Below are 144,179 nucleotides of genomic sequence, written 5' to 3'. Positions count from 1 at the left end.
TTTCTCTTGCAAATCCTTATAGCTAGGTAGTATCACTTTTGCTTAAATTACTTGGAACATAAGAATCAGGGTTAAATAAAAAAATTTTAGTAGCCAAACCAGAAATAAATGAATATGAGGATCATGATGGTGAAAGTGGCATAGAGGAACATTCTTGTGGAGCTAAACTGAAAAATCACCTGTTAGTGTATTCCTAAAGGCTTTCCCCACCTCCTTTATGTTATTTAACAATATAAAAAGATAAAATTGCATTTTCTAAATTCTTCAAAGTTATGGGTATGAATCAAGTATCCCACTGATAAAACTGTGGCTTCAATAATAATTATTGATTAATTTTTGTCAGAAAACTACTCTTTCATGTATTTATTGAAGTTTCAAGTTATTTCTTTTTTGAATAATTCAATACATAAATATAATACACATTTCAAAATAACAAAAAGAAACAAAATACATAGAAATAATAGCAACACCTAACCTTTTAATGATGTTTACTATGTACCAGCCACTATTCTAAGCACTTTTCATCTATTTACTCATATAATCCTCATAATGAACTATAAGATATATGCTGTCATTATCCCCAATTTACAGAGAGGTTAAGAAACTTGTCCAAGGTCTCATGGCCAGTCACAGGGTTGGAATTAAAATCCAGACAATCTATTTCCTAAAAATAATAAAAGTTAGTCTCCCTCTCATCTCTGTGCCTCAAGTCTCTGAATGTTCACCAGGATATTTTTCTAGTTAACAATATACATGTTTATGGCCATGCCACCCTGAATGTGCCTGATCTTGTCTAATTTTGGAAGCTGAGCAGGGTTGGGCTTGGTTAGTACTTGGATGGGAGACCACTTAGGAATATCAGATGCTGTAGGCATTAAAAATATATATATATATGTATCAATATGTACATATACATATATGTGTTATTTTAAAACACGAAAGGTAGGCAATAAGGGTTCAAATTAATAAGAAAGTTTCTGAGACATTATGTAGAATATGCCTCAGAATCATTCTACCAAAAGTGAGAACCTGGGTATTGATTTACTAAATTCCTGCCATGTTTGGTTAGTAACAACTTCTATGACAGCACCTCAGAGCTTCCAGCAGGCCCGAAATGCACTGAAACACACTCCTGTGCTGGAGCATTCCTTCAGTTGGAGGGTGGAAGTTTCATGTATGTTCAGATTCTTCGACATGTGACTCTTGGAGTGGGTCAAAAGGATATGGGAGAGGCACTGACGGGGTGTGCTACAAGTTCCTAAACCATTTGAACACCAAAGGAAGAAAAGCTTAGCCTTTCAAAGTGACTGTTCTGAAGGATTCTACAATGACTTAAATAGATGTGTTCTGGTTAGTTTCTTAAAAAGTACTTTCTTTTATTTTTATACCCTGTAGTCCAGGCAACCTTGGAACAAATATGATACCTGTGGCAGAGAGGTAACTAACATACTAATGTCAAGATGCCTAAGCTCGTCAGGATTGATTCCTGATAGGTGGGCAAATGGTACACCCATGGACAATGAGCTTCTCAAGGTCAAGTTTTAGGTTATTTCATGTGTCTTCCCATACTAGGACCTGCTTATAGTAGAAACTTAGTTTGTTCAGTAAATGAGACAGTGATTTTATGAATGAATGAAGGTTTGAATGAACAAATAAGTAACAAATGACTCATCAGTTTGAGTGAACAAATAAATAATGGATCATTCACCAGAATGTCAGAAAAGGACGAGAGAAACGTGGAATGTAGAAGAGAGTGGAATATAAAACTGAGTAGGATGACACCATCACTTACATACTTTACTAGAGATTTTACCATTCTGAGGGAGGCTATGTTTAGAAGCAGATCTCAGTAGCATATAATAGAAATAAAACTTTCCCTTTTTTCTACTCTAATTGTATTAAACTTTATAATTAATTAGACATTATTTATTGCTTGCTTCAGCAGTTAAAGTATTAATCTGCATATTTAGAGAAAATCAGGCTGTAAGGGAGATATAAAATCTCAGGTCACAGGATGAAATCTATTCCACATGCATGAACCTATATTTTATCTTCAAATTTTGAATGATTTGGCAAAAATTCAAAAATTGTCAGTGTTTATATTTAAAAAAGGAGAAAGATCTCAAGTCAATAATTTAAAGAATAGCAAACTAAGTCTAATGCAATTAGAATAAAGGAAAAAATTAGGATTATAGTAAAGATAAATAAAATAGAGAATAGAAAAACAATAGAGAAAATAAACAAAGTCCAAAACAGGTTGTATGAAAGTCAACAAAATTGATAAACTTTCAGCTAGAGTGACCAACAAAAAGAGAGAACTGAACACCATCAATCCACAGGATCTTTTCAACATCTACCACGAATGTTGAGACTTCCTCTTTGACCTATGCATTATTGAAAAATGTGTTGTTTAATTTCCTAGTGATTTTAAAATATAGATAATTTAATTCACTGGTTAATATACATATAAAAACTACATTAGCTATAGAAATGGTTATCAATAATACCAAAAGATCAGAGAAAGAGTTGGTGATGAATCAATCCATATTAATCCATTTATTTATAATTTGTATCCCAGCCACTTCTAGATAAAAATTGAAGCAGCCTCAAATATTAAAACACTCATGGACCATAGTTACTCATTAAATGACTTGTAAATTGTAAATCAAGCCAGTATTCCTGATTTCTCTCTAGCCCTGCCTTCCCATCACTGGCAAAAGTAGAAAACAAAACAAAAAAGCAACATTTCAAGGACTACAAGGTTTATACAGACATTTTTAGTAGAGAATCTGCATTTGAGCAGTGCCACTTTCTAAAGACCTTATGCATCCTTCTGCGAACGCCACATCTCATGCTATAGCAATCATTTTGCTTACTGATTGGCTCCCCTAAGAAGAGCATCACTAATACTTAAAACAGCTCTGAAGGACAGTGACTGGCTTCTCCTTGGCAGAGGGGGTCCCATACCTTCTTAAAGCTCACAGTGCTTCATAGTCGTAGGAGCACTTGGCATCTTTTGAGCTCCACAGAGGTTTGAGTTCTCAAGGGTAGCTTGTTCCCTTTGTGAAAGTGTAAGGAGGGAAGTGATATGGTGTTAATCAATACACCCAGTGATAAATGTTTATCTTGAGCAGAAAGCAAATAAAGGCAGGTTAGCCAGCCCTTTATTGCCTGCAGTGTGGTCAGATTCACCGTCAGCAGCTGGAGTCATTTCCAGGTCATGTGGCTTGAAAGTTTAACAATCTTTTTTTTTCCCTCTCACCAGAGAGCTGAGGAAAGGTAGGAATAGATGTGCCGAGTCTCATATTTATTTACTCTAAAATTTCCACAAATGTGAAGTTTTTTCCTTTTTTTCTAAAGGCATTGGACCAATATTAGATAGCTTGTTTGTGTCAAGGTAAGCACCCATATACCCATTTGCATATGGAGTGTGTGTGTGTGTGTGTGTGTGTGTGTGTGTGTGTGTGTGTGTGTTGGGGGGCAGGATTTAATGCTAGTGTAAGACTCTCAAAAAAAGCCCTCCCATCCATATCTTTTGGAACCCCCCCACTCCCACCCTTGAACAGCAATTCTCAAACTTTATAGTACTCCTCTTGAGGGCCGGTTAAAACACAGCTTATTGAGTCTGGCTCTCAGAGTTTCTGATTCAGTAAGTCTGGGTTGGGGCCCTGGAATTCACATTTGTGACAAATATCCTGCTGATGTTGATGCTCCTCCTGGTGGAGGGAAACTATTTTGAGAACCACTGTTCGAATCTGCTCCTCTCAAGTTTTCCAGTTGATTTTACATCAGTGGTTTGGTTGATGTTCTCAGAATAAGCACATTAAATCTCCATGTTTTTCTGAGCTGAGAAGAATTTCTTGGACTGGAAAAAAAAAGGTGGGAGAATGATCCAGCACTTCACAGCAGTTAGAGTAATCATAAAAGGTCAAAAACTAAACTACAGCAGATACACATTGCAGCAGAGGGCCATGAACTACAGGGAAAGGCTGGCCACCCAGAAAAATAAGAGGCCACGATGTAGTGAAGTTGTTTTGAATATTTCTTTTGAGGATCCCCTGAACTTTGCAAAGTTCAACTAGAAAGTTGAAACATGTCCTTGACCAACTGGGCAAGTAAATTCTATGTTAGCCTGAGGTACATAGGAAGTGGGCAGGAAGGCATTGAAAACCTGATGCGTAAACCAAATTATCTTATTTAATTTAATAACACTCTGAAGCATGGGTTGTTATCCTCATCTTAAAGAGGAGGAAATTGACTCAGTCAGCATTACACTGCTTGGATATAGCCGAGCAGAGATGGGACTCAGGTAGCCGGATTCTACTCTCCTTGCTATAGCACAGTCTAAAGATTATAATGACCCAATAAACATCTGCTTCCCAAAAAAGAGTTTCTTGAGTATCCAGAAGGATTCCCAGGATGGGAGAGGAGAGCCAAGAAGAGCCAATCTCTATCAGAAGCAGAGAGATCTACTGCCTGGCACAGCGGGCCAAGAACTGCACTATAAACACAGTTGTCAAGTATAAGAGATGACTGAAGAGTGATCCAAAGTGGATTTCAGCTGGTTATTGTCTTGTTCCTCCCCCAGGAAGCAGCCTCTGAGATGAAGACTAATGTATTGTTGAAGTGCTTTTGGAGGGGTAGGCAGGGGGAAGAGGCAGGGCAGGCCGAGGGGGCACCTAGCTATGATTCAGGCCCAAGGCAGACTCAGATAACCCCTGGGAGTTTGGAAGGCAGAAGGTGGGATGACCCTTCAGCACCGACAGAGGGTGGGGCAAGAAGGCAGGGCTTTTATGCCTTCACAGGAATAAATCACTGGACGTGAGGAGGTTTTCCACCCCTAAAGCAATAAAATTATCCATTACAGAATCTGGTCCCACTAGAAAGAACTGGTGTTGCCATAGATTAATTTTACATGCTTCAAAAGGTCTTTGTTCAACATTACAATTAGAGTTGACCTCAGATTTAATTTTCACCCTGAAATAAGCAAGATGAGGGCTAAAAGAAACAGGAATAGTCCTTACTGAAATTAGCCATATTGCTATCTTTAGGAATTACCATAAATGCTATGGCAGAGGTTGTTTTTATTCTCTGAGATCCATTCATCCCTTTTCCACAATAATATGTCCCTAGGTTTTAGCAAGGTCCTTGGCTACTCAAACAAAAGACTACATTTCCCATCCACCCCTGGAGCTGGGTATGGCCATGTGACCAAGGACAAACCAATAAAATACAAACAGAAGTATTGTGTGGCTACTTGCTTTGTGGATCCTTCCTTGAAAAATAACTGATACAGCCTCCTGCCTGAAAAGAGACTATGGTTTGCCATCTTAGATCATGAAGGCCAGGGCCGTAGCTTAGAGATAGTTAATAAGTGAGCTAGAAGGAATTTATGGAACAGAATTTGGATTTTATATTTGAGAGAAATAAACTTTTTTCTTGTTTTAATTATCCATTGTGAATCTCTATCTCTTACAGTCAAACCTAGTCCTAAGTAATACAAATACATACATGTTTGACAGGTTTGATCAATAGTTTTAATGCTTATTTTGGGGCTTGGGAATGGCTCATTCCAAACATACATAAGACACACGCACAGACACACACACACACATACATTACAAGAGAGGTCAGTGATTCTTACCATTTGGATGACCCATTTCTTCTTTCAGACTTTTTGATGACTGTGTTAACTACTTTTTTTTTTTTTTTTGCTATGTCTAGCACAAAATTTGGAAATAGCAATCTATCACCATTTATGTGTTAATTTAATTTGAATAAATGATACTGTGAGCAAAGTACCTCTTTGCATTACATGGAAAACATATGGGTGCTAGTCTTACAAGTGGTTATTAACTTTTCATTTTCCATCAGGAGCTCATAAAGAATCTGCTCTCTGAGATAGTAAAGAGCCAAGGTCACACTAAAACATAACATTTGCAGTGAATAAGGCCTTCTGATGTTTGAAATTAGGAGTTATCACTCCTATAATAATTGTGAAGGGCACAGTACTGCCTCCTAGTTTCCCATTCACACAAAGGCACTGACATAACTACAATCTGTGTGTGCATACAAATTCTAAGATAGATTATAATGCCTAAAAGCTATTTTAAAAAATCACTAATATCCAGAAAGTTGTAGTTAATCTTCATAATCTTATTAGTGACATGCTAATTAGTTCTCTGTTATTGGCAAGTCAAGTGTCAGAAAGAAAGAAGAGTCAAGTACCTACATGCCGTGATGATAACTGATTGCTGATTCTGAATGACACACACTTAGAGTTTTAATATTTGTGTCAATAATCCTGGTGGATAAAAAGTATTCTTGCAAAAAAAACCTGAAAAGTTTCCATAAATTTTAGGTTTTAAGAAAATGTGTTGGAATGTGAAAATAGAAGAAATGGAAGAGAAGTTTAGCAACCTTGCTTTGGAACTTGCTAGGTTGTGTTCACAGTCTACCTTACTGCTAACTAGCTGCAGTAGATGCTGCTGATACTCCACTCGGACCACCTTGCCTGCTTTCTCAGTCTCCTCTCTCCCATCCTTGGTGCTTCTGCTTTCAACAGCTGACACCCGTGACTCTTCTTTGGCAACCAGTCTTTGAGCAGGAACTACTTTACCTACACAACAGAGAGAGCCAGAAATGCCTGGAAGTTTAACATGCCCTCAGTGGCCCATAGCCAGCTAATTAAGGTTGTGGGAGAATGAACTCCATTTCTTGTCAGGGTAAACTAAGGGGCAATTTACACCCTGGAGTTGCCGTGCTGGATAAGGACAAAGACACACTCTCTGAACTTTTCCTGAAATCTCATCCTCGCTGTCTTCTTCCCCTTTCCTGTCCTGCTACCCCAACTACCTTACAGGTTTCTCCTGGGAGCATTTTTTTTTTAAAATAAATTGCTTGCTCATGATTCCTTGTGTCAGGACCTGTTTCCAGGGACCTAAGACAACAGTTATGTAATGTTAGGCAAGTTATTTCTCTTTCTCCGTTTCCTCCTCTGCAAATTGCAGGCAATAATTTTTCCTCACTTATGCAACTGTTGTGAGGTTTAAACGAGATCATGTGTATAGCACCTGGCCAGGGTCTGGCATACATTTGGAGTACAATCCATGTTATCCCAAAGGGGTACTAGCAGAGGAAGGTGTGCCACGCATTCTGTTCATCTCTATCTCAGTAGCGCCCCCCCCCCTTTTTAAGGTACATATGGCAACTTGCAAAGTCTGCCTAACTGCATTTTGTTCATGTACCTCACTGAGTTGTAAACTCCTCAAGGCAGAGACCACACCTAGAATGACCAATGGTCCCAGATTAAATCTGACTGTCCCAGGTTTAGCACTGAATATCCTGCATCTTAAGATACCCCTGTTTTGAATATATCAGTATGGTTGTCACCCTACACCTCTCTTGTTTATAATTATATCTTACCATCTAAGCACACTGACCGGTATAGAGTAGGGCTCAATAAATACTTGATGAATGACATGTTGATGAAGTACTGAGGAATGACTTCACATGGCATTTATTACACTCATTTTGATCTGTGTTCTTAAGAAAAGTGTTTGTGGAGGCCGTGAAATCACAAGGGTCCTTAAAAACTAAAGAGGAGAGTTCAGAGGAAGGCATGACTACAGAAGATGGGCATAGAGAAAGGATTCAACCCCCCTCACCCCTCCCTTGCTGGCTTTGAACATGGGTGAACAGTGCTATGAGCCAAGGAACATAGGCTGCCTCTAGAAGCTGGAATGGGAAAAGAAATAGATTCTCCTAAGGAAATGGCCCCCAGAGCCAACAGAACAAAGAATTACTCTGCCATATCTTGATGTTTACCCTGGGGACCAATGCAGGATCTCTAAACTTACAGAAATGGCAGAAGAGAAATTTATATTTTAAGCCACTAAGTGTGTGTTAATTTGTTATAGTAGCAAAGAAAATGAATACAAACCTTTTTTAGAATCTGCTTAAAGTTACACATACATCTTTCAGAGAAAAAAAAATGCATTCAATTTTAGGAGTTCACAAGTGATGGACTCCAGGTGAAGAAACTCAACTCTGATGTGGAGAGCTATGTTCCAGATGGAAAACAAGACACAAGGAACTCAAAAAAAGACTAAGCATTGCTGGACTCAGGACATGTGGTTACTGAGCATGCACTGTAGTTTTAAAAAGCAAGAGTTTGGAGCAAATGCCACATGCCATGAGTTGAAGTGCCATGGTCTAGCACCAGTGCTGGCTGGTGGGGAGGGACCAGTATATGCTCCAGTTTCTTTCAAGTCCAAATATGGGGGCAGGTATTCTCAGTTCAAAATTTCAAATTTCAACTGAGAAAAACATTTTTGGTACTGTGGGGCTAATAAAGATAGAAAAGGTAGGGTTTCCTCATTGTCTGACACTCCAATAGTAATCAGAGTAGCAGGGGCACTGCATTCTGTCCCCAGTGGGCAAAATGAAGACTGTTTCAGGCAGAGGAGTCAGAAGATCCTTGATTTATAGGGTCACAGCATATTGCAGGCACAGACTGCAGTTGAAGCGGAGAACCAGAGTAGGAAAGAAATGAAAATCTCAAGAATATCCTGTGAATGAAATCACTGTTTAATAAATGAACGCAACAAAATGTAAGTATAAATCCAAATAGATAATATCCTTTCAATGCTAGTGTGTGTTGATGCTCACTCATCCTTGTGTGTGGTCCTTCCATAAAACATGGACTTTCTCCTGGAACCAGCTTTGAGCATCAGATCCTATTGCCTTCCTGTCACATTGTAATTTTGACTGTAGATGCCTTTACCCGTTTCTCTCATCTTCCTTTTCTGATTGATTTTAAACTGTTTTAAACAAATGAAGAATGCTGATTTTTTCTTTAAAGAAGTATAAGCTGTAGGTTAAATTTATAACGAAGATTGTTTTGAATAATATTTTTCAATAGAGCACAGTCCCCTCGGGTTATTGATTTGAAACAACTAACACCCATCTTAGTGCAAAAGTTCTCCCTGTTTAATTAAAACCAGAAGAAATTATTATACCTGTAAAGTACAATGAATAGCATAAGTAAAACTACTTTGTAAACTACTTAGTAGCTTTGCAAATGCTAACTCTGTGGCTATCATTTATGATGAAATGAAAGTAGATTACAAAGTCTATTGTAATTTTTAAAGTTAAATTTGCTTTAATTTCTCCATTTCTTCAGCAAATATTTTTATATACTTAAAAATTTTTCTAAAAATTCCTGTGGGAGGTGGTTCCCTATAGTTCTACTTGTATTTCCTTCTGGCCAGATTTTGGATGGTCTTCAGTGGTTTCCTGTCAACTGATATGGTAACATTTTTCCTAGAGCTCCCTGGCACAAAGTCTACATGCACGTTGCTTCTTGCTTGTGAGGCAGACAATGTGTGTCCTTACCAAGGGAGGACACTTATGCAGCCCATCAGATCTGCCCCAGCTGTTTCAGCCCCTTGTTCTCCAGGATAGAGACCTGGCCAGGCACCACCTGGGAGAAAAGGTCAAGTAGAATCCCAGGAGCAAATCTGCCACACCTTAGAGTGATGAAATGCAGATGAGGTTTGCATTATGCCAGTAAGGGCTTATTATCTACAGCTCTTTCTGTGCCCAAGATAAAAATTCATGTGCAGAGACAATGTATTAAAAAAGTACTCCCAAGAATAATGAGGAAGTAGGAGAAGCAGGGAAGGAGGGGAGGAAGCCAAGCAGGTGTGTGATCTCAAAGTTGTGCAGAAGGTAGCTTTGTCTTGACCCTGCAGGGACTCTGGTTGTACACCTAATGTGCACCTCAGATTTTTTCCACCCCAAGGCAAAATGGCAGTGCTTTAACACTGTTGATCCATGGCTAAGGCCTGCTCCGGGAGAATGCAGATTCCCAGGCCCTTCTGCTGTCTGTATGAGGAGAGTAAATGGTTTCTAGTAGCTGAAAGCAGAGTCCAAAAGAAAAGCCTTGACACTGCCATTCCTCCTTGGAAATGAACACACTGATCCTTCTTCAATTTCATGCACCTTATATTCCAGACATTGTCCTGGGGCCTGTGTGTGCACAGTGTCAGCTCTCAGGGATTAAAATCAGTGCAGATCTCTGAGTGTCTTGTCTCCTTAACTTGACTGTAAACACCAATACAGAGTAAAATAACAAGACAATGTTCCACTAAGAGAATGTGCTCATCTCATCTTGGCCAACCATCCTTCTCGTAATAGTGCAGTACCATAGACTCCAAATAAGGATACCTGAGCCCTTAACAAACAGAAACATCAGTAAGTTTAAATCGCAATTTAAACTGCTCTATTTGGACCATTTGTTGCCAAGCATTCTGACGCCAGGTATGCATTCAGAGGGCATGATGGATGTAATCAATTAGTGATGTCTGTTAGATGTGAATTCAGAGTAAGATGGGTGTGATCAATTAGTGATGTCTTCCAGTAGCCTGGAAACAGGGAGGAACTAAGTGGGTTCCATCCCTGCTTTCCTCTGTAGTCAAAACTCCTAGGGGCAAATTTACATTATAGTCTATACCTTTAACTAAACTTGGTTAAAAGATGTTTTCTTTCTTTTTTTTTTTTTAAAAATCTCTCTCTCTTTCCCTCTCCCTCCCCACACCCTCACCTTTTATATCACTTTGGTGCTTATAGGTTTTTATTCTATAAACACTTAGCAGTCTTTGTGACATGGACTCATTCAGGACATGTTTACAGTACTTAATGACATCTTTCTGAGAAATAATGAGAATGCCTTTAAAGGTTGTCTTCCTCCCGTGCATGCAGGGGGACGGCTTGCCAGGCCTGCGAGATGAAAGCCGAGGGTCTGGCAGGGGGAAAATTGACTTAATTTCTTTTCACCACATGAAATGGAGTGTCTGGTTGATCTGACCTAAATGCATGGCCTAAAAACCAATTAATTCTGAATTGTGAATTTGTGAGCACATCAAGCTGTGTGTGGAATTTCTGATGAGGCAGACAATGCATACCTGGCTTATTTGCAAAATGTGAAGATTTTTCTACATAAACATACCTAATGGTCTATTATTAAAGTACAGCCTTAATCATATTGCACCTTATCTCCAAGACCTGTAGTGGTTCCCTGTGACTTCTCATTGAAATATAAGCCTTTGGCCTGACTTGTCCAGATCTTAGCAGCCATAGCCTCCCCACGTATGTTCGAACTCCCACTCTGGGTCCTTTAATGCTGCCATCATAGCAGACCTTTGAGCCACTGGACTCGACATAGATGACTGTTTTCTGCAAGTGGGCTATCTCAATGGGTAGGCAGTCAGTCAGATAATGAGTCTTTGCCATCGTGGAGTTTAGAAAATGTCCAGCTCACCGTCTCTAATGGCCCATGGAGCTACCACTGCTGTGCGTTTAATCACTCCATGTCCTCTGCCTATTAAATTAACTACGATTATTGTATTCAGTTTAATTCACCCAATATTCACTGAGCCCACTGTACATGTGACAGTGATTTACTGGTGGAAAACAAATTAACAAGATATAGAACCTACTTAAGCACCAAATAAGAAAACTTGAGAGGAAATAGAAATAACTACAACACAAAGCTACAAGTGGTGACTATCAATAGAACCATAACAAACAGAACAGGTACGCATATGGCAGGCGTGGTAAGCTGTGTTTATATGTATGGGTAATATGTGTATGTTTTGTGTGTACGTTGTGTGGGGGGTGTGTGAGGTGGAAGTGTGTTGTGATGTGTCAAGTGTATATGTGTGAACGTGTCATGGTGTATGTGGATGTGGCTGTGTGGACGTGTGTTGGGTGGTGTACATGTATACTGTAGCATATGTGTGTACAGATTGTTAGAGTGTTGTGGTGGTGGTTTATGTAGTGTGTATATGTGTGGTAGATGGTGTATGTATGTTATATGTGTGGTATGTGTATGTGGTGTGTGTATCGTATGTGTATGTGATATGTGTTTGGGAGTATGAGGAGTGTATGTATAGGGTGGTGTGCGTGTAGTGTTGGATGTGTGTATTGTATGTGCGTGTGGTATATGTGAGGTGTGAGGAGTGTGTGTGTGTGCTGTGGTGTACCTGTGCACAGGCTGTGATAGTGATAGTTGTGGTGGTATGTGTGGTATGATATGTATACAGTTGACGGTATGTGTACGTTGTGTATTATATGTGTATGTGTGTATTTTGTATGTGATGTGTGTATTAAGTATGTGTATGTGGTATGTGTGTGTGGTGTGTGAGGTGTGTGTGGTATGTGTGTTTCGTGGTGGAGTGTGAGTAGTATGGTGTGTATGTGGTGAACAGTGTGTGTGTGGTTTGTGTGTAGTATGGTATATGTGTACATAGGTTGTGGTGTTGATGGTGGTGTGTATGATGTGTGTAGGTGTTAGAGCATGTGTGATGTGTGCACATATGGAATGTGTGGTGGGTGAGTGCATGTGTGTGTGTGTTTTGGGGGTATGTCAGGGATCATGGACGCTCACAGAAAGAGGTGAAGTCTGAAAAATAGGTAGGCATTCACAGAATAGAAGGTGGTGGCGGAGGCTGTGCAGGTGAGGGTAATTGTTTAGGTGGTGGCCTTGAATCAGCAAGACTTGCTGTGGGAGGAAGGCATGCACCACACGGGAGCTGGGAAGGAAGGAGATAGGGAGTTGGCAAGATGAGCTGGCTCCACATGAAAGACTTCAGCAAGCAGATAGTAATTTGGGGTTCATCTGTGGAAAATAAGGAAGCCTGGGGCATCTAAGAAGCTGAGTAAAGGTGCTGGGGCACAGGGAGGAGAGGGAGTTGAGGACATGAGAGGAGTATGGAGAGACAGAGAAGGAAGTCACAGTCGTGCCCCAGAGATGTTGAAACTTCATCAGGGCTATTAGGATGGAATAGCAGGCGGGGGCTGGCACTCAAAACTATAGCCTTGTTCCCCTGTGGCTTGTTTGTGTTGGTGCCAGCCCCTCCCCCAGCAGGGGCTTTTTTTCCCTCAGCTGTTGGCAAAGAAGTCCCAAAGTTTGGGGGAGCTAACATCCCCAGGATTTCTTTCTAATAATAGAGGAATGTCTATAATAGGAATTCCTTCGGAAGTCAGATCTGAGGCATATGCCGCAGGGTTCCTCAGAGGGTCTGGAGGACTGGAGCCCCAGGTACCTGAGCAGTAACCAGTGCAGTGGCACACTCATCCTTTATTCCTTTTCCTCTTTTTCTGTCTCATTGTCCTCTGTCACACACTCCAGTTTCTTGGGATCATCTCTCAAATATAGGCACCAAGTCCTTGTCTCAGGCTCAGTTTTGGGGAGGCTTTCAGTCACCCATGAATGCACAGCCTGGAAGAGGGAGAGGGAACAGTTAACATCCATGTGAAACAGTGCTTGGCCAAAGGACGGTGCCAGTGGATGAACACCTGATCCATCCCTCAGTGACGTATACTACATTTTGTGCACTACATTTTGCAGGATCCCAGGTTAGAGCCTAAGCTGGCCACCGCAGTGAATTTAAATCCAGGTTTTCTCACCCAGGCTCAAACTATTTAGAACCTAGGTAAATAAGACCCAGTGTTCTAAAAGAGCTTATGAATATAGTCACTCATTCATTCATTTTTCTACTCATTCATTTATTAAATCTAGTCGACATTTATAATATCTTGCATAATTCTCTCCTGCCTGTCCTTTTAGCTTTTGAGCAAACTTACCTGTGTACAGCTCTTTCTATAATTGTCTCTATGTACAATTTATAAAATTTTCAATTTAATATGCTAAATTCCCCTATATATGTTTCTATGACCCTCTCTACACAACTGGAAAAAGTCTTTTTTTACATATGATTCTTTATAAGTCCTATATAATTCTCTAATTTAACATGCAACCTGAAATAACCTTTTAAATTAATCTAAGTCTCTATGTACTTCCTTTCATATTTTCTATACAATTTTATATCTCTCTATAAATCTTTATCTTTAAATACCTTTTTTTTCTAAATGATGACTCTTTTTAAAAAAACTCTTTGTAACTCTTAAACTTCCTTATAAAAAATATTTGTTTTCACTGGTTTCTTTGAGAAGCTTATGAGGCCAGGAATGCTTCTCTTACCAAGACACATACACGTGTTGTGTTTTGTGTGAGACATGCATCCCTTCCCCACTGAGCCTTTCCAAAAGGTTTTCAAGGTACCTTTAAATCCTAAGAGTTTATGAATATTCCTCCAATCATAGATCTAAATTTGACAGTAGACTTGTGACTATGGCGTGAACTGATGATTTTTGTGAATGTTTTTTGTTATAGGCATATTTTCCCTCAGGGGTGATCAGCTCATTCTGGTTTGTCCTGGACTTTTGTTATTCTAGCAAAAAACTTCCACATCAGGAACCCTCTAAGTCTCAGACAGACCAGGGCACCTGATTACTCACTTGCCTCCCAGCACACTGTCTAACATTACACACATAACATGTGCTCAAGTTATATCTATAATTGACTGTGTGATAAGGGACCTTGAGCAACTGGGCACACACATATAAACACACCTACATACCCACTGTTATGGGTTGAAGGGTTGAATTGTGTTTCTCCAAAATTCATATGTCAAAGTCCTAAACCCCAGTACCTCAGAATGTATTTTTATTTGGAAACAGGGGAATTATAGGTGTATTTAGTTAAGATGAGATCATAGTGGAGTAGGATGGGCCCCTAATTCATTATGACAACACACAGGAAAAACACTATGTGAACAGGGAGCCAGAGATTGAGGTGATACACATACAAGCCAAGGAACGCAAAAGATTGCCAGCAAACTACCAGAAGCTAGGAGGAAAGCATAGAACAGACCCTGTACTCACAGCCCTCAGATGGAACTAACCCTGCCCACATCTTGACCTCAGACTTTTGGCCTCCCAACTGTGAGACATTAAATTTCTATTGCTTAAGCCATCTGGTTTGTGGTACTAGTTACAGCAGCCCTGGAAAATTAATATACCTACTTTCTAAAAGTCCTTTGGTTTACGTGTTGCAGTTACCCTTTGAAAATTCCCAGGAAAAAAAATGCAAATTTAAAAAGTCCTGGAAGTTAAGACCTTTTCATATATTTTAATTTTAAAAGTGTTACCCTTCCTGTTGAAACAATTGAGCAAAACCGTAACAGGTCTAACTGCCTTCTGAAGACATTTTGTGTGAAATCTTTTTATGGAGCTGGAAACACAGATGTAGGGACAAGGAAGGGGAGCAGGAAAGGTGGAGAGGGAATCATACCGAAACCAGAAGCAGCAGTCTCTGCTTCTTATACACAATCTGTTTCCCAACCAACTCACGAAGCACTTCTTGCTTGTTCTCTATAACCCACAAGTGAGAGGAGAGTTGGCTAATTTTTAGTTCATCAGCTGACCTTGAGACCTCATCTTGAACAAGGCAGTGAAAAGAACCAGAGCAAGCGACCAGAGCATAGCTGTGAGGCTTACCTATGATGTGGTCATTTTGTTTGGTTTGTTGTTGCTGTTGAAATCCCAAGAAAAAAACATTCATTTGCAGCTGGTCAGCTCAATCTCAATCCCTTTACCTAAGACACGTTAACCCAGGCCCCAGAGGTCAGCTGGCTGAAGGTTGGCTGGACCCTCAACTACTACTCTCTTGTACCAGGAAAACAGGGTTTGTTTGTTTTGTTTTGTTTTGTTTTTGGCAGGCAGGTTAGGGGTTTCTGGTTTGAGCCTCACTGACTCTTTTCTGCTACTTCCCTATTTATTTTTGGAGGAAAAACCATTTCAGAGCTTTGATGAATTTACTCATGAAGACTCAACCAATAAATCCCTAACTCAAAAGATTAAAGACATTTATGTATGATGTACAAAAAGAAAAGTCTTCCTTACATCAGAGCCCTGGTGTTTGTATAGCTTAACCAAACAGAGAATAATGTTTGACAGACAACGACTGACAGAGACATTTCAAGTTTTCTGAAACTAGTTTCATTTACTAAAAAAATGTTGCCTACTTTGTTTTTTTTATATGCTTTTATTTTTTTTTCTAATTTATGGCAGATCTCTGTTTAGAAATATATCACTCTGTAACCACTTTAGGCCGGTGTATCTCTTTAAGTGCAATCAACTGGAGCTGGGAGTCATTTGTCAGCTGCACTCACTCAGAGTCAGAAATGTCCGTCATCTTTTTTCTCTGTGACCGAGTCAGAAGGGCTATTTCACCATAAATACTCAATTCTGTGTGACAACCAAGGACAGAAGGAAAAAAAAATGGAAGAAGGTGATCAGGATGTGAATTCAGAGGAAAGGGAAATAAGCTAATATTTATTAAATATCTATTTAGGGATGAGCAGTGGGGGGGAAATCTATATACTTTTTATATTCTTGGAAAAATCAAGTATGATATTGGACAAGTTACTGAATTTCTTTTTAAAAAATTATCTGTAAAATGTGGATGCATTAAAATTTAGTTATTTGATGTAACATCATTTTATATTTACTTAGTGATTGTTACTTTTTCTGTCATATTTCCCATGACTTGTGTTTTGAAATATTTCTTTTAAATTTTTAAGTTCCATTACTTAGAAGATGCTTTGAATTTTGTTGAATAAATAAATATATACATGTTTAAATTTAAAAAGAAAGAAGTATTATTGATGAAGCATTGTGGCATGAGGAATAGAAATAGCCTTTTTTAGTTTTGCTATTTTTCTTTAAAATTAGCAAGTCATCTGATTCATTTTAAGTATAATTTAAACGCTTTATAAACATACTAACCTGAAATAATAAAACATCACATGAATAGTAGTAGGCTTTGATTGAGAATCAAAGCAGTAAAGTGCTCTTAAAATGTTGTTATCTGATGCAAAAGAGACAATATTCTGCAAGAATCATAAGAAAAGTTGGGTGCCATCTTCTATTTGTCATAGTCCATTTTAGCTGTTTTCCAGGTGAGTGTTTTGAAGTGAGGCTCTTGCTAAGGGAAGTTGATACTTGGCATTACCAAAAGTGAAGAATGAATACTTGGTCTTGGCCAAGTTGATCAATTTCAATAACCACACTGTCAGCTCTACCGAACTGACAAAATCACATTCTCAGGTTATGATTATTAAGTGCCTTGGAATTTCTTTATTTTTTATTTTTTATCTTTCAATTAGAGTTGATGTTCAATATTATTTTATATTGGTTTCAAGTGGATAGCATAGTGGTTAGACACATATAAATTACAAAGTAATTCCCCTGATTAGTTCAATACCCACCTGGCACTATACATAGGTATTACAATATTATTGACTATATTCCTTCTGCTGTACTTCACATCCCTGTGACTAATTTGTAACTATGAATTTCTATTTCTTAATTCCTTCATTTTTTTTTAACTGAGCCCCTCAACACCCCCTCCAGTCTCACAGTTACCATTTTGATCTGTGTTTCTGCTTCTATTTTCATTTTGTTTGTTTTGTTCTTTAGATTTCAACATAAGTGAAATTATATGGTATTTGTTTTTGTCTTACTTCACTTAGTATAATACCCTCTATCCATGTTATTGTAAAGGTTAAGATTTCATTTTTTTATGGCTGAGTAATATTTCATCATTTATATGTATCACTTCTTTACCCAATCTTCTACTGATGGACATTTAGATTACTTTTATATCTTGGCTATTATAAGTAGCGCTGCAGTAAACATAGGGTTGTACATATAGTTTCAAATTAGTGTTTTGGTTTTCTTTGGATAAATACCTAGAATTGGAATTCCTGGGTCATGAGGTAGTTCTATTTTTAATTTTTTAAGGAACCCCCAATCTGTTTTTCATAGTGGATGCAATCCCACCAATAGTGAAAAAAGGGTTCCTTTTTCTCTACATCCTCAACAACACTTATTGTTTATTGATTTATTGATGATAGCCATCTGACAAGTGTAAGGTGATATCTCACTGTAATTTTAGTTGGCGTTTCTTTGATAACTAGTGTCATTGAACATTTTTTCATATGTCCATTGGTCATCTGTATGTTCTCTTTGGAGAAATGCCTATTCAGGTCCTTTGCCCATTTTTGATTGGATTTCGTGTGTGTGTGTGTGTGTGTGTGTGTGTGTGTGTGTGTTCAGTTGCATGGGTTTTGTTATAAATCTTGGATATTTACCCCTTATCAGATGTATCATTGGCAAATATTTTCTCCCATTCGATAGGTTGTCTTTTCATTTTGTTGATGATTTCCTTTGCTGAGCAAAACCTTTTTAGTTTGATAGTGTCCCATGTGTTTATTTTTTCATTTGTTTCCCTTGCTTGAAGAGATATATTTGAAAAGAATATTACTAAGAGCAATGTCAGAAACTGGAGGCAAGATGGCATAGAAGGTAGTGGCTGTGCACACCTCCTCTTGTGACCACACCAAAATTATAACAAAACTACAGAGCAACCAGCACACAGAGTTACCTGAGGTCTGGCTGAACAGAAGCCCTACAACTAGGGGCAAAAATGTAATAGTTCACCTCAAAACGGTAGGAGAGGCGGAGATGCAAAGCAACCCAGTCCCACACCACATGTGGCAATCAAAAAGCGGGAGGGCTATTTTTGCTGCAGAGCCCCCTCCCTCACCTGAGGAGTGAGGGGTACCAGACGCATACTGGGCTCCCCAGCCCAGAGTACCAGTGCTAGAAAGAGAAGTCCCCACAATCTCTGGCTATGAAAACCAGAGGAGGTTGCAGCTGAGTGAGATGGAGGGCTGTGGGAGTTGGAGACTGTTTCTCTTAAAGGGCCCACAACCAGCCTTACTCACCGATGGATTCACTAGCTCTAAGATCCAGTGCTGCGGCAGCTGCTCAAAGGGCACTAGGGACATAGTAGGGGGTGGGCACTTAGTTGTTGGACTTCAGGATGAGGGCAGGAGGTGCAGCTTTCTCCCAAACAGATGTATAGGCAGAAGCCATTATTCCTTTGTCGAGCCCTCTCTACTTCCAGGCAACACAGGCAATGCTGTATTGGAGGTGCCATCAACTTGGATACACAAGTCACTCTACCCGCGGGATTCCCTGAGACTCTGCCTCTTCCAACTTGTGGGCCCAGAGGTTCAAAAAACTCAAAGAAGCTGCATTTGGCTTTGTCATGCCCTGTATCTCTTGCTGAGTAGCCCCAAAACCCACATTAGTGGTAGCTGGTCATGGTTTCAGACTTGATCCTTTAAGGCACCTATAAGCCCAGCATAGGGGGCAGCCATATGCGGATTGCTTGGTGATTCTTACCAGGTGGCCCTGGAGATGCACGGATTGCAGCTAAACTTGGCCTGCTTCTGGAATCCACCCCCTCCCAGGACTGTGCCACTGAGCACCACAACACACCGACTACATAAAGCCACTCTACGAAGACTGGGAGACTTAGAACCCCTACCTAATACACAGAAAGAGACTCAGGGAGACAGCCAAAATGAGGAGACAAAGAAGCATGTCCACATGAAGGAACAGAACATAGCTCTAGAAAAATAATTTACCGAAATGGAGACAAACAATATACCAGATTCAGAGTTCAAAACATTGGTTATAAGGATGCTCAAGAAATTTAGGGGAAGAGTGAAAACTTTAACAAAGAGACAGAAAACATAAAAATGGAGATAGAAAACATAATAGGGAACCAGTCGGAAATGAAGAATAAAATATCTGAGATAAAGAGTACATTAGAGGGAATCAACAGAGTAGATGAAATGGAGGATTGAATCAACAATTAGAGGATGGGATAGTAGAGAACAGCCAATCAAAACAGCAACAAGAAAAAAGAATCCAAGAAATGAAGATAGTTTAAGAAGCCTCTGGGACAACATTAAGTATAACAACATTTTCATTATAGGGGTATCAGAAGGAGAAGAGAGAGAGCAAGGAAGTGAAAACCTATTTGAAGAAATGATGGAAAATTTCTCTAACCTGGTGAAGGAAATAGACATACAACCCCAGGAAGTTCAGAGACTCCTAAAGAAGATAAACCCAAAGAGGTCCACACCAAGACACATCAAAATTAAAATGCCGAAAGTTAAATTCAAAGAGAGAATCTTAAAAGCAGCAAGAGAAAAGCAATTAGTTACCTACAAGGGAGCAACCATGAGACTGGCAGTCAATTTCTCAACAGAAATTTTACAGAAGGGCTCGGCACAAAATATTCAAAGTGATGAAAACCCAGGACCTACAACCAAGATTATTCTACCTACCAAAGCTATCATTTAGAATTAAAGGATAGATAAAGAGCTTCCCAGACATGACAAACTTCAAGGAGTTCATCACTTAAAGAATAATATTTTTAAAATATCATTAAAAAAAATACCAAGCCAGTATTACAGGAAATGTTGGAGGAACTTCTTTAAGAAGAAATAAATATCAAAAATCTAAATAAAGAATGGCAATGACTACATATCTATCAGCAAGCACTTTAAATGAAAAAGAGTTAAATGCTCCCATCAAAAGATAGGGTACCTGAACAGATAAGAAAATGAGACCCTTACATATGATAACTACAAGAGACTCACTTCAGACTAAAAGAAATGGCATGGAAAAAGATATTTCATGATAGACCTAGAGGGTATTGTGTTGAGTGGAGTAAGTCAGATAGAGGAAGACAAATGCAACATAATAGCACATATATGTGGACTCTAAAGTACAAAACAAACAAACAAACAAAAACAGAAACTCATAGATACAGAGAACATTTTGAGGGTTACCAGATGGGAGGGAACTTGAGGGGTATCATAAAAAAGGAGAAAGGGGGAGGGATTAAGAAGTATAAATGGGTAGTTACAAAATAGTCATGGAGATATAATGTATAGCATAAAGAATATAAACAATTATATTGTAATAACTATATAAGGTGTCAGAAGAGTACTAAATTGGGGTGATCGATTTGTGAGTTATATCAATGTCTAACCACTATACCTGAAACTAATATAATATTGTATGCCAATTATAGCTGAAAAATAAAAAATATATATTATTTTTTTAAAAAAAGCAATATCAGAGAGTTTACTGCTTATGTTTTCTTCCAGGAGTTTGGAGATTACATTTAAGTCTTTAATACATCTTGAATTTATTCTTCTATATAGTGTAAAAATACAATCCAGTTTTTCTTTTTTTTTTGCATATCTATCATTTTCCCAAAACTATTTATTGAAGAGACTATCTTTACCCCATCGTATATTCTTGCCTCCTTTGTCATAGATTAAATGACCATATAGGCATGGGTTTATTTCTGGGAACTCTATTCTGTTCAATTGACCTACGTGTCTGTTTTTATGTAAGTACCATGGTGTTTTGATTACTATAGCCTTGTAGTATAGTTTAATATCAGGTAGTATGATACCTCCAACTTTTTGTTCTTTCTCAAGATTGCTGTGGCTACTCAGGGTTTTTATGGTTCCATATAAATTTTAGGATTACTTGTTCTAGTTCTGTGAAAAATGTTATTGGTATTGAATTTATAGATTGCTTTGGGTAGTATGAATATTTTAATGATGTAAATTCTTCTTATCCATGAGCACAGTATATTCTTCCATTTATTTGTATCTTCAATTTCTTTGTTCCATGTCTTATAATTTTCCAAGTATAGGTCTTTTATCCCCTTCATTAAATTTATTTCTAGGCATTTTATTTATTTATTTTTGATGCAATTGTAAATGGGATTGTTTTCTTAATTTCTCTTTCTGATTGTTCATTATGTGTATACGAATGCAACCGAATTCTGAATATTAATATTGTATCTTGCTACTTTATTGAATTCATTTATCAGTTTTAACTATTTTTTGGTGGAATATTATAGTTCTCCTTATAGAATACCACATTATCTGCAAATAACAGTTTTACTTCTTTTCCAATTTGAATGCCTTTTATTTATTTTTTCTGTCTGAATACTGTGACTAGGACTTACGAAACTATGTTGAATAAAAGGAGTGAAAATAGGCATCCTTGTCTTATTCCTGACTTTAAGAAAAAGGCTTTTAGCTTTTCTCCATTGAGTATGTTTGCTGTAGGTTTGTCGTATATGGTCTTTCTTGCATTTAGGTATGTTCCCTCTATTCTCATTTTACTGAGAGTTTTTCTCATAAATGGATGCTGGATTTTGTTCAATGAATTTTTGTATCTATTGATATGATTATATTATTTTATTCTTTATTTTGTTTATGTGGTGTAACACATTAATAAATTTGTGGATATTGAACTAAACTTGTATCCCAGGAATAAATCTCACTTGATCATGGTGTATGAACTCTTTGATACATCACTGAATTCAGTTTGATAATATTTTGTTAAGAAATTTGCATTTATGTTTATCAGGGATAGTGGGCTATAATGTTTTTTTTTTCAATGTCCTTGGTTCTGGAATCAGGGTAATGGTGGCCTTGTAAAATGATCTAGGGAGCATTCTCTCCTAAATTTTTTTGGAATACTCTGAGAAGAATAGGTGTTAATTTTTCTTTGAACGTTTGGTAAAACTCATCTGTGAAGCCATTTGATCCAGGACTTTGTTTGTCGGGAGTTTTTTGATTACTGGTTTGATTTTTTTAGTAGTATTGGTCAGTTCAGATGTTCTGTTCCTTTTTGACTTAGTCTTAGAAAGTTGTACTATTCTAGGAATGCATCCATTTCTTCTAGATTGTCCAGTTTGCTGGCAAATAATTGTTCACAGTATTTTCTTGTAATCCTTTGAATTTCTGTGGAGTCAGTTGTTGCTTCTCCTCTTTCATTTCTGATAGTATCTATTTGGGTCCTCTCCCTTTTTTTTTCTTGATAAGTCTTATTAAATGTTTATCATTTTTGTTTATCTTTTCAGAGAACTAGTTCTTTATTTCACTGAATTTTTGTATTGCTCTTTTAGACTCTATTTTATTTCTATTCTGACTTTTATTATTTTCTTTCTTCTATTCAACTTAGGTTTTGTATGCTGTTTTTTTCCCCTTTTAGTTCCTTTAGGTATAAAATTAAATTATTTATTTGAGATTTTTCTTGTTCTTTAGGTAGGCATAAATTGCTACGAATTTCTCTCTTAAAACTTCTTTTGCTATGTTCCATAGATTTGGGGTTGTTGTGTTTTCATTTTCATTTGTTTCAAAGTATCTTTTGATTTCATCCTTGATCGCATTGTTATTCTATTCATTGTCTAGTAGCATGTTAATTAGGCTCCATGTGTTTGTGTATTTTTTAGAGTTCTTTTTCTAATAATTGATCTCTAGTTTCATACCATTGTGGTCAGAGAAGTTGCTTGATATGATTTCAATCTTCTTAAATTTACTGAGACTTGTTTTGTGGCCTAACATGTAGTTTATCTTGGAAAATGTCCCATGTGTCCTTGAAAAGAATGAATATTCTGCTGTTTTGGGGGGTAAAATTCTCTTACAAAATCAGTTAAGTCCATCTGATTTGTCATTTAAAGGTGCTATTTCCTTATTGATTTTCTTTCTAAAAGATCTATTCACTGATATCAATGGTGTGTTTAGATACCCTATGATGACTGTATTACTGTCAATCTTTCCTTTTATGTTAGTCAATATTTGCTTTATATATTTAGGCGCTCCTATGTTGGGTGCACAAGTGTTTACTAGGGTTATAGACTCTTGTTGGGTTAAATGCTTTATCACTATAAAATGTCCTTCTTTGTCTATTATAGCCTTTTATTAAAAGCCTACTTTGTCTGATATAAGTATTGCAACCCCAGCTTTTTAAAAATTTCTATTTGTATAAAATATCTTTTCCACTCCTCTACTTTCAGTCTCTGTGTGTCTTTCAATCTGAAGTGGGTCTCTTGTAGACAGCAGATGTATGGGTCTTGTTTTCTTATCCATTCAGCTACCACATCTCTTGATTGAAGCATTTAAACCATTTACATTTAAAGTGATCGTTGATAGATACATAGTTATTGCCATTTTATTCTATTTTTTTTTTCCTTCCCCTTCTTCTTAAAGAAGTCCATTCAACATTTCTTGTAATACTGGCTTAGTGGTAGTCAGTTCCTTTAGTTTAGTTTAGTTTTTTTTTCTTTTTTTTTAGGAAGCTCTTTATCTCACCTTCAATTTTAATTGATAGTATTGCTGGGTAGAGTGGCCTTGGTTGTAGGTCCTTACTTTTCAGTATTGTGAATATTCCTTGCTATTTTCTTCTGATCTGCACAGTTTCTCTTGAGAAATCAGCTGACAGTCTTATGAGAGTCCATTCTAAGTAACTAGCTGCCTTTCTCTTGCCTCTTTTAGGATTCTCTGTCTTTAACCTTTGCCATTTTAATTATGACATGTCTTGGTGTGGACCTCTTTAGGTTAAACTTTTGTGTGACTTTCTGTACTTCCTTGGCTTGTATTGTTGCAAAAATGTTGCAAAAATCAGACCTATAAGAAACCAAGCAGCACTCAGAGAGTTGGAGAACTCAGGTTTGTTATGCCAGGGGCAGGGTGGGGAGGAGTCCCAGAGAAGCTAGCTCTCTGAAGCTCTGGACCCGCTCCCTGCCAGTTCAATTGCAACTTTGTTTATATGTAGCTTATTTGGCATGGGCTGATTGATTAATTTGTCCTCAGAAGTTTATAAAGCACAGAAGTTGCTATGGGTTGCAGGCAGTTACAAAGAGTTAAAAAGAGGGGGAGTTGCTATGGAGTATAGGCAGTTACATTTGTTCCTTAGACAGAACAAGCAAAAGGGAGGATGAGTCTTTAGTTAATTTCCAGTAGGCCTATGCAGCAAGCATATCTACAGAAACAGAACAAAGAGCCGATTAGCCTTTTGAGTGCAAATTCCTCTTCAGTATGTTTATTTCCTTCACTAAGTTAGAGAATTTTTCAATTATTATATTCTCAAATAGGTTCTCAATCACTTTTTTCTCTTTTCTCTTTCTGGTACCCTTATGATGCAAATGTTGTTACGTTTGATGTCCCAGAGGTCCCTTAAACTATCCTTATTTTTGTTCAGATTCTTTTTCTTTTTGCTGTTTTGATTGGGTATTTCCTGCTATTTCATCTTCTAAATAACTGATTGAATCCTCTGCTTCATCTAATCTAGTGGTAATTTTTTCTAGAGTATTCTTCATTTTAGTTTTTTTATTCCTCATTTCTAACTGGTTCTTTTTTATGGTTTCCATGTCCTATTTTAATGCTTACTCTCTCTTTGTTGAAGTTCTCATGAGATTATCTATTCTTCCCCTAAGTTTATTGAGCATTTTTATAACCAGTGTTTTGAACTCTGTATCTGGTAAGTTGCCCCATTTCATATAGTTCTTTTTCTGGAGTTTTTGCCCATTCTTTCATTTGGGACATATTTATTTGTTCTCTCATTTTGGCTGCCTCTCTGTTTTTTATTTGTTTGTTTGTTTGTTTCTATGCATTCTTAGCTAGGTGGCCTTATATAGTAGGTGTCCTATGTGGCCCAGTGGTGCAATCTCCCTGATTACTTGTGTCAGGTTCTCCAGCAGTGTCCCTTTTGTGTATTGTATGTGTCCTCCTGTTTAGTTGAGCCTTGATTGCTTTCGGCACTTCAGTGGGTGGAATTGACTCTCAGGCTGACCAGCTTTGAGTACTGGCTACACCCACAGTGTATGAGCTTCTGTGTGGGAACTGACCCTACGGAGTGGGATTCACCCCAGTGGGTTCATATGCTTGTCGAGACCACCCTTTGGTTGTGCAGCTTATGGGGCTAATCAGGTGGTGCTCTTTTAAAATCTAATGCCAATATCCAGTGTGTTGTTTCTGTAGCCCCTTGGGAGACGCTCCCATGCAGGCCATGGTCAGCTGCTGCCTGTGACTGGCCTGGGGCTAACTGGTTGAAGCTACAAAGGTATCCATGGTTGGTTGGCTGTCTGTGCTGGACCTGGGAGCACTTGGAAGAGGCCATGTGGTGAACTGACCCTGGCTGCCACCAGTATCAGGCCTGTGACAGCTCAGCAGAAGGCCCAGGGCAATCCCAGGCCTAAGGCTGCCTGCTGGTTGCCCATAAGGCTCAGCAGCTGAATGAGCCTCAAAGGTACTGCTTGAGCAACTTGCCTGAGGTGGGGTCTCAAGGAGTTACCAGGGTGGGTCAAGTGGTATTCCCTAGGTTAGTTCTGATTCAGATTTTGTGTCAGTGCTGAGCCTATGGCTACTCACAAGAGTCTCAGATCACACCAAGTCCTGCCTGCCTGCCTCAGGCCCACAGACCCCTGAGATTTATTCAAGAAATACTGCAGCTTAAGCTAGGGCTGGTTACCAGCCACCTAAAGTGTCTCCTAAGGCACAGAAGCTGAGATTTATTTATTGATGCTGAAGAAACCTCTTGCTGAGAGCACTGGATGGGGCTGATTTCCCATAAGCAAAATTGCCACCAGCAATTTGCAAGTTGGGTAGGGCAGGGTCTCAAGGAGTCACTCGGATGGAGTGAGTGGATCTCACCAAACCAATGCAGATTCATATTTATCGTCTGTGTGGGCAAAAAGCTCAACACAGGCAAGATGATACCTGCCTGTAGGCTTCAGTGGAGGAGGGCTCAACTAAGGGGTAATGGAAGCCATCCCTCCAGTCCTCATCCTGAAGTCACATAACTCAGTTTTTCCCTGTATATCTCTAGCATCTCCAGAGCTGCCGTCCCTCCACTGGGGCCCAGGGTGAGTGCCTGTAAGAGAGTAAGTATGTGTGTGGACTCATTAAGGGGGCATCTGCGTTTCCAGCTGCCTTCCATCTCACCAGGATGGTCAGAATCTCTACTAATTATCACAGCCAGATTTTATGGAACCCCAGGTTAGAGATCTTTGGTGTTGTGCTGGGGCCCCTTGCTCCTCCAGAGGGACCTCCCCAGATGAGATATCTGTCCCGATGCTCAACAGCCACATGTGGGTGTGGTACCAACCTGTTTTGCATCTTTGCCCTTCTTCCCAGATTTGATATGGTCTCCTCTTCATATCCTTTATAGCAGTTCTGTTCATCCAGTCTTCAGATGGTTTTGCATGTTGGCTGTTCTATAATTTAGTTGCAATTTTAATGTGGTCATGGGAAAAGGCAAGCACAGCATTTACCTATTCCACCATTTTGACTGGTACTTTTGAAATTTTTAAGTTTGAGCATCTCTTCTGCAGCTGAAGACCTCTCAAGAGCTCTTTATCCACATTAGATATAAAAAATGATATATAGGAAACTTTTCAGGAAGCAGCAACAGCACTTTGAGGAGATGATAAGCCAAGTTAGTGCTGATCTTTTAATAATTTGAGAATCATTGGGGGAATCAATGGTGGGATTACTCTGGTATTTGTAGATGAACACACAAATGGGGTGTTCCTCCCTGCAGGGCATGACAGTGGGGTGCTTGGGGCACCTGCCAGTATAGCCTCTAGATCCAACTCACCCACTTCAAGGAATACAAAGAGATTCAGATGGTATCTAAGAGGCAAATCCTGCCATGGTTTTTTTCTTCACTAATTCCTGCAGAACAGGGCTGGGGACTGTGACTCACGTTGTGTTTGCTCCTTTGAGCAGCCTTTATCTTTATGAAGTGTTAAAGAAATTCTGTGTGAAGAGATAGACTGCACAGGCAGCGTGGCCTTGGGACTTGCCATGTGCCTGCCCCTCCCTAATACAGTAATCTAATTGTAGAAGTCCTTTCCTTAAAAGGAGAAGAGCTGCTTAGGATAAAGGTTGGTAACACTAAGCCTTCACCTCACTGTATGGATTTGGCTGAGCCCATAGAAGAACTTTTAATCAAGAGACTAAGCTTGTAGCATGTCTGAAAGACTGGTGTGGAAACCGTTCAAAAATTCCTTCAAGAACTTGACTTTTCTGTAATCAAAAGTGACAAACATATCTTGGTAGACTAAAGGTTCTACCTTTCATTATAAAGCTAAGTTGGAAGAGAACTTAGATATCAGCAGCTATAAAACTCTTAGATCTTGGAGCCTCTCTACAGTCTTAAAATTGTTGGATTCTCCAAAGAGCTTTTTTTTTTTTTTTTTTTTAATGTGGGTTACATCTATTAATGGTGATATTTACCAGGTTAGAACTTGAAAATGAGAAAAAATTAAACACATTTATTCATTAATTCATCTAGAAATAACAATAATAAGCCCGTTAAATGCTACCATGGATATTTTTTCAATAAAAATAACTCTATTTTTCTAAACAAAAACATTTAGGGACAAGAGTGGCATTTTCTGTTGTTGTAGATCTCCTTAATATCTGGCTTAATAAAAACAATTGGATTCTCACATCTGCTTCTGCATTCAATCTGTTGTGTTATACTATCTGGGTTGAAGTATATGAAGAAAAGCTGTCTTTATACAGATTGTTGTTGGGAAAGGAAGAGGTGTTTTAATAGACTTTTCATATGATTGTGGATATTTTTTTTGATGTCAACCAAAGCCTAATAAGTGGCAGTTTTTTCAAGATTAGTTGCAATATGACTTCCAGAAAACTTGTCATATTTTAATGTTTATAAAATTTCCTTATTAATTAAATGAGGAGTTATTCCACTGTGATTATTTTGAAGGGGTGGAGCCTAGTCAGTTTGGTACTACATAAGAACCCCTTGATCACTGTTCTGCTCAGTCTCTCCCTCTGCCATATCAAACTTGAATTCATTTTTGACTAAAACAAGACATAGAATCAGATGGGAAAGGACAAAAGCTTAATTAGCCTTCCCACCTCACTTACCTAATAGTTTAGAAAATTTCAGAATTCCACCCAGTAACTTCAACAGTTTCCCTAATTCTGAAAGAGTTTATTGATGACAGAATGTAGAATCAACTCCTCGTTATGTAAAATAAAATTTTTGCTGGGCAATAACGGAGCATGCGAATAATGCCCAGAAGACATTAAAGGTAAATATAATTGTACAGTAAACACAGCGGCATTAATATGAGCTTTGTGTGCAAGACAGCTGTTCTGAGCACCTGCCCAAGACTCTCACAACAGTCCCCAGCTTTTGTCTAAACCCCATGTCACACAATGGGGCCTAGTACTGTATTCCCATTCTGTTCCTTTACAATTCCTTTCCCTCCTTTCTTTGGACTATTATTTCCTATCTTTCATGACTGTGTAGATGTGTGTGCTCACTGTTTCTGAGAGTTCAATTACCAACTCCACTATTGCGATTTGTCTGAAGAAGCATTATAAGGCTAAAGAAAAAGAAATTTACTAGCAGCCCATCCATCCTGCCTCAGAAAAATGATGTCTCATTTTGTACAACTATGTGCCATACAAAATGAGCAAACCTGGGCACACTTAGGCTACTGTCGTCTTGATTTCACCTCTTTATCTGCATGGGAAGTTTAGTGTAGAGTCACTGCTCATTAAGAGGATTTGGCAAATGACCCTTCCAGTTCTTTTTCCTATCTAGAGTATCTGAACTTTCTTCAACATTTAATAGACCTTCAGCATTTAAGAGTGCTTTTCTGATGATCTTGAGCAATATGGCTAACAGGGCATCTTTCTTTTTCCAAAGATCCAAGAAGTTACATCTCAGCTTTTCATTGTGGAATATATATTTTTTTCTTGTTCTGGTTTGTTTTCAGGAAATAGATGCATGTTAGCATGGCTTTAGTTCCCAAGGAACATGTTGGCACTGCTCAGTAGAAGAACTTCTTGGTAGAGATGTATTCTGAAAATAACTAATGAATCTCTGAATGAATTATCAGTTGTTTGCTACCATTGAACTACTGCAGATTTGCAAGAGACACATTTACCTTAAAATGAAATGCAAGTCCATTTATTTTGGGTTCAGGCCAAGAAATTAATCTGCTTTGTAGGTGAAATAACTTCAAGTTTATACCAACAAAGGTCTGTTTTAAGTATTTCTGTTTTTTGATTTGGAGAGAGGTGACTTAGTGCTGCTTTGCTTGGATACTTTAAACTTGGGGAGGCTACTTTGCCAGTAGAAGTCCCTGGGGAAAAGAAAATACCTTCATCATGAACATAGCCAAATCCTGAAACACAAGGCTTGGAGTTCACTGTCCATTCCATGCTTGAGTCCATGTGTCCATGGACTCAAGATAGGGATTATGGTAATAATGCGTATTGGTAGTTAACATCCCCTCCCCAACAACTATTTCCAGGAAAAACAGCTAACATCGAGCAATGGAGACTGGCCTAAATCTGAAAGGTTGTTTTTGCTGTGCTCTTCTGAGAAGAGCCAAATTGTCAATAACACTGTCCCCAGAGAACACTAATCAATATGTCCTCTAAAGTAGGGACAATACCTATCAGAAGGTAAGGCCAAGTCAGATTGGAGCTGGAGAGAAGCTTCTGCAGAAGACCTTAGGGTGGTCTCAGATCTCACTCTTTGCATTTGCTGGTTATTTAGAAATGTATTATTTTAATTTATTGATGGACAGCATTGAGCATCTTCTGTGTCAAGCGAGCCTGTTGAAAAGACAGCTGATCCAAACCTGTGTGTTGTGGAAAGAGATGGGGGGCTAGTATATAAAGGAAAGATTCCAGGAAGATATAACTTCTAAGATGAGCCTTGAAGAATGAAAGTCAGTTAGCACTTTAGGAATGCCTGGGATTTGCTGCCCTTAATAGCAGACTCTGAAATAAGAATATGAGGACAGGGCATTTATTTGGAAGGTGGTGCTAGGAAGCCCCAGGAGAGGGGGAGGAAATGAGACAGGGAAAGAAAAGGAAGGAGGCCAACAGGAGGTTTGTCATTCTCAGGTATGATGACTGTAAATAACTGGTGTTCCATCCTACTGAGGGCCTCAGCATTATCCTACCTGAGGAGACAGAAGTGAGTGTGTTTCTACCAACAGTCATTAGAGGTATTAATTTTCTGGAACTCAGGTCTGCCCCACAGATTGCCTTGAGCTCTGAAGACCTGAGCGTTGCAGGTTGTTGGAACTGAAAGATGTCACAGGAGCACACTCAGAAATGGCTACTTGCTGGCCTAGGACACATGAACATCTCCTGGAGGGACTCAGGGGACACATACCACAAACTATTCTTGGCGGAGGGAGCAACCCAAAGACCATGAGCTTAAGAAACTCAAACGGTTAGCTAAGATGGCAACAACAAACCTGGGTGAAAAATTATTTAGAGAGAAGAGCTCTGCCCTACAGACTCCCTGAAGATAATTTTCCTGCTGATGGCCCTCCTAAGCCACTGAAAGAAAGCTCTGTAACTGATTTCAGGTGAGAACCCAGTCTAGTATTTCTTTAGCATCTCCCTGTCAGTGTGTGTGTGTGTGTGTGTGTGTGTGTGTGTGTGTGTGTGTGTGTCTCTCTGTGTGTGTGTGTGTGTGTGTGTGTGTGTGTGTATTCATTCCTGACTACTAGGTGCTCCCACTCATTGGATTTTCATGGTCAGAGTTCTAGGTGCATGTCAGCCCACCAGCCTCCTGACTGCCCCTCAGATTGTGCCAGGTGAAAGTCCTCCGCAGGCCTATGTACCTGTTGTTCTTTCCTCTGGAACATTCTGCCTGAGATCATTCCATGATAGTTTCTGTCTTTAGATCTCAATCCTGGGGCTTCCTGCTCAGAGAGGTCTCCTCTGACTTGCTGACATCAGAGTTTTTAGCTCCTTACCAGGTTTATTTTCTCCATGGCGTCTGTCACTCTCAACTTGATATATTCATGTATTCTTGTTTGTTTTCTGTCTTCTTCCTCTACCAGGAACTTTGTCTTATTCACTATAGTATCTCTAGCACTTGGAATACATTGTTGAATAAATAAATAAATAGATAAGTGAAGGTGTGAATGAATGAATGAATGAACAAATGAACAAGGTGTTCAGGGCAATATTTGCCACAGTGAAGTGAAACATTTTATTCCATTGGGTTAAAAGGGGCACCCATTGCAAAGTCCACCACAAAAACCTCTCATCTAATTTTGGATATATTTATCTGTTGATAACAGTTTCCTTTCATTTAATTTCTTTCCTGAGCTTTCAATGTGAATATTGTGTTTTCTGTTGCTATTTTCCTTTCTCTCATGCTTTTGTTCCAGAGTAGTCAGGACTCCCTCCCTATGGTAAACTGTCAGGAGGAGAAACACTGGGGCAGCGATGATTGATGCTAGGTGAACAACTCCCAGGGATTTTTTGTGCATGTGTTTATTTAGCAGGTTTAAACTCTATTTAATCCCGAGGAAAGGTCCTGGATGAGGACTGAGATCCACAGCCCTGAAAAGGGCCTGCAGGCTTGACATGCTTTTGATAAGCACTGAGACATTGGATTCTTATTTAAACGTGTCAGGCCCACCCACTGAGCCTGCTCTTTTCTCCTCTAAGGGATCTGGTAAAACTCCTTTGCCAACCATTCAGCAAGCTCCTCCCTGCAAATAGCCTCCTCCTGAAAACAGGTAAACCAGGCAGTTCTACTATGTGCTTCCCAGGTGTTTGAGGGAGGCAAGATGGGTCCCTTGCCCTAAATAGGTAGATGGTGGAATTTGCCCCCCACAACCTTACTTAATAACCAAATGCCCCCACAACAGGTGACAGTGGATCAAGACCTGGCTACTGGGGCTTTGACATCTGGGCCATGTTGACAGACCTAATGGGAATTTTCAAGACAAGCAAGCATGGCACCTACACACGCAAAGTATCTTGATTGCTAAATACTGACAACTTTAAAAATCATATATAATCTAAAAGACAAGTCAGCAGACCTCTAGCTTCTCACCTGGGAAAGCCTATCGTGTGACCTATCCAAGTAGTCTCATTTTAAATATAACTTATTTTAAAATTGTCTTTGTTATTAAAAACATGTTCTTATAGAAAATTTCTCTTATAGAAAATACAGACAGATGAAAATATAGAATTTTAAAAATCCCCTATAAATCTCCCCCTTAGGGAAAAATCACTCAAACCATCTTATAGACTGAGGTTCCAATCTTATATTGATTATTGACATGATGTGTCAATATACATTTCTTGTTGTGAATTCTTGTTTAATTCCTTTAGAAAATGTCTGATGGGGACATTTGTAAAAGAAATTGCCCTAAGTTATATTAAGGGAGGATAACAAAGTCAAGGAAGGAACAAAAGGACAGGCTAGCTTCAGAAGTAAAGAGAAAGGGGCAGGTGAGGAAACCTTGTGTATGAGGGGGGTGATAGCAAGGCATAGACAAATGGCACTTCACCCTGACCTGCCTGTTCATAGGCATTCTGTGATCATTGACTTTGGCCTATGATCATACTTCCTTTGGCCTTGGGAGCGTAGAAGCTGGTGTTTGCAAATTAAAACAGCCCCTTGTGTAATAGTACAAAGGTGCCCAACTCCAATCCCCAAGGGTCAGGAAAGCATCCATAGGTGCTTTTAAGCATTAGCAAATACCAAACTATTTTTTAAATGTTTGTACCCTTCAATTGCTGGTACCTAAGCATACACTGCATTTGCATATTGACTAACTTACCTTGGGGGTAGTATAGTATGGGATATATATTTCAGGGCAAGAAGAACTTTCAAGTCAAGTATGGTAATTGTTTACATCATATACCCATATAACAGGAAAAACTGTCATTTATTCCACAATCGCCATCTATTAAATTCATCAGATTAAATGGAAATTCTATTGGTTCAGTTCTGCCAAATATGATGGTGTGTACAAATTCAGAGCTGGAAACTATTGAATTTCCTTCTACAATAAATAGAATATGGACTTCCAGGACAACATACAAGAGAAGAAGAAGAGTCACTTGGCTTCCACATGGGGGATAAGATCATGAGAATCAGTGATACCAGAAAAGGAGTGGCTAGAATATCACTTTGTTTGAGCACACAATATGACTGCCCTCCCCTCATTAAGTGCCCAGATATTCACTGACATCTAATTCATTATCAAGTGCTGTTTGTCAATGGATTTTAAAAAGTGGGCATAGACAAAGGGGAATATGTCACAATATTGGGATAAAATTTGGAAACAAAGAACAGGAATTGGAGCTAAAGTCTGGAGGCAGAGTTACACTTGAGAATATAAGTCCTTCGGGAATGTATGGAAATATCAGGGAGCTCTGGATTTCTCCAGGATATGAGGTAGAGATTTAATGTGATTTGATTTCTGTTCAAGAGTCTGGGAGACACTATCTGATATTAGCCTGGGTGATCACTGCAGTTCAGAGTGTAGGTAGTAGCAGTGTGTGCCATTCATTTCAGAATGAGGTAATCAATTAAAAGTGAAATGTGCTCTCCCTCGATGTCGAAGCCAATATCCATGCCTCGTCCAAACTGGTGTAAATTGTGCAGGTAAAGCCGAGATAAGGAGAAGTCTCAGCTTAATGACTCCCCTGAGGGCCAGCCTATAAGTGGTGGGTCAGAATGAAAAGCCACATCTCAGTTGCAGAGCCCATGTGCCGTGACAAAGAAGAGAGACAGTGTACAGAATATGCAGAGAAGGGCTTTTTGTTTCTGTTTGTGTTGGTACATCCAAGAGTTGAACTAAGCTTCATAGATTGATGGTGTAGATGTAGAGGCAGATGCTGCCTGACAAAGTGCCAGTAAGGGAAAGCAGGTGTGGTGGGGAGGGGGGAAGGAAAGGAAAGCAAAACAAAAGGCAGAATTGGTTGGACCAGAATATATATACAAAATAAAAATGTAGAATTACCTGGATGAGTCATCAGAACAATAGACACCTATATCCATATCTGTATCTATTTTATATCTCCACACTTCAAAAGAAAGCATTTATGAAGACTACACATATGATATAAGGACTTAAAAAATTAAAAGTAAGTTTTAAAATCATGTAGAATAAAGAGGTCAAGGATAATCTATCAAAAATGTAGGCCAAATTCCCTGATGTTGTCAGACTCCTGATAGCCAATGCAAAAAGAAAAGTTCACATTGGCGTATACAATTCTCATGTGGTTAAAAAAAGAACCAAGACAATTTTTCAAGAATTCATCAGATCTATCTGATCCAACTCTTAAAATAAATATTCAATTGTGCATACCTTTACATATAGGAGAGTGAAACATAATAATGGGATCAAGTCCTCAGCAGAGGTTTTTTTCCCCCCAGAATGTCTATCTCTGTGGAGCCTTAAGGTGTGATGATGGACAAAGGGTGCCGGTCAGTGTGGCAGACACACAGGTGCACCACCCACTTCCCCATCAAGTAAGGTTTCTGTCTAGCTATGAGGACTAGGGTTAGCTGACAGCCTCCAGACACACCCCAACTTTTGAGTTTTAGGGCTGCCCCTGGTTGATGACAGAGCAAGACACAGGTGTAAAGGCTTAACAACTTCTGCTTACTGTGCAATTCTTCTAAGGGGCATAGACTTTGCCAGATCTGCACTGTGATCCAGAGACCCCCAACATTGCCTCCTCTCCTTGTCCTTTTACACTGCTATCCCCTAAAAAATACTTTGCATTCCTACCTCTCTCAATGTCTGCTTCCCACAGAACCCAACCTGCAAGAGTAACACTAATTCCTAATATTACTTATGAAGAATGGGCAGAAGGTGATTTTTTTCCCATGACCCTAGGGTTTAGAGACTTAACTATTTATAAGCTGCAGTAAAAGACAACCAGTTTCTTCCGGTCAGAGGGAAACCCTTCTAAGTTAGAGACTCCCTAAATGAGACTCAATAAAACTTCTGGGGAAAAAAAATTATTGGGTCCTTTTTACCTTGTTCCTTCTCTTGACAGAGCATTTTCCTTTTAACACCTTCCAATGACAGGTGACACATTTGTTAGCCTTTTTTCTTACTTTTTTTTAAAATTTAAATTTAATTTTTTTCAATCACAGTTGACATTCAATATTATATTAGTTTCAGGTGTACAAAGGTGCACAATATAGTGATTAGACATTTATATAACTTACGATGTCTTATTCCTTGAACACCAAATCATTATTTTTTTCTCAAACTTGGCAATTTAACATTTGCTTTTATACCTGTTAGTTCGCTTACAGTCACTACAGCTGGACCATGTAGAAAATCACTCCGAGTAGATTTAAAGAAGGTGATTAATAGAGCCCAAGAGACTTGCCAAGTCCTTGCTCAGAGACATTTGAAGACAGGGATTTGAACCTAGTTCTTCCAACACCAAGTCTTGAACCTCAAAGTCCTTGTCCAGATGCAGATCTCACTCTGAATACTATAAACTCCAGCACAGGCCTGACAAGGATGACCACATACAGCCCTCATCATAATGCAGTGCTCTATCCCCTGAAAATGTGTGTTTTTGGCCCCCAAAGAGGGTCATTCGGTTCCCAACTTCACCTGAGGAGAATGCTGGGTACTGCTCAGTTTGCCTCACACACCTTGCTCCTGTTCTCTACTGTTTTTCATCCTAGGGCATGTGGACTCTATTCCACTCACTAGGAGGGGGTTGACATCCTCCACAGAGCAACTGCATCTTTGCCATATGCATTTCTGCATCAAGATAGTATAAAAGTCAAGCCAGTCTAGTTTCCAGCTTAAAACCCTCACAGAAAGACCCGGACTCTCATCCATAAAAGTGAAGTTGAAATGCACCAGGACCTGTTCCACAGTCCCTCTACACAGGGATAGGCTGAAACACGCTTGGCTTCTTATCTGACATAGTAAGTGGCTCTCGGGAGCCTCTGCAAGAGCCCATAAAGAGATGGATGCTCCTTGCGTTGACAGACCAGGAGGGCACTGTATTTAATTTAACCTGAGAATATAGTTATTACAAGCCTTCTCTAACTTGCTTGCCTGCAGGAACAATGGAAAATTCTCCCTGGAAGAATGTCAAAGAGACAGATAGATATACCTCTTGTCCCTGTGCCTTTCTCACCCCAATCCTAAGCAAAAGGAATAGAGTGGGTTCATTTCTCCATGCACAAAGACTGGAAATAAGTCGGCTGTAATAAAATGATTTTCTTTCTCTCCTGAGTAGAAAATTATGAACCTGTTTATTGTAGCTTGAACTAAAGAAAAATGCAGTGTGGTTTTTAGGAGTTTGTTCAAGTTTCAGAAAATACGCATATACACACATTCATAAAAATACAGAGAGGTTATATTTCTTATCCCTTTCTTCCTTTACAGCATTTTATCAACAACAACAACAAAATCAGAGTTTGTGTCGATTATTAGAAATGCAGTCCTATAAATTTGTTTTGGGCCAGTGTTTTTCTCCAAATATCTGATTTTCACTTAACTAAGAATTTGTAAGACTGCACAATGTGTGGGAATAATTGACCCAAAGCTCCAAATATTTTTTACCAGGGCAAGATGCAAACAACAGCATCTGACACCACCCTTGGCTGTCTGGAACCCTATTCTTCTTGACAATGGGGTGGATAGGAGAATTGTTGAACTGTTTACTACTTCAAGACATTTTAAAAGGTAATGAATGTACAAACAGAAAGGGAAAAAAGAGCCCTCTGTAAGGTGGCTTAGGGTCGGGATAGAAAATTCAAACAATTTTAGCCTCAAAAAGTCAACATTAGACACCCTTCTACTAAGGACCTACAAACAAACAGAGTTACTCTGTACACACATTAACAAATGTCACTCTGTGAGGCTGTGACTTTCACCTTGCAAGGCCCCGGGTTCACATGCACGTTTGTACAGGACTCAGCAGGTCTCGGAAACTTGAGATCTTTCAGTTTTAGGACTTTCACACCTGGTTTGTATGGGATGGACAAGGGCAAGAGAGAAACTTCAATTCAGGTCAGGCTGAGGTGCACCTGGCCTTAAGGCCAAGCCATCCACAAGTGTGTGGACCATTTGTCTTCTAAATTCTCACAGCTCAGGGACACAGTGTTATAGATACCTCTTATACCCAGATATCGCACATTCCACATAATTAAAAGGCAGAGGGTTACCCTTTTAAAAAGTAAATAATTACTAATAGGAGAATTTACCATTTTCTCCTACTCACACGGACCTCATAAAGCCAATTATTTGCTTTCCTTCTAAGCACTAAATAATATGATTGAGAAAATAAATTCTCATAGTTTCATTTTTTTCTATTTTGTGAGAGATTCAGTCCCATTATTTCAACATTGCTCTATTTTTGTAAGCCACATCTTTACTTATAAATGAGGCCACTTGGTTACTAAGACATCTAGCTAGACACAAGATTGAGTGATTTCAGCAGATATTTACTTTTCTACCCCAACATTAAGGAGTCGTCTATACACTGGTAGGTCTAGTGCATACTGGGTCTTCTAATTCCTTCCAAATAGAACCTAACAAGGGTTGCACACAAGAAAAAGGGCAAAAAAATGTGCTTGAAAACATTGTGACCCCATATTTCATGTGCTCACCCCACACACCTTGTAAAATCTAAAGCATTGTTAACTCTGAGTTTTCACATTTTTGAAAAATAGTCACTCTGCCATCATACATCAAGAAGTACAACAAGAAATAGAAAATATATTCTTCAAAAATACCTTTCCCAAAGGAAATGGCCATAGTGTTTTTTTTTGCCCATTCCTTTAAATGTAATTATGCAAAGAGAGAAAACTTAATATTGCAATCAATAGCGTCCCGCCCTTTTATAATGCCAGGGCTTAGCTCCCATTGATTTTTATGGCTGCACAAACTTAGAGTTTTATGCCACAAAGAAGAGAAAATGACTTGCTTCCCACAGCAAACAATGAGAGTGTAATTATGAGCTCACAAAACGGAAGGTCCATGCCAAGACTTTAGAAACCACACAGAGGAAGGCAGTGCATGTCTTCAGATTATTTTAACAAATTCAAAAACAGAGACAACTTGTAAAATGTGGAGAGAAAAACATAAGTTAGTTTTTGCAATGACAACATGGAATGATCAATGCTGTTGGAAGGATGCTTTTCAAATATGTTTTTTTTTACCCTGGCACACACTTCCCCAGAAAATTCTGAGGAAAAAAATTCCTCAAAAAAAAAAAAAAAAGCCTCCTAATTGTGGTTGCTTTAATGCCTCTGGGAGCAAGTCAATAGCATGCCCCATGCAGGTGGCCTTAGATTGCTCCCCTCTCAATGTCTGATAAAGCTAGACTCTTCTCCAGATCAAGGTATTAAGGTCTGGGTTATTTGTATTGATTTTATGTGCTGCTATGCTGCGCCAGTCATGCTCATATCTGTGGTTCACAAATTCCTCTTTAAAATGTCACTGCAGCTTCATTTCCTCTGCCATTCATCAATAGTGCGGCCAGAGAGGCTGGTTGTTAACCCCAATGACTGTGGTGCTGTTCGATGCACCTTGGACCACTGAAGATTCCCGAAGTTTTCGTGGATATCAACAATGGGGAGAAAGTGGTTTTGGGGAGTGGTCATTAAGGTTTTTCACAAAAATACATACATACATACATACATACATACATATAAAAAGGAAAAAAAGTTCAAAGATTTTTCTTTCACATTCAGAAGAATTTTTCCTCCTTGTCCAGAAAAGCCCTCTAGTGGTTCCCAGGGTGCTCAGAAATAACAGGAGGCCTCATTAGATAACATTTGACATCATTTGAAAGCACAGCCACGCCCACAGACAGGAGTATGCACAGGAATTTTTATATCTGAACATAGATATTACTTGCCCAAACCCACATCCTCAATTTTACTTGATATAAATCTTAAAGAAACTTTGTCCTGGATGCCGATAATTTAGGGACCATAAAGATGTTCCCTGGAAGTTCTGTGGTAAGACTTTCTCAGCAAAATACATAAACTAAGCCATGTAATAATTTTAAACAGATATTTTTTTCCTTCTCCGAGTGAAATAAAACTAGACTTTTCAGGAAGCCAAACAGAAATATACACACAGGCACAGACACCACTGTATTTATCAGCCTACAGTGATCCTTTAACAAACATGCAGTGCGGTAAAAATAAAACACATGTTTTCCCTTATTTCTCTACAAGCGCTTACTTAGGTTTTATTATATTTGGCTATGGGACATTCAGTAAACTTACTGATGATATCAAAGAATGATTTTACAAACAGTAAAAGTTACACTATTGACACCTCCAAATTCTGGAGTATTTACATTGTGTTAGGTGCACACTTGCTCAGGGAGATTAACAAACATTACTAGAAAGGCTGTGGCCAAATCCACCCTGGTTGTTTATAAAACCTTTACAACTCATCAGCTTCCACTAACACACTGGCACTGTTCAATTACCATCAGTTTTAGAGAGCCTTAGCAAAACATCCAGTGCCCATGTAAATAGACAAATCTGAAAACTAGCTGGTCTGTTGGCTTACATACTGTAGGTAATGTTTTCTTTTGCTCAAATTTGTTCTGGAAACTAATCACGCTCTGATAAAGCCATCTGCAAATATGAGAAAGATTGACACCCACATGTCAAAGTTTACACAGCCTGACCAAGTGTACATATAGTACAGATGATGTAAGAGCTCTGCCGTGCACAGCTTCCCCGGGGCCATGTTGGAATGGAGCTTGTGGGATAAGAATGCAGGCTCTATTGTCCAGGTTAAAGCAAAACTGGCTAGTTTCCTGGCCAAGCTAAAACTCTCACAAAAGGGATGAGTGCTGTCTTCAGTGTTAATCATAGAACTTTAACTTCATTCTCCCAGAAATATCAGTCTAGGACTATAGGATTATTACCACTTAGCTAATTCCAAATACAATTGCTTTTGTACAGTTACTAAGCTTTACCTTATGCAGAAAATGACCATAACATTGTCCACTTATTAGAAAATATAGCATTAAATATTAATAAGAATAGTGATACGAAATGGCATAGGTTAGCAACTCCTTACTATGCATTGTCTAATTTTTATGAAGAACTTTACATGTAGATTTGTCCACCCGCACTCAAATAAAATCCAGAATGAAAAACTGAATCCAAAGCAGATGGATGTCTGAATGTGATTGAATGCAGTGAGAGTCCATCTTCATTTTATATCAGGAGTGAACCTTTCTGATTAGAGGTATCTGGCACAATACTATTTTAGTAAGTGATTGTCCATGTCGCCCAGAAGTAAACCCAGTGGCTCTATCATGGTCCTGGTCTTGCTCTTTGGTACCACAAGGAGAAAAGAAACAGGCATGGAAAAGAACTTGTTTCTGGTGAACATAGTTTGGTTCCTGATGCTCACCCCTTATTAAAAGTTTAAAAATTATGTTTAAACTTTTATTCTAGAATTTTCCCAGAGATCAACCACAAATTCCTTTGTTTATCATTTTTAGAATAGAGGCTAATAAAGCTTTTAAAAACCTGGCAAAGTTTACTTCTCCCTAGTCTTCCAACATTTCTTACGATTATTTTTTTTAATTACCAAAGATAGCTCTGTTATTTCATCTGCCAGTTCTTTCAGTTCATATTTCAAAGTCTGAATAATTTCTCAGCACTCTGTGAATTCTGGATATTGATTCTCTCTCTCATATTTCCAACTGTAAGATCATTCTTCTTGATAGATTATTAAATCTATACCCAGTAATGAGCTCATCACTCTTTTTTTGGTTTAAATATAGCAAAATAAAGCCTTCTGAGAACGCTTAGAATTTTTATTTTTGAAAGCATCATCATTATTTAGTCTCCTGGTGTCCTTGAAACTCTTCAGTGGTGACATACTTCTGTGTTTGTCTGTTTATCTTTTGTATATTTTAATGATATACACTCAACAAAAATATATTTGTTCCATCACATTCAATTCTTTAGATGCCTTTATCTTTACAAATCTTGTATGCCAACATTTTCCAAACTAATTAAATACAATTAAATATATAATTAAATATAATTAAAACCTTTATGTTTTACCTAATTGCAGAATTTCATGAACAATATTTACACCTAATTAACTGTCCTGTTCTTTCAAATACTTATTCTATTTACAAAAAAAAAAAAAAATGGATTTAACCAACTTGCTGAGGACTTTTCAAGGACATTTGCCTTGTATTTTTGAAAGCATACTTCTTTGATTCTTACCCATTTGAGTTATCTTTGGTCCTACGATATGACTTTAAAATTCCATGACTTCTTTTGTGCTTTACTACATGCATTGATATGAAATGTGTAACAATTTTATTATGATTCTTGTCAAACAGAAATCTTTTCTATGTTAACTCATAAAATTTAATTCCCAGTTTCCTCCTGCCAAAGAATAAATGATCTTTGTCCCCATGTGGATAATTGGATCATGAAGTTAGGTGACAACTTAGCAGTTACCAGGTAATATTGCCTTAGAGGTGGTAAGGGCAAGATGATAACTCTTGCTTCTGAGAGGAAGGAAGTAAAGCAGAGTGGCAAGACCTTATATTTATTGAATCCTATCCTGTGCCATATTGATCTGGGTGCCTAATGTTATTATCTCTTATCTCAAGTCTTCTCTTGTCCCCTAATTTATTCTCATGCTACTCTTCCCTTGCTTGACAACCCTTTAATGGTTTCCAAAAGCTCTGTGTATAAAGACCAAACCCCTTATTCCAGGATTTGAGGCCTGGCATGGTTTGATTCATGTCATCTTTGACAGCTGCATTTTTTTTCTCTGTCTCTGTTTTCACTGCTTCATTGCCACTCACCTTCTTTCCATTGGCCATAATGGATTATTTCACTTGTATATTCCTAAGTTTAACTCAATTCTGGCACAGAGTAACTCAATAAATATTTCTTGGATGAATGAACAAAACAAGTGAATACATTTATTCCATTTAATAATCCTAAAATGAAGAAATAGAAGATTAGATAGATTTAGTCCCATGCCCAAGTGTCAGCTAATCACAAGTAGAAATTAACAATGTCCTAGCAATGATATGTAGGTTTCTCTAAGACACCATGTAAGAATCATGTTAAAATTATTTAATATATGGAAAAGGAAACACTAAGGAACTGCGCTGCCCAAATGCAGTGTAGAGATAAGACAAGAGTATGCCCGTCAACTGCATCCTAAAGCAATTTCCTTTCCCCTCAAATGTGTTTGCTTCCATAGTGTTCCTTTAGAGGTTTTATTTATCTGTGGATTTTCTTTCAAGGAAGGCAGCCAGTGGATGTTTTTTAGAAGCCAAGGTGAAAATTAGTAAGATGCTTTGACATGGCACCTTTCATAACATTGAAAAATGATCATTAGACTCACTCTCAAGGATAAGGGATTTGCATTTGGCTTGCATTGTGCAAACAAGGCTTTTGTTGATTTATCAACAGGACTGTGCTTGGGGTTTTGGATTGGATTCCAGAGGTTGGCACCTACACTCTAAAAAATCTAAACAGAAGGAGAAAATAAATCACCAACTGGCACTTAAAGGCAAAGATTTATACCAAATTTAATGAACTTCCTGTCTTGCTGAGCATGAGGGAAATGTCATGTTTACTCCAAAGCTCTATGATTCTAGCAGCAGATATGCCAAGTTGGAAGGGATGCAGAAGTGGGTCACAATCACCCAACTGAAACTCAGAAAACTTATGAGTGAGAGAGCACTCGACAAGAACTCAGACCTTCATGGTACCCAGGCCTTACTACTAAGCCTATTCAAGGCGAATCTAAGGAGAAATGTGGGTCAAGTCATATTGTCTGGCTTGGGTTCCCAGATAAACAGATGAAAATCAAGGATTCAAGGACTAATAGTTTATTTAGGGGACCGTCCCAGGAAGCATCAGTCATGGAGTGGGGGAAGTGAGACAGGAAAGCATTTGTAAACAGTGTGTCATCAAGTCAGTAACCACGGTGGCACAGAAACTTAATCCTGCTAAGGACCTCTATGAGCCAGTGCAAAAATCTGTCTTGGAGTCAACCCTGCCCAAGAACTAGGGCTGGGGTTTTTACCCACTCCCTCTCTCAGTGATCGATCAAGGGCTGCTCTCAGGAGAATTACTTTCTCAGCAATTTTAGTCAGTAGCAACCAGACAAAGTCCTCAAACAAAGGGATATAGGGGTTCACAGTTGGAAGGGAGGAGTAATCACTGAATTGGGAAGGGTCTAGGTGGGTGAGGCAGCAGAAGTGTTTTTGACCTGATACTAATTAATCTACCTGCCTCTGTTACATCTTTATTTCTTCTGTGACTTTTCTTTACAACATTTTTTTGTCATTCTACACTCTGCCTGGGAGGTACGAACATCCTACTATACTTCCCATCCTACATAGTCAAAAAATTTTCACACAATCATCATATTTATACAAAAATCCCTTTCACCTCACCACTGGCATTGAAAGCAGTTCTAAAACTACAACTATGGCTTTATACGACAAGGAGCATGCATTTTCCAATTGTCTTAATAATATTAACATATAGATTCAAATCTATATGAACAATCTACCTGCCATTGGAATTTAGTCTTACACATACCTCACTTAATTCCAAGTACAAAGTAAATTATTTTGCCAAAAAGAAATATACAGACAGGAACTAAAGAAGAAATGGCACATTTTTAAATAGCCCAATAATTTCTCAAAATTATTACATGATTTGCCAGCCTGGTGGCACTATAAAGACTTAGTTGCCACTCAGAATATCTACTGCTTGGTGATGCATACTTGATTTGGTTCAGGTAACCTCATTCTCCTTCCATTTACTCTTGACCAAATCTTATGAGCCTTAGAATTATTCATTCTCCTTCTTTGCTCTTGAGGCTGCTTTATCTTGATATCGAAGCTTTAATTCTGAACCAGGGTCAACTTTACTCAAACTACCAAGGAGGGAGAATTTTTGCATGAGAGGAACTCTAGGCTAGAAATCAAGACGCTTGGGTTTTAGTCCCAGAATGTCACTTGTTAGTTTTGTTTGCTCTTATCCTCAGTTTCCTCAACTTTAAAGTGAGAGTCAGAAAAGATTGCTCAAAAATTGCATTATTCTGAATGATTTATTTTTAATATGCTTATTCCTATTAACTTGCGCTTTCTAATGCATCTTAGCTGTGACAGGGAGATAGTTTTGCTGGAGTGTTTCTGTCCAATTACTTCCTTACTTTAGAAAATGATTCTCCCTTTTCTATCTTCTCCTTGTCTCAGAAGATAGAATCAGCCATGAGCATCAGCAAACTTACCGTGACGCCCCTGTAAGTAACTTGTGTCTGCCTATTGATGGATTAGTTGATTAATGATTGGTTCTTACATTTTAGAAAGCAAAGTGGATAAAATTGTGACATTTTATTTGAGTCATTCATGCTTAATTAATAAAGACATGGCTATTCCTTGTCTAGATCTCATTCATGTTGGTAAAAGTGTGCTTCACTTTCACACAGGGTTTATAAGGTATTAGAGAAGAAAATGTACTAATTATATGAGATTCTGGGTTAAAGCAAGCAAAACAGGTTTGGGAAATGCTATAACCTATCACCCTAAATATCAGAGAAGCAAAAGAATAGTAGTTTATTTTAGGAGCTAGAAAGTCCTACAGAAAACAAATGAGAAATTCAGGTGATTCTAGTATATCTAATCTTCGAAGAAAACATGGAGAAACACCATCCTTCTCTCTAGGTACTCACATGGCAACATTTTAGTTACTCACCTTTCATCTTGTGATACCTTTCCTGTACAGTTCAACTAAACCTCCACCTCAGTCTACTAAGTGATGTTGTTTATTTATTTGTAGAGATGTCATTATCTGAAGTTAAGCTGTTCTTGTATTTGTTTACTAATTTGACTAATACCTGCTCAATAATGCAAGTTTCTTAAAGATTAGCCACCTACTTTGTTTTCGGATATACCTAGAATTAGGCCTGGCATAGATTTGGAATGTAAAAATATTTGTTGCATAAATGAATGAAGATTTATCAAACCATTAAAATTTACCAATGGGATAGAGTAAAAATAGTATCTTTGAATTTTAATTTACTCCCCGATTATTACTAACATTGAGCCCTTTCCAGATTTATATTGATAATCATTTTTTCTTTCTATCCTGTTGACATACTTTGCTTGATTTTCTATTAGTTGTTTTCTTCAATTTTAGTTGCTGTGCTTATTTCTTTCTTTGCAATTATTTATGTCTCAGATAATTACTTTGTTCTATATTTTGAAAACATTTTCTCCCAGTATATCATTTAGGGGGATATATGTCACTACAAAATTTTGAATGTTAATGTAGTAAAATGTATTCATTTTCTTCCTTAAAAATACATAAAATATAGAAGCCACAAAGGCCTTCCACACTTCCAAATGTAAACTCTCACTTGAACACACTGATTGACATTAGGATCCATGAGTGTGTCACAGTGAGTATTATATAAGTTTTGAAATAAAGTAACAGTCCAGTGTGTGAAGCATTCTAACAAAAAAAATTATTTTTAAAGTATACATTTAATGAGGTCTTTGTATCCAACCCTCATGGGCTGTATGGAGGATGAAGGATTAGGTTAAAGGACACCAGGAGGGTACAGTCAGGTCAATCCAGAATGCGACACTCTATAGGCCCAGTAACTCAACAAGACAATAGCATAGAAAAAAAGGGAATGATTTCAGATAAAAAGAGACTTAAGACATATAAAAAATACATACAATCAATAAACATTTAAAATCCCAATTTTAACAAACTATAAAATGGTATATTTGGTTAATTATAAAAAATTCGAAAATGGTCTAGATATTAGATGTTACCAAGGAAGTATTTTTTATTTTATTACTTAAAAATATTTAGGATCATATGGCATGGTGATTATTTCAAAAGAATTCTCTTTTTTGAGATGCATATTAAGTACCAGGAGTGAAAATGCCTGGAATTTTCAATAAAACAGCCTCTCTCCCCAAATAAAAGAATATACGCATTGGAGTTGGGAGCAGAAGAATCAAGAACAGCAAAATGCTGATGGCATTAGTCAAGGTTACTCAAGAAATAGATGGTGACACTCTTAAGCTTAAAGGGGAGACAGGGGGACAGTTTTCAGGTCCAGAGTTGAAGAGCTCTGTGAGAATGCAGCTTGACAGGAGCTGAAGGTCAGGATGTGGGGAATAACCCTAACTTCACTCTCTTCCCTGCTGTGGTCCATTACTAGGTCTCCCTGTGGAGAGCTTGCAACCCTAAAAAAGAGCTTGGTTTTTATTTTACAACAGACTCTTTCTGCCTTTGCTTTGGGTGCTAGCCCCTCCCCTTTCATCTAATTTTATTGGTCTTCCATCTTAGTAAGATTCCTCAAAATTTCAGGTCCACTAAGATTTAACCTCTTGTTTTCTAACACTGTTGTAGATTTCCTAAAACACTTATCTATCCTGTCATTTTTAGATTTGGAACCAGGACTTAGATGTTGGAGCTTGTTGTTTGCCAGCTATCTTGATATAGGTCCTTCATTGTACCATTCTTCGGTGCATGCTGTTTCCTCGGCCTGAAATATCCTTCTCCACCTTCTTCACGTTGACAACTCCTTTTATCCTCCAAAACCTACCCTAGAAGAGACTGTCTAGAAAACTTTTTTAATAGCTACAGTAAATTAAACCTCTCAACTCTGCTATCTTGATATAACATACACATTTATTTTTATTTGTTATTTTTGAAAAATTTCTCCTATAATATTTTAACACATATATTTACACATATATTTGATTTATTTTCTCTACCAGAGTGTGTTTCTTAAGTAAAAATATAATGTCCTCAACATCTTTGTTTTCTTTATGTTAGCATAGTATCTAGCTCATACATATTTGACTTGTATTTCTAGAATCTAAATATGACACTTTCCATTCCAATCTCTCACTCTGAAAAAGGGGAGAAGCAGGCATTTGCTTGGTGACATGAGTGGCTCCCTCCTGGAGACTGCTTAATAATCTGACATCATGGGAATCTGTCGCTCTCTTTTGAGTTACAGTTCAACCCTCTAACCTTTCTCTACTATTCGATTCCATTCTTATTATTTGAAAAAAAGGACAGAGATGCTGTACTAGAGATGCTGTACTTTCTTTTAAGAAAAAAAAACCATAGTGTTCTTTTTGTATAATAGCTTTCTGTTGAAGGTAATAATATCTTTTTTTTTTAATATAAATGACACATTTTGCCTCCTTTGTCTCTCCTCTCTGTTTCTCTCCCAATCATGGAAATATTAAGAAACAAGAAACATATCTAAGGAGAAAGCATACTGAGTTGTATCCTGATTTGTCTTTATCTGCAATATATATGCAAGCCAGACTAAATTAATAAACACAGACAGCCCACTTGACTTCAAAAAACAAACAAATAAATATACAGGCAGACATTGATTTCCCTGTGGAAATTTTACAGGGGAGTAAGTTATTGAGTGTACACAGATCTGAAATTGTCATGCAAAATGGGTTGGCAGGGATTTCAGTGTCTATACATGGGTTGAGTAAATCAGTCCAAATAAGGAGACCCTGGAATTTTGGCTGGATATTTGAATGACAACAGCTGGAAATTTTAGAGTCAAGATGTTTCCCTTCACTATATCTATATGCAGCCACCATTTTCAGCTGCTATTGCTTTAAACAAGAGATTTTTCTTTATAGGTTACCATCTTCTTTTCCCTGGGTACCCTGAGAATTCTGTCTTTGTTGTTGATTTTTGTTAAATTTAATACAATGTATCTTGGTGAGGCCTTTTTGGGTTGAGATAATTGGGTGTTCTATTGACTTCTTGAATTGCTCCAGCTCATTCCTTAGATTTGGGAAATTCTCATCAACTATTTGTCTGAAAATGTTTTCTAGTCACTGCTCCTTTTCCTTCCCTTTGAGAATTCCCATTATTCTTATGTTTTCTCTCCTGATGGTATTAGCTAGTTCTTGAATTTCTCTTTCTTATTTTTCTTTCTTCAGTTCCTCTCTTCTTCCTTCTGATTTATTTCTAGATTTCTGTCTTCAATATCACTGATCTTTTCCTCCATTTGGTCAACTCTTTTTCCCATGCTTGTTATTTCATTTTCAACTCTTGCAGTGTGTTTTTATCTCCAGAAGGTCTATTCGGTTCTTTTTGAGGGTTTCAATCTCTTTGCTAAAAAACTCATTCTGCTCATCTGGTTATTAACAAGAGAAATTACAGTCATTATGAAAATGATTGCCGAGGGTATCTGGATCTAATTGAGGAGAGAATGTCCTGAGATGAGAATTCCAGGCAAATCGTTCATTTGGGAGGTGGTTCCAGGAAGTCCTGGGAGCTGAGCTGAGGGAAAGGCAGCCAGAGCAGGAAATGTTTGCATGGAACTACTACAGTGAGTGCTGGAGACTTGTTCCACTGGGGACCTCTGGGGACAGTGTGGAACAAGTGCCTCTGGTTATCCCACCCGAGGAGTAATGGAGTTGGAGTATGATCTACTAACTACTGTAAGTCATTGGCTGAGGGCTCCTCCAAGTGGATGTCAAACCCCAGGGATTATGGACTGATGTGCTGTGCTGGTGGTTGAGTGGGCTTCAGGGTCAGGGAAAGACCTCAGGGAGAATGACATGGGAAAACCATGGAGTCAGATCAGTGTAAAAACCCACGATTATGGGAATGGCAGTAACAATAGAAGGCTTTTTTTCATTAAGACTAATTTTTATCATTTGGGGAATACTAGGGGAAAAAAACTGTTATTGGTTGTGGATTTGTCATCCTGAAATTTTTATGCCCAACCTGTGAGAAATAGTCATATGTTCGAGCTATTAAGTTTAATTCATCAGTCCCTCATTCAATCAAGTCTATGAGTATTTAAAAATTTTTATTTAAAAATAAGCTTCTTCAGGCAGAGGAAAGATAAGAATGTTTGATCTGTGAAGAAGTGTGAGAAAGTGGGAAATTGTTGGAAGCAAAGAACCAGGAAGTACATTGGATACAGACTAAGGAGCCCTGTGCATTGCTCTTGTTACTGTGGGGGATTCCCACCCCTGTCTCCCCCATAAGGTGAAGTTTGCACTGTAGACTTTGACACCATTAGCTGTCTTCCAGCTTGAACCTCCTGCAAATTCCATGCTAAGGACTGTGGCATTGGGGAAGAGAGTGTCACTCAGGTTAGGCTGTGGCAGAGTGGAGAAAAGCCTATTGACTTGTATTCAAGCATAGCCTAAGAGTAAACCTCCTCATTTTCAAACCTCTCCCTTGGTGCTGTTATTAGAGTAGTTATCATTGTTTTTTCATGTTGAATGCTTCATTCACATGTCTATCTTGCCTGCCTGACAGTATCCTTCAGGTCTAGCATATGGTGGGTACTCAGTAAACACTTCTTTTTATTTTTTAAAGACATAAAAGTATTTTCTTTATCTTTAATTCTTGCTTCCAACTGTGTTCTGTTTTATGGCCCTTCCCACCTTCTTAATAACATCTTGGACAGATTCTATAACTTTCTGGTCACTTAAAAATTTTTTAATCATGGTAAAATTCACACAACATAAAATTATCACCTCAAAAATTTTTAAGTGTACAAGGTTAAGTACGTTCACATTGATGTGCAACCAATCTCCAGAACTTTTTCAACTTTCAAAACTTAACCTCCATACCCACTAAATGACAACTCTGCTTTCTCCCTGCCTCTAGTACCTGGCAAATACCATTTTACTTCCTGTCTCTATGAGCTTAACTACTCTAGGTACCTCATATAAGTGAAATCATACAGTATTTGTACTCTTTGTGTCTGACTTATTTCACTCAACATTATCTCAAGGTTCATTCATGTTATAGCATGTGTTCAGAATTTCCTTCATTTTTAAGACCAAATAATATTTCATTGTATGTATATACCACATTTTGTTTATCCATTCATCCATCAATGGACACTTAGGTTCCAAATGCTTATGTTTTTAAATCGATGAAAAAATTAATGAAAATTATATCTTGCCCGTTAATGACTTGCTTTCAACCCACATATTAGGATATATCCAACAAATATTGTTCTATATACAGAAACGTCTTTTCAAATGTTTGCAATTTTGCAAATTTAGAAGGAGGGTTTCCCCTCTCCAATGAAAAGCCAAAGAAACTAATGTTTCATGGGCATTTACTTCATGCCATGCAGTCTGCAAATAGTGCCACATTTTATGGGTGAGACTGATCATAATTTGATCGGTGTCACTATTAGTGCTATTGAGAAAGTGCCATCTACCAGGCTTCATTTGAAACTCTGACCCAAACGAAACATCTCATCCATGGACATCACTTCACATTACTTAGATCTTTTCATTTTCTTCATTATTTTTAATCATAACATTTTTGACTCTTAGAACAGGGTAATGATATGTTTGTTATGAAAATGTTCCAGCAGATGGCAATAGATATCATGGTCTAATGAGGTTAGAATATTATAGTTCTGACAATGGAAGTAAAGTAACTCTATTTTTTAACGTAAGGAATTAGTATAACAATCAAATGATCATGTTCATTTAACATCTAAAATAACCTGTGCTTCTACAGCATAGGGAATGCAGTTATTGTATGTATTGGCTAGGTGGAGCACCAGAGGAGAGAAAGAGCAATTAGAGATCGTTTTATAAATTATATAAATGTCTAACCAATGTACTGTATACTTGAAACTAATAAAATAAAATTTCAAATTAATTAATTAATTAATTAATTAAATAACCTGTGCTTTAAATAAGGATTCTATGAGTAATGAACTCATACAAGAGGACATTTAAATGTAAAAAGAAAATGAAAAAATATCATCAATGGCATAGTGCCAACGTTTTATATTCTTATTGACATTTGTATCTATCACCTATTGTTCTTTAAGGTACAAGGATGAAATTACTAGGTGTCCAATTTAAATGAGCAATTACTATCATTATAAGAGTATCATTAAGTAATAATCAATATCTGCTTATCACTAATAATTCATAAAATAAGGATTTCATAAGTGTATGATAAACAGTTTATATGCTGTTATGTTACATGCTGTTATTCGTCCAGTAGAAAAAAAATCAATATTGAAATTTAGTAAAATATAAATTTAAAAATTATTTTAAAAAGCTAAAAATTTCAAGATGAAATGTTAAACTACTACAAAATTTATAAAGATATGAAAAAAAATGTTTTAAAATTAGTAGAGCCAGAAAAAGAAAATGAGAGCTACTAGAGGACTATGAAAAAAAACTATTTGATTGTGGAATTAAGTTTTGAAGTTTTTGCTTATCAGCTTTCCAAAACACAGTACAGGGAGGATGCTGTCATTAATTCATGGCATAAAACTTGTTTCAAGAAGCAAAAAATAAAACCCTACAACTCAAGTTCTTCATCATCCTCAAATTACTTAAATGTTTTTGCCTATTTTGCAAATGAAGAGGGAAGGAAAAAATAACTGAAGAATATTAATATGGACAAAGACTGTCGCAAGCCAGGTGTGGCTCTGGAGCTGAGAAGGCCTCTTAGAGTCTTCCTGTGTCCTCAATCAGATGGTCAGGCTTGTGGGAATCCAAAATCACCAACCACTGGATTCGAGCAGTGCATGGCCTGCGTTCCGGGATCTGTGAGCCTTTGAAAGAGCCTTCCAGGAGACAGAGCAACAAGTTCTACTTTGAACGAGGGTGAGGACAGCACATTACAGCATCCCCCATAGTCTGTCCACCACATCCCAACCTTATCTGATGGAGCCTAAAAATGGAGCCAGAGTGGGGATTAACAGATGGGACTTTTATAAAAAGGGGCTGAATTTTCATTAGAAGTAACAGAGACTAGAGAGAAAAGAAAAATGAAGCCAATGAGGGTAGTTGATAATCCATAAGAGTCTCTATATTTAGAAGGCTACTGGAATTTTAAATTAGAAATGAGAATTGTAATTTGCATTTTCAGTCAATTTTTCCCCATTTTTAGGGAAATTAGTAAAGATTGAGTTATTCGATTGTAAATATATTAATGATAGCAATTTTACGTTAGGTTACATAAGTTGTATCTAAATTAATACATATGCTTCTCTTGTGGGAGGTAAAAACAAACTGATAATACATTAGGGTGTTGACAGTGGGGGAAAAAAGCTATATAACCTGCGAACTCATTTAAACCCTTTCCTTAGCGAACCAGTTACATAGGACTTAGTAACTTTTGAAAGACAACTTTGTGCCATTTTACTTTTACTTCACTAACTTTAAATGTGTTGCAGTGGGAATGAGGACACAGATTGCCAAGGCCACGGTGACTACGGTTTGGCCAGAGAGATGCCTCAATTCTTCCAGTGAAGATTCCCAAATGACTAAAACTAATTTCCCCCTCCCCCTTAACTCTCATGGTCCCCCTAACAAGCTTGATGTGTGTAGATTAGTGTCAGCACTGAGCTGATTGAGAAAGGAAGGTTTCAGTGGTGAGACACCCAGTTGGCAGAATGAATGAAGGGCTGACATGAGAATGAAACAGCAGACATCAACTTTATAGTGGGGAGCATGCTTCTGTTGCAGGGAATGCGCTTCTGCTCTGTTAGGGGACCACATGGGCTTTTTGTATGTCAGAGTATAATAGTGGCATTCTGCCACGTATGTGTGATACAATAAGCTGAATCATGCTTACACGAGTTAGGCACAGGTGCCCTACTACATTAATGTAACATTCCGAATCTGGGGTCCTATTCCTAGCCACGAGCCTGGATCACACCCAGACCTGGGACAAGCAGGGCCTGGAACCCACAGTTACCCAGTAAGTTATCCTGAAAACAAATTTCAGAACAAATTCTCTACTTCCAACATTTACTGCCATTTTTTTTTCTGTGGTTAGTGAGCCACAAGACAAAGCTCGCTTCCTCCTCTGGAGGTGTGATGTTGAAGCTCACTGCTTTTCTAGGTGCTTCCAATTCCATGTTGCATCTGGGGAGAGAGCAGCACTCAAGGCAGAAGAGACAGTGTCGAGGCTTCCATTACCCCTAGAGTCATCCCACACACCTAGAATCCTCCTCTCAATGACTGGACACCAGCTCAATTTGGGTGCTACTCCTTAGAGTAGGGATTCCCAACCCCTGTGCTGTGGACCAGTACCGGTCCATGGCCTATTAGGAACCGGGCCGCACAGCAAGAGGTGAGTAGCAGGTGAGTGAGCAAAGCTTCATCTGTATTTGCAGCTGCTCCCCAGTACTAGCATCACTGCCTCAGCTCCACCTCAGATCATCAGGCATTAGTCTCTCATAGGAACACCAGGTTCCTGGTGCCAAAAAGATTAAGGACTGCTTGGATAATAAAAGTGGGCTTGGCTAGACCTGTGGACCTGCCCATGAAGAATAGGGTGGAAGGGCATTTCTAAATTTCTTTTATTCAATCCACGGATCTTGAGGTCTATTGATGTCACCAACAATATACTACTTAGCAAAACCTCAGGCATTGACCTATGTGCAGATAATAAGAGAGCTTGGGCTGTTTGAAGATGGCATTGATGTTCTGAAGCCCTTGCATGGGATTATACTGTTTAGACTGAAGTTAAGTGGATTCGGGTATTTTCAATATAGTTGCTGCAAACACTGAATGAGAGAATACTGAACCACTGCTCTTGGAAGGAACGCAGGGTTAGGTTCCTGGGAGCCTCTGGTCATAACATTTCTATCAATTGATCAATATATGGTTTCATTTTATGAGTGTTTCTGTTTAATTAAATAAGGAGATGCCTTATTTTATAATTTTTGACTCATTTACATTACTCACAGACAACAGCACTATAACTCAGGCCTAAATGATCTTATTTAATACATGTGTTTTCTACATAAGGCACATCCCAGGCTTCTTGAGCTTAGGGACACTAGACAGCACTTCAGCACTATGCTCAGGGGTTATTTAAAACAGGGAAACCATCAGCAAAAAGCACAAAAATGCTAACAACATAGCACTAAATGGACTGTGAACAGGCAGTTGTTTATGGTATGAGAACAGAAACGAGAAAGTAGAGGGTTACTTTGTGAGACCTTAGCTGGGAATGTGCACATTGAGCAACTCAAAATTTTTGTCTCATTATGTGAGTCTGAAAATGTCCATGAAAGCACCATATTAATTTGGGATTACAAATAAATTTTAGCTAATAGTCCAATTCACAGATATGGAATATGTGAATAATAAGAATTGACTTTATTAAAGTAGTTACAGATATCAATGGGATTAGAAACTGGTGTGAGAGGAAATAGTAACAGATATAATTATCTCTTGAGCCATAAAAAAAAAAAATCTAAGGAAGCACTAGCTTAGTACAGATGCTATGAAATATGGTTGCTAGATGGTGATGATGATGATCATAGAGTATTTTCTAAGAAAAAAATGACTTTTGAATCTTTTTTTCTATTAAAATGCATATATCCATTAAGAAATAAAGATTTAGAGAAAATAAGTAGGCATAATATATACAGAGTACCCTGTCTGATCTCAATCCCAAAGGTAACTACTCCTAACTGATTGGAATATTTGCTTTCAGAATGTTCTTTATGAATTTGTCTGTGTGATTATTTTATAAAACAAGTATTTTATGAAGAGGTTATTTCTCTATATAGTTCTTTACTTACTTAATAAAATATCTGAGATACTTTTCCATTTTAGGCTATACAGATGCATCATATTGCTGTCTAGGATATAAAATATAGTTTATTTCAATAACCCTCTTTGGAAGGATATTTCTGGTATTTGGAATTTCGCTATCTCAGATAAAGCCACAATGACCATCCTTGAACAAATCTTTGCAAAATTGTGGGGTGTTTTGTTTTTGTTTTTGTTTTTTTTACAGAACAAGTACACACATAACTAGAATCGCTGGGTAAAAAGCATATGTCTATTTAAATTTTAATAGTTAATGTCTCAAAAAGGTTATACCAACTGATATCATAATAGTTAATTGTGTTTGAGGTTGCCTGAAAAGCAATTGCTTCGGAAACCAAAACATCCTCGCTATCATGGAATGCAGAAAGATGACTTATCATTTGAAGGCCTGAATCCTGTCTTTATTACACTTAGCCTAACACTCCAGGAACTCAAGAGACCTTCCAGACAACCTCAGCATGTCTCATAATCTGCTGTATTCAAATTCTGCTCATCACTAAGTGCTTTCTGTCTTGAGTAGTCAAGCCTGAGAGACGAATGTTCTCAAACACTCCAAACACCCTTCTCGGCAGTCAGGATGAAGACTGTCCTTGTTAAGGCTGAGTTCAGGAGATCCTGAGAACAGACCTAGTTAGCCTGGCTGGCATTGCCCTGACCTCTCAGTGCCTTGGCTGCCTCATCTACAAAGTGGGGATGATAATATCTACCTCCTAGATTGTTGGGAGGATTAAAATGAATTTAGAATATTAGAAGTACTCAGTGCATAGGAAACACAATAGATTAAAGTGTCATTACTTCTCTATAGTCTCAAGTAACTAATGTGGATGGACTTTTACAGAAAAAAAAAAACAAAAAAAAACACCTCTATTTCTAACTGGGTTTCACCTGCTAGCCCAGTAAGAGTTAGCGGGAGAATCCTGCCTTTGCTCACAGCACTGTAGGTGTAAAGAACCCAGGCTGTTCAGTGGTAATTATGCGGTGATGCAAATGTATCTTTGATTTCCATCCTTGCTTCTTTTTCACTTATTCTCTTCTCTTCTCTTGGAAACACCTGCCATCTTCCCTGTAGCTCTCCCCATACCCTGAGCATTTTCTCCTTACATACCACTTTGAGCTTTATGTCAGTGGAGTGGAGAAGTGATTTTGTGTAGATGACATCTAGATCCAGAAGTATGAAGTTGTAATAGGAAAATATCGATGTGGTAAAGACAGTACATGGTGGTTCCACTCAAAGCCCTTCAATCATGAGGCACAGTTTGCCTCCAGGCATCTGCGCCAAAGGGAGTACAATTATGCAGGTTTGGATACAGTCTCAGGCTCAGACAGATTGTCTTCTGTAGTCTTTCTAGAAATTAGATTGCTTTCTGTTTTCTTTCTTAAGAAATTCTGCTGCTTCATAACAAAGAGAGGAGCCTGTCTTGTGGGCAATGGCTTGGAATATTTATTTTCTAAATAAAAATTGCAGGGCTAAATGCTTCTTTTACCCATCCCTAGCCCTCACTTGTGCTGCAGTTAAGCCAGCTCTGTCTCCCTTTGTTTTGTATTCAAAGCACAAGAACGGTGGCCATGAATATCAGCTAAAAATGAGTGAAGGGATTCTAGGTGGAATATCTTAACCCCAGAAGTGTGACCTACACCAGGGTGGTCATCCTGTTTGTTTACTAAGTTAGGCTGGGGATTGGAAACCTGGGACTAAAACAGCTTGGATTTGATGGATGGAAAATATTTCACATTTAGTAGAAAGAATGAGAAAATTACCATTTTCCTCAAGTATCTTCTTGTCCATTTGGTCAAGTGGGGTTAAGAAACAGGATATACTGGAAAGATGACTTTTCTTCATAGATTCAGAACTACCCGCAGCAGTCTGTCTGCATGAAATGGCATCCTGCACCCTACAGTAGTAGGTAGAGACTGCTCCTTTAGCACACTTTTCTCTCCAGGTTTTATTTTATTCACCAAAGTAGGTAAGTAGATAGACAGACAGAGATAGATTGATGGACAAGCAAATAGATAAGCAAAATAGAAATATTTTAGAAGTTTTAAAAATATCTCCTTAGCTATAAGAACACAATATCCTTTATTTTTGTAAAGTCAGAATGGAAAGGATTATTTTTTTTTTCTCTCATGGGAAATGGAGCTGAGAAATGTGTGTCCAGTAAAATAAACTGTTGGTCGTGACACCTATGGCTAATTTCAAAGCATAGGAAGCTGATGAGAAAATGAATAAGAGAGAGTTTGGAGGGAGTTTAAAGCTTTGAGATTCTAGATAGCAGACAAGCATGGTTCCCTGGGTTGCGCTGAGGGTGCCTCTCCACTGGGGCTCTATAAGGGAAGCAGCCAAGGCAAGCTGCCTGACAGCCAGCAGGCGCCTGCAAAACACAGAGTTACAGCCAACCCTTGCCACCAGGAATAGCCAGGGTGGTATGCACAGCTCTCATCAAAATGTGCCAATCTGAGGCTTGGCCCAACTAAATTCAACCGAGATGGAAGCCAGTGACCCTGTAGTTGAATGACTTTTACTGTGTCCAGACCACCAGAGAGAAAGTGGGCAGAGTAAGCTTCCCTGATCGCAGTTCACCAGGGGTCAGCTTCTTACTGTGAGAACAAAGTCTGACAGAGCCAGGGTCCCAGCTGCATGGTTCTGCTGTGTAAACACAGTGCAGACAACCAGGATGGCCAAATGTTAGGGTCCTCATGAGATCTATTGTTAGAATATAGACACAGTCATAGACTCCATTTTCATCTGCTCCCTATATCTCTCTCTCTTTCTCATCTTCTGTCTCCCTTTCTACCTTCTGTGTTAGAATCAAAACATCCTCTTATAGGACAAATCTTTGGCTATTCTGTCATTTTTATCTTCTAAGCAAGGGCTCCCACTGCACCCCAGACAAGCCAAATACTTTTAAGGGGCATGGCCTCAGCAGTGGCCTGTGTGGTCACTAGGCTGACATTTCCTCATTCATCCCTAGGACCAAGGCTCTTAAAATCAGATGAGAACTGGGAGACTGGGGAGCAGTCTGTGTTCCCCCATTTTCATTGCAAACCCCATCTTTCACTTCTGACATTTGCCTTCTCTCTAGGAGGCCCTGTTTAACAGAAACACGGAATGCAGGTTCATACTCGTTCTCATAGGTGCTCAAGGATGCTCTTTGGGAAGCTCAGCGGCATCAGTCACTGTCTGTGGTTACTTGAGAAGCTGCATGATGGACTGACTCGGCAAAGCCCCCTCACCACTGCCTGCATGCTGCAATTCAATTAGTCATGGTCAGAAGGAGGCATTATTATTCATACATCGCCAATTGTTCCCAAAGTAAACAGAACTGGGATGAGGTCTCTGATCCTCCCAGTGCCTTTAGCTGAGACACAAAAGAAAACATAAAAGAATGCTGAGACACCAGGGTGGGACATTTGGTCTGAATTCTGATCTCCTTTGCAAGCTTCCCCATCAGAGCTTGTTGATTTCTTTCTTCCCTCTCTCTTTTTTTTTTTTTCCTCCACAGTCCTTACAATAAGTTTCCTGTGTGTGTGCATACACAAAACGAGCAGGGCTGTTTTATTCCTTTATTGCCAGCAACACCATAAAGTCCCTTTCCATTCCGGGCATTCCCCATCCCCCGCCTTTATGATGGATAGTGCCTCAGAAAAATTGGGAAGTGGGTCCTTTAAATGATGTGAACAGTCCTGTTAGAACATAACAGACTGATAACTTCCCATTTAGCAGTAAATAATCCCTGCAGAAATATAGGGTGACATTTGTATTTTGTAAAGTGCTAACCAATCTGTTTATCAGTTTTGCCAGGGGAAGTGAACCCAAGATAAATGCCAATTTTCCTTGGATAAATTTTACAGCCATGCTGAAACTGCCAAAGCACACAGGAGAAGTAGAAGCAGAGCTGTGTTCTCATTGATGGAAAAGTCAATTTTTCAGGCCAGACTTAGGCAATAGGCTGCATGCAACTCCTTCCCCCACTCCCAGCTCAAGTTTTGTATGTTTATAATCAGGCTGTATTCTCCAGCTGGGGAATGAGCCAATTCAGTGAGCTGAAAGTTCAGTTCAGCAGGCTCTCAAGGAGAACCTGCTGTTGGGACTGACAAGGCTGGCTGGAATGTGCCAGCTGTAAGAGGCAAGAACCGGGATCCTCTGCCAATTCTGCTTTGTGAGAGTGACACCCCTCTTGGCTAAGATAATTTACCAATGAACTTGTGGGAATATGGATAATCAAGGCCTGATTTTCACCTTTGCTTCATGAGCCTTTTGGATGCTCACTGCATTCCAACCTTCGGCCCAAGGAAGTGCCTTCAGTTCAGCCTGCTAGTACCTCTATCTCCCTTGGGAGGGACTCAGAGCTACCCAGGCTATGTGATGCACAGGAAACCTGGCTGTGAATAAGAATCACCAGGAAGTCTTTTAGAAACACAGATTCCCAGGCCCCGACCAGACCTATTGAGTCAGAATCTCTGGAAACAAGGGTCTTGTCATTCACAACAAATCACTGTAATACTCTGCGTGGCCTGGTTAAGGAAGGAATCAAGTTGCTGAGAAGATCACTGGCAGATAGTCTTCCCTGTATGTTCCATTGAGAGCCCAGCTCACACCCCTTTCAGGCATGGCATCCTATATGACTGTTGGTCATGCCCACAAAGGGCTAGCCATCTGAGCTATACTCAGTACCACTCTGAAGGGGCACTCCATTTTAGAACATCCTGTAGGGCCTACTGTGGCTCTCTTCCACAGGTTCTGGTCCCAAAGCCTCTTCTTAATAAACATCTGCACATTACACTTCATCTCAGTTGGGCATCCTATCTATATTAGTTGGGCTTGGGGAATGACAGCCTGGAAACCACTGTTCTTCCCAACACCCAACCCACTCATAAAATCTTGGTAATATCGTGGTCATTTAGCCTCAGCATAGCCACAGAGGTGGGGACCCATTGGTCCCTGATCATGTTCCTCTGGACAACCCTGGGAATAGCAGTTTGGGTCATTTAATTTTCTTGTTTTCCATAGAAAATTGAAGAGTTTTGGAGTTTTAGTGCTGGCTCTGCTCTTAAAGATGGATTGAAGGATTCAAATTACCTGGTTTCTGTTCTTCTGCTGTAAGAATGCCACAGAGGTGAGAAGCATCAATGAAAGAACAATGATCTTCTAACCTTTTTCTGGTCCTACCTTCAGTGAGCCATGGAAAGAAAAAAGGGGGAGGACCGGAAGAAAGTGCTGCGTCAAAGAATTGGTCAGAGGCCCAATATCAACTTGTGCAGTGGTTTAAACATGACTCTGCTTCCTTTGAACTTCTTCCCATTAAGAGGTGGCATCAAAATCCCCTCCTCATTAATAGAGCTGGCCTTAATGACTGGCTTTTAATGAGTAGGATGGGGCAGGAGTGATGCTATGTACTGTTCAGGGCTAATTGAAAAAGTGATGGAGCTTCCACCTACTGGTCTTTCTCAGGACTCACACCTTGAAGCCCTGAGACTCTCCAGGTGAAAACCATAAGGGATGACCACATAGAGATGGAGCTGGAGAGAGCTATTTGAGTCTTCTCACGCCCAGACTCCAGCCCCAGCTGCCGTCTGATTGTTACCACTGAGAGATCCCAAGTGAGAACTTCCCAGCTGAGCCCAGTCAACACGCAGACCATTTGGAATAATAACAATAAATGATTCAGGTGGTTTTACACTAAGTTTGGAGTGCTATTACACATAAATAGAGAATTTTGGATGATAAAGAATCTTAAAGCAGAGACATCCTCATTCACAACAATGACATTAACCTGATGAATATAAATTATTTAGGCGAAGGTAAAATTAGTTCTAAAACCACTCAATCAAAACGAAGCCAAGTGGTATCCATGAGATTTCCCTCCCAGTCCCCAATGAGAACCCGCAAGCATCTCAGAAGCAGACACCAGGTCTTTGTCCACACATACCACTGATGACCTGCTTCATCTGCTGGAGGAGATTCAGGAGCTGCAACAATATGCAGGTGGCTCCTTGGCAGCCAAGACGATGGTACAGCTACATGCTCAGCACATGCATTGATTCAGCAGGGGCATCAATGGGCACTTACTGGAGCCTGCTTTCAATATTTTACATAGCCCTCCGAGTTCATATTGTTTAGTTTTTAGGCCTCTTTGGCCGTTGCAGTTTCCAAAAGTGGGCAGAGACTGCTTCATGTAAGCACTGAAAAATGTTTACTAACATTCTGTTAGTCCATTCAAACTGGTATAACAGAATGCCACAGACTGGGCAACTTAAACAAGAGACATCTGGGTCTGACTGTTCTGGAAGCTGGAAGTCCAAGATCAGGGTGCTGTCATGGTTGTGTTCTGAGGAAAGCCACCTGTTTGCTGTGTCCTTTACATGGAAGGAAACTCTAGTGTCTCTTTTATAAAGACACTAATTCTATCATGGGTACCCTACCTTTAAAGTACTATCGCATTGTGAATTAGGGCTTCAAAATATGACTTTATATGGGCACAAACATTCAGCCTATCACACATGCCAAAAGCATAATTATAAAATGTTTATGAAAATGGTCCTGAAGTATTATTAAAACTTAATCCAGGTTTGAGATATTATGTTTAAAAAGGCAGAGATGTGGTTGTTTAACTGATTTCCACCCAAAATTATAGAATTTTAAATGTCCTACAGCTCAGAAAGGGACAAATTTTAATTGTCTTAAAATGACCTCTCCAGGTTGGTATCTCCAGACACTTTCATTACGGAAGAACTCTATCATGTTTATTGCACTCCGGCAGACATTTTTTTTTTTTTTTTTTTTTTTTGGTAATGCTGCCCCTACGTTAAAAATGGAAAGATATTTGAACTTAAGAACCCAAGAAACATTAAGGTTTGTTTGTTCATTTTTATAACAGTAATGCATGACTTTATTTCTGTTGAAAGTAATACAAAAATATCCAAGATAAATTGTAAAAGTTCCTCCTTACTACATTTCCCACTTCCTTTCCCTTCCCAGATTGAGGAATTCCTTGCTAGTCTCATTTCTGTGTATTGTCTTATATGTAGAAGTACATAGATACTTTAGCAGAAGCATTTTTATAATAAGAAACATTAATTTTTGTCTTTTCTAATAGTAGCGTTGAGGTAAGGGGTGGAGGGGTATCATAGAGTAAAAATTTTAAAGCACACAGGAGCTTTAGTGTTATTTAGTCATCTAGTCCATCCTATAAAAAAGGAAAACTAGACATGTGGAAATTAAGTGACTAGAGTAATTTTCACAGAGCTAATTCCTCTCAGGATGCCACTGGAAACTTGGACTTGTGGGCCCCAGTTCACGTCTCTTCATATTTCATGTGCCTCAGGGCAGCAGCAGTGACAGAAATAAAATGCTTTCCCTGCATGCTTATGGCAGATTGGGCTAAGAACAAAAGTTTGAAGTTATAAGGATAAGAGAATGCATTAAATGGCTTTTTCTTTTTTGAGGAGTGTTATTTGTTATCTGCTTTGTGCTATCTACCCATTTTTCACCTGAGTGGCTCACACATTCCCAGGCCGGTTTTTTATCACTAGTGGTAGACATTTGGGGTAGGCTATAAATTCTGCACTCCTATTATGGAGGGTGGGATGTGGGAGCAATTTGCAAGGGCTTTGTGAGTATCTCCAGTTTTGTCAGTGATTAACTCATGAATATACCTTTTAGATCAATAGTCAACAAACACATTTCCTAAATTCTTCAATTTAAGAATATTGGAACAGCATGATGTTCAAAAATTTCAAAGTTGACTTTGGGTTTACTTCCAGGGCCCTAATTTTGGTTTTGCTTTGCTTAGCATTATTTATTTATTTTGGAGGTAGAGAATGTATTCTAGAATTTTTTTCTCTCTCATTGCCGCAGGAGGGTTGATGCGTCTCTCATTAGATTTATGGAAAATTTTGTAACGTCAGCAAAATTGTGACTTCCTCTAGTGTTGTCAAGTGAGTTAGTAAAACAGACTAGTTCCTTTGCGTTTCATATTGGCTTTAGCTGAAAAAAATTCATGATCTTCAGAGAAGAGGTCGTTCTTAGGTCTGTTAGAAAATAGGCCAATTTTTTGTAAGCTATAGTTTGGGGATGAATATGTCAGGACTTACCAGGAGAAACATCTCTGTGTGTGCACATATATGTAGATTTAGGTGTTTTTATTTTTTGAAGACAATATATATACTTTATATATATATATGTATGAAACATAAAAATATTAAATAAACATACATTGAATTTTCAGCTAATTCAGAAGTTTATCTGCAAGTAAATTTCAGGTCTATTAAATATTAGCATTTTTTATTCCAAGGATCAAGTATCAAACTAGTATTTAATATAACAGTAAACCGATGTCAACTTATAATGATGAACAATTACAGTCTCCTTTTAAATGCCCTTCAGTCCCTGCTCCAATGGCCAGAATTCTGTTTGACTGGATTGTCATTATTTTTTCTTGTTCTTCCAGGAACTTATCCCCCAAAAGCAAACCTGTTGTCGGACACATACATCACTAAGAAGTTAACTTGCATAGATACCCAGAGAGCAGAAGAGAGAAGCTATGAAGGGGTAGGGAGTACAGAAATAGGAAACATAGTAGTCTGGAGAAAGAATTACTTTCAACTACCTTGTAACGGCTATTTGCCTAAGGGCATGTATTCAACCATTTGAACCCTAAAATTCATGTCTGCATTTTAATAACAGCTATCCCAAGGTTGTCGTAATATTTAATTTGATAATATAAGTGATACTGTTAGTTTAGCGCCTAGAATAAACCAAACACTTCATAAGTGTTTATCCAGAGGCACTTCTTTATGTGTATGTCTAGACGTAAATGTGCATGCATGGGTATATGCACACATATATGCATGAGTGTGCTTATAGGTACACATATATGAACATAATATACAGATGTATGTATGCATGCCTAGATATAGGATGAGGCAACACTGAAGCTGTCAAGGATTTGAGTTTGAGGAGAGCCTTAGAGATCCCTTAGAAGAGAGCTTTCATCACTTCTTAATTTATCCCTGCTCGGTCCTGTCATCAGAAAAATTATAACAATTCATAGAGATGTTAACAATATGCAAAAGGTAATTGAATAAAATCACTTGGTCTTTTGTCTTAATGTGAATATGTGAGTAATTAATGAGTTTGTATTTCTTTTAAGAAGGAGATGTGAAAATTAATTCATTTATTCAATCAGTAAATATATTCGGGTTACCTGGCATATGCTGGGCACTAGGAAAATACAGTTGAATCAGTTAAATTCTGACCCCATCTCAGGGAGCACATATTATCCTGGGGAAACAGAGAGGTGTAAACAGCGCCTCACCTTTAATACATGGTATCATAGAACCCAAATTTGCCCCAGCAGCAGGAAGAAGAGATTATTAGTTGGCCTGCCATGATCAGTGAGGGCCTCTGAAGATGTGGTATTTAGGTTGAAACTTAAGAGGTGAGAAGGCCCCATTACACAGATGAAAGTTAAGGTACAGGTTAGAAAGACACACAGGCTTAAAAAGTCATGTGCTGAGAAATGGCAGTGATTTTATGCCTTTGGTATACGTAGAGGAGATAAGTAGAGGACAGGGGGTGAGGTGATCAGAGGCCTGGCTATGACTGGATTCCTCACATCTGGTAATGTAAAGAGCTTCAACATTTTCTTCTTGGAAGAGATTAAGAAATGGCTTTCTGTTGTTTCTAGGACAAGTAGCCAATGGTAAGATCAGCCGTGCATCTCAGTAAGATAACTAGTGGTGGTGTGAGGATGAAATGGAGTGAGGAGTGAGAAAAGAAATCACTTCACAGTATGGAGAAGGAGCTGAACAATTATCTGAAAGGATGAGGAAAGAAGAGCACATTGAGACTCTTCTGGGACATAATTGTTCAAGTTTATTGATGAGGCTGAAAAATCATCAAAGCTACTCATGTTTTCAGCCTGGGCAATTTGTCAATGGTGGTACAAAAACAGAAGGCTAACATCGGGTCAGAATGGTGTGGACATCAGAAAAGGGTGAAGATCATGGATTAATTAAAACATTTGACTTAGAAGTACTTGATACATTTTGGTAGAAACACTCGCTTTTATTGAAATCATCTCTATAAATTGGATAAGCATCAGTAAATTCAAGAATCCATTAGAAAACCTGGGACTGAATTTTACCAACTGAAAATCTGTAGAACAAGAACAGATTTGAAACATTCACTTAAAAATGACATTGTGTGTGTGTGTGTGTGTGTGTGCTCACAAAAATCTACTTATATCTGTATATATTTTGTCTCTTGTTTTCCTTGATTAAACATCACATGTAGCAGTTCTAGTTCTCCTTTCTGATATTGAATTCTGGGTTTATATATGCACACGTATAGGTGGGTGTGCTGGTGTGTGATGTTTCTACACCAGTTTGTGGCCCACTGAACCCACACCTTTAGAATTATGTTGTTTTCTTACACGTTTGTGGTTCAGAAGTTCATAATTTGATGCCCAAGGACTATGGGACACAATATGGTACCATATTTTGTGAGTAGGTATGTATTCATATTGTCTCTGAAAAGGTTCAAAGCTTTAACTTCTCAAAGGAACCACAAAGAAAAAGAAAAAGAAAGTTTTAGAAATGCTGTCTTAAATCACTTTGTTCAGTTCACACTTCCACATATGGGAGAAATCAGAGTTCCACTGGGGGTGGAGATATTTGTTCAAGGACGGACAGAAAACAACTATATTAACCAGAAGGATCCCATTCATTAATCTTGAGAGACTTTTGATTCAGATAGGCCTTTTTGTTTCATGTCATATGGTAAACTTAAATATGACTGATTATTGCTTCTGACAGTTTCTATGTTATTTATTATGACAAATGGTGGAAATAACTCTATAATAAGGTTCAAATAGATTTTATTTCAATAGTTTTCTCAACACATTTACAGAATAAAATCTGCTTTTATTCATGTTTTATTTTTCTTCTTAGTGTTGGAAAAATAGCAAGTTTTTCCAACCTAATAATTTAGAATTTTCTTGACAAAATTAATGACCTTGTGCCATGTGAAATTGGATAACTCGATAAAATTGTATTTAGTCTGTTTGAGTCAGTCAAGGAGGAACTTGACATATCCAAGGCATACCCAACTATGTACGAAAAGTGGGGAAGGTGTTGGGGACCCACAGGATAGTGCAGTACCCAAGGGCCAGTCACAGGGAGCTGTTACAGACCCTGAGCTTGATGCTACAAGTAGAGGATGCATTTACTTGAAACCTGAGAGGTACAACCCACTGGTCCAACAGCCAGGTACTTCTGCCTTCAATATCCAGACACAGCCAATCCATGGTGACTCAGTGGGGAGAAAGCTTGGGAGATTACCTACCCAACTTTACTCTCTCCTACCCTTTAATCTCCTGCTGACAATTACTATGGTCTGAGGCTAGAAAGGAAAAGAGCAGATAATGTAGTCTGTAAGGACCAGGCTACCAAGTGGGGTAGGGAGAAAAACGGTGGCTATTGCATCTAGAAGACAAAAGGAAAATATTCAGCCTAGCTTTTTTTCTTAACAGGGCTAATTGTATAAACTTAAATGTGAATATAATGTGAAAGTACAAGCCTGATGGATTTTTCACCTGCTTTTTCATAATTGTTTACCCTCTACCATTCGTCATTATTGTTGGGTCCTCTAGGAAGCTGATACCAAGGAAAAGCTAAAAGGGTAAGAGATGTATTGTGATAAATGCGTATGAATGACAAAGAGGAAAAAGAAGCAGGCATTTACAGTGAGACACTTCAGACTATGATGTAGGTCTGACTCCTGTGAAATGAGAGATGAGGGAAGGGGACTGAGGTAAGTCTCTCTTGCACCCACAAGGAGCTCTGGCACAAAGATTGCCGTAGAGTGGGAGAAAATGACCAAGCCCTGGTACTACTGTGCGGTCACTGTCTGAGGGTCACCCTAAGGAGAATGTCATGGCTGGAAAGCAACAGAAGACCTAAGAGAGTAAGTAGGTGGAAGCTGTCAGCTAACTACATTCCTTACAGCTTCCTTGAAAGGAGTTCTAAGTGACACATCTCCCTGTCTGCTGCAAATACCAGGAATGTCACTATGTTACTCCAGGAGGAAGCCGTGATACAGGGGAAGTTCCTTGACAGACAGGGAAAGGAAACAGTTCTCTTTCTCAAAACGAAGGCCAGTGTGGAAAGTAGAGTCAGAGCAGGAGGAAGTGAGTGGTCAGCAACCTGTAATATGACCTTGCCGTGTCTGTACTGAAATCTTAGGTGAGGCAAAGTGTTAAGATGAGAAAACCAAAAACTGAAAACTGGCTTGGAGAGCATTCAGAGTGTGGCCGTGGTTGAGTGACAATGGCATAATAGCCTGATTAGGCAAAAAGAAGGCCTAAATTAGCTTCCAGAGCCTACCTGAGTTGCTGTGAAGAGCAGGAAGGATACAGAAGTCTTTGCCTGCTTCACAGCAAACATGGAGGATAGCTGTTGGTACTGGCTGTCGGGCCTGTGGGACAGCACCACTGTGGTGTGGACAAAGTACCCATTAGATTAGGTTAATATCTCCACTGCAGGCTAAACAGGCAGTTAAAATAAGAACTCAGCGAATTCTGTGGGGCTAGAGAGAGAAAACCACTCAGCCTGTTTGGCAAGAAGGCAGACACATGTCCATGGGCTGCAAATGTGGCCAGCGACACAAGCCTGGGATCAGCAAAGTACTGGAGAATCACAGCTCCTCCTTCCTCTGGCTAGCACCTTAGGCCCACTCACAGTCCTCTTCTTGGGCAGGGGAAGCAGAGGGATTAGAAACTGCCATAAGAGGTGCTGAACTTTGATTCAACTGAATATTTACCTGAAATGTGATTGTGTTAAGGTAAAAGATACTAAGACATTCTGAAAGATAAGATTAAGTTCTCTTTCCCCATAAACTTCTCAGAAGATAGCAGAGAAATATATTGATAAAACAAAACTAAGTTTATTAGATCTATTGTTGTATGAGAGAACACCACCTTGATGGTCTTAGTAGTTTCTCAGATATCAGGGTTTGCTCTGGGTGATTTTTAAAGAAGGCTTTGCAAGGTGAGGAGCAGTTTGGGACTGGGCAGAGTTTATGACCTAACAGCTTTGAATTGATGAGCCCCACAGGATGAGGGACTTGAAGCAAGTCTTGATGAATAAGCTGTTGATTTTAATAAGTAAACTATTTTAGCGGATTCAGTCTTATTTCTGAGGGTAGAATATTCTTGCAGCAAGCAGGTTAAGTTATTTTCGCTTGGTCCAAACAATGCTAAACACACATTCAGGAGAGAATAACTAGTGCTATTTTAAGGCCCAAAGTGGGAAGCGTGCGGGCCTCAGCTGGCACTACTCAAAAGGGTGGAGGATTGTGAGAGGGATTATGTGAACTGGAAAAATAAAGACATTTCTTTTGTTTTTCTAATAATTTTAAATAAATGATACATTATTATTAACTAAAGTCTATACTTTATTTATTTTTCCTTATTTTTTACTGATTTTTTTTTTTCTGTTCTCAGATTCCATCCAGGACACCACATTACATTCACTCCTCATGTCTCCATAGTCTCCTCTTTCTCAGACTTCCCTTGTTTTTGATGACCTTGATGGTTTAGAGGAGTGCTGGTCAGGCATTTTGTAAAATTTCCCTCACTTAGGATTTGTCTAATAGTTTACTTTTTGTTAGACTTGGGTTAAGAGTTTTGGGGAAGAAGACCACAGAGTAAAGTGCCATTTTCATCCCATCATATCAATGGTGCATACTATCAGAATAACATCATTATTAATATTAACCTTGATTACCTGGATGAGGTGGTGTTCATCAGTTTTATCCACTGTGAAGTTATTGTTTTTACCACTTTCTGTACTGTGCTCTTTGGAAGGTAGTCACTGTGTGTAGCTCACATGCAAGGAATCAGGGGTTATGCTCCATGTAGGGAAGAGAACCTACATAAAATACTTGGGATTTTTTTTCATAGGAACTTTGTTTATTCTACCAAATTTATTGATATATTTTATTAGACTCATGGTATTTATTTAATGCTTTGTTTTATAGTCTAATATTATTTTATTAGTTTTGTTGCTCAAATTTTTCCAGCTTTGGCCAATAGGAACTCTTTCAGTTGGCTCCTGTGTTCTTTTGATATTCCTCCACTGTTGTGCTTCTTTTGTTAAAACATTTCCTTGTTTCTAGGCACTACAAATTGCGGCAGGATCATCTTGTATATTCTCTGCCCCAATCATAGAATTAACCATTTCTCTGAGCAGCACTGGTTCCTTTAACTAGAGAAAGATATTAGAAACCAAGATTTGGATGCTATCTGTGCTCATTGCTACTTGGAGTGTCGTTCCTTCTAGTGGCATTTCTTCTTTACATCTGAGCACTACATTTGTGACCCTTTTACGTGTGACTCTGCCGCTATCTCTTCCATGATAGTGTCATTTGGGAAGTCACAGAAGTCAGCCATGAATAAAGTGAGCTGAAAATTTGGTCTCTCAAAATAAGGATATTCCATAGGACAGGAATGGTTTAATCAGGAGTCTTCTGTGTGCTGCACCTCCAAAAAATTAAAAATGGTCTCCATGTGTTTTACGTGGAAAAACACAGAGGAGTTTTCACTTTTTCAGTTCCAGTTCTGAGATTTAAACAAGGTAAATTAGAACTCTGGGAGACAAAGCCACCTCTTGATGTGACAGATGACTGCTCACAGCATTGTGATGAATGAGTCTGTAAACCAAACACATCAATACCTGATGGGCATGAGAAGGACAATGCTTGTTACCTTCAACAACAAGGTTAAACCCTTTTCAGTCAGGCATCATGTTACACCAGGCCCCATAGTTACAATTTGATCCCAAGACAAAGAAATAAAGGTCAATGATTGAAGGCAATTCTTTATCATCAAATTAAGATGTGACAAATTTGTCTATTCTTCACTGACAATATTTTGCTTCTTCTGCAAAACCAAGATTAAAGTGAAAGAAAAAAAAAGGAAAAGAAAGACTAAGTGTTTAAACATTTTTTATTTCAATTTTCTGGTTGTTTCTATTTGTTTGTTCATTGAGATATTCTCCATAATTATTTTGAATCTAATAAGATACTGTGACATGAAAAATTTAAAAAACAAACCAAAGCAACAAAGTAACTTTAGTAACTTTTAGCTAGATGTGACCCTAGCGAAGGTTTGAGCTTCAGCTAAAAGAAGCGGGATTCAATAAGACAGTATCTATAAAGAAAAAAATGCATGTAGTTGGAATTACTTCTGGTATCAAGTTCTAACATTTTATGATTCTACCAACTAATATATATTCATCTTGGATTTTTGAGAGCCTACCATAGAAGAAGCTTTGAAAACAAAGATGCTCCAGGTAATTTCTTATACATATTGTCATGTAAACTGTTTCATGAGCCACGGTTGATTGGGCAAGGACTCAGCCATGATCTAGGGACACACAACTAGGTCCTGGCACTGATCTAGGGACATCATTGTCAGTGAGCTGGTGGATATGTTGTTGCGGCATGAAAAAATGGGAAAAAAGTGATATTCTATCCTAGACTGTGGCCAATCAACTAATAACTCTTCTCCTCTGGGAAATGAGATAGGACCTCTCAGAGTGACTGAAGGATCACCAGAGCTTCCACAATAGCCTGAACTATGGTCAAAAGTATTTTTGGTCTCTATGAGAGCAGGCTTTGTAACTGCTGAGATAGTTTCTTGTGTTTCTAATTTACTGGAAACCCCTTATGATAAAAATATTCATCAGTGGTTATTTGGCTCCTTGCCTTACCTGCCTTGGTTCCTTGAAACTTAGTCTAATAGAATAGTAATGCATTAAAAGGACCCAAGAGTATATATTGTGGGTTCCTTGAGGGCAGGTATCAAGTTTCACTCTTAAATCCAAAGTGGGTACATTCAGCTAATGCTCAGTATATGATTAGTGAAAGGGTGAGTGAATAAACAAGGCTCAAAAAGATTAAGATTAAGAATGCTACTGAGAACAAAAACCACTGTAATTGCTTGACCCTATGTTAAATAATACTAAAACTAGTTTCTCTTTTTTGTCCATATGTTACATAATACTGAGACCAAGTAGAAGTAGCTTGTTTGTTCCAAGAAATTTGTTCTGAGAATCCTTGTTTCTGGAAGATGAGACTATAAATCAATTAAGCAGTTTAGTTATAAAAACTAAGAGCTTCCTTAGCAAGACTTCTTCAAAATCCTTGTCTAGTTTTGCCCACTAATCCAAAACTATAATATTGTAAACTCTGTCTAGCCCAAGCCAGTTCTCCACCTGTCAAGAACCATCTTAAAAAGAACCAGCCTGGACTTAAAGCTACTATGATATCCTACCTTAATTTTTATTTTAAGTCACTAAGACCCATTAAAATGATGTTCTCCCTTGCTAAGATGTGACAAACTTTTCTGCTCTTCAATGACTAAATTTTGCTTCCCCTACCAAACCAAGTGACCCTTATAAATGTAGTTTTGCTTGATAAGTAGATTCTTTTGGTGGTCTTTGGGAGAATTGAGAGTCAATGTAACACAATCAGTTTTAGGTTCTTTTCCTTTTATCTTTTAAACATGATTCACATTTCTTTGAATGTACAAAAATATTCTAAGCTCATAGAAGTATAGATGTAGTGCTTTCCTTAGAGGACTTGAAGCATGAAGTGAATAAGCCATGTCTTTGTTACATTGTCTAAGGAATAAAATAGTTGGACTTGAAGTTACTTAGAAAATCTTTCCAATTTCAGGATTTGAGTTTTAGTAAATCTATGAACGTCCTCACCAAATTATATTTTGAATAAATGTCTTAATTGCTTGCTACTATGCTGAATGCAGAAGGAATTCAACATTGGACTCTGAAAAAGAAAGTGGCTTATAGTACATGGCAAACTGTTAAGGCCCTGTGGCCCATTAAATTCCGAGTTTAATTTCTCAAATATACACAAAAATGCACAGCTCTGGACTTTCAGTGAAGTATCTGTCAAGAGAGTCATTTTAGCTCAGATGACTCTAAAAAATGGCTGTCAATTCCAGACGTTTCCAACTGGATGGGACAACAGTCACCACATGTCATACAATACACTGCACGCAATGTAAACATACCATTCATGTCCACAACTGAGATATTTATGGCATTTTCCATGGTTGCCATGTCAACCTATGGAGCAACCAGGGCATTAAATCATGTTGTCAGCAGGCCAAGACAGTAACACTGCAAAAAAAAAAAAAAAAAAAAATTCCAGTTGCCTACATGAAACATTACATTTATCATTTCAAGACTTTTTTCTAGCTGCCTCTTGCTTTTTGTTCTTCACAGATTTTGAACTGGTCTTTTAGGGTACAAAGAGAATGTGAATGAGTTGTTTAAAATGCAGTATAAATTCCAACCAATTCTTAATTACTTTTATTTTCAAATAACTTATTTTCTTGAGGTGATAATCTTGAGGTCACATGCCAAGAGAGGAAGGGATATGTTGAAAGCTGATATATTATTGCTATATTCAGCCAATTTTTAACTTTATAACTTGGATTCACTGCTTAATTTCTCCCCTCTGAATGAAATTGCGTTCAGCTAACTCCTGGATATTGAGCATATTCACTTTAATTTCTTATGAACCCAGCTAGAGAGCCTCTTGTTGAAATTGTTTTCCAAGCTCACAGAGAAAGTCTAATCAAAAATGGAATAGGCTTTACAGTCAGTAACAATATAACCAAGAGTACATTTTTCTTGGAAATCCTAATTTTACATGATCATATTAATTTTAGAAAAGTTGCTTCATTGACTGTATAACTGCATATAATTCAAATTTTCTACCATTAGAATACTTTTCATGTAAATTCATAAGTCAGAGAAACATGATAGGAATATTAGGTTAAAAATAAGGTAACTGTGATATTTCAGTGTAAATAGTGATACTATTTTCAGACCAAGGACTATTTTGCATAAATAAAACAACAATGATGCAAAGTTTGCTCTGTTTTGCTTCATGCTCCCTTCTCTCTGTCCTGTCTCCACTTTTTGCTGGTCCCACCTCCACATTCAGTGAAAGTTTTCAGAGGAAAAGAAGCCTGGTTATGAATCTTCACCAGAATAGCTCTCTACTTCTCATCTTCTATAAGACCCTCGATCCTTAAAAGGTATGCCATCCCAAGGATATTGTTGTGGAAAAAAGAGAGAAAGGGTAACCAAGGAGTGTGGAAAAGAGCCTATTGCCATCCCAGTATTGCATTGAGCAGAAACCTGAACAAAGGCAAAAGCCTGGAAGGGAATCCAAAGATCTCAGCCATTTAAAAGTTCACAATAGATCAGGAGAGGCAGATCCTTACAGAATGACATCCTGGGCATCAAGGCTGGGGATAATATGATCTGGGTCTTCAAGAATGAGCTGGCTGGCTGTTTGTGACAATTGTATACAGGGGAGAAGTGATTTCCATGCTGAAGAAATCCTTGAGTAAGTGCCCAAAGGCAAGAAAATGCTGATAGAGTCCCAGAAACAAAAATTGGGTCAAGTGCTTTTAAAGTAGGGTAAATAAATTACAAGAAAGAGCCAAGCTGTGAAGGGCTATTGGTGCTTAGGTGAGGAGATTGCAGTGGTAAAGATTTTGAGTAGAGGGAGATATAGTCAAATCTGTGCTCTTAAGTGATGTTTATAAGGTGACTCTGATGATGAGGAGGATAAAGCCACAAAATCAATGCAAGTTTATTAGAATAATTAGATTTTGGAGATGGAGAAGATAATTAAAAGGATTCAAAAACACATCTTAATGGGTTAGGATGTGGTGACAATCCTTCTCCCAGATATTTTGAAGGTAAAAAAAAAAAAATTGTACATTTAGAATGAATAGTGATATTCCCACAAAGGAATAGTATACAACAATAAGAAATAATAGGATATACAGGAATATAAAAATATGGTTGACTTTTACAAGAATAAGTTTGAGTATACAAAGCCTGACATAAAAAAGTAAACATGGTATAGTTCCATTTATGCAGAGCTCAGGACTAATCTATGTTGCTGGACAGACAATGGAGATCCTTGGGAGGATGAAACTGGAAAGGAGCTCAGCTGGGCCTTCCCAGGGCTGGGGTGTTCTGTTTCTTAACCTGGGTGCTTGTTATAGCACATGCTTGGTTTGTGAAAATATTCAGGATGATACATTTATTATATGTTCACTTTTACTTATGTTAAATTTTGATAAAAGTTTTCACAAAATGGCACGACTATTTTTTTTGGAGATCTCCATTTAAAGAGGGAAATTATCTAACAAGTGGTCTTTAAAAGTTCAGCTCTTGAATCTAGAATAATCAAGATTATGTTTCCTCGAGTCCAGGAAAATTAGGAGCCATGATTCGGCAAATTAAGTCATTGCATCATATAGTGAAACCTGACATGGCTCAGCCTCCGTCCTCCCAATCCCTCAAACAAAGACTTGGAAGGTTAGATTTACACCCACAGGCCTAGAAGTAGTCAAATGCTACTGGTAACACCAAAAAACAAACATCAGAAGAATAAAAATTGATAAGGGCAGGGGCAGGAGTGCTATCTCTTAGCAGATTCAGAATAAAACTGGTGGAGCTCAGTTGTTGCCAAGTTTTAGGTAGAAATCCATCATTCCCTGGTGATCAGCCATACTGCAGTGATTTGCAAAGAAAACTGTAATTATTAACCAGCTTTGTACATATAATGGCAACCCATGGACACAGACTTCCTGTTATCTAGGAGCTCTGTACTTTAAAGTATTAAAGTCATGCCCCAGGTTCAGACAAGGAGGTGTACAGCTATTAATATGCTTCAGAATCTGGATTCATAGTTAATTTTTGTACTTCACTATAACCTTTCCCAACTTCTCCCCACCAGGAGAAAAAGGAAGCTTTGAATTTAAAAAAGGCCCTGAATTGTTCCCAGATGGATTCCTAAAAAGCATTTCTTAATTAGGAGCTTCCATAAATGCATTTAATAGACTGTTTGCAGATTGTTAACTCCTTGAAAAGGGAGCAATAACAAAGAATAAAAGTGGGGTTGGAATGACAGTACAAAATATAGGTATCCAGAAAAAATGTGACCCAGATTCCAAAACTCTCTTGTTATCTACATTATTTCAATAACACATGTATGGCTCCTATTATGGATTGCAATTAATGCTTTTACACTTGATCTTAGCCAAAAGGCCAAGAAACAATTGCAATTAATGCTTTTAACTACTCACTAGAACTGGTTTAATCAGATAACATCCTTGCTTACCACTTTAATAAAGAATGTGTTGCATTTATATAGAACTTGATGCTATTTGAATCTATTGCACACATTTGAACTCTCCCTATTGACCTTGCTTCCTATTTCGGCTATTCATTCATTAGCACCTTCTAGGTGCCAGGCCCTGACATGGTTGTTAGGGACATGGATGACTATATGTCAAGTTTGATCCAGGTTCACTGCAACTGGCATTCTTGTTGCTGTAACCTGGCACAGAGTTTCCTTCCTTCTGGTACTAGCTTTTGTAAATTCCTCCTAACTCACTCCTCGTACAGTCAGCCAGCTCCCAACCCTCAGGTCTCTGGCTTTTAGGGTAATAACTTTACAAATTGAGTCTGGTTATTTTACAGTTTTCTCTTTGTTTCCTCTGGCCTCCATTCCACAAAATGATAAACCAAAACAATATAAACATGCAAAGTATCCTTCACCCAACCAGAAAAAAAAATCTTTAGTGAGATAAAGGGAAAGTTCTTAGGATAAGAAAGACACTCAGAGTCTTTCCAAGTCTGACTCTAGATTTCCTTCCCATGATCCTGTTTTGTCTTAGTGTCCTGTCTAAGCCCTTCATTACCTCTCTACATCAAAATGGTTTCCCTATTTTGCTTTTTTAAAAGGTGTATCTTTTGCCTGAGATGCCCTTTATTCCATTTCTGTCTATAAAAAATTTCTGTCTATAAAAACTTAAGTTCAAATGTTACTTCCTTCTGGAAACTTGTAGATAATGGTATAATACTAGCATTTCTTCCCAAATCCATGTTCAGGGACATAATATTGGTAGCTTGAAATCAGCCCTGATGAGAATGTTTAAATTATGGAAATAGGTAAATGCTACAAGTCAGAGCTTGATTTATTGTTTTAACTATCTAGACTTAAGAAGTGGTGGGGAAAGTGTTCATATAGCAGCTTAAACTTTAAACTGTACTGTATTTGCAGCCACTGTATTGTGAAAGCATACATTTGGGAAGTATTCTTTCAGCATTTGAAAATTATTCTTCAATTTAGTGAAGAACCCACTTAACACCATTGATGAACAAATGAAGTTCCAACATATGTTTTCATTGTTTCCTTTTCATTTTACTAGTTAATATCAACAAAAATATCAACCAACACTAATTCATTAATGAGGTGAGCAACTTCTTTGATGAATCTGAGAAAATCAACAGTTTATTTGTAGTCCAGTTTTCAAAAACTGTAGTTGAATAATATCGTAAGTTGGCTATGAATACAAAAGTTTAGCAATAATCAACAAAAGCATTCTATTTGAATCAATTTGCTATATAGCATTTAAAATAGAGTATTTTTTATTTTATTGTTGTTTATAAATGTGTACTACCTATTCATTACATCAGCAAAATCTATAATAAGTAAATTATTAATAAGTAAATAAACACACAAACACATTTTTTTCAGGGAGCCAGTTGTTAGAGATTTACCAGAACATCACTACCTGTGGGCAAATGCCCCAGAGACAGAAGAGGAAAGATGGACAGATTAGCTTACCTGCTCACCTGCCCATAAATGGGGCTGTTGTAAGGAAAAGTGGAGGTTTGTGCAACAACCTTGGCACATACCAATAGTAATGGCAATAAATATCACAAAAAATAAAGATGGCAAATGTCTGTTGAGTGTGGGCTATATATCAGCCATATTCTGAACTCTCTATTTGTTAATTCTTCATGACAATCTTGTTTGGGTTCTGTTACTCCCATTTTATTGATTAAGAAACTGTGGCATAACAGATTAAGAAACATGGCCAGGGCCCCACAGTTGGAGATATTTGGCAAGCTACTACGAAGACTTAGATAACATTAAAGTATGGTTTTCAGATATGATTCTCGTCTCCCTCTCCTCTTTTTGCCGCTCATTTGTTCTTCTTTGTTCTTCCATACTCTCTTATTACCCTTCCTCTTGTGATTCTGTTCCCTCACTTTAGCTTCAGACACCTGAAAGAAAAGGGAAAGAAAATATTTAACAAGATTATTCTCTTCTCTCTTTACTCCTCTCTTTGGGCTTTTATTGACTTCTAAAAAAATTATTTTGTTTCGATTTCAAGCTTATAGAGTGTTACAATAATAGAACAAAGAAATACCATACCATACACCCTTTATTCAGATTACACATTTGTTTCTATTTTGCCCTATTTGCTTTATTATTGTCCCTTCTCTTCTCTACCTACTGTGTGTCAGACATCAAGTGGATGCTGGCAACTGTCCAGGCCAAATCTACCACTATAGCATTGACTTACTGTTAATTCCTTTCTGCACTCTTATATATGAATAGACTAACATCTTCCTTTTCAAATTATGATGTTCCTTTTTGTCTGTTCCCAACAGAGGACAATTAGCCAAAGTTTTAATCATTTGCTTGAGTGTTACCCTGCTTTCCACAAAGCCTCATGGACCATACCTTAGATAAGTGTGCACTATGTTGTCCAAAACGCTTGGGCCCAATTCAAGATTTCAAAAAGATGAAGAACATTGTATATATTTAATAACATCCTCAGTGAGGTCTGGGGGAGCAATTTTATAACCAAACACAAATATTTCTGCAGCAAATGCATGCAGAACAAACAAAGACTTCACAAAATCTCAGTTCATTTTGCATCAGTTTTAGCCACCAATTGAGTTCTGGTGTCAAAATTTCAGTATTCAGAGTTTCTTGCTTTTTAGAATTGCTCATAAAGGGTGCAGGACTGTGCATTTAATATGGTAAACGATAGGTACTAAATATGTACGTTAGTGGTTGATCAACTGTATGGTATCTATACTACATGGAACACTTAGTAAATAGATCACTTTTATTTTAATTAACGGTGTTAAAATTATAATATTCTCAATAGTCTTAAAACACAAAGATGTTGAGAACATTCTGCTAAATATTTGCCTCTCCACACACACCAGAGTAGAATTTAAGGCTTAAAGATCATAAGCAAAGACTAATGCTTTCTTTTACAACCAGAAGGGCTCCTTTGAAGTCATACGAATTTGAGGACTCAGTTGTAATGAGGGTAATAGAAGCTGGACACATAATTCTTGGGACCACAGACTGGTAATAAAATTCTGTATTAAAAATTGACAAGTCCTTACAATATACTGGTTCACTCAACAGTAAGTAATTAAAATTACTAGCTTTCCAAATGCACTATATTCTTCTTATGTTTACTAAATAGGTTGAATGACTAGCCCCCTTTTTCAGTCTCTACTGAAACCTCTTTTCTCTGAAGCTTTAATTTTGTTATGTTTTCTATGAGATTCCATCTAACATCAGAATGAACACTATTTAGAATTCTTCTCAAAACGACTTCCTGTCTATTATTTATTTGGGACACCTACTAGAATTTTGTTTCTTAAGCTAAGAGTTTGTACTAAATACATATATGAGGCTGATTGTAGTAGACTTAAAGGAAAAGTTGCATTATTTGAGTTGGGATGGACCTTAATATTTATCTTAGATATGTATAAGTTTTGTGATAAGTTTCTTGTGATATATAATTTATTCTTGGTATCCATTTATTGGGGTTGATTAACATTGTGCTCATTTTAAGACCTGAGAAAATGAGAGTTTAAATAAATTGCCACAGTCATGATTCAAATCAGAGTGCATTAGCCATTGACACTACGTTTGAAAGGTTAAAACTTAAGTACATGGTGGATGGCATTTAAGATCTGACTCACTGGACTGAGACTAGGAATTGCAGGTTTTTTGAAGGATCACTCTTTACCTAACAAAGGCAACAACCCTGCTGTCATGGAAAAGATGCCTCTGGGTTGATGCTGCCCTTAAAACATGAGACTAAAACTCAAAGAGGAGCGCACCTTGGAATCAGGAGCTTTTAAAGTCCAATTGCCAGTACCAGATGCAGGGTGGTAGGTGATGATACTGCTTGCTTGCTTTCTCTCTCTCTCTCTCTCTTTTTTCTTTTTCTTTTTTTTTCTTTTTTTTTCTTTTTCTTTTTCTTTTTTTTTAGGATGTGCTGCACCCTCTGAGCAAAGTGGCAATAGCTGCAGCTTCCTACCTAACACCAGACAGCTTGTCTGATGTGAATTACTAATGGCATGTGCTGCAACCTCCACTAACAACAAAGGAGGTTTCCACACTGTGGCAGGCAGGCACCAGTAAAAGTTTACATGGGGTAGAGGTGAGATTGAGCACTATCGGCCAGCAGAGGAGCTGTAGTGACCTAGAGGCCCACAGGACAAATGCCAGTATGTGTCCCAAAGGTGGCACATTCCAAAGACAAGACCAGCAAAGAAAAGGCCAAGTGCTGGTGTGATACAGCTGCAAACTAGAATGATTACATTTTGTAAAGCACTGCTTCCCAGCTCAGACGTAAAATTATATTTAAATTTAAATTTCCTGCCTCTATGCAATCAAAAGAAGCCAGCTGAAAGAAATGTGCACTTCAAGGCTGTAAATCTGAAACTTCCTAATCCCTGAAAGTCCACACTGGACTTCTTGCCTCCATGGAAACAACAAAGCATTCAGCCAACTGATTGGCCTCCAATGAATTTTAGATAAGACAGCTTGGAAGGGAATGGATGTGATTTTAATGCAGAAGAAAGCGCTGGAAGGGAGGTCCACTTGGTTCATATTTGAATAAAGCAAACAAGGCAGACGAAAGGCTGACAGCTGTAAATGACATTGTCAGTACAAAAATTATCAGCCAGTTTACAATCTGTTTGCTTATGTTGAACAAACAGACTGTGTGTGGCATCCTTCGGCCTCATGAATGGCAGAAATACTTGCAGCTTCAGAAAAGCTATCTGCTCTCCTGCAGCCCAGCCACAATTAGATCGCCATTTGACAGCCACACTGAAAAGGAAACTGTGTCCCCCACCTATCCCCCACACACCCCCTTGCCTCTTTGCTTTCTCTTTTCCTTTCTTTTTCTTCGTCTTCTTCATAAGACAAGCACTGAAGTTGGGCAGAGACACTTGTCTTGTTGTATCGATGGTGTGAATTATGTTAGTTCTGTTGCTGGAGCAAGCCATTTACTGATGAGTCTGACATTCCAAGTGGGAGATCTTAGGCAACCTAGCAAAGCTTAATGCCAACAGTCTTCATTTTTCATTCTTTACAGGAAGCAGAAGCTGGGAGTCCCTCTAAAGAATGCCTCTTTTTTCTTCTTTGTGCAGCCTGTTTCTGAGACCCTTTGCTTTGAACTTGCTAACATTGTATTTGTGCCTGAACAAAACAACACGAGAAGGGTTATACAGCAGGTACCCAAACCTTATTCCCACTCTGAGCAAGGTCCAAAATGCCCAAATTTCAGGAGAGACTAACGACCCAATGGTCTCTAACTCCAATTGAGAGCTAGGCCCGAGTCTTTAACCCAGCCCCCAGCCTAAAAGCAAGGAGTTGTGTGGTCCTATTGCTTAATCTTCTCTGTGTTCTGCAAACTCATAACACAGAAATAGCTCCTTTTGTTCTGAAAGAATGGAGAGCAAACACAGGTACTAATTTTATCCCTCTTGTTCTCTGAGGCTCACCCTTGTTTAACTGCATTGGTGAGATTTAAGCCTCTGGTAGTGGCTTTTCTTGTGCCTGGAGGCTATTTGGATACTCTTGGCTTCCTGCCTGTGAGATTCCTATTCACCTTAGAGTAAGTAACACACCCTCCTGCCCTGGGGGTCCATTCGCCTTTGTAGAACTTCACACTGGAAATGGAATAATCTTATAGGAAGATAACACTTCCCTACCAAAAGCAGGGTTTTTATTTCCATATTCCACTTTGTGTATTTTCATTGTTTATTGTGTCTCTTTCTTGCTACAGTTAGCCAAGAAATACTTAATTTGCAGAGAGGATCATGTCTTCCTTTTATGCACTCCTTTATTTTTTCCTGTTTTTAATATAAAGAATCAGTTTATAGGTACTTGGTTTTTTTGATGGGGAAAAATACTGATGATAGGTGAGTGTAGTGTGTTTGCAGCAGATAACGAGGGACAGAACAGGCACACACAAAGCCGAAAGACTGTGGTAATTACTGCTAAGCAGCGAAGCATCAAAACACCTCTTGTATGGAAAGTTCATCTAATTACCACTAACCTAGAGAGGAGAGTTATGTTTGGGCTGTGCCTTTCATTTTAATCTAAATTGCTATTTCTTTTCCTCTGATATGGCCATCGGTCATCAAGAGTTGACCATCATTAAAACTGTTTGATTTGGAACCATGTAGTGTTTGGCTAAGAGGGTAAATGCAAATTTGATGAAAGAATGAGGATAAATTTACATATCAGCCTCAGCTCACATGGAGAGAGTAAACATTCTGTTTATCTCAAGTGTCACTTTATGATTTCAGTAGAATATAAAACTGACCTTGGCCCAGTCATTGCAAAAGGCCTAAATGAAATATGCAGTTGTCTAAATACGATTTACTGAAGTAGAACTTGTGCGCAAACCCTGCAGAACTTAGCAAACAGGGCTGCAGAGAGAAGCGCTGGGAAGGCATTTTGTTCTGATAAACTCCCAAATGAAATTCTGGTATAAGGGGTTGGTGAATACGAAAGGACGAAAAAAAAATTCTACTTTACAAATCTTATTCAATGACTATGAATTAAAACACTGTACTTAGCTAAAACATCTTTTTAGTCTTTAGTTATCCAAAAATTAAAAATAAAAAAAAATCTTAATGTACTTTCACAAAACCTTTGTTTTATCATTTGGAGACAAGAGTAAGTTCTTTTTTTTTTTTTTGGTTTCTAGAAACCATAATTGATTGGAGGAGGAACTTCGACACTCCATAGGTGGTTTACACTGCAGCAGGATAATTCCTTTTGGCTATTTGAAATCAACCACGTTTGCATTTTCACGATATTTTTAATTAGTTTTTTTCTCAAGCTAAGTCAACATTCATCAGTGTGTGAAGGAACATCAGACTTTTGTTCATAATGAAGGTTTTTGAGTGTGCAGAAAACTATTTGGAGATGATTACAGGCATCTATATTGATATTTTATCTCTACTTTTCACACCTTAAATGTCATGATAGAAAATGAAGACACAAAAGGAGGTATCTCTTATGGAAGAAAGTTGATGGCATAATGTATAGTAAGGCTGGGGGATTTTTATATATGTATTTAATTTGAGTTATTCTGGAAATTTTACCCACTATAGAGTAGAAAAATATCCTGAAAGAGAAAAAAAAAGAAGGATGAAAAGTATTTGGCAGATATAGTTTTAATTAGAAAATCAAAGAATATTCTCATAGGACACGCTATGCATTTACTTTTATAGCCAAAAAATAATTATTTTTTAAATAAATAATATATCCACATAAAATAACATAAGCTTTAATGGAAGACCTCATAGAACTTCATATCTGATTATAGTTGACATCTTAATTACAAATAAGCATATTTAGCAACTTCTTTGGTAAGGGTTAAGCTGTGATTTTTGAGGCTACATGAATATGAATTGTGAGCAACTAATATGAATAAGGAAAAAACGTACCTCATAACTACCAAAAATGGCCAGGTTTTCCAAATGGTGTTTGAAAGGAGACTGACATGTTGTCTACACTGAAGGAGAATTAAAAAAGTATATGTTTGTGTGTGTGTGTGGTGGGGGCATATATTTGAGGAAATAAGTTGTTGAGGATCTCTCCTGTGATGTCTTGTGTTCACATATATACACACCTACAGTATTGCACACAACATTACTTCTGGTCTGAAGTGGTTGTAAAACACCAAAAAATAAAAAATAAAAATAAAATAAAAATAAAGAAAAGAAAATAGGGGCTCATGACTGAGAAATGATTCCATACACACAGTAGGCTCATTCTTTTCCATACTCCATGATGGTTGAGTCTGAGTTACAGAGCTCCAGAAAGCAAAATGTGTCCACAGCACACAGAATATTGATACTTAGTGATCTTTAAAAAAATAAATAAAAAAATAAAAATAAAAGTCAAGAAAGGAAGAAATAATCATCAAAGCACAGGGATCTAAGTATCTGAGTATCTAAATGAGGGTCTGGGCATGACATGTGGCAGTGGGGCATGTGTACAAACCATGGGCCATCTCTGGCCTAGGATATATTTCAAAGTTCATGATTTACTTGTCTTCCTATGAGCCTCATTAGAAGATCTACACAGAAAAAGTGACAGAAAAGTGGAAGCCATCCAAATATTAATAACTGATTAATAAATGAACAAATGTGATATATCCATATAACAGATTTAAAAAAAGAAATGAACATTTGATAAATGACAAAATTTGAAAACAGTGTTATGTGAAAGAAGCTATACACAAAAGGCCACATACTGTGTGATTCTATTTCTATAAAATGTCTGGAATAGGCGAATCTAGTGATTACCTAGGGCTTGAGTTAGGGGGTGAGAATGAGAAATGACTGCTGATAGGTATGGGGTCTCTTTTTTGGGGGTAATTATAATGTTCTAAAATTAGATTGTGGTGACGATTGCACAAATCTGTGAACAACTACTGTGAAACTACTGTACTGTATTTTTTTTTATTATTATTATAGTGACACTGGTTAATAAAATCCAGTCAGTTTCAGGTGTACAATTCAATAGTTAGATTTCTTTCTGGCACCGCATCTTTGATCTCTTTTACCCCACTACCTCCCCGCTCCTCCTTACCCCCACCTCTGGCAACCAATAGTCTATTGTCCATGTCCATGAGTTTCTGTTTGCTTGTCCTCTTCATTTGTTGCTTTAGATTCATACCCCACATATAAGTGATATCATGTGGTTTTCAACTTCTGTCTGGCTTATTTCGCTTAGCATGATTATCTCGAGGTCCATCCAGGTTGTCGCAAATGGCAGCATTTCATCTCTTCTTATGGCTGAGTATATTCCATTGTATGTATGTACCACAGCTACGTTAGCCAATCATCTATTGTAGGACACTTCAGTTGCTTCCATATCGTGGTCACCGTGAATCATGCTGCTATGAACTTCGGTGTGCAAATATCTTTTTGGATATGGGTTTTCAAGTCTTTGGGGTAAATACCTAGTAGAAGGATTGCTGGATCATATGGTAAATCATTCTTAGTTTTTTGAGGAACCTCCATACTGTTTTTCATAGTGGCTATATCAATTTGCAGTCCCACCAGAAGTATTGTACATTTTAAATGAGTAAAGTTTAAGGTATATGAATTATATTTAAATAAAGCTGTTAAAAAAAAAAAAGAAAAGAAAACACTAACAACCAGGATTGTTACAGAGAAAAGGATGAGCATTTAAAAAGAATTGTGTAAACATCAAAGTAGGTCCTTTCTTTCTCAAATTGTTTCCACTCCATGAAGGGAGTGGGGGTCAGAATCAAAGCTGAATTTAAATGTAATAAATATTTGTGGGTTATCTATGATGTGCCAGGCATGGTGGGCCACAAGGGACAACAGGAATCCTTGTGGAACTAACAGTGTAGAAGGAGAGAGGCAAACATATACCATATACAAACACCTGACAAGATTCTTGATTTTATGAAAAATACAAGTTTGAATGTAAATCCAAGTGAGTTTACCACTCTGAGACATGGAGAGCTCATCAAAAGGTAGTGTTCAAATCCAGACACCTCAGTGCAGAAGGAGCACACCTTGAAGAATATAGTTGGTCAGGGCTTGAGGGGAGCTACCAATCATATAAAACACAGAGAGGTTGAGAAAATATGAAAACCCCACTAAGGCAGAAGCAGATACATGTGTGGTAGTTGCTGTCTAACCTCCTCATGCTCTTGCTACAGGCATCACCTCATTTAATCCTCAAAATCCTGAGAGGAAGATGATAAGCAATAATAGTATCCCCATTTTACAGACGAGGAAACTAAGGGATAGAGATATTAAGAAATTTGTCTAAGTTCAGTTAGTAAATAACAAAACTACTTTGATATAGCTCTGTTGATCATCTGAGCTTCTACCCTTAACCGTTACCCTCTTATGCTTTCTTGTTCTACATAGTCTCAAAATATGTAAAATTTACCAGTAAATAGAAGCTTCAAGAGGCAGCGAGTCCACTTTCTGTACTCAATAAAGAAGAACAGAGATACTTTTAGATATAGTATATTTCTAGTCACTAAAGATGTTTATGCAAGAACCAAAAGACCATTTGTTGAAAACATGGATAATCTAAAGTATTGAGATTGAATGGCCTTTTTGTGTTGTTCAACCTAGTTATTCTGATGTGGTGACTAAGGGACGTATGAACAGAACCTGAGCCCCTGATTATGGTTATGCAAGTTGGGAACTGCACGGCTCCAGGGAGGGGGACATGTTTCGCATTCACACACATTATGGATTTGAATATTATAACAGTTTTCCTGAAGATGTTAGTTTTAGTTATTCTTTATATGTCTCAAGTTTTCATTTAGGCCTTTAGGGGTGCTGACCATACCTGACTCAGAAAGGTAATCGTAAAGGAGAGGGTCAGAGGGGCATGAAGACAGAGACAAGAAGGCAAGAAGGCAAGAAGGCAATTGCCTCAGTGATAGCCAGTGAGGGACTGGTGATGGAGATGAGGAAGTATTCAGGACTGGAGAGTTATTTGAAATATGTACTTATTCAGGAGATAGGGAGCTAGATACCTAAATTGAGCAGTCATATATATAAGAAAATAGTAAGTTCACATGAAAAAGACTAAGGAACAAGAAAAGGCATTTATTGCAACATAACCCTGAGCAGTATGCAAGTTTCAGTAGCTTGTAAGGAAACTGAGAGAGGATTTTCTGCAGCTAGAGGGTAATTGGCAAATAGGTATGTTTCAGAGAGAAAATGTAGGCAGAGGATGGAGAATTTCATGGACTTCACAATTGCTGATATTTGATGGATTATTGCTGGAAAATGGGATGGAAACCGGACTGATAGGTTATAGAGTAATAACTGGTGAGAAAGTAGAGATAGTGAGCATAAAAGGGTGACACTGAAAAGGAAACATGTGGAGCTGTAGTTTGAGAGGGAAGGAGGTCAAAGGAAGTATTTTTTTTTGGGGGGGGTGGAAAGACATATTGACATACTTGGTAATAAATCCTTGGTAGACAGGAACCATACCATACATTTATCCCTGTAATAGCTAATGCAAATTTTGTGCTGAATATTGGTTAAAAGACCATGTCACATACTAGTAGAGGCACATACTATAACAAGACTTTTTTTGTTGTTGTTGTTTTTAAAGAAATCTGTTTCTGATCTTGAATGACATGGAAAGATGGCCCTATTTTTGCAGTATTGAGAACATGCACTGAGGCAAATCTTCATAAGAGAAAGGTGGAAGAAAGTTTACAATCAATTCATAGGCATAGAACTAGGTGGTTCCATGGTACAGCTTTGCTTTCAGTGAGTCCCATTTTTACATCTCTCTAAAATGCATCATCTGGCAGAGAAACATAGCAGAGTTTCAGTATAGAGGCCCACAGGGGCTACGAGACCAGGAGGACAAGGAAGATCCTGGAGCCACTTCCTGCATCTCAAACTCTGCCTCCCCCTGTCTTGGAAGCATCCAGTAGGTTATGGCCAAAATCCTTGGTCATGCATCAAAGCTCTTAAAGTGGCTCAAGGCAATAAGTTGTATCATTATTATTAAATTCTAAAGAGAACTATAGCAAAAATTAAAAGCATGATGTTATAACTTAGGAAAAAAACACAATGTTGAAACATGCTATATTAAAAGAGCATGACTTATTTTTAGAAAAAAGCATGACATGTTAAAGCATGAGGTCATATAACTTAATTATTACTCCGATTTCCAAGGTACCACATGTTTATTAAAGTGAACAATGGTGAGATTATGAATGATATTCATGGTTTTCTTTACAATTTTCAATACTTAAAAGTTATTATCCTTTTGTATTTTCTGTATTTTGTTTACATAGACACATTAATATTATTTACATAATTAAGTCCATCACTCAATGCGTTGGATAAATGAATGAAAGCATATACTCTTTGGTAATGTTTCCCTTAGAAATACATTGCAAATTGTTCCCATATGTTTGTCTACTACATGGGTTTTATTAACTTCATATTATTCCAGTCCTCTGCACATATACCGTGCTTTATTTAGACTTTTTTATTATTGAATACTTAGATTGTTTCCTCCCCGCCCCCACAATTATAACTAATGCTACAGTGAACATCTATTCTCCAATCTCTAATTATAATCCTTAGTATAATCTGATATTTTAACATTGTATATCCTACTTCATAAAAAAAAAAAAGCACTTTTTTTTAGTGACTTAAAAAATCACAAAGTTACTATCTCGCAGTTCTGAAGGTGAGAGTCCTAAAACCAAGGTGTCAGCAGCATATATTCTTTCTGGAGTTGTTTCCATGCCTTTTCCAATTTATAGAGGCCACCTGTATTCCTTGGTTTGTGGCCCTTTCCTCCATCATCAAATTTCTCATTTCTATACTCACATCTTCTCTACTCTCCTTCCTCCCTCTTGTAATGACCCTAGTGATTAGATTGGGTTCATCTAGCTGATGCAGGATCATAGATAATGTATTTTTAAGGTTCTTATATTTATTGTAAAATTAACTGTTAGAATGGTTATTCCAGTTTACATTTCATAAGCCAATATGAAAGCTCATTTTTTAGCACTTTCACTAAGTACTGGAAATAGTCATTAAAAAGAAAAACGTTGGCCAATTTAATAGTATAAATGTTGAATATATGAATCCATGTTATATGATAAATTTATTGAGATTATTGGAATTTGATTACAAATTAATACAAAAAATTCTTTCAGATATTTACCACTCATTTCTATTTCTTCTTCAGTGAGTCGTCTGTTCATAAATACCTTTTGCCAGCTTTCTTAGTGATCAATTGATGTGTTTATATTTTTCTTATTTATAACATCTCTTTATATAGTAAAGTTATTAGTCTTTTGTCTTTTGTGTATGTTGTGCTGTCCGTGTGTGTGAGTGTGTGAATTTTGAAATTTGATATTTTATTTAATCAAATATAGCACTTATTTACTTAGTAATACCTTTGTTTGCTGTTACACTTACACGATACTTTCTATCCTGGAATTATCTCTCCCTGATTTTTATTATTATTCTATTACATATTAATGTTTATCTTTTAACTTTTTAAAAAAAAACACAATTCATCTGAAATGGATGTTAATGAATGTATGATATTTATAGGGCTCTAATTTTATTTTTTCTCCAAAGATTTAACTAATTGTTTCATTAACTTTTTTTTTCTATTATTATGTTTTTATCCGTGCTAAACTTCCTGATTTTCTATTCTGTTCTATTAACCTGTCTATTCTTATACTAGCATGATATTGTTGTAACGATGTGTCAGCTTAACTTAGCAGTGATCTTCAGAGAAGAATGGTAGGACAATAGTAGTGCATTTCTGTGGCCTCTCAGCAAGGCCTCAGAACTAAGCATCATGTGACCTACACTCTAATGTTGGTATTGCCACTAGTTTGCTGGGTGATATAGAGTTCCCTAAAAATTTAAATATATTTCTTAATTTTAAAATGTATAATTTGCATACTTAATATTGGGATTTTGCTAATTTTGCTAACCTCAGAATTTTTTTCAGTATCAAATGAATAAGATTATATTAAAACACTTAAAATTTCATCTTAAATGTTGTTAATGAAATATTTTTTCTTTTGATGGCAGAGTAAAGAAGACCTCAGATTTTGCAACATTGTTTTTAAAATTGAGCATTCTCTGGTTGGAAAAAAAGGAGAGAGTTATAGGCTTGATTTTCAACCCTAATAATTTAGAAGATTAATCTTTAGAACTAACTTGCTTTTTTAAAAAAGAGAAGCTTCAGGAAAACTCAAAGCATATTTAGTTTTTTTGTTTGTTTGTTTCAGGAGGAAAATCCTATTTTAAGATAAATCTTCATACTAAAGGCGTGCAAGGCATTTATCATCATCATGAAGGAGATTCAGCTGCTACTGTTTCAGGAGATGCACTAGCTTCTGAACTACTTAAGGGGAAAGACTCTGTCTTCCAAAACTACTCTATGGGTAGTAATTGTCATAAAAACTTGTGGTCTAAATGAACACTTCCCTGTGTTTGTATTTGAATGAAAACCTTCAGCTGCATTAGGCAGAAAGAAAGGCTCCCAATGGTGGATGGATTGCACCAGCACAGGGCCAGGACTGCTGGGTCCAGGTCAGGGTGCTGCGAGACCTAATCTTCCTTGAACTTCCTGCAGGCCTTGGTTTCAGTCTTCTCATTTGAAAACAAAGGCGTTGGCCAGATAGATCTCTGATCTTTCCAAGCCCAGCTTCCTATAATTTGGTAACAGTCAGTATCCAATTCTCCAAAGTCACAGTGTGACAGTATCCAATTCCCCAGTGTCACATGAGAGCAGTGCTCACTACATTTGCTCTCCCTGAGTTTGGGAATCACACTGCATGGATAGAATACCAGGTTAAGGGCACATGATTTATTGAGATTTGGAAATCGAGTGAGACTTCTGTGTGGACAGAGACCATGCAATGTTATCTTTTTCTCTTCAGCATCCAGCAGTTCCCCAGGCACCCAGGTTATGCTGATTGAAACAATAAATGGATGGAATTGAATAGATGACAAAGCATACAGGTGGTCTACCATTGGGAGAGGAAACCGAAAAGTGTTTACTTTCCAATAAGTATCAAAATCTTCATTCTTACTCTCACCTACTGGCTACAGTTTTAAGTCTTCCATCCTATACCCAGGATAAAAGGGAACAGGGCTTCTCCCACAGGCAAACCTCTGGCCGGGCTATATTTGTCCACACAAACACCCCCTCCTTGTTTATTTTGCCAGCAGGGTCTACCTGCCTGAGAGGCAGCACTTCAAGGCCAACTCTTCTTCTTTAGGGGTAGTGCCAAAGTCCCTCCCCACTCCCAACACCCTGAGCCCTTTCCCTTGTATGGGATGGAGTTCCCACCCTGGAAACTGGCGACATTGTCTCATCTTGGTGGAAACGGGCCAGTCCGTTTAGACAGGTGCTGAGCTTTTTACCCACTGATACAGGTTTCCTTCCTTTCTTGTTTGGAACTCCATCCTCCCTGCAGCTGGGCTTGGGCAAGGATGGGGGTGGGGTGGCAGAGGTGAGGCAGAGCAGGAGAGGAGTCCATTCATTAGAGTGTCTTTTGATGGAATAGGATTATTCTGCCTTCACTTGTCAAGAAATGGAAGCCAGAGATTAGGGCAGGTGTACTGGTCAAACATTCCCAATGTGGGCTCAAACATCCAGCGGGCAACCCAGGAGCCCCTCCCCTTAGCCAGAGAAATCCAGAGCCCATAAGTAACTAAGGCGGAACGACCACGGTGCTGGCTTCTAGCAACACAGCAGTTGCCTGCTCTGACTGCCCTATACATCACATGTTAAAGGGATCTGTGCTCCACTTTATCCTTAGGGCTTAACCTGTTAGGTATATACAGTATACAAGTGCGACTAGAAGTCGGGTTCACCATGGCATTTGAACGTAGAAATTCTGCAATGATGAAAAGCCTGCATTGGCAGAAGTTTTGGAAGCTAACAAAAGAAGGGGCCACTGTATATAAGATGCAGTTATTTACTTCAAGTTAGAATTCCACATAGGTAGCATTTTCCAGGGAAAACAGTGTATTTATTTCCTATCCCTATGACTCCTATAGTGGAGTCATTTATTAGGGGGTCTTTATATCTGACAGAGATGTAGCCTGAGGTTGTCATACATACCTAAATTTGAAAATTCCGTTGTAGCAAATGATGTCTTCAAGTCATCATAATCAAATACCATATAAATCAAAAGGTAAGTTGATTTCCATCAATTCTTTAATGATTCTGGAACCAGAGACTCCTGTGTCCTTGTCTAGCCTCATGAGGTTAATAGTCAATTTCTGGGGAGTTTCAGAATAAACATCCAGAAGATTATACTAAAGGCCAGACAAGTGGGGGTAGTAGGTGCACAGCTGGCTTGATTTAGTAGTTTAGGTGTTTGCTTCTATACACTAGTCTCTTAATTTGTCCTATTCAAATTTTTCCCCCTGCAAAATGAAGAATTCATGCATGGCCACCTATAAATGTTAAATCTGCAAATACTTGGACAATCTTTTGAAACATTTCCATAAATCATAGGTCTCTCAGTGTGTAATTCCCATTTCTTCAGAGAAGTAAAGGCACTGGGAACTCAGCCATACATGTGAGTATGAGCTAATTTGATAGAATCAATGAATCCCTGAGAGAATGAAAGGGGGAAAAATCTCATGAACCTTTTCAGCCATAAATAAATTCTTATGCAAACATATTTCAAAACGTGAGGGAGAGTGTGCACCCATTCGAATGAGGTTTTATTCACCAAGGGGAAGGTCGCATTTTCATACATAGGACTCAGTGGCAGGGGAAGATGAAACCATCTTCCATAGAAACGGGGTCATGTAGGTTATGGCTCCTGGATTTATATTGTAAAAAAATTATTCCTACTGCTCCTTCATAGGAAAACTGGAGTACTCTCAAGACAATATTTCAACTTTTAAATATCACTATGATTTATTTTATAAATAGACCGCATTTGCGATTTTTTAGAAATGACACACGTTTGATCTAATAAAGCAAACAGGTTCAATTTTTTATGTTGGCATTTTCTTCCTTGATAAGCTGTATAGTTTCTCACCAATTCTTTCAAAATTTCACATTTTGAATGAGGTTTGGGGAAGGACCATATTTTAAAATTTCCTGAAATGTCTAACATTCTTTTCATTTTATTCTTGTGTTTTTGTGCAGATGATCCCATCTTACATCTGAATGTGTTGAAATAATTTTTTAAATTAGACACAAGCAGAATTTTAATATACCTCAGTAAATCAAATATTCATAATTGGACATTGTTATGCAATGAACCATTAGTTTCCTTTAATTAGAGCTTCAGAAAGTTTCATGTCATAATTTTCTTTATAACTCCTTAAAATCATGAAACATTGTTTTTCTTGATTCTTTTCTGTTTACACAGATAACTTGTGATAATTCACAAATTAGATGTCATCACTGCTAGCATTTTATAAATATAAATAAACACCTATACATTTTTACAAATTTAGAATCATGTTGTATGTAGGCTTTTTTTCTTCTTCGTTCCCTTAATAATACATTATAAGCATTTCCCCATGGCATTAAATATTTTTTTTAAACATGCCCTTTAATATTTTATGAATATAAATTTTCTAGATTGCCACATATATAGGTTAACATGTTTTACAATATACAACAATGTCTAATCGATTTGTTGAAAAAAGGTAAATATCATGAAATCAGTCAATTTGGGGGGGAAAATAACATCTTTGGTATGATACTGAATTAATAACTGTATATTCTGATCAACAGTTTGGCTTTTCAACTGCTGTTACAATATGCACTTTCAGTAAAACTGTTGGTCATCAGCATCTCTTCTCTCCAGGAATCAGATGACCACTACATTTGATTTTAAGTGCAGTTCCTGTGCAAAGAGGTAGAGACTGAGGTAAGCATGAGCAGTTTGTACTTTGAAGTATTCTGATAACTGAATTTTTCATAAGCTTCATTTAGGGTATGAAATTTTAGGATATGAGGGAAAAAAAGACCCAAGATGAACAGCAAATAGCTCTTAGATAGGGTAGATGTATAAAGATATTTTTCTGAAGAAACCGTTGTTTTATAGTTTTAACTAGTTTCATTTTCCTAAATATTAGTTCCAACCTGCTTAACCTGTTCCAGGTGTAGTTCTACTAAAAATCAAAGTCCTAGTCTAGTTTTTAATGCTTTTTCTTCCTTGATTTGGCCAACTGGTTACTCCCACCTTTAAAATATCTCCTACCAAAACGATTCTTGCATATTTTAGGATGCAGGAATGTGGAATTTAAATGAGGGATTAAGCATTATTTAGTAGGCAGAACTCCAATACAAGGCCCAGAAATTTTGTTGCTTCTTATTCTAATGTTTTGCAGGGTCTTGGAGGTTCAGGGATACCCAGCATCATAAAAGATTATCATGGATATTTACAAGGAGAATGAAAACATTGGAAAATAGAATCTGGGTTTGTATTTAAATTTTAACCATAAAGTTTGAGCCTTGCCAGTCTCTCAATTTATCTTCTCTTCAATATTGAAAATTTTCCTTGAGTTTCATTGAAACTAGCCCATGATTTGCTATTTGTTTCGCAATGACCTGTAGTTTCCTTTTTAAGGTAGAGTGTTACAATGTGCACCCTTGTTTATAAAATGTGGTGTAGCATTTACCTTCTGCTTGTAAGTAGTCCAGTAGTGCAGATGCAGCAAGACCTGAAAGGGAGTTAGTTTCATATGATAACAAGTAGAAACATAAAGGAGGGTGGGAGACCATCTGTCAAAAGTGAATGGAGTAAAAAGTTTGGCTTTCTGACCTGAGAATACATTATTCCCTTGGAAGCAATGAAAAATACATTCTCAGTGAGTAAAACCACACGTTTCTCTTTTTCTTCTTCCGATTTTAGATTGGGCAGCTCAGGTGTGTTGCCAGGTATCTGCTCCAGCCCAAGCCTCCTACATCTTGTCAGAGAAGCCCATTGTTATTGGCCTGAAGCTCATGATTCAGCAGGTGCTTGACGTGTGGTATCCTAGGAAACAGCTGCCAGACATCTGAATAATTTGCTGCTGACTGACCACATTTCCAGGCACCAAATGCTTCTCATAAATGAGCAGTCATCTTTCTCCACGAGTAGCAGGGGTGGCTTGAATCTTGGAGCTAAAGATGGGACAAAATCCTCAACCAGGTTGATACCTCCCAAGGTTTAGGCACCATTCTGGAACACAGGTTGGTTTCTGGGCATTCTCTTCAAACTAGGTTACTGTATGGACACAGGCCAAAATTGTCTACAGCAGCCACAATGAAAACTTTGTTGTTGTTGTTTTGCCATTGGTGATTTTTTCATAACCTACTCAAGTGTAAAGGACTAACCATAGTGCAAGACCTTTCTAGCATCCATGCATCCATGCATTCATTAGCCAACATCTAGTTATGTAATTGGGTCTTATATATACGGCTTATACCAAGCACCGAGAATGCAAAAGATGAAGAAGTTCTGATCCTGAAGATCTCAATCTATCAGAAAGAATAGCTTTCTAATCCAGTGTCTTACAGTAGTAAATTACACATAGGAAAAGTATGAATAAAAGCCTGTAGAAGAAGAAGGATTGTGAGAAAGGGAAGAATTGAATAAGCTTTCACAGAGGGGGTGGGACATGTGGAATTGGGTCTTAAAGGATGAATAGGAGTTTGTCTGGCAGCGAAGAGGTCAAGCCCATTTTTGGCCTAGAGGACTACATGCTCTTTTGTTACTCTTTGAGACTACTTCTCCTCTGTGAATAATTTATAGTCAGGAGGTTTCGAGCCCCAAGAAACTTAAGAGTACAGGTATATTTAGTTATAGATGCTGTTTTGTTATAAAATCACCTTGTTACAGTCTTCAACAATGGTTACACTTTTCAGTGTTTCCCAGTGAAAATAGCCCTTTCTACAGCCACTTAAACTCTGAAATTTCAGTTTCTGTTCCAATTTCTTGCTTCATTGAATAACAAGAGTTAACCCCTTAGCGATACATTTTTTTTTTTCAGAACTTTGCTAACTGATCTGTCAGTGACAGCTGTCATGCTTTTCTTAGTCTTTCACTGCAGTACAGGAACCTAGACACAACTATCCTTTTTTATATACCTAACCCCCACCTCCTCTAGACAGTTTCTGCCACTACTATACTGCTCCGACTCTTTCACCACCTCCTTTTAGGCAAGTCTTACTTAGCTAAACCTTCCTGGTCATCCATCTTGACTTACAGTTAAATCAGCATTTTAAAATCAAGCTATTTTTATGTTGGGAAATAGGGCCTGTTGTCTGATGTCAATGCTAAAGGAAGAAGGGAGTTGTTTTCCATATTTGTATCAGTTACATAAAAGTAACTCTATTTTCATTCTTATGACTAAGCTGCGAACATTGTTTTTTAAGACATGGATATAATTACAGGGAGTAGCAGAGAGACAAATCACATGTATGTGACTATTCCCGTACTTTACCTCTCTTTTTTTCATCCTTGGCTCTGTTCATTTGTAAACCTATAGGAGGGTGCCCTGGAGGGAAAAGCAATCAGTTTTCTCTGGCTTTCAGTGGGCATTAATGTCATGAGAAGGTTTGAGTTCAAATCTTTTGTACTGTCTGGGAGTTGGAGTCACTGATTGATCTTTGTATCTGATCATCATGGAAAACTAAGAGTGAACTGGACACATTATTCTGCTGAAATTGGAGCTGTTGTGGGAAAAGACTCTGTGGTTACAACAGTGTGTCAAATTCTGTCCCTTCCCTCAAATAAAGGCCACTTGGCTTCAGACAACTTCCTTGCTCATCTTAGGGATCCCCTCACTCCCTCTGGCTCCATTTGCAAGGCTTTGGGGTCTTCTTGTCCTCCGCATCCCCACATTATCCATGTCTCTCTCTATGAGTCCTCTGCAATTCAAATCCAGGACAAACTTTGAGAATGAAAAAAATTAAAAAGCAAATCTAAACTTACTATTTGACAAGAAGCAAAAATGTAAGAGGTGAAATTGGTTTAGAGTAGCCCACTATGAGAGACATGAGGCATTCCATTCTGTCCTCCTCACTTACGATCACTCTCTCCTAGCACCTTGAGAAGTCCCTAATAACACTGCAGATACATATTTCTTCTGCTCTTGTCTCCGACTCTAGGAGGCATGCCCTCTCTCAAAAACCACTGGAACTCTTCATGAGGGCAAATCCTAGGACATTTCTTCTTACAACTGTGACCTGTTTGTATTCTAATCCAAAATCTGAGTCTCTTCATTCAAGCAAATTGTTGTCATTTAACATCTGTAATGGCTAACATCGGGTCAGTAACAAACATCAAATATCAGTCTTATATGTGAATCGGTTCAAATGTGTACCTGAAACATTTTATTCTCACCATACAAAGTGCATATAGAGCAGAAAATTTTATCAATGATTAAAACCTATGATTTTATTACATTGTGTTAATTCACAAATTTTAATTTTAATGGTACAGCCTCAGAGAATTAAATAGAAACATTTAAGTAACTTTCAATTGCCTACAGTTTTAAAGAAAGGGACATCTGTATAGATAATAGAAAGCCACCATTGGTTTGAGATTTTATTTTTGTTGGTTCATGTAGAAGCATCATGTGAAAATATACAGATATTTTCAATAGATTTGAAAACCCACTCTGATCAAAAAATAGGTTACATGATTTGCTGCAATGACTGATACCAGGACAGAATACCTGAAATGGGGACTGTTCTGAAATACCCAGGAGTCTTGACTTGGGCACATGTCAAGTGTAATTCCCAAACACCTTTCCAGTGGTTGGTGTGGCTGAAAATCTTAGACTGTGAAATCTCCACCTCTTCGTTAGTTCCATGATCAAGCTACTACTGAAAAAAATGAAGCAAGGAAATGAAGTGATTATGTAGGTAATTCCCAAGGGAATGTACTTTGGATGACAATCTGGCTAACTGTCTCAGAAGTTAGCTTTGCTTTATTATGGTAGGTTTGACCAGAGATTAAAAAGGGAGAGGGTGACAGAAAGGACTGGAAAATACACGCATCTTTGGACAAACAAATCTCAAAATTCAAAAGCTTATATTCCTCTTGATTTTTTTTGAAATATCTTTTACATTTTGCATTTCCATTTAATGCAAACAGATATCTGATACCTTGCTAAGATTATCAAAACCTAGATACAGTTCTAATTCCTTTTTGATCATATGGAGAAGAAACAAATTATTAGACTAGACTTCACATATAGTTAGGAAGAAGACAGACCCACTAAAAGCCACATGTGATGCTTATTTTAAAATGTCCCAAGGTTAAGACCTCACCAGTAAGTTTTACTGCTGAGCTACAATCTTTTGTAAAAAATGGGGTTTATAATGGAAATGCTAAGGTATCACCTTAGTTATCAGATGCCACTGGGCACCTGATAGGATTTGTGTGTGTGTGTGTGTGTGTGTGTGTGTGTGTGTGTGTGTGTGCAGTGAATGCTAATTGAAGTGGGAGAAATGGGAAATTGTGAGGCTTCACTGCAGTAAAATGGTGCCATCTAAAGGAGAGGAGAGCAGAATCACACGGGTGGCATTTGTACAAGAATCAAGCAGTTTGGCCTCTTTTAGACCCTGGACAACTAGATTTCTGCATTCGGATTTTTAACTAAAAAAAAAAAAATTACGTTCTTCTATTTACCAACATAGCTGCTCATCAGGCGGAGGTAGGGATGGGATAGATGCTCTCAGCTTCTCTGAAACCTCCTTTATATAATGGACTTCTTATGTGACAGATTACAGGGAAGTGACATTGACTCTACATGCCAGAGCAAGGGGGAAAACAGGGAGGGAGGGAGCAAGAAGGGAAAGAACAGGGAAGGGAAAAGGTGGATGGGAGTGGGTGGGAATGACGATAAAGAGAAGGAAAGAGAGAGAGAAGAGGCATGGAAAGGTTATTTTGTGCCAGATATTTTGCTTTCAGATACGCAGTAGAAAATTTAACATTCAGTTTTCACAAGCAGTCTCATTTGTACATGCAAGGAGAATGAAACAGGGAGATAAAATAAATTATCCCAAATTAGTATGGTTAGCAGTGACAAAGCTTCTAGGACCATGTTGTCTCTACAAGCATAGGGTCATGAATGGAATAGCAGTTTGGTCCTTCTCAGAAAGGGAGCAACTTATGTGTTTATGTTACTATTCTCATGAAGATGAGAATCCATTGGAAGACTTGATAGCATCTTTCTTCTTCTCAAATAACATGTCCACTAAATAGACTTGGAAAGACAAACACCTACCCACATACAGTTTCAGTTAAAATTCTCACTTCATTAATTTTCTTGCCTTTAAAATCTAATTTCCTGGTACATCAAAAATTTACATAAAGATAGCAGGACTGAGAAAACCCTTTTGGATTTTTAACTTAACTTTGACAAATTGACTCAGCAAAATGTGGCCTTTTTCATAAATCAGAGAACACTTGGTCCTTGCTGTTCTGTTTCATAGAAGTATATGGGAAACAAATGCCACTCAATGACCAAGGAGTATTAATAGAAAGATATACTGAATTGAATTGTCACCTACACCCTGGAGATCTGGTTAACAGCATTGGAGGGAGGTGGGGTTTGAGTCTAAATATAGAATTTCCAATGTGGCTGAGAATCCCAAATGTGGCAGACCACACAGAACATTTATGAATGGAGGGCATTTTTATACAACCAGAACAGGGAGCCACTGAATAATTCTAGTCATTTAGCAACCAAATTGAGGCACCACAGAAGCTCACATATTACTTTGAAATGCATATTACTTTGCTGAATGTTCTGGAATGCTAACTTGCTCATTCCCCCACTCGCTCAGTGGCATTGTTCAGATGCAGCCAGCCCACATGGAACTGGGTTTTTCACCATAATCTGCTACAACAGAGACAGGCGTCAAGGACTGGGGCAGGACTACCTGCCCTTCACAGAGGTCAGTGGAATGTCTCTAATTGGTTTAGTTAGAAGGGAAAAGGATATAGCTTTTCAGCTTTTTACAGGTCCAAGATGGAAGTGATTCAAGTCAAAAGCAAAGGGGTTCTTTTGAAAATGTGTACTGACATGTCTGAAAATGTATACTTAACAAGGCTTTTTTTTTTTTTTTTACCCAAGCGCGGGGTAGGGGTGGGGTGGGTGGGCAGTTTGGAGCCTTTCCTTTTAAACTACAAACAACTAGAGTGAGATTTCTATTTTTTTCATTGATTTTTTTAAGGAAAGATTTTAGCTTTAAAAGTTCACCTCTATTCATATTAATCATGGATGAATCACTAACTTTATTTTTTACAAATAAATCAAGAGGAAGAAGGAAAGAGAATGATTACAGAGTTAAAAATACATTTTTTATTGCAGAGAAAGCAGGAGACCCTGGGATATGAAGGCTCATGCGAGGTAATGAGCCCCTCCCTTATCTTCTTTATGGAGGTTGACATTATTTAGGCAAGAACTTTTTAGAAATTTTCTTTGAAAAAGTGTTTAGCAGTAAGTGAATTTGGGAGATGCTGGTTTAAATAAAGTTAAACAGGTTACTTTACAAAGGACTTTTCAGAGCCTTTAATCTGCTAAAGTGCCTATGACATTCCCCAGTGGGGTTGTAAGGGCTGCTCTTAAAATATTTAGCACATAGCACCACAGGGTATAAGTCCTAGGAGGATATGATAAGGTCAAAGTACTGACATGGCAACGTAGGGAATTGAGAGCTGCTGATGGGAGTAAATCTCCCCAAAACATGAACTAAAAGATGCTTTTTTGGAAGTATTAATAATACAATTAGAGAACATGGAATACACACAGACATGTGCCGAATGAGAAATGTCTATTTTCCCAACATAAGCAGAGGGAGACCAGCCTGCCACACCCTGGGGAAGGGTGGGAAACCAATGTTTTGAGTTCTTTTAAAGAATCACAGTAGCTCCTTTACAACTATTATAAGGTTTAAACATTAGGGACTTTAAGATATAAAGTTATCCAACACTTGCTTTGTGGAAAGGAGAGTGATCCAAGAATGTCAGGTGGGCTAGGCACACAGGAGACCAGGGTTTCCCCAGGGCATGGTGTGGGAAGGAGTCATTCTAAGGTGTCCATGGGACCATATGTGCTCCACTATAGCCTGGGTAAATAATGTCTTGCACTAATACACACTATTCTGTTTCAAGCATGTATAAATACTGCTGTGATTGATGAAATACAATTAATGTAAACATTTTGCTGAATTCACAATTGTCTCTCTTTAGGTATTCCCTCAACAGATGGGTAAGACTAGAATTACTATTCTGTGTAGATCTTCAAGCATTTTAAATGTTTAAATAAGCAATAAAATCACATAGTTAATTTTTTTTTTCAAATACAGGATAAAAATATCCTCTTTCCATCCCTGCCCAAACATCTGCCAAAAACCCACACCTCTAATTGGATAACCTTTGTTTCTAGTTTCTTATGTAAACTTTCAGGTTTCTTTCCAGCACACACAACAGAACTTTCAAATGTATTTTCCCCTTTCTTAAAAAAATGGGTAGTATATTTTACATGCTATCCTTATTTCTTTTTAAGTTCGGTACAACTGCACTGCTATATTTTCTCTGAGTTGAAATTGACTTCTTCATTTTCACTCAACCCCGAAATACAAAAACTCCCTGAATCTCAAAATGTTAATAGAGTAATTGGCCTTACCTCTCATACTTGACTTCTTTCACCTTCCCTCCTTCATCTATGCCCAAAGAATGCTTCTGGTGATGTGTAGGAAAAAGGCACCATCATTTCTTTGTGAATATCAGTCTCATCTGCCTCAAAAAGTAGGCTATCTCCTGGTCTGCTATAGAATGAAGATATCTTATCATCCTAAATCTTAATAGGTATAGAGGAGCCCCCCTCTTCATTTTTAATCCACTAGGGCAGAGGGTCACCAGTGGAGTCAAAATTAATGCTTTAAACTGGTCCAAATGACTTGATCAAAAATTACATTGAGAATCTATGACATGGACTCTTAGTCAACATACCCAGTGCTCTGGGCTTGTCACGGCCTTGTTTGGATGACATTCTCTGGCTGATTTTAAATGAACAGGGAATCATTCTACCTATAAAATATTTAGGTTGACCATGGTTGATGAAGAATTCAAGTTGGATTGCTTCCAAATTCTCTATATCATCAAAATTCTAGAGGCTGCAGAGCTTTTAAAAAGCACGAATTCTTGATTTCTACCTACTCATGTGATTCTGCCCCTGAGAATCCCTTGAGGTCATCATAAGGATATTTATTTCTAAGCCCACCTGCCCTAGTAATTCCAATGGTACTCCAAGAAGGAAAATGCTCAGGTGGGTTTCACGGCCTTTGTGGATGCCGTGATCAAGAGGAGCCCTTCTCCAAATGTATGTATAGTTTGGTTGTACCATCTTTTAATAAAATTTTGAATAAAAGAATCTTCATTTCTAATTTTATGAGATTCACAAAAGTGGATCTGTTGTAAGCAAAGAATCACTTAGAAATGTAGAAAGAAATTAAAATAATAAAGGAGCAGAAGTTTTCTCAAAGAAAAATACTCCAGTTTTCCCCTAAGACTCAACAAACGTGACTGAGAAAATGATTGACTTGAGCTTGGTGAAGTAAGAGAGAAAATTAAAATTTAGGTGATGCTGAACCTTATAATCAGTCGTGCTGCTCTGCTGGGTATCTGCAAAATGCCTGTCTACGCTCTTCAAATCATCTGGTAGCCTCAGAACCTGGTGCAACACAATGCTGGCAGATAGAGGATCAGTGGAGGTCATGGTCAGGAGAAAATTGTCATGAAGGGGTGTGGGAGAAGCCAAGGTCTTTATCAGAAGTACATGAGAGTAAAAGAAGTCATAGAAAGACAAAGACTGTATGATCTCACTTATTTGTGGAATCTTAAAAAACAAAACTCTATACAGAGGGGAGATTGGTGGTTGCCAGAGGCCAGGGATGGGGTTGTGGAAATTGGCAAAAGTGATCTAAAGGTACAAACCTTCAGTTATAAAATAAATAAGTCCTGGAAATGTAATGTGCAGCATGGTGACTATAGTTAACAATACTGTAGTATATATTTGAAATTTGCTAAAAAAGTAAATCTTAAAAATTCTCACCACAAGAGAAAGAATTTGTTACTGTGTGAGGATGAATGTTAATTAAACTTATTGTAGTAATTATTCACAACATATACATATATCATGTCATTATGTTGTACACCTTAAACTAATACAATGTTATATCTCAATAAGACTCAGAGAAAAAAAACAAATATGTGTGTGTGTGTGTATGTATATATGTGTGTGTGTGTATGTATGTATGTATATGTGTGTATATGTATATATATGTGTGTGTATGTATGTATGTGTGTGTATGTATGTATGTATATGTGTGTGTGTGTGTGTGTGTATACTTGAATGTGTTTCATGAGTGTATTAATAGCTATGGGAACCATAAAACTGTATCTGACCAAAAATACAGAAACAGAGGGAAGAGTAGTAGGTGGGGCAGCTGACATCATTCTGATCCAGGGCAATGTTTAGTGGATTAAGCATAGGTAGGTTAACTGGAAAAAACAAAACAAAACAAAACAAAACAAAAAACGGCCCTAATTCTTCACATTGTCCTTTATTTACATCCTCTGTAATGTGACTTTATAACTATTCTCACCAAGATTTGAAATCCATTTTTCTTCCCCCTTGATTCAAGGCAGGCCATGTGATTCACTTTGGCCTAAGAATGTGGCAGAACTTTTGGAGGGCCAGAACAGAGCTTAGATCTTAAGACACTGCATGCTGTGATTTGCTCTTTTGAGACCCAGTAACTGCCATGGGCCCACCCCAGGCTCACCTGCTGGAGGATGAGTGGTCATGTGGAAAGAATCAAGTCAGCATAGTATCTCTGCAAGGAATATCTAAGACATCAAGAGACTTCAAAGGGATAACCAGGAAAATGGGAAACCCATAAAATGTGCTACAAGAGAAGGCAAGAGTGGGAATGTTTCAAGGAGATTGTGGCTAACTGTGTTGGCTGCTGTCAAGAGCTGAAGAATGGTCAAGACAGAAAAATGTCTATTGGATTTAGTGTAATGGAGATTGTTGGTGACCTTGAGAAGACCTGCTTTATTCTTACTGGTGAGATGATGACAAAAGCAGAGCTAAAGCTGTTTCAAGAATGGAGTGAGAAGATGAAGACCATGAACCTTGTCTTTCGAGGAGACTTTTGTATGCTGTCATGATGAAATAAAGTAAGGTGTAATGATTCTGTGTTGAAAATCATTGTTAGAGAGGAAGACAATGTTGATGTAAGGCAGTGCTGCATGACCAAAGGACAGAAACCTTGAAAGACAAGAGTTTGGGAGCCCAGCAGACAGATACCCAAACTCATAGCTGTTCACTGACTAACTAACTATAAAGGATTATATGTCCTTTGTGGTCTGTGTAGAGATATGTGACAATAGTTTGTTATTATATGTGTTTGTTAACTCTTTATTCCTGAACAGTGTACATCTTTAGTAATAATTTGTAGAACTAAGTATAGGGAAACTAACTTTATGGTAACTAACCTAGCAGACACCACCTTAACCATATGATAAAATTTAACCTCACTAAGTAATGGTTCCAACCAACATATGTGCCTCTTGATATGATACTCTGAGAAGGACAAAACGTAACTTCTGCACTTTTTTCCTGGCAAAAATGCATCAATTAAATCTAGTTAGGAAATATCAGACAACCCCCAAATGAAGGACATTTTACAAAATAACTGGGCTGCCCTCTTCGAAAGTGTCTAGGTCATAAAAAACAAAACAAAACAAATATAGGTTGAAGAACTATATATTCCAGATTAATGGAAACTAAAGAACCATGACAATGCAACATGTGAGACTAGATTGTATCTTATACCAGTTTTTTTGTCTCTCTCTCTCTTTTTAATATAAAGGACAATTTTAGGACAATTCGCAATATACAAATAAGGTCTCAAAAAACAGATATAATTATACCATTTGAATCTTCTGATATTAATAATTATAGTATAATTCTGTAAGAGAATGTCTTTCATCACATAAAATGGATTCTCAAGTATTTAGGGGTCATAAAGCATTATGTTTATATTTTATTTTCCAAGGTTTAGAGAAAATACATATGGCAGAATTCTAAGATAGTCCCCAAGATTTACACACCCTGGTGTACATTGCCTGTATAATTACCTCCTCTAAAGTATGGGCCGAACTTGTGACCATGATGGGATATCTCTCTCATGATTAGGTTATCATCATTTGACTATGAGATAGTCAAAACAGAGATTATCCTGGGTGGACCTGACCTAATCGAGCAAACCCTTTAACTAAAGGTGAATTATCAGAGAGATGCTTTCCTACTATAGAGCAAACTGACTTGCTGTGGGAAGGGCAACATGGTAGGAAATGAGAGGAGGCCTCTAGGAACTAAGCATGATCCTTGGTTGATATCTAGCAGAAAAAGAAACTTAGGTCCTACAGCCACAAGAAACTACATTCTGCCAACAACCGACAAGGTTGGAAAAGGATTCTGAATCTAAGGTGAGATCCAAGCAAAGGCCGACAGCTCAATTTTAGCCTGTCAGGACCCTGAGTAGACCCGAACCTGAACTCTTGACCCTGGAAACTGTTAGGTAACAAATGTGTATTGTTTTAAGTTGCTAAATCTGTGGTGGCTTGTTACATAACAATAGAAAACTAATACCATATCTGATACAAATAAGTCAAAATTTTAACAAGCCGTGAATCTTAGAGAACAACTTATAGAAGTGCTGTGTACATTTTTTGCAACTTTTCTGTAAATCTGATATCGTTTCATAATAAAATGTTATCCTAGACATAACACGTAGCTTACTATGTGCCAGGTACCGTTTAAAGTATTTTAAAACAGATTAATACATTCGATTCTCATTAAAGAACAAACAACTTCTTCCCCTAAGACTTAGGTATTATTATAATTCTCATTTTTCTGATAAGAAAACAGTCACAGGGAGTTCAGGTGACATAGCTGCAGTCGTCCAGCCACTAAATGGCACAGCCGAAATTTGCATCCAGTTTCAGAGTTCATACGCCTAAGCCCTGTACTATCATGACTCAATATCACTGAAGGAAAAAAATACCAATTAAAATGCCAAGTGACAAGGTGAATGTGATTGAACATAATCCAGAAATCCATGGAAAGTCATTTTTGCTCTACCCTCTGTTTGTTGTTTACCATGTTAGTGTTTGTAGTCATGATATGAATAGAGCATCAGAACAACTCTCATTAGAATTTAAACAATAGTAAATTTGGCTTGCTTGATGATTTTAATATCATCAAATGTATTCACATACCAAAACTTGCCTTATCCTCCCAAATATCTAAAACCCTTTATAACATGTGAAGCTAACAAATTCTAAGTACTGGAGAAATATGTCTAGAGGGGAGAACAAATTGGACATGTATAATGGAACTAGGAATTAAGGAAGAATATAAAAATGAAAGTATGAAGTTCAATATACTTAACAAAAGCCAGTCGAAAATGTACTTTCAACCTTCTTGCATATTGATTTTATATATTTTCCATATTTCAGAATTTTGAATAAAATGAAGTCACCCAAACTCCATTGTGAAATCTAGTTTCCTTGAAATCTATCTGACCTCAGAGAGGCAAACAGTGAGCAATTCAAAATATTTTTGAATGAAGGTGTCAGTTTAAGATCCTCAGCATAAAACATACCTATAAAGCCTATTTGCAAAGTAAATTTACTCTGGATTCTTGATATCTATGAAAGTTTTTTCTATTATATTTATTTAAAATTACAACAGTTTACATTAGAAACAAGCTCAAACAATTAAGGTAAAAGATAAATAACTGCATACAGTTTAATTTTACAAAATGCAAACATACATCTTTCATTGTTCCATTATCTGAGTATTAAGCGCCACATAATTGCACAAGACATTTTCAAATGTCTTAAAGGCTCTAAAATTACAGAGTTGACTTTGGTGAAATAGTCTTTATTTTCCTCCATTATTATACAAATAATTGACCACACAGATTAAATTTAAATCAGAATGGAAAACGTTCCTTGAAGAGTTCATTTCTCTTTTGTAGCTACGGATTGGGGACTTATGATGGCTCATGGAGCTATTCAGGCTCTTGTGAGATATAAAATAGAGGCTCAAATTTCTTTAATTTAGGATGTTTTAGCTGAGAAGGACCTTAGAGTCTCCTTGGACCATGGTGACATCACAGCAAGGGTTACTCCCAAACAATACACTTCTAATTATCTCAAGGTAATTCTAGGAGCTAATCATGGTTCCTGGTTGATATCTAGTGAAAACAGGGACCTCAGCGCCCTTTTCACTTTTAGATATGTCTCCATTTAAGAGATGGTACAGATGAGGAAGTGAAGGCCTAAGATTGTAGGCTCAGACTCTGACTCAGATTTTCACAGCAGAGACATGCTGTGTAAGCCTGAGAATTTATAAACCCTGCCCATTCTCTGCTGCCAGACTGGCTGCCACCCTCCTTTTCCGGAGGGAGCAGAAGGTAGAGAAGTAAAGAGAGAGTCCTTTTCATCCTGGTCATGGAACGAAATATTATTCATCACCACTGTTACCAAACCCGAGGGGAAGACAGAAGGGAATATTTTTTTTACAGTATTTCTTCTTTAATTAAAAAGCAACACGTGTTTGTGCAAATACATTGAAAAATGAAGATGGAGAAAAAGGAAAACAATTCAAATAAAATCCCTAGAAATAGTAACAGTTAGGAATTGTAAGGTCGCATGGAAGTCACAGGAAGTAATTCTAATTCATTGTGGTAGGAGAATATTTTCACAGTGTGTTCCACTTTTGGAAACCTGATCCCGTGACTCAGAATTAGTTCTGAAACATTATCCCCTCAGTTCAATTTCTTCTCATCATAACTCTCTGAGATATTTACCTGCTTTAACTACAGGAGAAGAAAGGGAGAAGGACAGGGGAAAAAAATGGAAAAAAGTGTCATTAGTAAGCTGGAAGTAGAGGGTGTACTGGGGTCTCTTCTCATATAGTATCAGAACTCCTGCGCCACCATGACCAGGCCCATGGGGCGACCAGCTATCAGATACCACAGGGGAGAGCATGGAGCCATCTGAATGAACAGCCCTGCTCAGTTTGCTAAACCTAATCTGGGTTGGGAAAAACTATCTTATGTCACCATTTTTCCTTCAGTGCCCAGCAAGATGCCAGGCACATAACAGGCTATCACTACATTTTTATTGAATGAGTTAATAAGGCTGGTTTTTCACAACTTCTAGTCCAGGTTAAACCATAGACCAAAGTGTTTCAAGGTGTTTTGAAAATTAGTATTTTCTTCCTCTGAACCTGTATGACTGTCTAATTTCTCTGCCAGATACTGGGGACACAAGAGTGAACAGGAAAGGGCTGCAACTCTTGAGGCTCCCAGAGTCACATGAATAACTGAACATTGAGAGGCAGCATGGTAGACTTGACCAAGTTCATGTGACACACAGGGTTCAAATCTTTACTTTCCGCTCACTGTTTTTGTGACCTTGGGCAAGTTACTTATTATTATTAATAATATCCCCTCAGAAAAGTGAATGACAATGTTAAGTTATTAGTTATTTGAGGATTAAATATTTTAATACAAAGTACCTGGAAAACTGCCTGGCACGTGGGAATTCTTCAGTAAGTGGCAACTGCTACTGTTATTTAACCACTGTGCAAGCGTGAGCAGATGAAACTTGCTGGATCTGTTTATATAACTCAAAAATTAGTGTAGTTATATAATGATTCATAATGGTTTTTATACAGCAAGTACCTTTTATTATTTATGTGAGCCTATGAGGCATGGACCCTCATCACAGTCCCATTTCAAAGGCTAAGTAAGCTGGGGAGCCCACACAGATAGTCAGAATCTAAGTCTCACAACATGGCAGAAGCTCTGAGTGTGGACATGGAGCCAACATCTGTTGTGGACAATCAGTTCTGGCACCTGGGCAGGTTTCCCTGGATCCCTTTTACCAGCTCTATGTACCCATATCCCATGTACTGCTTGCTTTGCTGATGATTCATCTGCAATCTTCAGAGATTGCCCATTGGCAATGAAAAATCCTTGCAGATACAAAGAGATGACCTCCACCCCCATCACCTTGGCCAAAACAAACAAAAAACAAAAACAAAAACAAACAAATAAACAAAAAATAAACAACTCTCTGAAGTGTAAGTTACAATCCAGAGCTCCCAGGAGGATCAATTAGAGGCTGGGATTTCTCTTAAAAGCACATCCTATTTTGACTCCCTTCCCTTCCCTGTTCTGCTCTCTTACCCAACCCTTGCTAGTTTCTTCTGGGAGTCCTTGATAAATATACCAACCAGGATCCTTGGCTTAGGATCTGCTGCTGAGAGAACCTGAGCTAAGACTGCACATGGATGGTTACCAATTACATAAAAGATCCCAAAATAATTCAGAATACTTAGATGTTCATCAATAATTTCAAAGCCCAGATGCCTTTCCTGAGAAGTAGGGTTGCTCTAAAAGGCCAGGGTCCTCAAGGCCATCCCACTCTCAGTTATTTTTCCAAAGCCATGGGTATTTGCTTTATGCTAAAAACCATAGTCCAGGAAGACTTCAAGTGCCTTATTTATGCCTGTAGCCACAGCCCTGCTCAGAGACTGTCCCAGAGTTCCTGGATGATGAATATGTACTGAACGAATGCACAAATGCTATAAGTGCTTTGCCGTTACCAGTTTATTATACCTTTAAAATAAGCTTGGGAAGTGGGCATTGTGATCTCCATTTTTCTGATAAAGAAACTCAGACCTAGAGAGATGAAGTTACTTGGCAGGGTTACACAGCCAGCCAGGACAGAGCTGGGACATCAGATTGGTCTGATCAGAAGCACATTGCTTAGCTTCAATTGTGTCTCCCTTACCCTGCACCAGCTCCTTGATCAGGGGAGTGTAATAAAACACACAGATCCCTGGGTCCTATTCTAGATGCACTAATCGGATCTCTGACAATGAAGTCTGAAAATGCCAGGTCATCTTTCTGCCCACTAACATTTAAGAATGAGAGGGAAAATGAGGGAATGTAGGATGACATCTTAAATGCTGCTTTGTTAGGAGAAAAGTAAGTGAATTTTTAAATGTAAACTGCACACTCTGTTGCCTGTATGGCTACAACTGATGCTTGGTGTCCCAGTGTCCGTTGTACAGAATGCCTAATGAAATGTAGGCACATTGATACATTTTTGGATCTTGGAGAAAGTAATCCATTTGCAAAGGAAGCTATAGTTGGTAGCTCTGGCACAATGATCTCTCACTTCTTTCATCATGATTTCTACAGAGAGTCTATTACCTACTATCAGGCAAGCAACCTTTGTACAAACTAAATTCAGGCCTTAGGACTTGTCAGTTCTATAAAGACTGCATTTTGGCTAACTACAGTCCCGGACACTCCCACAAACATCTTCACCTTCTTCTGCTCACCAAACACTTCTCTAACCAGCTTGAGCCAAGTGGGTTCCAAGGAATCTTAGGTTGGGGGCTACCTTTGGTGCTCTTGTTAATAATTCCTTTTTGCTCATTTGAGTGTGGTCCTTTAAATATACCATTTTTTTTTCTTTTTCCTTCTCTCTTGCTTTTATTAATCACTATGTTCTGTACTGAGGTGATAGTTTACAATAGATAGAGCTGCCTGCTGATCTACTGTTGTGTGTACAGAGGGATGGCCTACTATCACCTCCCCAGTAAAGCATCCAAAAAAACTGTCCACCAACCAAAGCTAAATTTATCTGGCTGCACCAGTCAGGGAGAACAGGAGCCTTGAGAGTCTTTTCTCAGAATGGGGAAGTCATGGGAGCATATGTCTAGGGGTTAGGGTTTGCACGGTTTATAACAACAAGTATGAATTAGTGGCACAACAAGGCTAGAGTTTTGAAATGAGTCTTGATTAATAAATTATTTAGTTGGTTCAGGGGCTTATCTTCCAGGAGCAGATAATTCCTAGAGCAAAGAGCTGTTTTTGCCTGCTCCCCAAATTGTTCAACAGAGGCATAGGAAAGCTTACCCGGTCAGTATTGTTTAACGGGCAACAGGAGACTACAGTCTTTAATTTAGTTCTAAGGAGATATAAATTATATGCACTCAGGTAAAAACAGAATGCAACCACTGTGACTAACTTTCAGTAATTTATGTTCAATAACCATCAACTTTAAATTTCAGTGCGCTCACCCTCACAGAACTCCAGATAGCTATTGCTGTCACCTTCCACACAACACTATGTGGGAGCAATAGAAGGTTACCCCATTAGCCCAAGAACAGCACAGACATAGTGTGTTGAACCAGTGGACCTGAGGACCAGTTTAGGACACCCATGGGTGAACTGCTGGCCCAGTGGAGAAAGGAAGCTTCAACAAGTGACTTAAATGACAGCATTGACTAACACTCTCCCAGACTCCCATGCTGACAAAACACTAGAGGCTCCTGACTACACATAGCCCTAAGAGGCATGGTGGGGATGTTGAGTTAACCCCACTTTCCCCTATACATCAAAGAGAGCCAAAAATCTAATTAAGTTATTAAATTTTTTTTTAAAACAATTTTCACAAACTTGCTTTTGTGCCCTGAATTTGTTCAAAGTGCACGGGAGTGTATATGTATGTATGTATGTATGCATGTGTGTGTGAGATCTTATTTTGGGCAGCCCCAGGAGGGGACCTGTGATGGGCATTTGAGTGCAGGCAGTTCATCTGGGAGCTTTTCCAAGGAAGTACCAGTTGGTGATGAGACAGTGAGGATGGAGAGAAGAGAATGCAGACATAGGCATCGAGCCTGGGGAGAGGAATGAGTCCCTTGTTCTGAGGAGGTTTGCACTCACATACATATTACAACAACATGAAAAGTGTACTTCAAATAAAGTAACTTGAAACAAGTTGGCTGTTTTGTGGCAAAGAGAAATACAACTAAATGCCACACCTTCCCTTTCTTCTCAGCTGGCCTTTAGAAATTGCCAAGGTTCAGGTTTAGGTTGCATTATTGACTTTAGATCAGTTGTCAAATGCTGGGTGAGACTTTCAAAAAATGACATTTGTGGATCTAACTGGCTATTTCTTTTTTCCTTATTCAACAATAATTGTGCTCCATGAAATGGTCAATGATACCTTCTCCTGCATCATCGTTGGGTCTTCTGCATCAAGGAACAAAAAACATTAGGACTCTCTGGCCATATTGGGGTCACCACAGCCAGAGTGAGAAGCACATGCCATTAGGAGAAACAATGGGTTTTCTCATATTCATTCCCCATTGTTTCTAACCCACCTGAGCTGAAAAAAAAAAAATGTGAGCAATTCTTTGTCCAAAGAGCAGGTGTTAGAAAACATAACGAATTTATATATATTGTTGTTTTTGTTGTCAATAAATTGTTAATGACGAAGGACAGATATTTCACAGTTAGGAAAAGGACCCATTTTCTTCCTCCCTCTTCTGTGAAGGGAAGTATGCCTCAGTTTAGGCATACTATGCTTCTTTCTGTTAGAAAAAGTAATATTAGGCAAACTGATGTGGGATATAAGTGGATTTTTAAAAAAGATGTTCATTTTTTAATGAATGATTAATTCAGCCCTATCTCTATCTTTTATTGTCTATTAGAATGAGAACTTAGAGACACTGATACTTTCCGATATCAAAGAAAATTGTCATGAAGGTCAATAAACAAACTTAAAGGGACAGGAATGAAAACAGTCATATAACACAGGTTTGCATTAAACAGTAACTTTTGCTTAGACATCACTTAATCAAAATTAAATTATCTGGAACACCTTGTGCAAAGAGCAAGCTTGCAGATATTTGGAGTAACTGGGCTCTTCATTCCTTTGTCAATGTTGGCTATACTTTCCTTCACACTACTGGACCACAGATGGTCAAAACAGAAATGGAGTCAGCATTTTCCTTTTTTTCCTGAATAATTACTTGCTTATACTCACTTATTTTTAGCTTTTCATTCCAAGGCAAAGCAGAAATATCAAATGTTTTCATTAAAAAAATGACTATGTTTTATTTTTTGCATGCTTTGAAACCATGGAAAGCTATTGGGAGAGTTGGAACAGAGCATAGGGTCCTGGAAAAGCAGGGAATGGGGTGCTCCTGCTGTCTGTGTACATTGCTGGAGATGCAGGTTAGGGTTCTGTAACAAGATTGAAACTTATTTCTCTCTCAGTGATCCAGAGGAAGAAGACATGCAATCCAGGTAGGCAGTTTTCCATCCTCAAAGCCTGGCCACTATCTTGGGTACACAGTGATGTTTTAGTCCTTCTTCTCTATCAGACAGCGAGAAAGAGGGGAAGGTTTCCATACCTATTCTCCCAGGAAAATAACCACATCCTTTCTGCTCACATCATGTTGGACAGATTTTAGTTACATGGCCACAAGAATCTGAAAGGGAGGCTGGAGCTATATTTGCGCTTTTGACTAAGGGTGGAGCAAATGTATATGGGCAAAAAATGAGTAGCTTCTGCCACTCAGAGACTCCCTCTTTGCTGGTAATTTTAACAAACTATAGAGAAGGCAGGCATCGCAAAGAGGTTTCACCTCTTGGGTAACTGATCTCTTGGTAGAAATTGCCTAAGGCTGTTTCATTATGAGGCCAGTTCTGACTTAGTAACAAAGAGAGTTGTAAAGCATGCCAGTGTATGCTTCGAACTGGAATAGGAGAGGGATATTCTCAGTGTATGTTAGATCCCCTCCCTATGCAGGGGTTAGCGATTGGTGTCCTAGAACATCTTGCTTCACAGAGAATATGATATACATGGTCACTGCTATATACTAACATTTCCCTACTTTCGTATCCCCAGGTTTCTTTCCTTATTATAATCCATCAATTTCTAAAGAATATAAAAGTCCTTGAAGAATCCAGATGATGGCCTAAGAAAAATGCAGCGTTAATCTAAGGTAAGATACTCATTTGCAAGTCAGTAGAAATTCAAAGCACTCTGAAAATAGAATTAATTAGTTACATAAAAAATGAAAGCGAAGTGACCAAACTCATCCACAACCACAGAATGCAGCATAATCTCAAAGATCTGCAGGTGTTTGGCTGTAATCCTAAATGTCCCTGCCTCCTTTCTATAGTAGCTCTTGGAGATTTTCCTGTAAGTGACAAGGGGCAAGGGAAGGTTGTCTCAGTTCAGCTTTCCAGCAGCTGTTGCATAATACCTCTCTTTGCCAATACACGTATTGTTCCCTTGTATTCTTTCTAGTCAAAAAGAGATCACAGTGCAGCCTTCAGAAGCCTTTGTGTCTTTCTATTTTTAAATTTAGGAACAGCTGTATCCCTCACTGGCTATTATAAAGATTCTACAAACTACTACTGAAGTATATTAAAAAAAAAAAAAGAGAGAGAGAGAGAGAGAGAAAGCATTGTATTTGGAGACCTGAAGAAATCCAGGTGGTATTTTTTTTTTTTAACCAGGTGAATTTCTTAACCCTTCTCAAATTCAGCAGAGATTAGCCGAAGCTCTGCACTGACTAGGGGAGCTGGACTTTAGCAGGTCTGGAGCATTCATTTCTGAGAGAAACGGCATATATGTAAGTCATCTGAAAGTTGACTGCACAAAGCATTTGGTTTATAAATTAATTCTTTCTCTGGATTTCTGTTGTTTATTCTGAGAGACTTTAATTTTCAAAGATTGTATTGTTCTTTATAAGAGTGATTCATGCACATTGTACAAGAATAAGACCACATAAAAGAAGGAAAAAATAGTCATTCATACTTTTATCCAAAGTCATTACAAACTCTTATTTACATAGCTTTCATTCTATTAGATTAAAATGTGCCAGATAAATGTGTCTTTCTTGTTTTTGTTTTTTTATTCAACATTTTAGCATAATCATTGCTCATATTGTTATAATTCCTTTTAAGTATCGCTCAAAACTTTGCATGAATTTCTCTGGTCTATGTCATTTTTCATCCTCCACTAAGACCCCTTTCCAATTCTGATTAGCATGGTCCCCATTCTGTCTAGAACCATCCTGCACTTTTCTAGATTGCCTCTTTTTCCACACTGCCTCCTTTATTCTTGGAACAGGCTCAGACCCACTCATGATGATGGAGAAGCAGCTCTGGCATGGTGGGGGATGCTCATATACCAGGCATAATTTTATCATCAAGTGACCTGTGACAAGCCATTGAACAAATTCACTCACTTATTGTTTTGCTGCAACAAATGATTTTTGATTCTCAGTGCCAGTCACTACTTCTGCATAAGCAAACACAAATTTGGTTTCCGATGATTCATGTGGCCCAGCCAGTACCTTTTGGTCATATCCTGTAGAAATGATTCTGGTTCACCTCAGTGTGAAAAGAATCACCTGATATTCCATGGGAAAGGTGGAGACAAGAACAGGAAATAATACAAAAATAGAGAACAATAACTTCCTGGATGTGACAGCATAGCCACAGGGTAGGGAGTAAACTTCAGACATTGCTCCTCTTCACATCCAGGAAGCGACCCACTCAACAGGTAAAGTTCTGAGAAAAAGTCCAACGAGTCAAAAGTAGATGACCAGCGGACCCTTTGGTGGTGAGAGAAAGTGGTCGGGTGCAGAAGACTCCAGAGGCCCATGTGTGGGCTTTTCTAAGGAAAATCATGGACTGTTTCTAACAGTCCCACAAATGGGTAATAAATATTTCCCCAAAGCATTTTAAAGTACCATTAGGAAGGGGAGTTAGATGCTTGGAAGCCAAAAACTGACAGATGAGTCCATGGGTTTCTTTTTTATCTCTCATGCATGATTCTGTGCTTAGCTAAGGAATATCCAAGTCTCATTTCTGTCTGTCTGTCTGTCTGTCTGTCTGTCTGTCTCTCTCTCTCATCTACTAGTTTTAGTTGCAATTCTGGTTTTTCCTTGCTCTCACTTGTTGTCATGAGTCTACCTATATAATGCTTGTGGTCAGTACCATTTGCTGCACTTCATATAAGTTATGAGAATTTTTGTGATGTAATAGGTTATGGTATTTACACATTTACTGCTTCCTTCCCCATATGGCCCCATTACTGGTGGTGCACTGGACCCTCTTCTGTGGTATGTACATCACTGCCCATGACTTTGGATTCAGCCATGTGGCATATTTGAGCAACAAGATGTGAAACAAAGATATGGTATATGCCATATTCAACCAGAGGTTTTGAGAAGACTCTGAAGATTCTTTCAGCTCTGTTGGTTTTGCCCTTTGTCAAGAGAATGCATGTCCTGAATTAGAGGTGCTCCTTCAGCCTGGGTTGTGGAATGAAAGGCCACACGGAGCAGAGCCACAGCTCATAGCAAGAAATACATGTTTGTTGCTGTAAGCCACCATGATTTAGGTTTATTTTTTTTTCTTACTGAAGCAAAGTGATTAATATAGTGGACAATGCAAAAATCCATCTGTGAGCAAGGCTTTTCTCCCCCAGAAGCAAAATCCTTGCATGCAGACTACCATCACACATATTCTTTCTACTTTCCTCCAGTGCCTAGACAGCACTAAGCATGTGGTTAGTATGTAATAAATACTAACTACCCCCAAATTAAATATCATTCTTCCTCACCCCTGATACCTTGTTTCTAAAAAATAAAACAGAGTAATAAAATAAAACACAAATTAGTAAAGACATACAATCTAAGATAGGAAGGCAAGTGACAAACTTCATATATTACTTTAAATCTATATCTACTCAGTATGTTTATTGTGTGGAAGAAAATAAGGTCACAGAAGAAGGTTGCAATAATCATAATAACTCAATACACAGTCTCTCTGTCTTAAAGAGATATGTCATGGCAGAAGATGAATGTTTCGCCTACAATGGTAAGACACAAGTGAAGAGGGCAGGGGTCGAAAGTCATTTGTGTTAGTCAGTATGCTTTTGGAAGCCTTACATGCTGGCCTGAAACAAAACTTTAAAGGTCAGTTTTGTCTGTTCTCTGTCTCCCTGCTTGCACCTGCCTTTATGACCCTCTGCAGACAAAGGAGGGGCCAGAGGTCTTTGAAAAAATCAACAGCAAACAGGCTGTTTTCTGCTATAAAATGAAGCCAAGGGCTGACTTTTTGTTGAATTCATTTCAAAGAAGAAACATTTTTTGTAGATCTGGTTCCAATACGTGATCTCCTTTATTTTGGAAAGTTCCCAGCAGGTGAATTTTCTGGAAGCTCAAATCTTAGAAAGCACATTATTTGCAATGACACTGAATGAAGACTAGAGTCCAAGGCTGTTTTTCTCCCCATGCAGGAAGTTTGAGCAACTCCACCAGCAGATACCAAAAGGAAAAACAAGCAAACAAAACAAAACAAAACTCAGGAAACTAAGACCAACATTGAAGTCTATGTGCCTCAATTCAGGATTTTATACTTTAAGGCTCAGTAGAACTTTGTTGCAATGGTGGCATCAAGGGGCTGCGATCATGTTCAGTGGAAGAAGCAGGTGTGACCATTGCTTCAACCCTCTGAGCTCCTCACCTGCAAAATAATGATGACAATCGAGATTATTTGATATAATTAGGAAGATAATATATGACAGCTCAGAAAAGTGTGCATATTAGCGTGTTTTGCACATGGTTATCCTCAAGGAGATATAACATCCTTCTCTCTCTGAGATCACACAATGTGTGTATAAGGAGGGGTATAGAAATATGATTACAGGGAAACATGGGCATGCTATATATTATGAGGACATTGCATGGATTTTTTTTTAATGACTTCAGTAATTAGTTTTATTATTTCACAATATTGCACTTAGATATTTGATAGCATTTATTTTTTTTTTTTGTCTCTCTGGGGTTTACACACATGAGATCACTTGATCCTAATCACAGGCACTGAGATAAGTAGAGGATGGAACCCCTAACGAAATCACAGAGGGGAGGCAGCAGGCAAGGGAAGAAGCAGGGCAACTGGATAGAGGTAAATAATTATATTACTTTACTTCTGCATCTACTCAATGTGCTTATTGTGTGAAAAAAAAATAACAGGAAGGTGGTATATTCAAAACTTTCTAGAACTTTTAAACTTTCCAGCTAAGTGTGGTTACTCTAACCCTTTCATCTCAAACTTACTCCCTAAAAGGTGGAAATTATAGAAACCCTAGAAAATCATTTGAAACTTGCAACAAAAGAAGAAGTTGTAGCTTGACAGAGCATGTCTCATTGTTTTAATATCACACCCCTGACCTGAGAATTCTAACTAAACTCTGTTTTGGAACAAGTCATGTTTTCTTCCAAGGAAAAGACCATAACAAATGTTCTCTTAAGACTGAAAGATGCCTACAGAGTAGTAGACTGTGCTGGATGAGAGAATGAATTTGGTCAAAGTTAAAAAAGGCAGAAGGTGGCAACTGTTTCTTCAGGAAGTCTCATGAGCAATTATTCCATCACCATGTGAAGAAAACAGCAGCCTGCCAAAGTTCTGAGTGACAAGAAGAGAGTAAAAAGAGAAATTCGAAGGACTGGAACTCCATTAGACTCTATTCTAAAATATTTTCCTTAGAACAAAACATGACCCTTTCCAAGACAGCATTCAGTTTGATATTTCTAGGTCAGAAGTGTGACATTTAGAAGATTCCAAATATGCAGAAATCCATTTCCTACTATTTTTTTCATAGAATAATGAACTAATTACTCACCGTATGATTAGGACTCTAGGAAATGGAAATGCTGTATAAGTTATATTCATATGAGGCAGAAGTTGAATACTGGGACATGAAGACTATATTCAGCCCACAGGTTTTGTTTAGCTTGCCCAGCATCTTTAAAATTAAATTAAACTTCTTCATTTCAAAACATGAATATTTTACATAATCTGTTTTTCTGGCTTATCTTGAAAGATGAAATGAGGACAGACTAAACTCTATCTCTTTAGGGCTACTCTCTTCAGGTGGGATATACTGCAGGTTTTCACCCATCAACTCCACTATTCTAAAGTACTTTGAGTTTGCAAGCCCTGGTATAATCTACCTCCACAAATATCATTTCTGTAAATCCACACAGCAGAGTTATCTTTCTGAGCTACATGTTCTTATGAAATCTACTCTACATGAGAAGACAAAAGCCTCAGACTTGGTAACGCAGAGGTGGGATGAAATGGCAGCTCTGCCTGCAGCATACTCACCCTACCACGTTGAGTTCAAAGAGTCTATAATGCATCGGAGAGGAAGCACAAGTTGAATTGAACAAAGTGGAAATACACATGTAAGATGAGAGAGTTCTGTTTCACTTGTGAGTCACATGTAAGATACTGTAAGTGAAATCATACAAGTTTTGATATGTATCTGGCTTATTTCACTTAGTATAATGTTTTCAAGACTCTAATGTTGTAGCATATGTCAAAATTTCCTTTATTTTTGAGACTGAATAATATTCCATTGTATATATATATACCACATTTTGTTTATCTATTCTTCTATTAATGGACATATGAGTTACTTCCACATTTTAGATACTATGAATAATGGTGTCAGGACCATTGACATATGCATATCTGTTTGAGTTCCTGCTTTAAATTAATTCGGGTATATACCCAAAAGTGGAGTTTCTAAACCATATGGTACTTCTATGTTTAATTTTTGAGGAACGACCATTCTGTTTCCCACAATGCCTGAACCATTTTATGTTCCCACAAGCAGTGTACAGGGGTTCCAATTTCTTCACATTCTTGTCTGCACTTTTTATTTTCTGTTTTTGTTTTGTTTTGTTTTGTGTTTATAACGGCTATCCTAATGGCTATAAAGTGGTAACTCATTGGGGTTTTGATTTATATTTCCCTAATGATTAGTGATGTTGAACATCTTTTCATATAGTTATTGGATATCTGTAAATATTCTTTGGAGAAATGTCAGTTCAAGTCTTTTGACCATTTTTTAATTGGGTTGTTTATTATGTTGTTGTTGAGTTCTTTGTATATTCTGGATATTAATCCCTTATCAGATATATGGCTTGCAAAAATTTTCATCCATTATCTGGTTGCCTTTTCACTTCGTTGATAGTATCCTTTAATACGAAAAAGTTTTTCATATTGATGAGGCCCAATTTATCTACCTTTCATTTGTTGCCAGTGCTTTTGGTGTCATATCAAAAAAACATTGCCAAATCCAATGTCGTAAAAATTTTCTTATGTTTTCTTCTAAGAATTCAATAATTTCAAGTATTTTATTTAAATCTTTGATCCATTTTGAGTTTGTTTTGGTATATGATTTAAGGTAAGGGTCCAACTTTATTCTTTTCCATGTGGATATTCAATTTTCACAAGATCATTTGTTGAAAAGACTGTCCTCTTTCCCTATTGAATGGTCTTGACATCCTTGTCAAAAATCATTTGACTTCATATGCAAGAATTTATTTTTAGGGGCTCTTTTTGATTTCATTGGTCTTAATACCTGCCTTTATGTCAGTACCACACTGTTTTTAGTACTATAGCTTTGTAGTAAGCTTGAAACTGGAAAGTGAGTGTCCTCCAACTGTGTTTTCTTTTAGGATTGTTTTCGTTATTTGGGATCCCTGAGATGCCAGGTTAATTTTAGAATGGATTTGTCCATTTCTATAAAATAAAATGCTGGGAAACTGATAGGGATGACACTGAATCTGTAGTTTGTTTTGGGTAGTATTCATGGATGGATTTCCATTTATTTGTTTTCTTTAATTTCTTTCAGGAAATTATATTAAATTAAGTTTATAGTTTTCAGTGTACAGGTTTTTCACCTTCTTGGTTAAGTTTATTCAAAGTAATTTATTTTTTATGCTATTGTAAATGGAATTATTTTCTTATTTTTCCGGATTGTTCATTGTTAGTGTATAAAAATACAATTGATTTTTGTGAGTTGCTTTTATATCTTGTTTGTTTAATTCCGCAAATTTTGTTGAATTCAGCTATTAGTACTAACATTTTTTGTGTATCTTTGTGTGAAATATTTCAGGTTTTTTACATATAATGTTGTGTCATCTGTTAACAGAGACAACTTTATTTCTTCCTTTCTTGTTTAAATGAGTTGTGGTTTTTTATCTTGCCTAATTGCTTTGGCTAAAATGTCCAATATATGTTGAATAGAAGTGTTTAAAGCAAACATCCTTGTCTTGTTCTTCATTTTAGAGGAAAAGCTTTTAATCTTTACCATTGAATATGAAGTTCTCAGATTTTCATATGTGGTGTTTATTATACTGAGGTAGTTTTCTGCCATTTCTAGTTTGTTAAGTGTTGTTATCCTACATAGATGCTGAATTTTGTCAAATGGGTTTTCTGCATCAATTGAGGTAATCCTATGTGTTTTCTTTCCATGTCAGTCTGTCTGTGTGGTATATTACACTGATTGATTTTCATGTATTAAATCATCCTTGAATTGCAGGAGTAAATCGCACTTAGTCATGGTGTATGTCCCTTTCAATATGCTGTTGAATTCAGTTTAGTAGTATTTTGCATTAATATTTATAAGGGAAATTGGTTTGTACTTTTCCTTTAGTGTCTTTGTATTTAGTATCAGGTAATGTTGGCCTCATAAAATGAGTTAGGATGTGTTCTCTCTTCTTTAAAGTTTTAGAAGGGTTAAAAAAGGATTAGTGTTAAATCTTTGAATTTTGGGTAGAATTCATCAGTTAGAAGCCATTTCATCCAGGGCTTTTCTTTGTTAGGAAGTTTTTAATTATTGATTCAATTTCCTTACTAATTGTGGGTCTATTCAGATTTTCTATTTCTTTATGATTCAGTCTTAGTACATATGTTTTTCTAAAACTTTCATCACATCTACGTTATCTAATTTTTTTTTGTAATGGTTTTAGTTCTGGAATTAGAGTAATGGTAGCTTCATAAAATGAGATTGCGATACTTCCTCTTGAATTTTTAAAAATAAATTGAGAAGGATGTGTGTTAATTCTTTGAATGTTTGGTAAAATTTACCAGCGGAGCAATCTAGACCAGGACTTTTGTTTATTGGGAGTTTTTAAATTATTGATTCTATTTTGTTAGTAGTAATCAGTCTATTCAGATTTTCTGTTTCCTCTTGATTCAGTCTTGGAAGGTTGTATGTTTCTAAGAATGTATTTATTTCTTCTGGGTTGTCCAATGGGTTGTCCAATTTGTTGGCATATAACTTATGTCATATATTTTTATAATCCTTTGTATTTCTGTGATGTCTTCTCATTTTTTCTTAACAGGTCTAGTTAAAAGTTTATCAATTGTGTATATATTTTTTCAAACACAGCTCATTTCATTGATCTTTTATATATAAATATATATATTTATATATATTTTTAGACTCAATATTGTTTATTTCCAGTCTGATCTTTATTATTTCCTTTCTTCTACTCTGGGCTTTATTTGGTATTATTTTTCTATTTTTTTTAAGTGTAAAGTTAAATCGTTTAACAATTTTCTTGTTTCTTAAGTAGGCCTGTATGGCTACAAATTTTCCTCTTAGGACTGCTTTTTCTGTGTCCCATAGATTTGGGGTTGTTGTTTTTCTCATTTTCATTGGTTTCAAAATATCTTTTGATTTCTTTCTTAATCTCATTGTTAACCCATTCCTTGTTTAGTAGCAGGTTATTTAGCATCCATGTGTTTGTCTGTTTTTGTTTTTTCCTTGTAATTGATTTCTAGTTTTATACCATGTGGTTGAAGAAAATACTTGATATGATTTCAATCTTCTTAAATTTATTGAGACTTGCTTTGTGGCTTACCATATGGTCTATCTTTAAAAAAATGTTGCATGTGCACTTGAAAAAAATGTATATTCTGCTACTTTTGGGTGAAATTATTGAAAAATATCAACTAACTGCATCTGGTCTAGTGTGTCATTTAAGGCCACTAATTTCTTGTTGATTTTATGTCTGGAATATTTGATCATTGGTGTCGCTGGAGTGTTAAAGTCTCCTACTCTGAATGTATTACTATAATATAGAAATATAGAACATATTTCTATATTTCTACATAAATGTAGAAAGCAAATGTTTCTATATTTAGGTGTTCCTATGCTGGTTGTGTAAATGTTTACAAAGGTTATATCCTCTTCTTAGATTGAACTCTTTATCTTATGTAATGTCCATCTTTGTCTTCTATTATAGTCTTTGTTTTAAAGTCTATTATGTCTGATATGACTTTTGTCACCCCAGCTTTTTACTTTTTGGTTCAATTTGCATGAGATATCTTTTCCCACCCCTTAATCTTCAGTCTGTGTGTGCCTTTCTATCTGAAGTGTGTCTCCTGTGGATAAAACATGTATGGCTCTTTTTTTTTTTTAAATTCATTCAGCTTTCCTGTGTTCTTTGATTATCTGGAAAGTCTTGATTTTTTCCTCATTTTTGAAGAATAGTTTTGCCAGAATAGAATTCTCCATATATATTTTTTTCTTTCAGCACTTTATATACATCATTACACTGCTTTCTGACTTCCAGGGTTTTGGCTGAGAAATCTGCTGATAATTTTATTGAGCTTCCCTTGTACATGACAAGTTGCTTTTCTCTTGCTCCTTTTAGGATTCTTTCTTTGACTTTGGTTTTTGACAATTTGATTATTACATGTCTAAGTGTGGATCTCTTTGGGTTTACTCTACCTAAAATTTTTAAGCCTCTCGAACCACGTATTTCTTCAAATTTAAGATTCATAGTGTTTTGTTTGTTCTCTTAATCAAAACACAAGTCACCCTTTAGTGGAAGTCTTCCTCATCTCAGTGCTGGTTTGTAAAACTCTGTGCCCAAAGGCGAAAGAGTTCCTTTCTCTTTACATTTAAATACCAAGATTGTGGAATCATAGGACTCAGCTTGCTTTTCAAACCTAGTTCAACTTGTCTTCTGCAGGGTGCTTTCCAAGTCCTCATACACTCAGGTAGGTGAGAGGAAGCAGAAAACAGTATTGAGAACTAAAGCAGTAGAATTCAAGTGCAGATTTTTTAGCTTCATTATTCAACCTCTATACACCTCAGTTTTTTCATCTATAAATTAGAACAGAGTCATTGTGAGGCCAAAATAAGATCAGGTAATCCCCCCCCCCTTCTTTAAAATATATGTAATTACTAAATAGCAAGAGTGATCAATACCCAACCCCATGTCTCCTTGAGCTCCAATATATGTCATCATCAACATGCAGCTTCCCTCTATAGAAGCTCCCTCTAGACCAACCAAATTACATCCTGTGCCAAGGAAAAGAAGCCAAGGGGACTGTGGCCACCTTTCTTGAAAAGTCTCAACCTAAAGTTGTACCATCATTCACTCTTTCATATTGGCCAGGATGGAGTTGCATGATTACCCTTACTATATGGGAAGCTTGTGGCCATCTGCCAGCTAAGACACAACTTCTATTATAATTGAGATAGTAAGAAAATGAATAAGGGGAAAAGAATATTGGTAGATAACTGGTTTTACACAGGACATGTTATTGAGTTTTTCTGTGGCTCAGCTGCTGAGTGAAGTGAATTAATATTTGCTTAGCCCTTGGTAAGTTCTCAACAAACTTAAGCAATTGTTATTATTAGATTATCAATAATAATAGGCATATCTCACCAAGGAGGTCTCCTCCTTTCTACATCCTCCCATTTTTCACGGGGATTCTACATTCTTTGATTGACTAGAACTCTCCATAGAATCTGAGAACTCAGGTCAATTGGGAAGAGAATTTGACTCTAGGGCTTAACAAATACTTATATTCCAGTGGAAAAAATGTTAGAAGATGTTCACTGAACACCACTTATTTCACCAATGAACACTACTTCTGATAGCTCTATGATAAACAATATACCTGAAAACTATAACTCCAGATATGAAGTTCAGACCTGCAGCATCACAAGTCACCTGAGATTTGTTGGAGATGCAGCATTTCAGGAATCATCCCAGATCAACTGAGCCTGAATCTACATTTTAACAAGATCTACATGTGATTCATCCACACATTCAAAAATGAAAAACGCTGATTTTAGTTCAATTAAGAGAACCAAGGTTATTCTAGTTGGAGTGTGAACTTCTGGTTGGAGCCTTTCAACAGCTAACTAACCATACCTGCAGAGTGTGTCCAGAACTGGGCACTTAAATATTCACAGGAGAAAAGGCGCAGCATGTCCTCTGAACAGCCCTAACTTAGAGAGCTGCGAGATCCACACAGCAGCAGTGCCCAGGGACCAGGCAGAAAGCAGAGAAGTGGGGACTGCAGAGAAGCAACAGCTGATTGTTATCAGCTGTGGTTGAAAAACACGTGGCTGAGCCACAGCCTCAATTCTTTAACCCAAGGGCACCTCCCCACATATCCTCCAAGACCAAACAACATGGAGCCCCAGGGGGATCTGAGCAAATACTACCTGAAATTGTCATTAACACTGACAGGAACTGAGATGAAGGTAGAGAGCATGATATAATATTTATAAGAAAAAAGGCATTTTTAAGACTTTATGCAAAGCAGGGATCCAAGAAGCATAGCTGGCATCTACCAAAAACCAAATGAAAAACACCTTCTTAGCAACAGGCTAAAGAGAGACCTTTATATGATAAATCTTTCTGGAAAAAAATAACAAAGCAGAATACACTTCCATTGTTGCCCAGACAAATAAATAGTCCATTAAACACCATGAACAACCAAGGTGGCAAGGCATCTCAAAAAGAAAGAAAAATCTTCAGAGAATAAGCTTAAAGACATAGAAATATGTGGCTTAAATGACAGAGAATTCAAGATGGTACAGCTGAAAAAGCTCAATGTGATCCAAAATAATTCATGTCAATAATTCCAGGAGTTGAAAAATCAACTAGATCAGCATAATGAGTATTTTAGCAAGGATAGTGAAACTTTAAAAAAGAACCAAATAGAACTTCTGGAGATGAAGAACACACTAACAGAGATGAAGAATGAAATAGTAAGTTTAGAAAATAAAGTCGACCAAATGGAGGAAAGGATCAGTGGTATTGAAGACACACATTTAGAAATAAATCAGAAGGAAGAAGAGAGAAACTGAAAAATGAAAAATAATGAAATAGAAATACAACTAGTTGATACCATCAGGAAAGGAAACATAAGAATAATAGGCATTCTTGAATGAGAAGAAATGGGACAGGGATTGAAAGAACTTTCAGACAAATAGTTGATGAGAATTTCCCAACTCTAAGGAATAAACGGGAGCTTGGATTTCAAGAAGTCAACAGAACACCTATTATCTAACTGAAAAAGCCTTCTCCAAGTCACAATACATTAAAATTATCAAAAATTAATGACAAAGAAAGAATTCTCAGGGCAGATAAGGAAAAGAAGATGGTAACCTATAAAGAAAAATCCATGAGATTATTGTTGGACTTCTCTGCACAAACATTACAAGCCAGAAAGGAGTGGAATCAAATATTCAAACTATTAAATGAAAGGAACTACCAGCCTAGAAAATGTATCCAGCAAAGCTCTCCTTTAGATATAAAGGATAAATAAAGACCCATCCAGACATACAAAAACTGAGGAAATTCTCCACTACAAGGCCTGCATTACAAAAAAAAATGAAAGGAATCAACTCACTTAAAACAAAATGACAAAAAATTACATAACTATGAGTAAGGTGACTGGCAGGCAGATAGAAGCAGAGGAATACAATGCTTTTTAAGAACAGGGCATTATAAGCTTAAACAATAACAAGAAATTTGCTATTGCAAGATAGTAATGATGTTCGGCATACATAGGGACAAATTGAGATAACAATGACTGAAAAGGGGAGGATTCAAAGATCCAAATTTGCAAAGGGAAATGGAAATAAGGCATGCACAGAAGAAAAAGGACGACTGTGTATATATAACTATCCTTTACATATTTGTAATGGTAACCACACACCAAAGGTTCAGGACTGAAGTATATAACATAAAACATGAAGGACAAGAGGGGAAACCGACAAAACCCAACCAAAAAACAAAACAAAACAAACAAACTAGACACACAAGGACAAGGAAGCAATGGAAACACTGAGCTACCAGAAAGCAAAACATAAAATGGTTATAGGAAAACCTCATATTTCAATAATCACCCTAAATGCAAATGGACTGAACTCACCAATAAAAAGGCACAGAGTTGAAAAATGGATCTAAAGACAAAAATCAACCATATGCACCTCCAGGAGACACATCTCAGCTCCAAAGATAAATATAGACTCAAGGTGAAAGGATGGAAAATGATATTTCAAGCAAATGGCATTCTGAGAAAAGCAAGACTAGCAGTACTAATATCGGATGAAATAGACTTCACAATAAAAAAAGGTAAAGAAAGATACTGAGGGACTTTTCATAATGATAAAAAGAATCATGCACCAAGAAGACATAACATTTATTAATATCTATGCTTCCAATCAGAGAGCCCAAAATATGTAAAGCAATTGCTAACAGAACTAAAGGGAGAAACAGATCAAAACACTATGGTAGTAGAGGACATAAATATCCTACTGTTGGATATAAACAGATCATCCAAACAGAAAATCAATAAGGAAATAACATCCTTAAATGACACATTAGACCAACTGGACATAATTGACATTTACAGAGCCTTTAATTCCAAAATAGCTGCTTTTACATTCCCTAGAGCATATGGAACATTCTCAAGGATTGACCACATACTGGGACACAGAGATAGCCTCAACAAATATAAGATGGTTGAAATCATACCAAGCATATTCTCTGATCAAAATGCTTTGAAGCTGGAGGTCAACTGTGAAAAGAAAGCAAGAAGAATCACAAGTACATGGAGATTAAACAACATGACTGGGTCAGAAAAGAAATAAAAAGTGAGACCAAGCGATACATAGAAAAGAATGATAATGATAGTAAAACATGTCAAAAACTTTTGGGACATGGCAAAAGTGGTCATAAGAGATAAGTTCATAACATTACAGGCTTATCTCCAAAAACAAGAATGAGCCTAAATAAATAACTTAATGCTTCATCTTAAAAAAAAATAGAAAAGGAAGAACTAATGAAACCTAAAGTCAGCAGAAGGAAAGAAATCACTGAAGTTAGGGCAGAAATAAATGAAATTGAAAACAAAAAAACAACAGGAAAATAAATGCAACAAAGAGCTCATTCTTTGAGAAGGTTTATAAAATTGACAAATCCCTGGCTAGACTCACTAAAGAAAAAAGAGAAAGGACACAAAAAAACAAAATCAGGGATGAAAGAGGGGAAATTTATGACTGATAGTGCAGAAATAGAAAGGATCATACAAGACTACTATGAAAAAGTACACAACACTAAATTTAACAACCTAGAAAAATGGACAAATACTTGGAAAGATACAACCTTTCTAGACTGAATTAAGAAAAACTGGAAAATCTAAATAGACAAATCAGTAGTATGGAAATTGAAACAATCATCAAAAACCTACGAAAAAGAAAAACTTCAGGATCAGATGGCTTCACCAGTGAATTCTACCAAACATTCAAAGTAGATTTAATACCTGTTCTCCACAAACTCTTCCAAGAAATCAAAGAGGAGGTAACACTTCCCAACTCATTTTATAAGGCCAATATTATCCTGATACTGAAACCTGATAAAGATAACACAAAAAAAAGAAAATGCTCTGAAGCTGGAGGTCAACTGTAAAAAGAAAGCAAAATGCAAAAATTCAAAAATTCTAAATGAGATACTGGCAGATCAAATACAGCAACCTATTAAAAAGATTATACATCATGATCAGGTGGGCTTCATCCCAGGGTCACAGGGATGGTTCAAAATATGCAAAATGATTAATGTGATACACCACATAAAGAAATTAAAAATAAGAATCATATGGCTATATCAATAGATGCAGAAAAAGCCTTTGATATGATAAAGCATCCATTCATGTTCAAAACACTTAGCAAAACCGGTATAGAAGGAAAGTACCTTAACATAATAAAGGCCATATACAACCAATCCTCAGTCAACATTATTCTTAATGGTGAAAAAAGAAAAGCCTTTCCTCTAAAGTTCAGGAACAAGACAAGGTTGTCCACTATTACCACTGTTATTCAATATAACATTGGAGATCCTAGAGGGTGCAATCAAGCTAAAGAAATATATGAAAGTCACCCAAATAGAAAACAAAGAAGTCGAACTATTACTATTTGTGAATGACATGATTCTCTATATAGAAAACCCTAAAGATTACACAATAACACTACTAGAAACAATAAGCAAATATGGTAAAGTTTCTAGATACAAAATCAATGTTCAAAAATCCATAGCATTCCTATACTCTAAGAATGAATTGTTAGGAAAAAAAGTGGAAAAAATAATTCCTTTTGCAATTGCAACAAAAAGAATAAAATACCTAGGAATAAATCTAACGAAACATGTGAAGGACCTATATAATGAAATCTATAAGACCCTATTAAAGAAGATATAAAGAAATGGAAAGATATTCCATGTTCTCGGATTGGAAGAATCAACATAGTCAAAAAAATCTTATTAACTAAAGCATTATACAGATTTAATGCACTCCCCATCAAAATCCCATCAGCGTTTTTTAAAGAAATAGATAAGAAATCATCAAATTTATATGGAAATTCAAAATACTCCAAACCACCAAAGCCATCCTGAAGAAAAAAGACCAGGACTGGAGGCATCACTCTACCTAACTTCAAATTATACAACAAAATGACAATAATCAAAACGGCATGGTATTGACAGGAAAAGACACACGGACAAGTGGAACCGAATCAAGAGTCCAGAAATAAACCCATGTTTATATGGGCAAATAATTTTTGACAAAAGAGCTACAAAAATACAGTGGAAAAAGGAAAGCCTCTTCAATAAATGTTGCTGGGCAAACTGGAAAGCCATCTGCAATAAAACGAAACTAGACTGTTGTCTAAAACCACACACCAAAATTAACTAAAAATGGATTAAAGACCTGAATAAAAGACCTAAAACAATAAAATGCATAGAAGAAAACATAGGAACTAAACTCAAGGACCTTGAAATTAAAGAGGATATTATGAATTTGACCTCAAAGGCAAGTGAAATAAAAGCAAAATAGATGAATGGGACTACATCAAATTAAAAAGCTTCTGCACAGCAAAAGATACCGTCAACAAGGTTAAGAGACAGCCATCTGAATGGGAAAATATATTTGCAAGAAACACCTCTAATAAGGGCCTAACATCCAAAATGTACAAAGAACTTATTCAATAGCAACAAAAAACCAAATGATCCAATTAAAAAATGGGCAGAGGATGTGAACAGATGCTTCTCCCAAGAAGACATACAAATGGCCAATAGACATATGAAAGAATGCTCAACATTGCTAGGTATTAGGGAAATGCAAATCAAAACCACAGTGAGATACCATCTCAAAACTGTTCAACTAGCTCTTATTAATAGGACAAGTTATAACAAATGCTGGAGAGGATGAGGAGAAAAAGGAATCCTCATATGCTGTTGGGGGAACTGCAAATTGATACAGCCGCTATGGAAAACAGTATGAAGTTTCCTCAAAAAACTAAAAATTGATCTACCATATGATCTTGCAATCCCTCTATAGGGTATTTACCCCAAAGACTTAAAAACCCAATTCTGAAAAGATATTTGCACACCAATGTTCATAGCAGCAGTGTTCACGGTGGCCAGGACATGGAAGCAACCGAAGTGTCCTATAACAGACGACTGGATAAAGAAACTGTGGTACATATATATAATGGAAGAGATAAGAAGAGATGAAATATTGCCATTTGTTACAACATGGATGGATCTTGAGATATCATGCTAAGGAAAATAAGGCGAAGTTGAAAACCACATGATATCACTTACATGTGAGATATAAACCTTAAAGTAACAAAGGAATAGGACAAACATGGAAATGGAAAATAGACTAATGGTTACCATAGGTGGTGGGGGGGGCTGTGGAGGGAGGTAGACAGGGTAAAAGGGGTCAACTATGTGGTGACAGAAAGAAATTTAACTATGGGCATTGAACACACAATGAAATATATATCTCTTGTTGTTGATTTGTATACTTGAAACTTACTGGATTCCATTAACCAATGTCAGCATAATAAAAAACAAATTAATTAAGTAAAAAAGAAAAGATAAAGAAAAATGCAATTGTGGGAGTCACTACATGAATAAGAACTCAAAATTTCTGAGTGACACCTAATACTTTTCAAGTCTGTTAAATACCCCCAAAACTATGAAGAAAAGCATTATTATTTTTTCATTTAGACATAGACATGAAGGCTGAGAATAAATACTATTCAGAAATTTCTATATTCATCAATCATCATTTTTAATTTTTTTTTCCAACTTGACTTAGAGGCTGAGATTTGTTTCATATGCCATAGCTGTCCTTTTGGAAAGAACCATCTGACAGTGATGCCAGATATTTGCAAATAGCCCAGTTGTGTTTTGAACAAATTGGATAGTCAATCTCATTCTGAGAAGTATGACTCCTAAAGAGACTACTGTTTGGCTAAAGAGATTCAAAATCCCAGAGAAATTCCTCTCACATTATAGAGCATACATTTTATCTCCAATCTCCCAAGGCGGGAAAAAAAAAGAAACAAAAAACCTTTGGTGGGAAAAGCCTTCTCGAATGAGCTATCAAAGTAGGTGGTAGAGGCATAAGAGTCATAGCATAAGGCAGACTCTACGACCTCACAAAGAAATCCCCTTAATCTATTGAATTTGATAGAACTTCACTAAGATATCTTTTATCTAGATCTCAATTAGGAATGAGGTTTAGAATTATAGATTTGGGGGCTAAAAATGACTTAAGAGAGGATAGTTACATGCTCACGTGACAGGAGAAGAATCTGTGCTTTAAGGAGCTCGTCCAGGTTAACAAATTTTGTGTGACAGATGTGGGATCAGAAGATTAGATTTCTGACTCCCAATATAATGATTTTCTACTAATATAATTGGAACTTGTTCTTGGGAGTTTGGTTTATTAGGTTCTAAAAGTGTCAGATTATGAGCTCATAGATTCCTGGCCATGAGCCCAAGCACAGCACTATAGAAAAGTTCTGGATTATCACCACTTGACTTGCTCTGTTTTGCAAGGCTTCATAAAGCTTCATAGAGTTATTAATTCATTTGTAAATTTGATATTGCCATGGACAAAGAGGCACAAAGTGAACAGTTAAGAGTGGACTAAATTCTGGGGATGAATGTAAACAGCAGGAAAAAAAGAGCTGGAAAGACAGGCTATTTTAACTTTCACTCATTTTTTATTTTATGGTGGGGGTGATAAAGAACCCTATAAGATCAACTCCATTAGAAAAAGAAAAAGACCAACTGCCATTTTCAAAGAAGCTACTCTTCATTCAATGTATTGGGGACAATTTCTGTCCAATGAAATATTGATTTGTTACTTTGTTCTCTAGGTTTGTAAGTGGAAGGCATTGGAACCGTGGTTTTCCCACTTTGTGTGGGCTATCACAGGTGGATGGTATTTTGCGTTTTATTTTCCATTACCCTTGGGTTTCATCTGGCCCAGATGTCTCTTCTAAGAGTCAATGGTTAAAACAATAAGGTTAGTCTCAATAAGTGGCCACTATTTTAATAAATATTTTCCTACTCATAGAAATATTCATTGATGGTTCTCCAACATTGAAAAGAGAGATTTACATTTTTAAATGTCACATTTTGAATTAGGTTATAGAAGAAGTAATACATTGACTATTTTTCTACTTGCCGTTGGTCATTTGACTACTGATTTGATTGTAGACTTGTTCTTATGTTGTAATTGTTGTTTAGGCTAAACGAAGCATTCAAGTAAGTTTTAAATTGTTGCTTTCGAATTTACTCATAGTCAAAATATACAGAAAATACATTATACAGGTGCAAATCAGGTTCAGTAGCAGTTTTTTAAATTCTTCAATGCTGTTTGAAAATATAATTATGGACATAGAATATAATATCTTATATTCCCATCAAATAAAAAGTATAAAAGTTAAATAATATAGAACATGTACTATAAAAATAGTGACTATTTAGCCTTTATAAATGTTTCCCTCATAGGACACATGTCTAGTGAAACATGGGATGATTCGGTGAAGAACTACAAATGCATTAGATTTTACAGTAAAACTAAGAAATGCCTTGAGTCTATCTCATAACTATTCCATCATACGTTTGTGGGGAGCAAACATTTAAATGAAGATCGAAAGCCCAAAATTTGGATATCATCTAATTCCTAATACCTAAAGCATATCTAAACTCAAGTTTAAAAAAATGAATAAACTATTTTGAAGGGTAAAAAGCACTATAGTGAAAATAAGAACTACCTCTCAACTTTGGAAACTGAGCTTATTATTTTATTCCAACTTGAACACAGGAACTTCTATTTATCTTTGAGTGTGCAGGAAAATATATGGGGTCAACCAGTGCCTACAGATTTTATTTCTGAAACTTCTGAGATATCTGAGCAGATTCAAGTCTATGCACACTCTTTTGAAGAAGCAGGACTTTGTTGGAAGTTTTCAAACTGTAATAGGGTTCCAAATGCTGGGGGGCAAACTGGACATTCTTGCTCCTCTTCCCTCAATTTAGTGGCTAGTGAACATAGGACACTAAGACTTCACATCTGTCATAGGACAGCGTGTCTTCTCTGAGGCATCAGGGAGCAGAAATGATAGAATTTGTGATGCTCATCCATCCTTTCAATCAATAGCCCAGCCATTTTGCTGGCTGTTCATAGAGCCAGAAATATTGCTGGATGGTGAACAACTTTCCCACATGCAGCAAATAATATTGAGTGAGTGTCTGCTGTTTATGTCTTTAAGCCTATGATAGAGATGCCAAGGAAGTCCTTGACCCTCTCCTCACGAATCTTATAGAAAAAAACCTGATTTTCCAGCTCACTCTTTGATTTGCTAATAGCAACCATGGGCTCTTCTCAAAACTAAGCCATTTTCTCCTTTTGACCTTTAGGTAGAAGTTCCTGCCAGCAAATCTCTTAGAATTCCTTAAGAGAATCTCTTTGTGTACAACTTGTTCAGTTAATTTTCAATAAGCCAGTCATGGAATCATGAAATGGCTCAGGCATCCAGCTTCCTCCCTCACAGAAAGAATGAAGGTCTCCTTGTGTTTGTTCTGCTTTAGGAAACCCAGCTGCTAGAAATTGGGCAATTCATTGCCAGCCCAAGCCTACACACAGGCATGGCATGACTTCCACTCTCTCAAACATACACCTCTCTGTTCAGCAGCAGCTTTGGCTCCTGAGTCTTTTAATTTCTCCAAACTGCCCCCTCTATGTGGATAAAATGGCAACTTAATAAATTTGGATGTTCTGTTTGAGGTTTTTTTTTTTGTTTTTTTTTTTTTGAGACACAGAGTAAAGAAACATACCTTCCTCTCCCCTCCCAGATATTTTCCTGGGAGTCATTCCTAAGATAGAAAGAGAGCTTATTTTCCATGGCAGAAGTCATCTCTTCCCATGATTTTTCTTGGATGGTATTACAGGATTTTAAAAGCTTTCTTTGGGTCCCTTGTATTTAGGAAGTTTCTTGATGATGAGATTCCAAATTATTTTTAAAAATCTATTAGGTATGGCTGGAGCTGGAAAACTATGGCCTCTGGGCCAAATCCTGCCTACCACCTTGCTTTTATAAATAAAGTTTTATTGGAAAACAGACATTCCCATTCAATTACAGATTGTCAATGGATGTTTTCTTGCTACAACAGCAGAATTGAGCAGCTGAGGCAATGACTGAATGGCCCACGAGCCTAATGTACTTACTATCTAGACCTTACAGAAAATGTTTACTGACCCCTCTTGTATATCATAAAAGCCAACTTCCCATTACCTATCAATGCTCTGCTATCATTCTCACTCTAACTACAATCCACATGTTTACTGTTCTTTCCAGCTCTCCTCTCTTATTCATCCTTGAGCTTCGCCCAATGATATTCTAAACACAAAGCACCTGCTTCTCCCAAATAATTGTTGACATTCTGCCCAGACTTTAAATTCAGCTTCCTGATGAGTCTGTAGTGAAGGAAATAGTATGAGTCACTTGCAGTTCCAACACTTGCCATATTCTCTTGCCCAAAGGGTGTAAAAATATATTTTTGTGCATATCCATGTCTTGGAATGTCTTCTCCAGATTGATATATTCTTTAATTTTTATCTCATAAATTTAATTTATTTTCCTATTATACTCTAGTTACACTGCTGGGTGCTTTATATGCTAAACACAGTTACCATTCAATACCTCCAACAGCACTGTGACATTGTTATTATCAAATCCACACTGCAGACAACAAACTGAGGTTCAGAGAGTTAGGTTATTTGCTCAAGTTTAAAAAGCTGGTTAAGGTAGAGCCAGAATTTAAGGCCACGTTGGCCTCATGCTCAGTTGCCTACTAAAAGACTTCATACACAGTACATCACTGTGGAATAATAAAGGAAAATTTATTTTAACCATTTTAATGGTAATATTTTAAAAACATTTTACACATTTCTCTGTCATCTCGTATGATTATATCAAACCTCTCCATGATGACTGCTAAAATAACTTTTATGGTTGTGTAGAAGAATTTAAATCTATAATATGACAATAAATTGTTACTACCTGTGTTGGAAATCCTGGGTCCACCCTACTCTGATGGAGTAAAAAGGAATTAATCACATCTTTTTTGCCACTATTCTATTCGTCACCCCCATTTCTCCACCCAGATGGACAGCTTTGTGAGTAAGGTAAAACTGAGCTGACTAGTACAGTATCTCTCCCAGTTAAGAAGACAGACTTGGGAGGCAGATAGCTCTAGGTTTCTAGGCCAATTCTTCCACTTGTGATCTATGGAACAAATCAGGCACATAGGAAGCATCCTCTAGGTGGTAGTTATTATTAGATTATTGAGGAAACTCTTTAAGTTGGCTGCCTGGAGATCATTTAGACTTAAAGTCATGGGCTGCTTAATTACTGAGATGCATTCTGAGAAATGCACCATTAAATGATTCCATTGTTGTGTGAACATCATGAGTTCACTTACATAACCTAAATGGGTAGCTACTACCGTACCTAAGGTATACAATGTAGCCTATTGATCCTAGGCTACAAGCCTGTATAATATGTTACTGTGCTGAATTACCTACTGTGCTGTAGGTAATTGTAATAACAACAGTATATGGATATCAAAATATATTTAAATATAGAAAAGGTACAGTAAAAATACAGTATAAAAGATAAAAAACAATACATCTGTATAGGGCACTTACCATGAATGGAGCTTGCAGAACTGGAAGTTGTTCTGGATGAGTAACTGAATGAGTGGTGAGTGAATGCAAAGGCCTAGAATATTACCATATACTTTGTAAACACCATACATTTAGGCTAAATTCATAAGACAAGACAAGATTAAATCACATACAGAGAATATAATGCAATCAAGAGATGCAGTAAACATGTGGCTGCTGCTGGAGTAATACAACATACCACTTTACAGTATACTTTTCATATAAATATAGAAGTAGAAAGAGTACACTCTAAAGTAACAATAAAAAGTATATTACAGTAAATATATAAACCAATAACATAGTAATTTATTATATTGTGTATTATGTACTGCACATAGTTGTATGTCCTACATTTTTATGTGACTGGCAGTGCAGTAGGGTTGTTTATATTAGCATCACCACAGACATTTGAGTAAATGCATTGTGCTACAGTGTTACAACAGCTACAATATTGCTAGGTAATAGAAATTTTTGAACTCCATTGTATGGGACTGCCATGGTATATGCTGTACGTCGTTGATCAAAATACCTTTACGTGACACACGACTTTACTTTTCAGTTCTTAAAAGTATTGCCAAGAACACTAAATAAATTTAAGTGATAAACTGACATTTACATGCTTATAGGATAGACTGCCTTATAGAAGATCAGTTCCCATGGTCTGTGCATTTTCTGCTATAGTTGGTATCCCTAGTGGAGTGTATTGTCTCATTAAAATTTATTGTTGCTATTGACTGAGACTCAAACCTTTGTCTTTAGCTTTGCCTGTGACATCAATGCCAATCTTTAAGGTGCTGCTAACAGGTAGAGATAACCACAGCACCCAGGGTCCAGCTGATCAAAGTTGTCCACTGGATTGCCTAGGAAACAAACAACCATAATTTAATAATGTGCTAGTGCATCATTAAAATGTGAATGTATGCACATTTCATCCTGCTAACATGGCTTCATCTGGCCTCGCCACCACAGGAATGGGTCCAGGACACTGAGAGATACTGTTCCTATATGGAGGGATTCTGAACCTACCAGAGTTCTTCAGAAAGGAAATGGATATGGATCAAATGTGATTAAATGAGCTGTCCTAGTGTTGTGAAAGTTCTCCATCTGGGAAGGGATGTATCTTTTCTCTGAGTGCTGGGTAAGGTAAACAACAGGCCTAAGTGGCAGTTTTAGGGAAGCAAGTTCCAAAATGCCAAAGGAAGCACTTTGTAAAGATCTTTCCAAGGGATAGTGCTTGCTTGCCCCGCCCCCCCCCCGCCACACACACAATGGAGCCCTCCAGATGAGGCCACTCAGAGGTAATTCACTAATTAACCACAGCTGAGTGAAGGTCTTTTCAACTTCAAAATCCTCTAATCCTAAAACTTTGAAACAGTTACCCTGTAACTTCCAATGAACTACTGGTAGACTCTTGAAGCTTATGATGCACAGGGCTCCTGGTAAGGTTTTCTAAGGCATTGCTCTCCCACTTGGGGTGATCACAGGGATCATCTCGGGCCTGTTAAAATTAAGATTTCATTTCAGTATGTTTGGGGTGGGGTTTGAGATTCTGTTTTTGTGACAAACTCCTGGTGCTGCTGGTCCAGAAGTATACTTCGAGTAGCAAGGTTTGACATCTTCCTTTATTCCTAAAATTGTACTTTGTTGTTGTTGTTTTCCATTTGCTTTTGTGGATAAAGGAACCATCCTGGGTTATCTGTTCAAAGAAAAATGGGAGAAGAAGCAAAAAAGTATTCAAACTATAAATAAACTATTTAGGATTTATGTGTATTCATGATTCACAGGGAGAGGAAGAGGAACTTAACTGCACCAGGTTGGTAAATCACAAACCCTCTGAATCAATAGTATTCAGTTTGCTGTTCTAATAATGGCAACACCAAGGTGTACTAGAATGTATATGAGGGGTTTCCTCCTCCTCCTCCTCTTTCTCCTCCTCCTTCTCCTCCTCCTCCTTTGTCGTTGTTGTTGTTTTCATCGTCTCCTTCTTCTTCTTCTCCTTCTCCTTCTCCTTCTCCTCCTCCTCCTCCTCCTCCTCCTCCTCCTCCTCCTCCTCCTCCTTCTTTCTTCTTCTTTCTTATGCCATGTTTGAGCATAGTGTTAAGTTCATTTAGAGGAGGCAGGAAGATTTTCTGCTTCACTGTCAGGGAAGGGAGTGGGACCTCTGCATGAGAAGTGAGAGAGAGAGACAGGGTCTTGTAACCTGGTGGGTGCCACTCATCCTTCTGTTGGACCCTAACAGAGTGATTAGGTGGGTTCTGTACTTTGTTAAATCCTCACAAAGACTCACTGGGTTGGCAGTACTCTCCACTGTAACTGAGTAGAAAGCGGGACTTCCAAATGAATGCACTACACCAGATGAAGTTGGGGTTTGAATTTGTGCCTTCCAGACTCTGAAACTATTGCTCATGTTTGTCAAAAAAGGTTTTCCAGTCCCAGGAGGCTGCAGCCATCTTCCACACCTGGCCCAGAAGATTAAGAATTTTGCAACTTAATACACCAAAGAGCAACCCAGTGGAAGAAGAACCAGGTTTTTGATTTCTGGATTTAAATTCTTCTATTTCACCGCACTGTCTAAAGTATTTATGTACTCACAGTAATACACAAGGCTATTGCTCTTATTTTTTCTTCACCCCAGCATATACAAATAGTTGTGTGTGTGAGCACAATGAGTGTGTGTGGTTGTGCATATGGGTGCATGTACATGGGTATTTTTGCATGTAAATATATGTGATTACATGAGTTTGTGTACATGCATGATTGTATGTGTGTTTTGGTGTAACAAATGGGGGAAAAAAGAAGAGTTATTGAGGCCCAACCATATACCTAGCATTGAGCCAAAAACTTCTTTTAAATTATTGCACTTAATCGGCACATATTCAAAGTAGATAATACCATTATCTGCACTTTTTATAGTGGTAAAAACTGTAGTAAAGAAGGCAAGGGTGCAGAAATCCATCAATCTGATAGAGAATGGGGTGGTCTTTTTAATTCAATTTTGAGTTAGATAGTACAGATTATCAATTCGCAACATAATGCATTGATTTCAGGAGTGACAAAGGATGCAACCTAAATTGTCCTAGATGATTCAGAAAGTGCTCCAAGGATCATTAGAAAGAGGTGGTAACATTACACTAAAGTATAGAGATGTGCTAGGTAATGGAGACTGATGATTAATTCAGTGTGTGGCCACCATGGTCTAAGAGTGCAGACATGGGACTCAGTAGGCCTGGTTTGCACACTGTTTAGGTGGGTCCCTGAAATAAGGCCAAAAATCAAAGACTACCATCCACTTAAAGTAATTTTGTCCTGTCAGGATAATACTTTTGCGCAGCTCTTCTGTATATGCTCAAGGGTGCAAGATGCATTTATTCTTTGGATTATAAGAACTTATTTTATTAAAAAATTGCCAATAATAAATTATGCTTTTCGGCCTACAAAAATGATAATTTTATATGGCTCAAACTGATCTCTTATTAAACTGCAAAAAAGAGAGAAATGGCCATAATGGATTAGCAAATGTCTTAGGAAAATTAATCTAGATAATAAGAAGGGAGAGTCATCAGCTTTCCAAAGCAGATCTTAATGATCTCTGACTTGCAAAGAAACCCTCCTTGTTCTTTGTTTATCATGAATTCAGCTTGCACAAAGGACAAGGTATGTAGGGTGAGACTTGGAATTAGGGGTTCAGTATTTGATGCCAAATCCAAGCTTTTGGCAGATGAGAACTGATGAAGAAGGAGAAGGGAGTACTGGGCAGACCCAGTCCACTAGGATGTCAAAGTTCCATTTGGGCTCCCCCTTCTATAAATGAATTTTCTTTTTAAAATCCTCCTGTCAGTCTCATTGTTGGCTAACTTCTAAACTTACTCTTTACCTTTTACTATTAGAGCCTAGACCAAAAGTTCTCAAATGCTGTGGTCTCAGGATCCCTATACATTTCTAAAATGCATTGAAGACTTCAAGAGCTTTGATTTATGTGGGTTACTGAATGAACAAATGACAACCGAATGACTGAATGAATGAAAGAAAGTCACATGACTATAGCCACAATGATGTTGACTTCATTACCCGATGTCTATCCATATTTAATGTATTGCAAATTAAAATAGAGACATTTAAAAATTTTTTATTCATCACAGCATTATTTACAATAACCAAGCTATGGAAGCAACCCAAGTGCTCATCAATAGACAATTGGATAAAAAGGAAGTGGTACATATATACAATGGAATATTACTCAGCTATAAAAAAGAATAAAATCCTACTATTTGCAACAACATGGATGGGCCTAGAGGGTATTACGTTCAGTGAAATAAGTGAGACAAAGAAAGAAAAACTATTTGATTTCATTTATATGTGGAATCTAAAGAACAAAATAAATGAATAAACAAAATAAAAACAGTTTCATAGATACAGAAAACAAACCGATGGTTGCTATATAGGAGGGGAGTTGGGGAATAGGTGAAAAAGGGGAAGGGATCAAGAAGTACAAATTAGTAGTTACAAAATAGTCATGGGATGGGAAGTACAGATGTAAAGTACAGTCAATAATATTGTAATAGCTTTGTATAGTGTCAGAGAGTTACTAGACTTATTGAGAGGATAACTTCCTAAGTTATATAAATGTCTAACCACTATGCTGTACACCTGAAACTAATATTAAATAATATTGAATGTCAACTATAATTGAAAAATTAAGAATAAACATTTATTAATTCATTTGAAATAACATTAATTAACAGAATATTTTTGTGAACAATATTATGTTTTTCAAAACAAAACGTTGGTGAAAGAGTGACACTGTTTTACATCGTTGCCTTCTCTTGAAAGGCTAGCTTAACAAAAGACAACTGGATTCTCATGTCTGCTTTTGCATTTTATCTGTTGTGATAGCACATGTCACAAAACTTCTGGAAAATTCTACTGTATACATGTGAGAGAAGAATAATAGTGAAAAAAGAAAATAATGTCTTAGGAGCATAAGATCATGAAAATAGTTTTGACCTTATGGATCTCCTGAAAGAATACTTAGGATCCTAGAAGTTTCTGGACTGGTGTAGGGTGATTTCCCTATAATTAACAAAGTACTTATTAGATTGACTTTAGGTTCACAGAAAAATTAAGTAGAAAGTACAGAGTTCTCACATACTCCTTCATTTCTCTAATTCTATTGCATAGCCAGAGTTGAAATCACCACTCTATTTTCTAAAACACATTGAGTTTCCTAATTAAAATCTCAAACTCCTTGGCAGGTGTACGGAATCCTTCAAGACTTGATAGCCCTTCTGTGCTACTCCCTCTTGGAGTCCTTGATTCTTAGCTGCACTGAACTTCTGACTCTTGCTTAGGGCAGCTTGTGTCATCCCCAAACCGCTTCATCCTAGGGACAAGCCTCTAGTAGCCTGACAGTATTCAACAAAATCTCTCTGGCTCCCTCCTCTGTGCAACACTTTCCAGCCTTCTGCAAACTTTTCTCTATTTCTATCTGAGTTCCAAGTAGTATCTAATGTGCCTTGCTAATTATCCTACCACAGAGATTGTGAGTTTCAGGAGGGCAGACCTGAGTCTTTTTCACAATAATATTGCTAGCACTTTCTTACAATTGCTGGCTTACTAAACATTTGTCAAATGAATGAATGAATGAATGAATAAAAATGAATGAATGCCACATGACTCCAGCCACAATGATGTTGAGTCCACTACCAAAAGTTTGTATTGTTCTCTGCCCTGTTTTACAAATTTCAAAGAATTCCTGTTCCCTCATAATGGCTCACTGAGAGGGGAATGTGTGTGTGTGTGTGTGTGTGTAAGTGTGCATGTAAGTGTGTGTGTGTGCGCGCGCGTGTGTATGTGCTCACCTACGCATGGGGTACATGGACCAGGCTTGTGAATCTGCCCTACTTTTCCCTGAGGAAATTAGTCAAATAGATGACTTATCTTAGTCTGGTTGGGTCAGTCTTCTGCACATAACTTGAGTTATTGGAACCACTGGAGTGTGAACATCAGGATGAGGAATGACAATGCCTTTAGGATGGAGTTATTCCTCCTAGATGTTCCTGGGCAGGGGTGACCTTAAGAAATGATGACACCCCAAATTGGTGAGCTAGAAATTCATCACAGACAACCTGCAGGATGCATTATTTCAATCTCTACTCCTCTCCCATTGTTGGAATAATGAGTTGCTGCTCATTTTGAAAGACACACCTCAGTTGTCCCCTCTAAAGTGCAATGCTGGGGATAAAATGACCCTCAATAAAGATCAATGGAATTGTATGGAAGATTTTGAAGTCCCTTGAAGACTTCATGCCAAGACCTAATACACCAGCCACTAGCCACAGTGAAATGCGGTTGGTATGACTAAAGAATTAAATTTGTTTAATTTTAATTATATTTAAACTTAAATTTTAAAACAGATGTTAAGTTGTTATTGAAAAACTTCTGAGTTATTGAAATACTTAATCTAGGGTAATGACCTTGAGAACATGAATGTCAATTTACAGCAGATGCTCAGGCTTAACACTGCACAAGTGCTCATCTAACATAAACAACAAGCAAACTAACATGGTCCACCAAGTAAATTTGCTGCTTCAATTTAGAGCAAAATTGTAATTGAAGATGCTCTGTGGTGGGGGACAAGGCCACTTCTTAAGTTCTACTAGGGCATGTAACAGGGCAGCTTCGTGCAAGTTCTATAACAGCTCCGTTCCACAGAAATATGATACAAGCCACAAAGGCAATGTCAAATTTTCCAGGTGCCACATTAAAAAAAAGGAAAAGGATGAAATTAATTTATAATGTTATATGTAACCCAATATACCCAAAATATCATTTCAACATGTAATCAAACCCCAAATTATTGATATTCTATGTTCTTGTTTTCGTACTAATTCTCAAAAATCTAGTAAGATTCTTACAAGTTCCAGTACATCTCAGTTAGCATGATAAAGTTACACCAGAATCACTTGATCTGTATTGGGATTTCATAAAATGTACAATTGAAAATGTGGATACACATACCCAAGTTGTATTCTTTCAGCAATCAACCCTTCAAGATAATTATCCCATTCTACAGAAAGGGAAACTGAGGGTCAGAGCAGTTAAGTGACTTGCTCAAGACTCATAGCCATAATTTGAATGCAAGTTTGTCAAACACAAATCCTCCCTTTTCCCACTTCTCCCATTGGAGGAGGGAGATGGATCAAGTGACTCTGCTCAAAGGCATTTGACATTTTGGTTCGAGATCTAGATGTCCGTCTTTTATTTCATTTTCACTCTTGGCCTTAAGACCAGAGAGTTTGGATAAGAATGAGTTGGGCTGAAATCCTAGCTCTGTGTGTTCTAGACAGTTGTTAGCTTTTCTAACTTTCAGTTGTCTCATCTTGTAAAAGGGCTAATAATAATTACAACACTGAGGAACAAGAAAATGAGTCCATGTAGGCTATCTATTATAGTCCTGGATTTATAACTTTTACTGAGAAATTTGGCTCATATACTATTATTATAAGGTCAAAAAAGATTTCCCATAATATGTGTATTTCTATAATATTATTAAATTTCCATTTCTTAGACTTTACTGTTGAAGACTATGAATGAATTTTAAAAGACTATGAATGAATTTTTGGAATTCCAGGTGGCTTAGCTTTACTTTTGCCTTTAACATGGAAACAATAACAAAACAACCCAACTATTCAAACTATACCCAATCTTCCCCACAGGCTGATGGAGGAAGAGATGGAGGTGAACTTACCATCATTTTTTTTAATCTTAGTTTCTTCTTTCACTTGGTCCTGGGTGCAGTAGTAGGTACAGAAGTGCACATTAGAGTAGAGTAACTAAAGTCCCAGCTTTGTCATCAGAAGACCAAAATGAAGAGCTTCAGGGACCAGGAAGGTACTGGAATGGTGGAGAGGGAGAAGCTCAAGAGAGTGACCCATACAGTTGACATCAATCTCATATAGTAGACACACTAAGATGCTGAGAATTAAACTAGATAGAGCATTGCTGTCCAGGACCAACTACCAGGTGGCATGTGATGGAGTTAAATGCACTGCCAAGGCTTTTTGTTGTCATTTTAGAGCTCTTTTAAGTTAAAAAAAATTGAGCAGATAGTCCAAAGAGTGCCCATATGCCCCCTTTCCACCATCGCCCCATAATTTCTCCTGTTATTAACATCTTGCATTAGCATGGTATACTTGTTACAACTGATGAACTGATTTTAATATACTGTTATTAACTAAAATCCATAGTTTATACTGGAGCTCACCCTCGAAGTTGTACATTTAAATGTATAATGACATGTATTTACCATTATAGTATCATGCAGAATCCTTTCACTGTCCTAAGAATTCCCTGTGTTCCTTTTATTTATTCCTTCCTCTTTCTTCACCCCTGGCAACCACCGAACTTTTTACTGTCTCCATAGTTTGCCTTTTCCAGAATGTCATATAGTTGGACTTATCCAGTGTGTAGTCTTTTCAGACTGGCTTGTTCTACTTAGTAATATGCATTTAAGGTTTTTCCATGTCTTTTTGTGGCTTGACAGCTCATTTATTTTTATCAGTGAATAATATCCTGTCATATGGGTACTACAGTTTGTTTATTTGTTTACTGTTTGAAGGACATAGTGGTTGCTTCAAAATTTTAGCACTTAGGAATAAAACTACTATAAACATTTATGTGTGAATTTTTGTCTGGACATGCTTTTAACTCATTTGTGTAAATGCCAAGGAGCACAATTGCTGGGCCTTGTGGTAAGGGTATGTTTAGTTTTATAAGAAACTGCCAAACTCCCTTCCAGGCATCTGTATTATTCTGCATTTTCATCAGCAATGAATGAGAATCCCTGTTGCTCCACATCCTCACCATTATTTGATGCTGTCAGAGCTTGGAATTTCAGCTGTGAAGATAATTTTTAAAATGCAAATTCCCCTAAGATATATTTAAGTTTTATTAGACATGTATATTTTGTGTGAAGGTAACCCATAGATCCTTTTCCAAAGAAGCTTTACTGGGGGAAGAGTACAGGTTAATGTTGAGGAAGAAAAAGGCCAGGAAGGGAAAGCTGTGATAATCAGTATCCTCTGCCTGGCCTGCAGAAGGAGGCAATGGTGTTCTAGGTGGGCCAGGCCTGAGCTGCCAAAAGTGACCTTTGGTCCTCAAGTTGTTTGCCCTTCTTTTTTTACTCTGAAATGAGTTCTAACTTA

This window comes from Rousettus aegyptiacus, unplaced genomic scaffold (assembly GCF_014176215.1).
Source record: "Rousettus aegyptiacus isolate mRouAeg1 unplaced genomic scaffold, mRouAeg1.p scaffold_m13_p_12, whole genome shotgun sequence".
In the NCBI taxonomy this organism is placed as follows: domain Eukaryota; kingdom Metazoa; phylum Chordata; class Mammalia; order Chiroptera; family Pteropodidae; genus Rousettus; species Rousettus aegyptiacus.
The sequence above is the reverse complement of the archived record's forward strand: the minus strand, read 5'-3'. Positions refer to the sequence as shown.